Below are 144179 nucleotides of genomic sequence, written 5' to 3'. Positions count from 1 at the left end.
TATTGTAGGGCACCCTCCACCAGGCCCCGACTCCTGTCTCCCTGCACCCCCACCCCCCAGCACTGTAGGGCACCCTCCACCAGGCCCCCACTCCTGTCCCCCTGCACCCCCACCCCCTGCATCCAGGGGCACCCTCCACCAGGCCCCCACTCATGTCCCCCTGCATCCCCACCCCCCTGCTTCCAGGGGCACCCTCCACCATGCCCCCACTCATGTCCCCCTGCACCCCACCCCCCTGCATCCAGGGGTACCTCCACCAGGCCCCCTCTCCTGTCCCCCTGCACCCCCACCCCCCTGCATCCAGGGGCACCATCCACCAGGCCCCCACTCATGTCTCCCTGCACCCTCACCCCCCTGCATCCAGGGGCACCCTCCACCAGGCCCCCACTCATGTCCCCCTGCACCCCCACCCCCCTGCATCCAGGGGCACACTCTTCCAGGCCCCCACTCATGTCTCCCTGCACCCCCACCCCCCAGCAGTGCAGGGCACCCTCCACCAGGCCTCCACTCCTGTCTCCCAGCACCCCCACCCCCAGCCGTGCGATTTGCCTGGGTACGTGTATTCCAGGGGTGCGCGGGTAGTCTCACACGCGATTCCATCAGGGTATGTGTATTATGGGGTTCGCGTGAACTTCCACACGTGACACCCTCAGGGTACGTGTATTACTGGGTTCGCGGGAAGTTCCACACGCGATTGCCCTGGGTACATGTATTTCAGGGTGCGCGGGAAGTTTCACACGCGAATTTGCAGGGTACGTGTATTTCGGTGTGCGCGTGAAGTTCCACACGCGACTGGGCCTGTGAGAGTGGGGTACGTGTATTCCAGGGGTGGGCGGGAATATTTACTCGCGACTGGGCCTGGGAGAGCGTGTTACGTGTATTCCTGGGGTGGGCGGGAAGATTTACACGGTCGCCTACAACGCGCCAAAAAATAATAGGTCCAATCCTGAAACACGTACCCCAGCATGAAGCAGGCGCACGTCCCGCGCAGCATAAAAGAGTGCGCAAACAACAAACAAGCTCAGACGCCAGGATGAATATACCGTTCCTAGCAGCAGTGGCCATGGGATACCGTAGGAGGAGGACAAGGATAGTCAGGGCCAGAATCTTCACACCCAGAACCAGCCTATTTGGTATGCCTGATGACCAGGTGTATGGGAGGTACAGGTTTCCACCACACATAATACTCGACCTGGTCAGTGAGTGGGAGGATGACCTCACATCACCCACCCTGTGCTCCCAAGCACTCAGCCCCCTGGAGAAGGTCCTCAATGTACTGCACTTCTTGGCTACCGGATCATTTCAGCAGACAAGTGCCATAGTGGGGAGGGTGTCACAGGCCACGCAGTCACGGTGCCTACACCAGGTGTTGGCCATCATCACTGCACGCCCCTCAGTCCGCAGGCACATATACCTGCCCAGAACACCTGCAGAAAGGCAGGCTATCAGCCAGGATTTCTACAGGGTGGCACAATTCCCCAAAGTGCTAGTTGCCATTGATTGCACCCATGTGGCTCTACGTCCCCCCAGGGCATCTGAGCACATCTATAGAAACCGCAAGCACTGGCATTCCATCAACATCCAGGTAGTATGTGATGCCAAGGGAATCATCACCTCAGTATATGCCAACTATCCAGGGTCCACCCATGACAGCTTCATTTACAGGATGTCAACCCAAACCGGGACATGGAAGCTGGGCGGCATGGCGATGCATGGCTGCTTGGTGAGTAGAAATGCCACAGCACACGCATGCATGACAGATACAGAGTAATGCCAATACCCCACTAATGATCCCCATCACCACCTCCCCAGGGGACAGTGCCTACCCTCTGAGCACACACATGATGACGCCAATTCGGAACCCCATCACGCCTTCCGAGGTAAGATACAACACAGCCCATATTGCAACACGAGGCATAGTGGAGCACACATTCGGAGTGCTCAAGTCACGCTTTCGCTCCCTTGACCGTTCTGCTGGGCAGCTGTTGTACGCTCCCCCAGTAGTGTGCAGGATCATAGTGGCAGCATGTGTCCTGCACAATGTTGCAACACGCCGGAGCCTGGCTGTGGACATGGTGGTGCCCCCACATCCCCAACCACATGCACGCCCGCTGCGCATGGGAGGGGAAAGGGCACAGGGTGAGGCAGCCCGTACGCAGCTGGTGGCTAATTACTTCACATAGAAAGCACACCCCTGTGGAGTGCACACAGCCCTGGCACATACCATCTGACAATCAATGATGACTCAATCTGACAATTCTGATGAATTAAGGGACAGTCAACTGTCAGAACCATAGCAGCCTGAGATTGTTCATCTGGAAGTGTCACAATGTGTGCATCCCTACCTACACAAACACCACCAATGCAGTGTCATCAAAAGACACACTTCCATGCAGCAGAAATGAATACCCACTTGCAAAATACAACATGAGAACAGTGCCATGTCACCCAACCCCTCCCCGGCACGGCCACACAACACACCATGGCATGTCATGCAATGTGAGAGCAAAAAAATTAATCCCCACAACATGACCCAAGTGTCACCAACTACAGTGTCCCTAATGGAAACTGGCCACACATGAAATGCTCACAGTAATGCAGGACCAACAACACACATTACCAAATACTTACCAATAATACCAATCACCTACACAACCTCCAACCTACCATAAACATGACAGTATGTACTTAAAAAATTGGTAGCCTCACTACCTGATAATGCCAGCACTTCCAACTATACAGTATTAGTGCCACGCAAAAGTGTAGGTGCACTGCTTACAACATGGACTCCAGTTCCAAAGTAGACCGCCTTGTGAAGACATGAGAAATGGACCTGCAAATTAGGAGGATGAGATGGATGCAGAGGCACATATCAATACACCATGCAGTGTACAATACAACAACAATATGCACTAGGAATGTATGCAAAGTATTGACTACAGACTGCCCACACATCAAATGGGAGTCCAACATCACAGTGTAAGTCAATGTCACTTGGGCACACCCTTTGCAAGCCCATGGAAACGGGAAGCAGGAGGGGTGTGTGTCAAACAAACCCGAGCATCTGACCCAAATTCAGGACAAGCCTGCATGTGCCCAGCCACAATACAGTGTATGCCCACGGGAGCCACACAAGGCAACAAACTGTCCAAAAAATCAAGAATCAAAAATCAAAAAAAAAAAAAAGAAAATCAAAAATCAAAAATGGCCATGAATGGGGGGAGGCCACCTAGGAGGTCCGAGGACAGGGTGCATTCCAAAACCCACCTGTGTGTATCTTGCAGAAAAAAAAACGCCTCCATGGGCTCATGGCCTGCACGGCTACCCTATTGTGGGAGAATCGCTGCTGTCGCTCTCCTCACCCTCTGCAGCTGCATCAGGAGGTGGTGGCACTATGGGAGGCAGCCCACACAAAGCCCTAGTCTGGTCCTCCATGGCAGCAAGCATGCGGGTGTGGAAGGTCTGGTTCTGGAGGATAATTGTGCGGAGGTCCCCATGCAACAACTCACAGGATGCCCGGACCTCCTCCCTAGTTGCCTGCATCTCAGCTGAGAGCGTACGTGTGAGCCGCTCCAGCTACTGTTCTGCCTCGTGTTAGCTGAAGCCTCAAGCTCAACCAGAGTTACCCTGAGCTGACGGAGTTCCACCCTCAGGGCTTCCCTGTGGCCCTGGGACTCAATAGAAATGGCTTCCCGCAGAGTCTCCAGTGCCGCCTGCCTGTCCCTGTTGGACGCCAACATGTCCTCCCTGTGTGACTGGCTAATGGAGTCTGTTGCCTGCTGTAGTTGTTCAATTAGCCTTTCTTGGGGGACAATGGAAGCGGCCACCCTATCCATGGCCTGAGCCATCATCTCAGTTGATGCTGCCTGTTGGTTTACCATACCGTATATGGATTGCTCTCATGCGGTATTGCCAGGTGGCGTACGGCCACAGCGTCGGCGGGCACCACACCTGTCTGGGGCAAGGCGAACTGCGCCTTGCTGTGCCGGCACTGCCTGAGGCTGCAGGACTGCATTCCCCCTCTGATCTGCTGGCCCAGGAACAGGATCAGATGTAGCGGAGTGTGACCCTGCATCCGTAACCACCAAAGGCGGACCTACCAACACTGACATCCCCATTGAGGGTTCTACCACTGGTGCAGGTGGGTTGGACAGTACAGAATCCCTCCCAGAAACACTTACCTGCGACGGCACATAGGTCTCATCATCCGAATCGACACCTGAATAGTGCTCGGGGGAGGTGCACCCAGAGACACCCCTTGAGATGACGGTCTGCAGCAAGTGTGGGTTCTCACCCACCACCACACCACGTCCCTCACTGGTGCCCGGTCGGGCCTGAGACCCCTCCCGGGTCTGCACCATCTCCACAACCCCAGCAGTATCAAGTGCATCATCCCCTGCAAAGACATGAAAGAAAAGAAATGGGAACAGGCATTAGCACCATGGAACACAATTAGGGCTGAGAAGCAACAGAAACAGCACTTCATTGACACATGTCCCACATGACTATAACCCTCCCATGCATGCACTGTCACTGCGTATGAAGGTGAGGCAAATGGCACACATTGATGACACCAAGATGGAAGACCAACAAATTTGCTGCATGCTGCCTAGCGTGCCATCACACATTGGCCTGTGATTGGCATGTCCAATACACATACATGACACATGCCATCACACAGATGGCATGTACTCTAGCCATGTCACACATGTGACAATAGGACTGAGAAATGCCTAGTGAAAGTGGTGGAATGAAGACAATCAGCCTGAATGAACACAGAATAACATGCAACTATGTTGTGGCAAGATGACACTTCAAGGGCAACTGGCGTGAGGTTGGGCTGAATGTCTACTGTTGCCAGAAGGGACACTGCAACACCCAAATCCTGGTGCGCAGAATGTATTGGATGAAGCACATGGGTGACCCAAACCACTCAGGCACACACCCCCTCACCTGGCACTCAATCAGAAGCACTCACACACACACACCATGCACATGGATGACACACACATGCATGTGCACTCACCGTACAATGCCTCGTAATCTGGCTGGTCTCCCACGCCTTGGATCTGTTCCTCCGTGACGTAGGTCCCAGCAACATACTCATGTGGAGTGAGTTCTATGTCCTCTGCCGGAGACCCACCTCCAGTCACTAGAGTTGCGGCATGACTTGAGGCCAGCTTTTTCTTTGCCCTGCGCTTAAGGTCATTCCAGCGCTTGTAGCAATCATTAGCTGTGCGCCTCACGAATCCAAGGGCACTTATGAGTTCTGCAATGGTCTGCCAGTGTGCCTGACGTTGTGCAGGTATGGTCTTGCATCCTGCAGTAATCACCATTTCGCTGTCATGTGCGGACACATACTCCACAAGTGCATCAAGTTCGGCCTGATTGAAGCTGGGCTTCCTTGGTGGGCCGGACTGTGTAGCCGTGTCTGGGGCATCAGCCTGTACTGGACGAGCACTCTTCCTCTTCCGCTTGGAAGGTGGTGGTGATACTGAGTGTCCTACGTCGCTCTGGACACTAGGGGCAGGAGCCCCGGTGGACTGTGGACTAGGAGTGTGGGAATGAACACTCACCATGGGACTTGGTGCAGGCATTAGCTGAAGTGTGATGTAGTCAGGGGGAACGTCAGCAGGATGGACTAGGACCGACACTGTCCTGGCTGGGAGACTCAGAGCTGGGGTGGATGGAGCCGCAGCTGCCCCCGCAGCCTCCCCACCCTGCCTACTCGGGGCAGCAGATGACATAGCTGCCCCTGATCCACGTGGGCTGGTGACACCAACGTGCACCGCCACACGTGGCCTAGACCTGCTGACCTGGAAGTCATCCATGGAGTCACCCTGTGCCAGGTCTGGTGCCACAATGGGCTGGTCCAACAAGGGCTGAGCAGGGATGGTGTCAGCCATGTTACCCTCAACCGGGGGGGGGCATGGGTGTCCCTGACTGGTCACCCATACATGGGGGGCTGGGGGCACCCTACAAGTCCTGGCCACGTCCCCTACCGTATCCACCACGGCCACCTCTTGTGGCTCGCCCACCTTTGCCACCCTTACCGCGTGCTCGCCTCCCAACCATGGCACTGATGTTGTTGTGCGTATGGGAGTTGCAGTAAACTATTGTCCTGGGCAATTGGGGGTCAAAGGGGTAGGGTACTAGATGGAATTCGTACCCTAGTGCTCTAGCAAGGCTGTATGTGACCCCTGGGGGAAGATGACGGGTCACGCAACGCACAGGCACCCCGAAAAAGGGAGATAATGTGCATGCAACCCCTCCTAGACCACGTGCGTGGAAAAAAAAACCTGCACTATGCTGTGGCACCCAGAAACACAAAAATGAACGTATGCGTGTCACACGCAGCCTAGACTGACCTCTGAAGGGGTAGGAAACACACGGGGCAAGCACAGATGTCAAATACGTGCGCGACTCACCGTCTGCCAGGAAATATCGCGTGAAAAATACGCATGTGTGCACGTTGGCAACACCCCCGCCAAAAGAAGAATTGTACGCTGTCTGAGGAGACAGGACAACAGGAGAAGTGAACGCTGTTTGAGGAAACAGGCCCAGGAAAAAGACAAGAAGAGAAAAAGCTGTCAGAGGTAACAGTGAGTACGAACTTGGAACGCCATGAAGTAAATCGCGTGTGAACCAACAAGAAGTACAGATTTCACCCACTCGCTCTCCACGAAAAGCACGGACCTTTTAAAGATGGCCACACGTCCAGCGTCACTTCCGCGTGTAGGCGCTAAGGCCCCATCCTCCAATTCCACGAGCTGACACTCTGATGTGCAGTCATTGGACTTGTAACATGCACCCGTGTACAGGGAAACGGCCGCGCACGCACGTCACAGACGCGCATACGTGCTGTTGGCCTTTGGGCCAATGAATTCGTGTACGTGTGCTGAGGCGTTTATGCGCTAAGGCCCTTTCCTCGAATTACACGCAGACGTGCTGGATTTTCACGTGCCAAATCACTCCGTATCAAGATGGCCACGCGTAAGCACACGGAAGACCACACTCCTACCCAGAAGGCCGAATTACTGCCCCCCAATGCCCCGAGCACGCTCCCACCTGCCATCTGCTGCTGCCTGATTGCCTGCTGCCCACGTGCCCTGTCATTTGCTGCCTGCACATCAGCCAGGGGTGCTGTTGCTGTGACCACCCCTGCTGGAACCGAATACTCCCGACTGGGATTCCATCGGTCCAAAGACCAGCCCCAGGACCCAGTTGTCCACCCACTCCTGCCTCTGGGGTTGTCATGTCGGGCACTGCAACATCTGGCAGCACTGCCAACCCCCGGCCAGAGAGGCAGAGGGGCACCAGCTTCACTGCCATCGAAGTTGGTGTCCTGGTGGAGCAAGTCCTGGGGCAGTATGACGCCCTCTTTGGAAGTTTGCGCGCCGACAAGGAAGGACGGACTCGGATCTGGACGGACATCGTGACTGCCATCCACGCGGAGGGGGTGGCAGTCCGACTATTCCATCATGTCAAGAAGCGCTTGGAGGACTTCAGGTCCAGAACCCTCAACAAGGCCCGGCGCCTCTGGAAGGCAGCGGATGCTAAGGGGCGCCGGGGCCACTTGTCGGACGATCAGATGAGGGTCCTGAAATGCATATCCCCAGCGCTCCACGTCCAGGTCCTTGAGAGGCAGACCTGTCTGGAGTCGAGCGGTAAGTGTACATGCATCATGATTGTGTGCTGTGCGTGTGGTGATGTGCCAGTAGTGTGCAGGCTGCACATGTGTTTTTATGGGGCCAAGTATGGGGGGGGTGTTCAGGGCCGTGAGGCTAACACATGCGAGGGCAGTCATGTGTGAGACATGGATGGTGCTTGTGTGTGTAGGCTTGCATGCCAAATTCAGTTGTGTGGTCACACATGGATGTTGTTTTCAGCTGCATGTATCAGCACTGTGTACATGTGCATGTGTGTGTATTTGACAAGGGTGCAACAGTGATGCAACATGGATGCATGTGACAGCGGGATGTGGAAGCCTGATTGGCAGATGTGACATGGATGCCAATCTGAACACTGCCACAGTTGGCAGAGGTGTACACATGCATGCAAGTGTGGTGGTGTGTGTGCATGTGTAGTGCACTCCCTGTGTTGCATGTGATGTCTGGCTCACCTTTGCCTGCTCATGCTGTTGTATGTGTATGGATGGTGATGCATGTTGCGATATGGCTGTGGTATGGCTCATGTGTGCGAGTTGAAATGACATGTGTGTTGGCGATTGTGATGCCATGTCTGAGGTTTTCCAATGCCACTCATGTACAACTGTCATGTGTGTATGTGTCCATTGTACAGTGCCCTGATGCCTGTGTTTTATTTCTCCCTGTCTGCAGCGTCAACTGATGAAGAGGGCGGAGAAGGTGATGTGGAGCACAGCGGCGGGGATCGCACCGCCAGCCGGAGACGCAAGGCCCGGCTCCCCTCCCAGGTTGTGATCTCGTCGGGGAGTGAGGAGTCCGGTGCCGCGTCCCAGGCCGCAGCTGCCGGGGGGAGGTCCAAGAGGCGGAGGTCGGAGTTGGACTCCTTGGCAGAAGAAGGGGCAGCTGGGACCCCACAGGGCCCAACAGGGAAAGATGGCACGGAGTCATCCAGGTTGGTGGGGGGTTTGGTGGAGGAGGAGGCCGTGCAAGCGACAGAGACGGGGTCTAGAGGTGGGGATTCCACTGGTGCTAGTGGTGCAGTGCAGGACCAGGGACAGGAGGCAGCACAGGCCGCCGCGGAGGTGCCTGTGTGCAATCCTGTCCCTGATCCTGTCACTGCATCATCTTGCACCAGCAGGGATGCCTACGTCCAGACCTGTTTTCAGGGAGGGGATGAGCTCACAACAACTGGCCTTCCTCTGCCTGCAGACCTGGCTATCCAGGTACGGGTTGAGCCTGTCCTGACTGGTGTGGCGTTGCGTCAATGGGCCATGCGAGGTGACCTGCAGTCTTTTCATGAGGAGACTGCACGTCATCTCGAATGGCTCGTTGAACGCGTCGGCTAACTGGGACAGGTCGCCCAGGCCGGATTCCTCAGTTTGCTGCAGCTTGCTCCAACCCCCTCCTCAACTGAACACCCTATGCGCCAGTCGTCCTCCATGTCATCTTCCCACCCATTTGTCACCTGGGTGCCCTGTGGAGCTGCCTCTGACGGTGCGGCCAGGCTGGTGGAGGAGGCATCCCTGCCACAGTCGGGAGTCAGACATCCAGCAGTGGTGGCCACATCAACGACTGCACCCCAGCCGGTGGAGGATGTGCAGGCAGCAGGAGCCAGGGCACGGGCAGAGGCACAGCAGCAGCAGCAACGAGGTGGGAGCCATGATGGCTCGGGGCCTTTGACATCGGAGGGGCAGGCATCCGCCGGAGGGCAGGAGGACCCAGGACGGGGAGTGTCTTCCGTGTGACAGCGGTTGGGCCACGCCATAGATGCGGAGCGGCAGCGGGCGGAAGAGGCATGGCTCACGATGGTCAGGGCAGAGAACTCCATGCGGAGGGCCCTGAGGCGGGCCGGGTGCCTCGAGGCAATCCGCAGGGAGTTGGAGGTGAACATGTCGTCGGCCCTGCGGACCCTCGGGGCCATGGAGGAGGACCGCCTCCGGGACATTGAGCAGGAGTTTGGTGATGCCCTGGCCCGGAACATCCCAAAGTGAGCCATCGGACTAGCCCGCTGCCCTTGTAAATAGTTCTGCAGTTAGTGTTAGGTTTCCTTTGCTTTTTTTATTTTTTTTGGACCTTTTGGACAATGGGCCACATTTTTGTATATAGTTATTTTTTATTAGGTAGTCTTATTAGATAGGTTTCATTTCTTCTGTTGGGATCATGGACCTTGGATTGTTTATCTGTATATAGTTGACTGTTGGGATTTTATTTTTTCGTTTTGATTTTACCCATGGAGCAATGGTTTTTGGTTTTAATTTTACATTGGATTTACTTTTGTGAACTGTGACTTTGGACACCTTTCCTTTGGATTATGATTTGTGGTTTTACATTATTTTACGGACATGCTGCTTTTTGTTTTTAATTCACATTTTCGTTTGTTTCTTTTTGATTCCATTTATGTTGCTTTTAATACATATTTTTTCATCATACTTCAATGTGTAGTATCGTCTCATTGGTTTCATGCATGTCATAATATAGGTTTTGACATTCCCTGACACCCATTGTGTGTATGTGAGGGAGATGTGTTCATTTACATACTTGCCATTGGGGTTGTATCATGTAATTGGCATTTCTAAGTGGGTGGATGCAATACTTGGGTGGGTGTTTTGCATGTGAAGGCTGCCCATAAGGGCCAGGGATCTAGATTGTGATGACGTGTTGGCTGGGAGACAGGAGTGGGGGCCTGGTGGAGGGTGCCCCACAGTGCTGGGGGGTGGCGGTGCAGTGGGACATGAGTTGGACATGAGTGGGGCCTGGTGGAGGGTGCCCTGCACTGCTGGGGTGTGGGGGTGCAGGGAGACAGGAGTGGGGGCCTGCTGGCAGGTGCCCCTGACTGTTGGGGGTGGGGGTGCAGGGAGACAGGAGTGGGGGCCTGGTGGAGGGTGCCCCAAAGTGCTGGGGGGTGGGGATGCAGGGAAACATGGGTGGGGGCCTGGTGGAGGGTGACCCTGCACTGCCGGGGTGTGGGGGTGGTGGGAGACATGAGTGGGGGCCTGGTGGAGGGTGCCCTGCACTGCTGGGGGGTGGGGGTGCAGGGAGACAGGAGTTGGACCTGAGTGGGGGCCTGCTGGCAGGTACCCCTGACGGTGGGGGGTGGGGGTGCTGGGAGACATGAGTTGGACATGTGTGGGGGCCTGGTGGAGGGTGCCCCACTGTGCTGGGGGGTGGGGGTGGAGGGGGACATGAGTTGGACATGAGTGGGGCCTGGTGGAGGGTGCCCTGCACTGCTGGGGGGTGGGGGTGCAGGGGGACATGAGTTGGACATGAGTGGGGGCCTGGTAGAGGGTGCCCCACAGTGCTGGGGGGTGGGGGTGGGGTGCAGGGAGACAGGAGTGGGGGCCTGCTGGCAGGTGCCCCTGACTGGTGGGGGGTGGGGGTGCAGGGAGACAGGAATGGGGGCCTGGTGGAGGGTGCCCTGCACTGCTGGCGGGTGGGGGTGCAGGGAAACAGGAGTGGGGGCCTGGTGGAGGGTGCCCCTGGATGCAGGGGGGTGGGGGTGCAGGGGGACAGGAGTGGGGGCCTGGTGGAGGGTGCCCCACAGTGCTTGGGGGTAGGGGTGCAGGGAGACAGGAGTGGGGGCCTGCTGGCAGGTGCCCCTGACTGGTGGGGGGTGGGGGTGCAGGGAGACAGGAATGGGGGCCTGGTGGAGGGTGCCCTGCACTGCTGGGAGGTGGGGGTGCAGGGAGACAGGAGTGGGGGCCTGCTGGCAGGTTCCCCTGACTGTTGGGGGGTGGGGGTGCAGGGAGACAGGAGTGGGGGCCTGGTGGAGGGTGCCCTGCACTGCTGGCGGGTGGGGGTGCAGGGAAACAGGAGTGGGGGCCTGGTGGAGGGTGCCCCTGGATGCAGGGGGGTGGGGGTGCAGGGGGACAGGAGTGGGGGCCTGGTGGAGGGTGCCCCACAGTGCTTGGGGGTGGGGGTGCAGGGAGACAGGAGTGGGGGCCTGCTGGCAGGTGCCCCTGACTGGTGGGGGGTGGGGGTGCAGGGAGACAGGAGTGGGGTCCTGGTGGAGGGTGCCCTGCACTGCTGGGTGGTGGGGGTGCAGGGAGACAGGAGTGGGGTCCTGGTGGAGGGTGCCCCAAAGTGCTGGGGGGTGGGGATGCAGGGAGACAGGAGTGGGGGCCTGGTGGAGGGTGCCCCAAAGTGCTGGAGGGTGGGGACGCAGGGAGACAGGAGTGGGGGCCTGGTGGAGGGTGCCCTGCACTGGTGGGGGGTGGGGGTGCAGGGAGACAGGAGTTGGACCTGAGTGGGGGCCTGCTGGCAGGTACCCCTGACGGTGGGGGGTGGGGGTGCTGGGAGACATGAGTTGGACATGTGTGGGGGCCTGGTGGAGGGTGCCCCACTGTGCTGGGGGGTGGGGGTGCAGGGGGACATGAGTTGGACATGAGTGGGGCCTGGTGGAGGGTGCCCTGCACTGCTGGGGGGTGGGGGTGCAGGGGGACATGAGTTGGACATGAGTGGGGGCCTGGTAGAGGGTGCCCCACAGTGCTGGGGGGTGGGGGTGGGGTGTAGGGAGACAGGAGTGGGGGCCTGCTGGCAGGTGCCCCTGACTGGTGGGGGGTGGGGGTGCAGGGAGACAGGAATGGGGGCCTGGTGGAGGGTGCCCTGCACTGCTGGGAGGTGGGGGTGCAGGGAGACAGGAGTGGGGGCCTGCTGGCAGGTGCCCCTGACTGTTGGGGGGTGGGGGTGCAGGGAGACAGGAGTGGGGGCCTGGTGGAGGGTGCCCTGCACTGCTGGCGGGTGGGGGTGCAGGGAAACAGGAGTGGGGGCCTGGTGGAGGGTGCCCCTGGATGCAGGGGGGTGGGGGTGCAGGGGGACAGGAGTGGGGGCCTGGTGGAGGGTGCCCCACAGTGCTTGGGGGTAGGGGTGCAGGGAGACAGGAGTGGGGGCCTGCTGGCAGGTGCCCCTGACTGGTGGGGGGTGGGGGTGCAGGGAGACAGGAGTGGGGTCCTGGTGGAGGGTGCCCTGCACTGCTGGGTGGTGGGGGTGCAGGGAGACAGGAGTGGGGGCCTGGTGGAGGGTGCCCCAAAGTGCTGGGGGGTGGGGATGCAGGGAGACAGGAGTGGGGGCCTGGTGGAGGGTGCCCCAAAGTGCTGGAGGGTGGGGACGCAGGGAGACAGGAGTGGGGGCCTGGTGGAGGGTGCCCTGCACTGGTGGGGGGTGGGGGTGCAGGGAGACAGGAGTTGGACCTGAGTGGGGGCCTGCTGGCAGGTACCCCTGACGGTGGGGGGTGGGGGTGCTGGGAGACATGAGTTGGACATGTGTGGGGGCCTGGTGGAGGGTGCCCCACTGTGCTGGGGGGTGGGGGTGCAGAGGGACATGAGTTGGACATGAGTGGGGCCTGGTGGAGGGTGCCCTGCACTGCTGGGGGGTGGGGGTGCAGGGGGACATGAGTTGGACATGAGTGGGGGCCTGGTAGAGGGTGCCCCACAGTGCTGGGGGGTGGGGGTGGGGTGCAGGGAGACAGGAGTGGGGGCCTGCTGGCAGGTGCCCCTGACTGGTGGGGGGTGGGGGTGCAGGGAGACAGGAATGGGGGCCTGGTGGAGGGTGCCCTGCACTGCTGGGAGGTGGGGGTGCAGGGAGACAGGAGTGGGGGCCTGCTGGCAGGTGCCCCTGACTGTTGGGGGGTGGGGGTGCAGGGAGACAGGAGTGGGGGCCTGGTGGAGGGTGCCCTGCACTGCTGGCGGGTGGGGGTGCAGGGAAACAGGAGTGGGGGCCTGGTGGAGGGTGCCCCTGGATGCAGGGGGGTGGGGGTGCAGGGGGACAGGAGTGGGGGCCTGGTGGAGGGTGCCCCACAGTCCTTGGGGGTGGGGGTGCAGGGAGACAGGAGTGGGGGCCTGCTGGCAGGTGCCCCTGACTGGTGGGGGGTGGGGGTGCAGGGAGACAGGAGTGGGGTCCTGGTGGAGGGTGCCCTGCACTCCTGGGGGGTGGGAGTGCAGGGAGACAGGAGTGGGGGCCTGGTGGAGGGTGCCCCTGGATGCAGGGGGGTGGGGGTGCAGGGGGACAGGAGTGGGGGCCTGGTGGAGGGTGCCCTCCACTGCTGGGGGGTGGTGGTGCAGGGAGACAGGAGTGGGGGCCTGCTGGCAGGTGCCCCTGACTGGTGGAGGGTGGGGGTGCAGGGAGACAGGAGTGGGGGCCTGGTGGAGGGTACCCTGCACTGCTGGGGGGTGGGGGTGAAGGGAGACAGGAGTGGGGGCCTGGTGGAGGGTGCCCCTGGATGCAGGGGGTGAGGGTGCAGGGGGACAGGAGTGGGGGCCTGGTGGAGGGTGCCCTCCACTGCTGGGGGGTGGGGTACAGGGAGACAGGAGTGGGGGCCTGCTGGCAGGTGCCCCTGACTGGTGGGGGGTGGGGGTGCAGGGAGATAGGAGTGGGGGCCTGGTGGAGGGTGCCCTGCACTGCTGGGGGGTGGGGGTGAAGGGAGACAGGAGTGGGGGCCTGGTGGTGGGTGCCCCTGGATGCAGGGGGGTGAGGGTGCAGGGGGACAGGAGTGGGGGCCTGGTGGAGGGTGCCCTGCACTGCTGGGGTGTGGGGGTGCAGGGAGACAGGAGTTGGACCTGAGTGGGGGCCTGCTGGCAGGTGCCCCTGACTGGTGGGGGGTGGGGGTGCTGGGAGACATGAATTGGACATGAGTGGGGGCCTGGTGGAGGGTGCCCCACAGTGCTGGGGGGTGCAGGAGGACATGAGTTGGACATGAGTGGGGCCTGGTGGAGGGTGCCCTGCACTGGTGGGGGGTGGGGGTGCAGGGAGACATGAGTTGGACCTGATTGGGGGCCTGCTGGCAGGTGCCCCTGACTGGTGGGGGGTGAGGGTGCAGGGAGACAGGAGTGGGGGCCTGGTGGAGGGTGCCCCACAGTGCTGGGGGGTGGGGGTGCTGGGAGACTTGCGATGGTGGGCAGTGGTGCAAGGTGACATGTGGGTTGGCTGGGGGGCATGGCCATGGTGGTAGGCTGCCTGCGGGACATGTGCAGGGTAGTCCCCTGTTGTGTGGGCCGCCTGCAGGGGCCGTGGAGGGTGTAGAGTGAACAGATGGGAGGACCCACATGGCCGATTCACGTGTAGGACTCAATGGCACCCCCGGAATACACGTAGGCTGCTGGATTTGCGTGTGGAATTTCCCGCGCACCTTGGAATACACGTACCCTGCTGAAATCACGTGTGAAACTTCACGCGCAACCAGAAATACACGCACCACGGACAATCGCGTGTCGAATTTCCCGCACACCTTGGAATACACGTACCCTGCTGAAATCGCGTGTGGAACTTCCCGCGCACCCTGAAATACACGTACACAGGGCAATCGCGTTTGGAACTTCCCGCGCACCCCGAAATACACGTACACAGGGCAATCACGTGTGGAACTTCCCACGCACCCCGCAATACACGTAACCAGGGCAATCACGTGTCGAACATCCCGCGCACACCGAAATACACGTAAGCAGGGCAATCGTGTGTGGAACTTCCTGCGCACCCCGGAATACACGTACCCAGGGCAATCGCGTGTGGAACTTCACGTGAACCCCGTAATACACGTACCCTGCTGATATCGCGTGTGGAAGTTCACGCGGACCATAATACACGTACCCTGATGAATTTGCGTGTCAGACTACACGCGCACCCCTGAAATACACGTACCCAGGCGGATCGCACTGCTGGGGGGCGGGGGGGTGGTAGACAGGAGTGGGGGCCTGGTGGAGGGTGCCCCTGGATGCTGGGGGGTGGGGGTACAGGGAGACAGGAGTGGGGGCCTGGTGGAGGGTGCCCCTGGATGCTGGGGGGGTGGGGGTGCAGGGGGACATGAGTTGGACATGAGTGGGGCCTGGTGGAGGGTGCCCTGCACTGCGGTGGTGTAGGGGTGCTGGGAGACATGAGTGGGGCCTGGTGGAGGGTGCTCCTGGATGCAGGGGGGGTGGGGGTGGAGGGAGACAGGAGTGGGGGCCTGGTGGAGGGTGCCCCACAGTGCTGGCGGGTGAGGGTGCTGGGAGACATGCTTTGTTGATCAGTGGTGCAAGGTGACTTGTGGGTTGGCTGGGGGGCATGCCCATGGTGGATGGGCTGCCTGCGGGACATGAGCAGGGTTGCAGGGAAGTCCCCTGTGGTGTGGGCTGCCTGCAAGGGCCATGGAGGGTGTAGAGGGAACACCTGGGAGGACCCACACGGACAATTCACGTGTAGTACTCCCCGCGCACGCCTGAAATACACGTCCCCTGATGGAATCGCGTGTGATATTTCTCGCGCACCCCGGAAATACACATACCCTGCTGAATTTGCATGTGATACTTACTGCGCACCCCTGGAATACACGTGCCCTGATGGATTTGCGTGTATTACTTCACGCGCACCCCTGATGTACAAGTACCCAGGACATTCGCGTGTGAAACTTCCCGCGAACCACTGAAATACACGTTCCCCGCTTGGCGTTTGCTGTTTGGCAGCCCTGTGGACTGGTCCAGGGTTAGCGCAGACATTTGCGATGAATTGGGAATTTTGATGGCTTTTCCTTGCGCAAGGGCGTTCTTGGGGGCGTAACTGGCGCTGCTGCAGGGTTGCTGCGCCACTCTGCGCCACGGCTGGTTTTGGAGGCTAAAATCCATGAATACGCTGTGCGATGAAATGGATTTTTTCGCACGCGGCTGGCGCAGTGTATCGCACAGGGACCCTGTGCGCCAGCCGCGTGCCCCACTTTTGTGCGAAATTCTATGAATTACCCTGTTAATTCCTTCAACAGATTCAACCCCAGCAAATTCTCTCCACAATTCAAAGTCAAAAGAAATGGACAGTGGTCCGTAAAGGGACCCAAAGAAATAGGTACCGGCGAAGAAACCGGACAGACAACTGGTGTGCCAGAAAACCCCACAGAAACATTGGTTTGCCCTGACAGTGGAATGTTTGGAACCTGAGAATGATCAATGCAAAACGTTTGTGCCCCTGTATCTATTGAGAATAGGTGTTTCCTATTTCCCACTATTATTTCAACGTAGGGACCTTTCTGATTAACGGGAATAGGTGTTGGTTCCAAACCCTGCTTCGGGCAATCCTAACGAAACAAAATGTCATCAAATGGGAGTTCTTCAGAGAGGTAAGCAGCAGATGGATGATCAAAAATGTTTCTCGTATCCATAATTGGTACCTGATTATCCTGTGAAAAAGGTTGCTGTGGATCCTGTGTAAACTGACCCCTACCAGGGCCCCCTATACCCGGGCGACCTCTGGATCGTCTACCCATATTTCCAAATGTGTTATTTGACCTTTGTCGAAGGATCGGGCATTGTGCACGCCAATGACCCTCTTGTCGACAATAGGCACACTGGTTAATGTTTACAGGACCCAAGGGCACATTTCCTTTTGGAACATACTGATCTCTAAACTGCGAATAACCCCCTCTAGGGCCTCTAACAATTTGCTGTAATAATACTTTTGTCTTTAAATCACCTTTTCTCTTTTCAACTCTTTCCTTTTTATTATTGACACGATTCTCATAGTACTGAGTCATGTGCAGTACTTCGGATTGAGACTTCGCTTGCCAAGTGCTCTCAGAAGACATAATTTGCGACTGGATGTCAGGCAACAATCCACGCAGAAATTTGTCCACAAATAATCTTTTCCCAGACTCCGTGCCTAAGTCTTGTCCACTGAAATCCGAGAATACCTGTTCGAACCGATTGAAGAACTCGGTAGCACCCTCAGACTTCCCTTGGACACAGGCCGTAAGCTTGTCCCAAATAATTCTCTTTTCGGGAATTATGGTTTTCAATTTTGCAATGATTCTGTCAGGTAAAGTTAGTATCACCTGAGGCGGTCTCTCGCCTGCTGGCCTTTCTCCATCCAGTCTGATTATGTTAGCCCATGTATCTCATAACCCTGGTACGTTGTATATAGTCCTAACCTGTTTCCACAAATCTACGGGCAGGAGTACAGGAAATAACAAGTCAATGGGCCTCATTACGACCCTGGCGCTAAGGGGTCTGCGCCAGCGTTAGCTGCGCGGACCCCTTACCGCCAACTACGAGTTTCTGGAGCGCCATGGTCATTTTTCCGCCCGCTTTTTGCGGGCGGAAAAATCCATGGCGCTCTGGGACCTTGGTGTTAATTACGCCACCGTATTTTACGGTGGCGTAATTAACTCCTTCCCCACTCCCATTGAGCCCTATGGGGCCGAAATGGGAATGGGGAAGGGTAAATGGGTCAATGGGGACTTACCGCCCCGCCGACCTCGGAATGGGGCGGTAAGTCCGCCATCCGCCATGGCGTAAAGGGACTTTGCGCCATGGCCGGAAAGTCCGTGGATGGCGGAAAAAATCCGCCAGGGTCGTAATGAGGGCCAATGTCACTTAAGGTGAATACTGAGGATTGCAAGACAGACTCCATTTCTTTATAGAACCCTGACGGATTTTTCCTAATGTCGGGAATAGATTGTCTAATAGTGTTCACTTCCTGTCTTGAGAACGGGACGTGAACAAACTGCGACACATAATGTGCAGGAACATCCACAGCAGCTGCACCCGTTGCAAGATTAGCCGCAATCTCAACCTTTGGGACAAGTGTCGGAGGAACCTCTCTCAAAGGTGTCAAGTGAAAAAGCTCTCTTATAAATACTCAATAACTCTGTGGGACAACAAATCTTTCTCTTTACGCACTCATCCTGTAGGTACTCTACCATTACCTGTATCACTTTCCTCTGCATTTCTGGTGTATACTGACTATACATGTCATATACTTCAACTGGAGTTATCGACGTGTCTGAGATCCATCTAATCGCGTCTTTCGTGCAAATTCGTGTTTCCTCGGATATCGATTTACGACAAGGGAGGAACCGCTTCTGTACATACATACTATCCTCATCTTCATCCTCATTCTGTAACCTTTCCAACTCCTTTGTGTACTCAAATATCCTCTCAACATGCTCTTGTACTTTCTCCACAGTGTCTCTAGAAAGTGCTAAGGTGTTCAGATCCCTCAACCCTTGTGGGAGATCTGTATTGTTTAATCTGTCCCACATTACGCATAAGTGAATCCCTAACACCTCAATAAAAGCAATTTTCTCAGGAAAATTATCCATATTAGAAAGAGTGGCAAAAACATTAGCTCGATCATCCCTCTCTATACAATGCTTAGCCCACGCGAACCAAGTCACGTTTCTTCTCTGGAGAATGACAACCCTCGATACCGCTCCCTGATCAACTTCAAGCGGTGCAGGACCACTTAGAAGAGGGAGAGCAGGCAAGTTCAATGGAGGTACTATAGCTGGTACAATAGGAAGAGGTGGAGGAAGAGGAACAGTAGGAGGAGCAGGAACAGCAGGAAGAGCAACAGGAAGAGGAACATACGGAGGTGGCGCAGGGGCACCAGGCCTTCGTTCATTTAGCAATTTAGCAATACATTTGTCGGAAACATGAAAGTCTTTAGAAGGATAGATTTTCTGAATGCCAAGTGAGAAAGCCCTTTCCATATTCCCAGCCGACTCAGACTGTTTATCCTGGTCATATAGCAACGCTTTTTCGGCGTTCGTCTTATGACGGCGCGCATGTTTTTCTCTACTCTTAAGCTGTGACAAAGCTTCTTTCTTCCAATTCTGTAAAACATCGAATGCTGCAAGTCTAGCCTTTTTCTTTAATAAAATGGATTCTAAGTCCTCAATACGAGGGATTTCAAAACTACCATTGATTGGCCACTGAAGTTCAGAAGCATGTCTAGTTTGTGCCAAATATAATTAAACACTATAGTACCAATGCCATGCTTACAGTACATAGTACAAGCCGGCGACCCCTCCTATGGTGCCGGACGGCTAAATTCCAAAGATTGCCTGTCACCGCGGAATAACGCCCTGAAGCAGGCAGACAATTTCCCAGGCATATCAGAACACTGGTGTTACCTGGTCAATAATTGTATTTGCAGATACAATGCGCCAAAACAAATGATCAGGATACTTAAGAATCGGGTCATGACTCGCCTGATCAATCCTAAGGAGGTCTGATCGGATTACAAAATTCTTTTCTAATGAGTTTTACCTCGTGTTTGGTGATTTCGGCAAATCTGCCCGCCTCGATAAGTGGACCCTCGTCAAGATGCCGACTCGGACCGCAAGCTCATCGTCCAGGGATCGGGCCGTGCAGCGCTGTTGAGGTGTCGCGTCTCTTTCAGAAAGGGGGCCCCCTTTTTTTTTTGTTACACCGTCTGATCCCGGTCTGATAGCTTGCGTCAACCTTCAACGAGCTGGCATCAATCTTGAGGGTCCCTATTTGGGCGCCATCTGTGAAAACAAAAAGAAGATATTGAGGCTGAGTACCCCAAGAGGAAATACACCAAATGCGGTTTACAAAGAAAGATACAAAGATCTTTATTCTATACTGAACAGTTTCAAAGGACAAAGCAACAGATAGCTATCGGCCCTCAGTACAACACAATGAACTCCAGTGCAGTTTGGTGTGCTCAGTGAGTGGGGCTGTACATTAGAATAGTCGCACCTTTTATGCTATCAGAAATATGATGTTCAGCCCACCTACAAGTTAATACATCACAGATCTAGGGTTCGTGCCGCGTTCATACATCTATGCATTTAGGGTTTACCATTAATACATTCACTAACAAGTCACAATGGCAACAGTATGTCTTAGGATTTCTCGTAGAGCCTTCTCAAACAGTTTTATACAATGCAGTCAAACAAGTGTTCACATTTCAGTATTTGAATACATTGTGTTTAACATATGCTCGTGGATTAGCTTCGTTGGCGCAGGTAATCCTCTACACACAGGTCAACGAAGGACAAGGTCTCAGTTCATGACCCTAACATGTGGCCTGCAGGCAATTTACATATTAGTTTGTACACAGAGGTCAAGACGGCCATGTTACATTCGGAATGACACTGTCCACCATCTTAGAACACAGGGTGACTTTAGAGAGAGAATCTAAAATGGCGGATAGACCTAAAATGGCGGCTTAATCAGATCTAAGGTCAAGACCTTGCAACACAGATTTCCTCGTAAGTGGCTTGTAAGTAGCTTGGCGTAGGCCAATATACATATATTCATATAGTATAGGAGGCACGATATGATTTCCCATTCGACACTGTGAAAGCCCAAGTATATTCAACAGGATTTTACACAAAGATCTAGGAAATGTGGTCACAGACAGCACAATTATCCAGTACGTGGATGATTTACTGATTTGTGGAAAAAATGAGGATGAGTGCAGGAAAGATTCTATTACTCTTTTGACATTGTTGGGCCACAAGGGTTACAAAGTAGACAAAGGAAAATTACAATACTGTCAACAAGAAGTGTTGTATCTGGGACAACTGATCTCAAAGGATGGTAAATGAATCATACCAGAAAGGGTGGCTGCCATGAAAGCAGTAAGCAAACCAAAAACAGTAAAAGAGGTGCAGAAATTCCTCGCCATGTGTAACTACTGTCAAGCCTGGATATCAGCATATGCAGGATACACAAAGCCATTACTGCAGAGCCTCAAAAACGCGCAAAGAGAAAACACAGAAATACAGTGGACAACAGAGATAGACGAAGCCTTCACCAGACTCAAAGAGCTAATATCAACAGCACCAGTACTCGCGAACCACGATTATGAACGTGAGTTTTATTTATTTTAACATTGCAACGGGACACTCATGACGGCAGTCTGGACACAAAAAACATCTTTGGGGCACAAACCATTGGCCTACTACAGTGGAACATTGGATGCGGTGATGCAAGCACACTTCGCCTGAGAGCAATCTCTCGCAGCTGCGGTGTTCGCGATTGAAAAAAGTGCAACAATCATGATGGGGTGTTCCGTGACGCTGTTCGTAGAACATTCATTGTTCACCATATTAGAAAGATCAAAACGCACACTAACGACTGAGAGAGCCACAGCATATGAAGTCATTCTGTCCAGCCCCAATATACACATAGTGAGATGCAAAACAGTAAACCCTGCCACATTTCTCACAGAAGCTTGCACAATGGAGGACATGCAAATGCATGATTGTGCGACACACAGGGGAGAGGATGGGGACACGCCCACATTAAATGAAAATGCACTAGTTGAAGGAGATTATACTTCATAGACGGGTCCGCATTAATAAACTCAAACAGGAGAAAAGCATGTGGGAATGGCTGTCATGAGATCAGAGGAGGATGAGTATGAAGTGCTCGTCCAGCAAAGATTACCGGCCCATTACTCAGCACAAGCAGCAGCGCTAGTGGCACTCATTGAAGCCTTACATGCAGCCAAGGGATGTGCGGTTACAATCTATACAGACTCAGTCTACATGACTACTACAGTACATGGCAGGTTGGCCAGATGGGGGAGAAGAGGATTTAACAGAGCTGATGGGTCCCCTGTGCAACACGCTGAGTTACTTAAAGAATTGATAGAGGTGCTGAAGGAACCCACAGTTGTGGCTATAGTCAAATGCCAGGCCCAAACAAACAATACTGACGTCATCTCTTTGGGAAACGCGGCAGCGGACGCTGCCGCGAAGGAAGCGTCATCCTTGACAAAAGAAAGAGCAGGTGAGTACTTGATACAGAAAAGTTTGGAAGAGGAACACCCAGACGGGTATAACTCAATGCCCATATCTCAAGTTTTAGAACTACAAAATGGGGCATTAGATGAGGAGAAGGAGCTATGGGAGACAAGAGGGTGCAGTCAGTCGTCCACAGACCTCCTTTGGCACCAGAACAATACAGGTAAAGTAGTCATGCCCTGCAAGCACCTAGACATAGCGTTCCAACAGCTCCACTTCCCAGCACACAATGCAAAACAACACATTGCTGCAGACATACAAGAAAATTGGTTTATCCCAGGATTGCAGGAACAACTCTGAAAACTTACAATGGAATGTACAACTTGTCAAATATACAATTCAAGGATGACATTGAGAACATTGCGAGGAACATTGCCCAAGCCAACAGGTCCATTTAGGGAGCTTCATATTGATTATGCAGACATGGGAGAAAGGTGCAATGGGTCACGCTACACGATAGTGGTGGTTTGTCCTTTTTCAAGATGGGTAGATGCAGGCCCGTGTGCCCACCCGGTTGCGAAGTGCGCTGCAAAGTTTTTAGTGCAGGAAGTGTTTCCGCGCTGGGGAATTTGTGACATAATTCGGTCTGATAATGGCACACATTTTGTCAATGATCTGTTCAAGGAAGTTACTGCCCTGCTAGGAATTAAGCATAAACTGTGCACTATTTATCACCCGCAAAGTAATGGCGTGGTTGAGAAGATCAACGGCCTCCTTAAGGGGAGGTTGTCAAAATATTTTTTTACACTAAAAGAAAATTGGGTGCACTGCTTGCTTCTGGCCTTGTTTGAGTTGAGAAATCAACCCAGGAAGGACCACCACTTGTCCCCCCAAGCACACTGCATTTTCTCCACTCACAGACGTTCAGACGCCCACAGAAGTGCTGCAGTGTTAGGAGAAGAATTCAAGGAATACCTGACAAAACTGACAAAGGCAGCCCGTATGATAGCCAAACAACTAGCACCCCTGTTCACACGCGAGGATTGTAGTGAAACAATGACACCTGCAGGAGACAGCCCAACAGGCCAGTTGATGCCAGGGGAGATGGTGTACATGAGGAGTTTCATTCGTAGGTGGAATGCTCCAAGATTTCATGGCCCATACGAAGTAGTGTATTGCACACCAACTGCAGTCAAGGTGAATGGCCTGAGATACTGGATACATTTGACAGACATACGAAGGGCTTACGACAGTGTCACACAAGAAGGGGAAAGGAGAGTAGATGATGGGGGAACAAAGACGGAATAATTGGAACCAAAAAAAAGAAAAAATGAGTTTCTTCACAAGTACCCAATCTGACCCATAAAGGTTAAATGAATTACTACTGTGATGTACATAATGTTAATAATGAATTGTTGGAATGTTATTCTCTCTCTCTCTCTCTCTTCCCTTATACACGTCTTCATGCTTACATTTTCACTTATTTCTCTAAGACTGACAAATGAAAATACTACAGTAAATGTTTTGAAAAAAATGCTTTGGGATGCTTAATGCACTTTTATGTTTCACTATATAGGAGAAGCCATGGCAACAGATGGGGCCCCCGCTACGAACGTTGTTAGGGCAGACAGAAATGGGAATGTAAATTTTGACTTGCGTAGATATTCGTATGAATGTGGCCTGTTTGTATGTGCAGTAATATTTTGCACACTGATGTTTGGCCTAGTTTTATACTGGGAAGTTACATTTATATCTATCGATATAAATGAGGGGGGAGGGAACAGAACAAGCATGATCAACGGAACAAGCATGATCAAACAAGGGACCTTTCTCATATGGGAGGGCTTCCAGCTCATATGGGGGTATGATACCCACCATGATAGCGCACAACATTTATGTTTATGTTTATGTTTATTAAATTTATATAGTGCTTCAACCCAAAGCGCTTTTGATAATACTAACGATAAGCCATTAACCCCACGCCCAATTTATGCACACAACGCCTTTGAATTCAGTGTTTATGAGTTAAATGATCGAAATCCCTCTGTTTTATCCTGGTTATATGATGTCACCACCACCGCTGTCAAACCAACATTTGAAACATCCATAGGGTATGATTCCCCCACAAGCATAGAAGGAGATAATGCCTGAAAGGTTCCTTGCCCTGTATGATGAGTGGGAAAAGGTGGGGGAGTGGGGGAGACCACTCCAATAAAACTGACATTAGAATATGAGAGAATGCACCCCAGAAGCAGTAGGAGAAGGTGGGAGGTTGGGAGGAGAAAATATAATGAATACTCTGGGCTGGGGCTAGACACAATAGAAGACCCCAGGCACCCACACCAATCAAATAAATTGTACGCAGACATGAGTTCCACTGCCAAACAAACAACCAACGAGAGCTGTTACGTATGCTCTCTGATACCCCACGCCTCAGGTACCCCTAAGGTGCTCCTGCTCCAAGAACTGCCTCTTGCTGACGGCCAGTATCTCCTTCATCTCACCTTATGTAGAATAAAGAACACCTTCCAAGCACACACAGTCTCTTTTGAAATTCTGCAGAATGAAAAGACGTTCTAGTCAAGACCTAAAGGAGTGATATACTTGAAAGAACCTTTTTTGATAATTAAAGGAACACTGTTTTCAGAGAACAAATGGAAGGAAGAACAAGTGACATGTAAAGCAGAAGCACTACGAGGGTTAGCGGCAGAAAAACTGCAATGGGTCGAGAAAACATGCGCACCAGTATGGGCCGAGCACATCACAAAGCTCACCTGGATCACAGCCCTGGAAAAACCCTTCAAACTGCAAAAAGAAATTACATATGAACTGTGCTTCCTCAGTGAAGGGAAAAATAACATGGGCACAAACAAGAACTGTAACAAAACACTTATCATTCCAGATATGAAGAAAGGGACAGCCGCCCTGATGGACACTTACTGGGTCTGTGGTAAACAGGCATACTTGCACTTCCACAATCCTGGAAGGGCACGTATTCTTTGGCAATGCTGCACTCTGCCCTGATGGTGGTTCCGGAGAGTCATATCGAAGGGGGAAAGGGACTGCAAGCCGCCCTGGCCCCAGAACACCCACAACCAACAGACGAGACACCAATATATGCCCTATCCACGGACAAAGTGCAAAGCCTGTAATCCAGAAAACGGAGGTCATCCAACTACATATCCAAGGCTTCCACAGAACTTTTGGTGCAAATTCCAGACAGGTTCCGGCTCTTTAACTAAATTGAAAAATTCTTTGCTTCCGTCGTCTCCAGCATCCAAGCGCAAGACAATGCAAAATGGCTTCAAATCATGCGCTGGGAGCTGATCCAACTGGCCAACGACACTGAAGAAGGATTTAACGTGATCAAGGTGGAGTTAAGGGCCCTGCGGCTAATGACAATGCAGAACAGGTATATCCTAGACCTGTTAACGGCGCTGGATGGAGGGGTTTGCCGAAAAATCGGGAGCGCATGTTGCACGTTCGTGCCGTCTGCGGACGCAGACAATTCAACACTGTCTCACGTTATCACAGCAGTGCACAACATGGGCGAGCGGATGAGGAAGGAAGGAGGTGCAGAGCCAAGCTCTTGGTTTGACAACATTTTTTCATGGGTACCCTCTTGGCTTGGACTGACTGTTAAAATGTTGATAACCATCATCGTGTTTTTTCTCTTGATTTTTTGTGTGTGCCAGCTAGGTCTTCTATGCTGCGCAAACGCAGTACCTAATGATGCAATGATGATGGTGACAATAGGCAATGCTAGAGGAGCAGCGCAGGGTACACAAGAGGCACAGGTACAAACAGGGGAGGAGCCTGAACCCAAATATAGAATGGTAGCATTGTACTATGATGGGGATATAGTGGATCGATTGTACCACACCACAATAAGAGAGCCCCTGAAACGACAATGGTATAAGGAGGTATGGGTGGACTTGGAGGGGGACGGGGGTGTATTTATATGACTTGCACCCCCGATGAATATGCCAGAGTGGGACAAAGTCTCTGGGTGGTATGTAGAGCCTGGATGCCAATTGAAGGAACACCAGCATGGAACGAAGCTGTAGCGGATGAAAAAGAACAAAGAAGGTTGGATGAGTTACAATATTTGTTACTTAAGTAACGAAAGGGGGGAAATGTATGGGAGGAAAGGTCTTTTAGACCCCCTTCCCCTACATCCCTCTCCTACGTGGGGCTTATGACTCATCGACAGCCACCCGTGCGCCTGGGCCTGGGATGCAGGATGGCTGCTGGCCGACGCATGGGACTGCACGGCTCGCCTTGTAGCATGATATAGACTCCATTTTGTGATACACTTAGACTCCATTTTGAATACACTAACTCAGGCCTTTGCGGACTAAACAGCCTGCAGAACCACAGCTCTCCCCCATTTGATCGCGCACAACGAGCCCACACTTCCCCCCAGCCTCCTCCCCATGGTGGCTTCACTGAAGGCCTGTTCTCACGAGCAATTAGGTGCGAGCAAGTAACAGAACAAACACTGTATCATTTACCTTCCGCAGTACATCATTGCCCTGACGGTGACCGGAGCCTACGTTGAGGTCTGGGAGAAAACAAAGCTGTCCCTATTAAACATGCCTTGACCCCCTGCAGACCCCCACACTCATGATATATGTTGTGCCTAATCCCCTGCCCTATTCCCCGTTTGAAGTGTTAGACCTGAATGTTGAACCCGTGTGCCACCCAGTCTTACCCATGCTGCTAAGCCATTTCCGAGGAGGCTCAAAACTCATAATGTTGTTTGGTCATATTAAAATGGAACAACCCTTGCCCACCCCAGATACTTACATGTAAAGTTGTCCAACATATGTATTTTCAAACCTATTGTAACTGACCAAAGGTCATTGCTACTTCACAATATTTAAAAGGCAATGTACAAAATCCATATGCATGATACGAGTTTAAGGGCCTCATTACACGGTAGGTGGTGGACCAAGGTGATATTGCTGTGAGGGCATTTCGGAGGTGATTAGTTGGGGAGGACTGTGGGGGTGCCATCACTTGAATCCACAAGTGGCTAAATCCATCTCTCCACTTGCAGGAGAATATTTCTACGGGTTAAGCAGACAAGATTAGGAGGGCAGATCCAGTCAGTCATCACTGCACTACGCATCACGTGGGCGGAGACCGCAGCTGTCCGGGTCCGACCGACGCCCCTGTGGGAGCCAGGTGAGCGTAACAGAACACGAAGCCTATGTACAAATCCCCACCCGGGCGTTATGGAAACCTCAGAAACCGACCAACTAGCCCTATTGTTAGGGAAACTTAGGGCAGAAGTGCACTCCGTGCGCCAAGAGACTAATGCCCTCAGGAGAGAACTGATTGTGTCAAAGGAGCGCACTGATGATCTTGCTAGACAATTACTGCAAAACCAAGCTGGGAAAACACCATTACCTGGACTCGGGAGGAATCCTACTCCTGTTTCATCGAGCAATCCTGTGCAAGTGGTTCTACCAGGCAGCATTCCTTTAGCTCCACCCGAACGTTTTGCTGGGGACCCAAAAAAGTTCGCCGTGTTTAGGAACTAATGCAGCTTGCACTTTTTATGCAGACCTGGAGCTTTTCCGAACGACCAAACCAAAGTAGCCTTTGTACTATCATATCTTAGTGGCAGCGCAGCGGATTAGTCAATTCCATTAGTTAACCAGGATGACCCTCTTCTTCAGGATTTTCAAGGTTTTCAATTGAGCATGGAAAGACTATTTGCCAGACATTCACAGAGACAGGCCCTGGATAACGAACCTTTATCATTACGACAAGGTAACCAGGATCTACTAACCTATATCGCCACTTTCAATAGGTTAGTGGTGGAAACCGGATGGCCAGAGGTAAAACGAATTACATTATTTCATCGTGGACTTCGGGGTGAACTCAAAGACGTTTTGGCCAAAGTTGTGAACCCACCTCAGGATTGTGCAGAATATATAGATTTAGTGGTCCAGTTAGATCACCAACTTCAGAATAGAAAGGCTGATCGAGCTAAGTTCGAGAATCGGGTATTGGTTAAACCCAATGTTACCCTCCAAGGAACAGATGTATCAGAACCGATGCAGATCGGGGGGGTCAAGGGACCCTTAACTTAAAAGGAAAGAGAAAGAAGACGGCAGATGCAATTGTGTCAGTACTGTGGGGCCTCAGGACATTTTCTACGGGATTGCCCTATAAAAACATCTAAAAAAGTAGTCGGAGTTGCTGATAAAAATCAAACAGTGCCTGATTTGGGAAACGACCACGCCCGACAAGCATAGAGGTCCGCTTGCTGAGCTTGAAGAAGAATACTCAGACCTTGCACTTCATCATACCATTGGTCCTTATAGATCCAAGGCAGCCATCACGTATGCACGCAGTGAGGGCATACATTGATAGCGGGGCCATAGGAAACTATGTGGACCACGAGTTGGCTTCTAGGATGAATCTATCTCTGTGCAAAAAGACCACTTCGGATGTCATCACCACAGTCGATGGAACTGAAATTGCCTATGGGCCTGTAACTCATTCCACCGCAGAGATGACACTATTGGGTCAGTATGGGCATCGAGAGACTATTGTGTTTGATTTAATCAAAGCCCATCAGTTCCAAATAATACTGGGGATACCTTGGTTGGAAACACATAATCCTTGTATTGATTGGTGAGAGAAGAGAATAACCTTCACGGATTGTGCACATACTAGTTACCCGAAAAAACCCTTGAACCAAGGCCTGGCCACAGTCCCTACTCCAGTCGTGCAGTTACCTCAGGAATATCAAGAATTCCAGGATGTTTTCCAAAAGGAACAGGCAAACACCCTACCACCTCACAGATCATACGATTGTCGAATCGATCTCATACCCGGTGCACAACCTCCATGTAGTAGGATCTACGCCCTTACGGAACCCGAAAACCTTCACCTACGACAATACTTTGACCAATACCTTGCTAATGGCTTCATTCGTCCATCCAAGTCCCCTGCATCTTCAGCTTTGTTCTTCGTGCCTAAAAAGGAAGTTGACCTCAGAACGTGCATAGACTACCGCGCATTAAATCAGATCACGGTTAAGAACCGATACCCATTGCCTCTGATCCCCGAATTACTAGACCAAGTAAAGGACGCTTGCATCTACACTGAATTAGATCTCCGAGGGGCATATTATCTGGTAAGTGTAAAGAAAGGCGACGAATGGAAGACTGCTTTTCGCACTAAGTACGGGTTATTCGAATACCAGGTGATGCCCTTCGGGTTGTGCAATGCACCAGCAGCCTTCCAGTATTTTATGAACAATGTCTGTTAGGGAGAATTCTCTGTTTAGGCTGAATTTCCTAACCTAGTGAGTCCCCCAGCAGCTTTGCTGGATTTCTGGAGTTTGTTTTTTTCCATCCTGCCAAGAGTGAGACTCTTTTCTCCCACTCTTGGACATGAATGTGGTTAATTCCTTTGAATGTCAATGTGTTATATGGGCTATGGGGTCTTTTACTGCATAGGGTCTCATATGTTTTTCTATGTGTGTTACACCGCACCCTCCGTGCCGTAACACTGGGGCATCCTAGAGGATCCCCACCATAGACTCCATACCCTGGGACTCACTACTGTCTCCCAGGGCATGTAAAGTCACCATTGGCTTTACTAGACCTAAATTTACTAACAGAACTAGTACAAACAATCCTATTGTGGATGTACTGGTAGGGGTAATTCGATTACCCCTGGGTCTGTTATTCGAGGGGGCACTGTCCCGTCCCCCCTCGTCGAGTTTTGGCTGGTGGCAGTGGAAACTACTTGTTATATTCGACCCCAAATATAACTCTATGGGATTCTTCCCATTGTTGGAGGTTAATACTTTTTCTCGTTAATCTCTAACATACCACCGGTTTATTTATCTTAAATAAATCTATCGGTTGGTATTTTCTGCCAGAACTCGGTTTTTAAAATGGCGTCTGTGTTCGTCTCTGTGACTCCTGAACCAAAGGTTGAGCCCTTTGTTCCACTTTTGGCGGGCTTCTGCACGGAGGCCCTCCAAAGTGGTGCCGTTCTGTCTGGGTACCACAGGGGGTGCGGGAGGGGGTTTAGGCACCCTGGACTGAGTTGACTTGCCAACTCAAGTCGCACTCCGGTGTGATTGGCCCAAGTGGTGAGCCACCCCGCTCACCACCTAGCGTGTTTTGTTTGACAGCTAGGCTGAATGAATGGGGGTTTTCTGCATAAAAGCAGGGCTTTGGGGACTGGATCTTGAGAAGTCGCCACAGGACCTAAGAATCCGACGAGGGTAAAGCTGAGCCAACCTGCAACGACAACACCTCCGGTGGAGCCCTGCTGAACCGACTCACCACTTCCCGACGACAGAGGAGATCTTCCCGCCGGAGAGTCTTCTTCCCCTGACTGGTGGGAACAACCAGTCCCCTTTGCTTTTTCTTTGCTTCCAGGGCGTAGTGGTCGAATTGCCTGTGCTGAGCACCCCGGCAACCGGATAGCCACTATCCCGTACCGCGACCAAAAGGTGGTGCCTTGTGACGGAGCACTCCGCGGCTGGTCTCTTCCCAGGTGGTGCAACAATCTTCAACTTTCCTTCGACAATGAGATCATCTCTTCTCTTTGTAAAACCCCCGACTTGCATCCACCACCAGGAACAACTGCCCCCGCCGGAGCTGTCTCTCCACATACAAGGTACCGTGTCCACCTGGCTTCCCTTTTGACGGTTAGCGTGAGGTGTCTTAATCCACGCCTCTCCATTGGGTTGCCTCCAAGCCTTCTTAACTTTCTGTTCTGAACTGGTCCAATCTTTCTGTGACAATTTGCGCCAAAGACTCGAAGTGCATTTCCACTGTGATACTTTTTGGGACATTTCGCCTTGCCTCTCTCCGAGTGGGCCTCGCCTCTGAACTTTGCGATCTACAGTAGACCCTGCCTTACTTGCCTTGCATTTGTTCATAAAAGTGTTGGTACCGAGTTGATTTCATACCCTGCCTTTTCTCTCCCATCCTAACGAATACTAGAGTGCCATCTAGGTTAAAGCATTCACCTCTGTCTGCAAATAAGTCGTGCCGTTGAACCTAGACTTGTCGAACTATTGTTAGGGGGATTAATTTACTTATAGTAATTGTAATTGAAGTTGTTTGCCGTATTAGTGCCAGAGTGTTTTCTACAGATGTGTTGTTATAAATAAATACCTATATATCTTTACACCCAAGCTCTGTTCCGTGTTTGCGTGTTCGATTGTGTAAATTGCCCTATTTTGTATACTCCACATACTGCCTAACTTATCTTGAGAGAGGTCTGACTGCTCAGCCACAGCTACCAGGTGAATCTGTGTGGTACAGACAGCTACCAAGTGGGTTTACTGCCAACACTTGTAAGCCTAAATCTTTTGCAGTGGTCCCAGAGGGAACTGCACAGGTTTTCCGCTTATCAATGTCCTTCGTGAACTCATTGACGTCTGTGTTGTTGTATACATAGACGATATTCTAGTGTACTCCTCTTCAGAATCAGACCATGTGAAGCACGTTCGTGCAGTCCTTGAGAAACTACGCCAGCACAAGTTATATGCAAAATTGGAAAAATGCGTTTTTCATGCTACGGAAGTTGAATTCCTTGGATTTAACCTACCTCCAAAAGGAGTCCGAATGGACTCTCGAAAGGTGGACGCAATCCTCAAGTGGCCATCACCAGTTCAGTTAAAGGGGTGCAAAGCATGCTCGGATTTGCTTATTTCTACCGCAGATTCATTCAGGAATTTTAACATGTTGTACACCCTATAACAGCACTTTTGCGAAAAAACAAACGCTTCTTGTGGACCGAAGAAGCTGAAAAGGCCTTCCAAGAGCTGAAAGCGAAATTCACGCCTGCACCTGTCTTAAAGCATCCACGCCCCGAACTTCCATACATAGTTGAAACTGATGCATCCAGTTTAGCCATGGGAGCTGTCCTGTCCCAGAAGGATCCTGAAACCGGTCAACTTCACCCAGTAGCATTTTGGTCCAGAAAGTTCTCGGCACCCGAGTTCAACTATGCGGTTACCGATAAAGAATTATTAGCCATCAAATCCGCCTTCAAGGCTTGGTGGCATTATCTTCTCGGTGCCAGGCATACCATTACGGTAATCACCGATCACCGGAACTTGCAGTATTTAAAAACAGTCAAGGCCCAATCGTCGCGTCAACTTCGATGGCCATTGTTCTTGGCCGAGTTCGATTTCGTGATCACTTATCGACCAGGTTGTAAAAATGGCAAGGCAGATGCCTTATCCCGAAGAGGGATGGGAGAAGCATATGCGAACCCGGAACCGGTGCCTATAATTTCAGAACAAAGAATTCTTGGCATAACCACTCCATAGACACTAGAGGATATTCAAGTAAAGATCCAACAACTCTTCGATCCAACTGCCCTGCAGGACTGGGTGAAGAAAGGCCTGGACTACTCAGTCATCAATGACCTACCTTATTATCAAGGGCGACTATTTCTACCACACAAGGAACTACAAGAAGTAGTCATCTCCAATTATCATGACACCCTGATGGAAGGACACCCAGGTATCGCAAAAACCGAAGCTAAAATTAAGAGACAATTCTGGTGGCCCACCTGGCGAAAAGACGTAAAGTCATTTGTAATGTCTTGTGGCATTTGCGCCCAAAACAAAAGTCAGAAGAAAAAACCAGCCGGCCTCTTACAACCTTTGGGTATTCCACCTACACCATGGCACACCTTATCGTTAGACTTTATTACAGATCTACCTCCATCTAATGGATTTAACACCATTCTAGTTATTGTGGATCTTTTTTCCAAGATGGCCCACTTTATTCCTCTAAAGGGATTACCTTCTGCTTCAATTCTGGCCAAGAAATTCCTCGAAAACATTGTTCGAATACACGGATTTCCTTCCGTATTGGTCTCTGACCGAGGTAGTCAATTCATTTCACATTTTTGGAAGAAATGTTGTCAACTGGCGCAAATCGACGTGAGGTTATCAACCAGTCACCATCCCCAGACCGATGGTCAGACGGAGAGGACCAACCAGACCCTTGAACAGTACCTATGTTGCATGCTACACCAGACCGAAAGTAATTGGAAAGATATTTTATGGATTTCCGAGTATGCATACAATAACTCTGTACATTCAGGAACCGGACAAAGCCCCTTTTATACCATATATGACATCACCCTCGAACCTCAGAATTAGATTCGCCTCAGCATTTAGAAATACCTGCAGTTAGTCATTTGCATTCTACTATTACACAAGCCTTTAAAGAGGCAACAGAACCATTGAAACAAGCAAAAGAGAAATATAAGAAAAATGCTGATCAACATAGAAGTGAAACTCCACAATACCAGTTTGGGATCAAGTTCAGCTGGCTACAAAACACATACCTCTGAAGGGAACTCGGACTTTTAACCCTAGATATGTGGGACCTTACACTATTAAGGCCATTATCAGCCCAGTAGCCGTCAAATTGGAATTACCCTCTAATATGCGCATTCATCCTGTCTTTCATGTTTCACTTTTAAAACCAGTTCAACCAGGAACAAGATTAACCAAACCACCCGACCCCATCTTGATAGATGGCAACCTGAATTCGAGGTAAAAAATATCCTGGACTCCAAGATGGTTATATCAAAACTTTTTTATTTAATCGATTGGAAGGGCTACGGACCACAAGAAAGGTCATGGGAACCTAGTGACCACGTCCATGCACCTCGGTTGGTGAAAAGATTCCAGCGGAACTTCCCAGACAAACCAGGGCCCAGGGGAAGAACAACTTTAGGAGGGGCCTTGGGGGGGAGTGCTGTCATGATGCCTACCCCCAGGCATCCGGACCAAGCCCATCAGCCCTGGGAGCAGGCATCTAGACATTTAGTAAAACCTCAGCAGCCCCGGCTAGGGGCTATCTGGGTTCAGTCCTGGCGCCTAAGGCGCCAGGCTCATAGTCATTTCTTACCTCAGGCAGACCATGCTGCAAATGACTCCAATCCAACATGAAGCCTGAAAGGGAATATTTTTCTACAGGGACTATTTTTTACTCGGGTGTGGTTCTAGGGAATTCTTACCTGGGACTACTTTTGAGGCTATTTAAACCACGGCCAAACAGCAACACACGCTTCACGTTATTCTGCATCCAGCAGCGTAACGCTCACCATGCCTGCAGCCTGCATCCAGTCTTTTGCCACGCCCGCCTCGAATCCAGAGCTCCTAAAACAAAAAGGAAAGAAAGGGACAAGCTTAGAAAACAAACTTATTTCTATCCCACACCTGATTCTGGATCCATCTCGTCTCCGGATCTGTAAAAAAAATCATTTCTGCTCGCGCCGCACCTCCAGCTGCAGCGCTGCGCCATACTCACCAGTCTTCACAGCATCCTTCGGGTCGGCGCTGCCTCCATCATTTCTTCGCCGAACTTCGGCACCCAGGAGACAAAAGAAAACCACAAGATGAGCCGAGGGAACCAACAAATATAATACTTACCTGATTTACCACCGGAGGCATCCTTTTGTGACTCTCCATATTTTCACGTGCCGCATTTGTAAAGAGAGACAAAACAACACGTTTTCCATGTGCAACATTTACCGGACAGCGCCGGGTAATACAGACTCTTACCTGAGCGCCACCAGCTGCCACAAGAGCATCTTTTCACGAGCCAGCTGCAAGACAACAAAGGAAGGGGGGAACAAGAGTGAACATCAGACATATTGAACTCTATCAACTTAATACTTTCTGGTCCTCACCAGGAACCTCAGAGTCAATACTCTCCGGAACTCTCCCAAGCCATCAAACCAGTGAAGTAACTGGAAGCTCATCTTTCAAGAATATAAGGTGAGATTGCTGTGAGGGCATTTCGGAGGTGATTAGTTGGGGAGGACTGTGAGGGTGTCATCACTTGAATCCACAAATGGCTAACTCCATCTCTCCACTTGCAGGAGAATATTTCTACGGGTTAAGCAGACAAGATTAGGAGGGCAGATCCAGTCAGTCATCGCTGCACTACGCATCACGTGGGTGGAGACCGCAGCTGTCCGGGTCCGACCGACGCCCCTGTGGGAGCCAGGTGAGCGTAACACCCACACTTGGTCTTGGTCTCATTCCCTGCTGGGGTGTGTCCATTATTGACTCTCTTTGTGGAGTTTTAACTGCCTTTTTGGGGGACGCTCACTTTCACATGATAGTTCCAAAGAGTTCTTTTTAAAGCAGATTAGTTCATTTCAGCTATCCGTCCACAGCCACCCCATCCCCACAAAGCATAAGGCCCATACCTGATGTGCCAATTCTGAGAGACAGGGCACAGAGAGATCAAATAATTTGGCCAGGATCACACAATTTGATTAAGAGGTAAAGGTGGGATTTGAGACCACAATGCATATCTTCTCAGATCGCTGACAAATATGTCAGAAATTCCCAGTGTTTCCAGATTATGGGCGCCATTACAAGTTTGGCAGTCCGGAAATTACGGGGCCAGTAGCAATGTACCAGCACCCTTTCCGGATCCCCAAACTGTAAGTTTGCCGGTAGGGACACTGAACTCCCAGCAGACCTGACCTGCCGGCAGTCCAGGCCCCTAGCAGCATGCTTATTTCTGAAGCACTGTCAGTATTACTAACCAATGGGACTCGATGGGAATGGGAAATCCGTTCTGCCTATGATATCCTGGTAGCACTGGGATGTCAGGCAGCGGAAATAGTATTACAGGGTTGGTGTCAACCCGCCGGCTACCGGTGGGTTGTACTGCCAACCTCGTAATGAGGCCCAATGTGTTGAGAAATAAATAGAAATTGCCAGACCATCTTCCTCAGTCCTTGAAATCCTAATCTATCCTTAGTCCTTGCCCTCTGGAGTGCATAATTGATGCTCATGGATGTGGCCAGGATTTGTGGCTGCCATCTCTTTCAGGATCTATCACTCTGCCCTTCCTCCCAGCTATGTTATGTTATAGGAATTTTTAGAGCGCAGTGTTTACCCGAGGGCATCTTGGCGCTGACCACAAAGGAGAGCCAAAAGGGAGCACATTAGTAGCAGAAAGATTTAGAAAAGATATATTTTTAACGCACAACGAAAAGAACGGTGATCCTTAATTTTGCGCGAAACGTGGGGTAGGGCGTTCCAAGCTTTTGATGCAGCCACGGAGGAGCCGGATCTACCAACAAGGGAGAGCTTGGTTCGTGGAATTAGAATAGTCAGAGAGGTTTGAGAGCAAAGTGCTCTACATGGAGTATAGGGGCGAAATGTAGCCTGAAGATATTCAGCCCCCTGTTTGTAGAAGGCCTTATGCACAATACAGAGAGACTTGAACAACACCCTCTTCTCAACCGGAAGCTCGTGCAGTTGATGAAGAAAAGGAGGCATGTGAGCACCATAGGGAGGGTGGGTGACAGCTCTAGCAGCCATGTTTTGTAGTAACTGAAGAAGTCGTGGTAGATAGACAGGATGTGCCAAATAGAGCACATTGCAGTAGTCAATGTGGCTCATCACTAAAGCGGAGACTACAGGAGCATGGAAATGTGCAGGGATATAAGGAAGAACCCTAAAGAGGACCATCAGCTTAAAATGACCAGATTGGCAAATATCTAATATCTGGTCAGACATTGATAAAGTGTCAGAGATTTTAACCCCTAGATCAGCTAGTTGTGCCTTGAGCAGCTGGAGGATAGAATGGTGTTTAAAATTGCCCCAGGTGTCCGTAGATATTGGTGTTAGTGGGGCAGGTGGTTCCTGCAAGGAAATTGGCATTTTAAATGAAGTTAGTAGCAGCTGGTGAATAATTTCGATGGAGAGCCATTATCATCTCTGCCAAATTAGGAAAAGCAACAGAGAGTAGCAATGGGTTGAAAAGTACAATTATTGACAAAAATGAGGTGAAGACAATTGCTTTGCTTGAGTCGCACATGACAACATTGATTAGATGCCATGTCACCAACAGTGCACAGGAGCATTTTTCCATTATGCCTCTTTCCACAATATATGCCTACAATGACACAGTAGATGACTGTCATGAAGGTGTGCAAGCCTGAATATAAGCCAGCATTGACACTGTAAAAATCTTTCATGAGGATGTGCCCACAATGCACACCGACAAAACATGACCACTATCAATCACTGATGCTGGGCACATGAACGATTTGCCACCACATGCCCACTATGAATCACTGATGCTGGGCACATGAACGATTTGCCACCATAATTAACCATAACTAACTTTCATCAGGATGAAGGCCCCTCCCCAAAAAAATATCCAGGCATGCGTCACACCTAAGGATAAGAGCCAGGGGGGTGGCGGGGAATATTCTGTGGCCTGATAACAAACCCGCATACCCATTAAAGTGGTTCATGGCAATGAAACATGAAAAGGGAACACATGGCTGTGGACATTCTATAGAACATTGTCTCTAAGGCCCTTTCTGTATCGCGGCACAATCAGGAAAACAGAGACTGTCACTTTTCAGAGAGGACATGTGTACAGCAGCCATCTCTTTTCAGATAGGATAAGTAGGTGTACAGCGAGGCAGTCCCTCTTCAGAGAGGAAAGGTTCACAGTGGCCATCCCTTTTCAGAGAGGACAGGTGTGCAGCAGCCGTCACTTTTCAGATAGGACAAGTAGGTGTACAGCGAGGCAGTCACTCTTCAGAGAGGAGAGGTGCAAAGTGACCATCCCTTTTCAGATAGGACAAGTAGGTGTACAGCGTGACAGTCACTCTGCACAGTGGCTGTTACTTTCAGAGAGCAGAGGTGTGCAGCGGCCGTCACTTTTCAGAAAGGACAGGTGCACAGCAACTGGCACATTTGAGAGTCCCCCCAGTTTGTTTCTCCCTGTTTGTCTCTCTCCTGGAGTCTACTCTGCAGCATGTGACTGATGCGTGCAAACTTCAGACTCTGAAGTGACTCTGAAGTTTGCACACAGCAGGCGCGGGCCGGATGGATTCTTTCTATTCGATTTTTGTTACAACAACAACTCTTGCTCTGGCTCGTGCTTTCCCCTCCTCCCCCTCCCGCACCCCCGCACCTGTGCATTTGAGTGTGTCACGTGCCCGGCAGCAGGCCGGCCACCGGGTCTGGGGGAATATGCACGTGCCAGGCTAGTATGCAGTGCACTTCTGCGCAGGCGCAGCCTCCTCCTCCTCACCTTCCAGAAGCAGCAGGCAGCGGCGCGTGATGCTAGGCTTGTTGTTCTGAGTGTGAGCCACGCACTGCATGATGACTCGATCTCCTCCTGTGAGTCCTGGGCCATGGCGACTCTCGGCGTCGACGAGCGAGACGGTCAAGAGACCTCACTGTGTGGTTACTCTAGGTAAGTGACACTGGCCCCAGGCAGCCCCCTGAGGGCCGGAGTGCAGCAGCCTGCACTGTTCAGGCCCACCTGGCCACAGGCGTGGCGCCACGCATCAAGTTGGATTGGGGGGTGATATCCTTTGGGTCCTCATCAATTCATGTTGTTTGCCCCTCCCTTGGCCACCTGTATTCCTAATCTACATGCATAATGTTCTTAATTTTGCACCAATTCATTCAGCAATAAAAAGCTCAAACACTGCCGCACCATGCCCATCATCTTAACGCTGCACCACTCCAGCTGCCCTGCCCCTGATGCACAAGAAACGCATCATGCCCCACTGTACGTCATACCTCAGTGTATGCCCCGTTTTTATGCCTTACTTGCGCTTCCAGGGTGCAAGTTCCCTTTCACTTTGGAAACCCAGTTAAGGCCTACGCACAAACCTCATCCATGGCGTAAAATAAGACACGCCGAAAATGAGCTCAATGAGCTGCATAATAGAAGTCTTTATTTATTTAAAGTAAATATAGCGCTCTTGTGATGAATTATTCCAGATGTGCTATTGAATTTGATTCATGCTATTGTTGAATACCTTCCCAAAATGACAGTAGGCTTGGGTTGGCACGTAGCAAAGGCTACTATGCCAGTTGAAAACATGGGAAGTGCAGTTAAAGGCATAGTCCACTAAAAAATGCTATTGTCCCTACGGGTCGGCCATGTTTTTTTAAGCCTAAGTGGCTCGATTTTAGAAAACGTTCTTATGGACCTTACCCGAGTTTTCATCCATTAAACGCACGCGAAAACAGGCACCAGGGAGTCGCCATTTTGTGATAATCCTATCACTTGCCGCATCGCCCTGGCTGACCTGCTTCTGCGGCACTAAATCAATTCCCCCGCCCCTGAGCCTGTCATCAGCAGACTCGTACCGCCCATTTCCCAACGCCAAAGCACATCTTGTGTCAACATTCGCTGCGCTTCAGCTAATGACGTGTCACCATGGAAATGGCAGGACGCCTCTTTCCTCAATAAGTATAAACAGACCGTTTCACAACACACAGCAGCAGATTTTCGATTCCATTCCTCTCTCTGTGTTACTTAGAGTATTTTGTGACTCGTTTCTGTGCTCTGGTCAGCTACCTTCGCCGCTTGTAGCCCGTGTGAACACCTGTACCATCTCGGTAAATTATTTTACTTTGTTTACCACACAATGGCTACAATAATGCCCTACATGTACAAGCCCGAGTATACAGAGGAGGAACTACTGGAAAGGGAAGCATGCGAAAACGATGGGGATTCGGACGGCAGTTGGCAGGACGAATCAACAGATGAAGAGCCTGGGCCTAGTCGCATGGACGGCGTCTCCACCTGGCGCACATGCATTCGGTGCGAGCTAATGCCAACCGAGGAGGAGAACTGCTGCTGCCGAGAAAACTCGGGATGCCTGGCCTACATTTTGGAAGGCGAGCCACGACCGCAATGCATCATCGAGCTGCCAGACTTCAGGGCAGCCTGCCTCACACGGGCCGTGTTGAGAATAATGATGGTGCTTATGCACGAACTTCGCGCAACTGTTCGTCCTCGTAATCCGAGTAACGAGTAAGTACAATCTGCTTGTCATGCCCTCCTATTTCATGTTCTTCTACTATATCCAAAATTACATCTACATATCATTGTAACGCATGTAAGTCGTTCAAAAGTGTGCATTGTCTAGATAGCATGTGTCCGTGCAGAATGCCATTAGTTACAAGAATTGTCATTGAAAACAAACATTTATTAAACTTATCTTGGTCATTTAAAAACAGTTTGTTTCATTCCTTTTCACAGGTGGTACAGGCTGGTGGCCTATCGTTCCTTTACATGGTGGCTCCACAGGAGGCTTGGACACCGCGTTCGAAGAGTGATACCCGCCTGTGCCGTTCATGCCATAAGAGAAACGTTCCCGAGTGACAGCGGTCAGTACAGGGGATTTTCTCTCGCTGTGCTGCAACCTGACCTGTATAATCTTTAAAGTCTTGTATTTTTGTGTCATGAAAATAAGATACAAAATAAAACACCACATATATTTTAACAACGGTTGTTTCGATTTTTTAAATGAATCAAGTGTGTCTCCATTCAAGGATGGACGTCAGACATCTGTGCTCCGAATGGGTGAAGGTCTGGTCGCTGTGAAGCAGGGTGGTCACTATCTATCTAAGCTAACATAACATATTCTCGATAATGCATGCACTAAATAACACTTGTTCGAAGTCTTTCAGTAGGTTATGTCTCTATAAAAGTCACACATATATCTATACTAACAATTACCATTGGATTATACAGGCCTTAGGTTAAGGGTCTTGACCACTAGAAGTGTGGGTCTGTGCTCACAAGAATCTCCGGTATGTGGCATTTGTTATTGATAAGCAACGATATACTATCAAAGGCAGTTCGCACCCATGGATGAGCGCTGGCATGTGAGGCTGTCTGGGGCGCGAACGGCCAAGGTGCCAAACAACATGTACACTTCAAAAGGTATCCCACGCCAAGGGGCCATTGCTCACATGTCCTCCTCAGACCCCGTGTCTCCAGCCAGGCCTCCCCTTGAAGCAGGCCGCCCCCCTAATACCACGACATACATAGGTCATTTATTCACAAACACACCCCTATTTCTAATACTTTATAAACCACTTGATATGTCTCATGAGAACATCTTTGTGCTTTGCAAGTCAACTCCTGAACGTGCTACCTGGCAACCACTGAGATCTACGTTAATCTGCTCGTCGTCGTGCTATCCGTGAACTTCTGTGACCACTTAGAGCAAACCCATCAGTGTGCTACCTGTGGCCACCCACCTATTCTCCTGCAACATACTGCTCTGCTTGCTGAATCCAACTGTTTGTTGGTCAAGGTAAGGCCATGTATCCTAGTCATATTTCGCAGATTTTTAAATTTGCGAAATAGTGCTATGTTCATTGGTCTCATTGCTATTGACTTGAGTTTCCATTGCTATGCTATCAATAGATCTATGTATTTTCATCTGTGTCTATTGTCATCGAATTGCATCCTTCGGGGGTCCAGTCTATAATGTAAGCATGTTTCCTTCTCGTGCAAGACAGAACATCCAAGGGACGATTCACAGGTTCAGATTTAGTCACATCATTTATACATTCTGCAACATAATGAACTGGTATAGTTCCTGCGACCAAAACAAACCTTGCATTGATCATTGTATGATTCATTTACTTTTGTATCAAATCTTTATTCTTGAAGATTGTATAATAATGTCGATATTTATTTTTCAGATTTATCAACAATGCCTGCCTGTTCGATTAGCGGTTGCCCTTCGAAGACCCATGCGAAATCTGAAGGCACTACAATGCATGTATTCCCGAAAACTGTTGATCGAATAAGAGAATGGGTCAGACATTGCGGATATCCACTGGATGAGCTGGAAAGTAGAGTCCAACAAGTCTTACAGGACAAGAGGGGTGATCGATACCGCATCTGCAGCCGACACTTTTCCTTGGACATGTACACATCTTGGGTAACAAAGAAGAATAAATGGCGAGCGACACGGAAATTGCTCGAAAACCCTATTCCCACTCTATTTGTCCACATTCCGCCACCGGTGAGTCAAGTGCCCAGATTTAGCTTTAGGCCTTGCGGTAGTGTGTAGGTAGCCGAATGGATTAATTGATATTGTAGGTGTTCTATCCCTTGTAATAATTTCGATATTGATATGAGTGTATAGTTTTTTGAATAATGACATTTATCAATATATTCTTTTTCGATTTCATAACCCACAAACGCAATGTATATATATATGGGAACAGGGAACTGTGCTGTATTGAGCATTTTTCAAGTATTCTGTCGCCTTACATGGCTATTTTTAATATTGGCATTTCATTATCAATCATTAATTTACCTTTACAACTTCTTGACTATCCCTTGAATCTGAAGCAAGAACATTTTACATCCTTGACGTGGTCGCAGTTATCAACCATTTCTAGCGCGTATCAGGTAATCTTACCAGGCTACTCCGCTACAGACTTGTTTTATGCATGTCAAGTAATAGTTTTATTCTATCGTGTAATTATTTTAACAAATGTTTGGTTAGTGCTTTTCAATTGATATACACCTTAGTTATCGTCCACTGGTGTTTGTTTTCAGTTATAATTAGTGTTATCCATACTAATGCAAGTACTGTCTTTCAGGGAGATGCTGAAGCGTCCGCCACATCTACAACATTTCTAGATGTTCTTCACCAGCAGGAGGTATGGATACTGCCAGCTCCATCGAGCGTCATCATCAGAGCTGGAATTCTTGTCGTTTGATTGTTCTACACAATGTTTCATTCGTGGTTAGCCGTTGATATGTACCTGTGCTGTCGACCCCAGGTGTGTGTTATGTTTTCACTATTGTAATCCTCACTAATGCAAGTACTATGTTTCAGGCAGTTGATGGAGCGTCAACCCCTGCACTTGATGCAGAGCCTGACATTCAAGTAATTCCAGGGGAAGTGGAAGCAGGACCATGCGTATACGAATCGGCACAACAGCTTTCGGAAGTGCGCACTACATTTGCAACATCCATAGATATTCTTCTGCAGCACGAGGTATAGATACTGACAGCTCCATCATGCGTGATCATATAACGTGATTCCATTTGCTATACTTTCTTCCCTATTAACGCAAGTGCTGTGTTTCAGGGAGACGACGGAGCTTCCACTACAATCACAACATCCCATTTAGATGATGCAGATGTAAATAAATCGGAGAAATAAGTCGATGAAATGTGATCATATTTAGATTTTCCTTGATTCTTTTAGACAATGCATCATTTGTGGTTATCTCATTATATGTACCTGTGCGTTCGACCCCAAGTGTGTGTTATGTTTCCAATATTGAAAACCATACTAATGCAAGTACTGTGTTTCAGGGAGACGACGGAGCTTCCACTACAATCACAACATCCCATTTTGATGATGCAGATGTAAAGACATCGGAGAAATAAGTCGATGAAATCTGCATATTTATATTTTCTTTGATTGTTTTAGACAATGCATCATTTGTGGTTATCTCTTTATATGTACCTATGCCGTCGACCCCAAGTGTGTGTTATGTTTCCAATATTGAAAAGCATACTAATGCAAGTACTGTGTTTCAGGGAGATGCGGATGCCTCCTCTCCAATATAACCATTCATGGCAGTCCATGCAGAGCCAGAGGTATGGATACTGACAGCTCCATCGAAATAGATCATCACTGGTCGAATACTTGTCATTTGATTGTTGCACACAATGTTTAAATCGTGTTTGGCTATTGAGATGTACCTGTGTGTTCGTCCTCATGTGTGTTTTATGCTAACAATATTTTGATACATAGTAATGAAAGTACTATGTTTCAGGGAGACGATGGAGCCTCATTCCGTGCTCTCTATGCGGATACAGAAAATATAGTTGTTGCAGCGCAAGAGGAAGGGAGGACATGCGGAAACGAATCGGAGCTACAGCGTGCAGATGTTGAAGGTGGAGTCAAAAATGTTGCAAAAAAAAAAAAAAAACAATGTTAGTTACCAACAGTTCATAACTTTAAAAAAATGTTTGTGCTGGGGACTATTTTATGTTTTTTTCCAGTCAATTGGACTACACTTTATCTTGTGTTTAAACTGAACATCCCTTTTCCAATCTCTCCTCCAGTTACCCGTGGGTGTCAGAACTATACATACACAGACAGGGAAGCGAATGAGAGATGTTGCTTGCCAGACCATGTAGACTATGGAGGAACTATTAATTGAGGCGAGGCGTGCTCAGGCTCGAGATGCTCATGTCCAATGGCCAGAACATGAATTAACTGTGTTTGGAGAATACAGCAAAGTTGCATTGGACCATTGTTACAGTGCGACCGCACCACCACAAGAAGATGATATTGAATGTATTGAAGATAGCTCTGAAGTATTTGCAGATCAATTCACACAATCTACACCCGCCAAAACATTGCCACCCAAAAACCTGTCGACATTGTTGTGTTCTCCCATCAATGTTGAAGTAATAGATGTCGAAATGACAGAGAATGAACCAGCCGCAGCATCCATAGACGCATCAGAACTTGATATCAGCGATATTACTTTCCAATGTGTTGAAATCTCCGCAACGTCACAGGCCGAAACAACGTTGACGCAGGATGACAGTCTAATGAAAGAGAGCAAATACATTGTATTCAACAGTTGTTTGATGGAAATTATAAGTATGCTGAAATGTGTGCATTCCGTTAGAGGGAAAGTATGTGGGAAGCCATTGATTAATGTGACTCGTCAAATAAAAGGCAGTAACGTCAAAATAAATGCCGCCTGTAGATTAAATCATAGGTTCTCATGGTCTGCACAAACAATGCTGGGATAAATGCCAGCAGGCAATCTACTGTGTGCAGCTGCATCACTTTTTAGTGGCTCCAGTTTTAGAAAGTTAGAGGCTTTCTTTCAGTTTGTGGGACTCCATTTCATTTCTAAATTGCTGTACTACATAAACCAACGTGATTATCTGTTTCCGGCCATTAGTGATGCTTGGAAAATTTAACAATTGTCTCTAGTAAGTACATTTGAAGGGAAACGTTTCAGGCTAGCCGGCGATGGACAGTGCGACAGCCCTGGATTTTCTGCCAAGTACTCCACCTACCACTTTCAGGACATGGATAGTAAGAAAATTGTGAGTTCGGTGGTCGTGCAGGTAACACAATGCACATCCTCAGTGGCCATGGAGAAACTAGGATTTATAAAATCAGTGGAATATCTACAATCAAGGGGAATGCACATCGAACTCATAGCCATGGACAGACACGTTTCAATTGCCAACACAATGAGAGAGCAGTTCCCACATATTAATCATCAATTTGACGTATGGCATCTTGCTAAATCAATCAGTAAGAAAATCTCGGCTGCAGGAAAAAAAAAAGGTTTTGAAAGTATTTTGCAGTGGTCCCAGTCTATCACCAACCATCTTTGGTGGAGCTCAAAAACTTGTGAAGGGTCAGTGGAAATACTACTTGAAAAATGGCGGTCACTGATGCACCACTGTACCAACGTTCACCGCTGGACAGAAAACCAACATTTCCACCAATGTGAACATGGCCCTTTGTCCCCAGAGGTGGCACGGAAGAAGAAGTGGTTGATTCCATCTTCACAGACACACAAAGCCATTGAGAAGATTGTTTTCGACAAAACTCTATCAAGAGATTTGAGAGGATTGACAGAATTCTGTCACACAGGAGATTGGAGGTGTTCCACAACATGTGCCTTAAGTACAGGCCAAAGCGCTTGCATTTTAGCTTTCGGGGCATGAAACATCGCACTCTACTAGCGGTCTTGGCCCATAACAGCAATGTCGGAAGTGAACAATCTAGGACTAGGGGCAAAGTAAGGATGCCTCGCTACACTAAGGTGTTTTCAAAACGAAGTAAGCAATGGGTGATCAAACCAGTCTATGATGAAATGCAGTTGGACTTTGTGAAAGGCCTTATTGTTGCTTTGTTAGAGAAGCACAGATATGGAATTTTGGACATTTCGGTGCAGAGCAGTGATCCATTGCCACCGAGCATTGCAACTGTGCCATGTCCACCCGAAGCACAGCTGGTTGTGAAGTACAAATCCCAGTTTAAATAATTGCAATACGATTGTCTTTTTGGAAATAAATGTTATTGTACAGTTTACCTGTAACCCTAACCCCTACCTTCGTCATCATGGGTGGCGAACAAGCTGGGTGTCATCTTTGAATTCTCTCTATTCACCTCATATATGTGTATGTATATATTTTTCTCATGTCTCATCTCATGTAAATGTAAATGCTGCACTGTTAACGGAGGGGAGGCTTGCGTATTGCAAATAATAAAACAAACAAACAAACAATAAATCTCACTTTTAACTCAACTCCTGTGGTACTTTATACTTTCCCTGACTTTCCGCCAAAAATTAAATGTCTCCATAGTTATGATTTTTTGGGGCTGCAAAGCTAGCAGACAACGGGGACAAAATTGGGGGCCTTAGAACGCGCCAAGCGGGCCGTGGCATTTGGGAGAGAAGCCAGTTCGCATTTGCACATTGAGGCGCACTACATAGAGGGATTCTAAACTTCAAGTTCGCACAGATGCCTTTACTACGTGATGTTGCAAATAAAGAATGCGAAGGACAGCGGCTTTGATTTTCAGCTTGCGCCCAGAAGAGGCCCACAAGTCGCACTGGAAGTATAAGGGTCTATTGTTTTTTTACCTTGAGACAGGGACCATGCCGAAAGAGCTACATTTGAAGGGGGTGCGCAATAGCGTAAGAGACCATAAGGCAGAAAATTCAGAAACTAGACCGAGTTTCATTTTAGTTCAGTATACGAAAAATCATTGTCAAGAGCACGGTCCGTTTTACAGACTGCACTACGAAGAGACACAATGGAAATTTCAAATATAATGTGAGTAAATCTTTAGACGCTTTTATACCGGAATGAAGAATTAATGAATGGATGCATGAATAAATGAATGAATGAAGAGCTAGGAAAAGCAAGGAAAATGTGTTTTTAGTGGGCACATGGGCAGGCAGGTCCACTGGTCTCACCGATCTCGGTCCTTGGCCCAGCCACATTTCCCTGCACTGCCTACCTGCACTACAGGACTGTCTCTGTATCCTTCAGCCCATTCTCCCGGCATTTACCTTGCACTTGCCACCAGCTGGCCCTATTATTTATCTTGTATTCGACTAACCATGTACAGCACTTTTACCCCCCATCCCCCTTCCCCATGCGCGATCTGAAAGACACCTGGCCTAGTAGGATCGTTGTCTGTCTGCCCTTGTTCCCCCCCTGCCTCGTCGCGCCTTGAAACACTTGTGTATAGGCGCGTTACAAATGCCATATCATATATCATATCATTCCACACGCATGTGCTCTAACTGTCGTTTATAATTGTGTGTTGGCCTCGATTTATTTCGTTACTTTTCGCATTGATTTTAGAGCCGAACATACTCCATTGAACTATCCTTGCAAGCAAATAGTTTCTGATCGGCCGTAATAAATAAAATGAGTAATATTAATGAAGATCGGCTGGCGAGACTAATTATAATTTTTTTGTTTTCATAACAGGTATTTGCTCCCCTTCTGCTACTGTCATCGGTTTGAGACACTGGCAGACGGTTTTTTCGTGAGACACCTGCAGCTTCGTGTGAACAACTGGAGCACACTGACAATTTTATGGGACGATCGCCAAGGGCCCACATGCCCTTACGCTGTACTAGTGGCTAGAAGGAACATATCAACCTTTACGATGGACTAGTGCCTAGTTGATGGAACAGCCTTGCGGTTCACCGTGCTTCCAAAGTGCTTCTTTTAACGAAAAGCAACACCCTGTGTACCATTGCGGATACAGATAAAAGAAAATAAATGGCTTTCGGAGTTCATATGGCAATTGCTGAATATTCTCTAAACATTTAATGTCAAATAAATGTACTTTACCAAATGTACCGTGTTGCTGTTTGATTTTAAAGTACAGTTTCATATTCCGAATTGTGGCGCGCTGTGTTATGAGATGGTCTATCTTGGTTTCCAGGTTCTGTGTGGAGTCGCGTAGAAGACGACTGGGCGCGTTTGCCTACGCAGCACAGTAACGTCACGGAGAGAGGCACGGAATATGAATGTTTTGATAATGTCAGGCTCAGGGGCGGGGGAATTGATTTAGTGCCGCAGAAGCAGGTCAGCCAGGGCGATGCGGCAAGTGATAGGATTATCACAAAATGGCGGCTCCCTGGTGCCTGTTTTCGCGTGCGTTTAATGGACGAAAACTCGGGTAAGGTCCATAGGAAAGTTTTCTAAAATCGAGCCACTTAGGCTTAAAAAAACATGGCCGACCCGTAGGGACAATAAAAATGTTTACTGGACTATGCCTTTAACTGCTTATTAGCTTCACTCAGTTCACATAAATGACAAAGAGTGAATTAGGTCAGGATTTTTATAATCCAACGCAAATGAATGGCATCAATGATCCGGCTTTTATTTAAACTTCATCTGGGGGCAGCACCTCCCGGCATTCCTGGAGCTCTGGCCAGGCTGTGTTACAGCTCTAACCTCCAGGGAGGGAAAGGGACCGTGCGGGGCTCCCAAGGACCACTGCTGAGCTTTGGGATGATCGACTCACATGAGAGATAGGCGCCCGAGGCCACTGGCAGCCCCCCTGGCAGTACTGGAGCTCTGGCTGTGCTTTGTGGAAGCTTTTCTCTCTGGGAAGGTATGGGGACCTTGCCGTGGCTCCCTGGGACCACTGCTGAGCTTGGGGATGGTCGACTCATATGGGACAGCACCCCTGGCCATCCTAGAGTTCTGGCCTGGTTGAGTTAGAGCTTTTCCCTCCTGGGAGGGACGGGGACCACACCAGGGGTCCTAAGGGCCACCGCTGGGGTTGGTGGTGGCCAACCCACATTTGGAGGCAGGCGCCCAAGTCCTGGGGCTGCACCCTCAGTCATCCTAGAGCTCTGGCCAGGTCGCATTAGCACTTTTCTCTGCTGGGCTTTGGGATGGTCGACTCACATGGGAGACAGGTGCCCAAGTCCACAGGCAGCACCAATGGCAGTACTGGAGCTCTGGCCATGCTGCATTGCAGCTTTTCCCTACGGGGAGGAATGGGGACCTTGTGGGGCTCCCTGAGAGCGCCACCTGTAACTCTGGCTGGCCCACCTTAAAGCTTTTCCTTCCAGGGAAGAATGGGGACCCCGCAGGGGCTGACAAGGGACCACTGCATGGCTTGGGGATGGTCAACCCACATTGGAGGCAGGCACCCAATTCCGGGGCAGCACCCCTGGCCGTCCTAGAGCTCTGGCCTGGTCGTGTTAGAGCTTTTCCCTCCGGGTAGGGACGGGAACCCCACCAGGTAACCCCATGACCGCTGCTCTGTGGGGGGCGGTCGACAGACATGGGAGACAGGTGCCCAAGACCGATGGCGGCAGCAACCCCGGCCGTCCTAGAGCTCTTACCAGCCTGCGTTACAGCTTTTCCTCCAGGGAAAGACAGGACCCCGCCGGGGCTCCTTGGCAACATCGCTGGGTATGCAGATGGTCCAACCACATGGGAGAGAGGCACCCCAGGCTGTGGGCTGCACCCCAGACATCCTGGAGCTCTGGCCAGACCGTGTCAAAGCTTTTCCCTCCAGGGAAGGATGGGGACATCACTGTGGCACCGAAGGGACCATGGCTGGGCTTAGTGATTGGTGACCTACATGGGAGGCAGGTGCCCAAAGCCCCTGGCAGCACCCACGGCCGTCCTGGAGCTCTGGCCATGTTGTGTTACAGCTTTTCCCTCCGGGGAAGGACGGGGACCCTGCTGGGCCTCCCTGGACCACTGCTGGGTTTGCAGATGGTCGACCCACATGGGAGACAGGCGCCTAAGGCCAGGGGCAGCACCCTCGGCCATCCTGGAGCTCTCTGCCATGCCATGTTACATATTATCCCTCCAGGGAGGGATGGGGACCCAGCCAGGACACCCCACGACCACCTCTGGGCTGGGGGGCAGTCAACTCATCTGGGAGACAGGCACCCAAGGCAGGGGCCGCACTCTAGGACATCCTACATCTCTGGCAAGGTCTCATTACAACTTTTCCCTCCTGGGAGGGATGGCGATCCTGCCGGGTCACCCCATGACCGCAGCTGGCCTGGGGGTCAGACGGCACATGTGCGAGACAAGTGCTGAATGCTCGGGGCAGCAGCCCCAGCCTTTCTAGAGCTCTGGCTGTGCTGCATTACAGCTCTTCCCTCGCGGGAAGGATGGTGTCCCTACGGGGCTCCGTGGGACCACCACTGGGCTTGGGGACGGTCAACCCACATGGGAGAAAGCACCCAATGCCGCTGGCAGCACCCCCCGCTGCCCTGGAGCTCTGGCCATGCTGCGTTACAGCTTTTCCCTCTGGAGAGGGATGGGGACCCTACCGGGGCTCCCTGGGACCGTCGCTGGGGTTGGGGACGGTCAACCCTTTTTTTTCCACTCAGGAGAGCGCACCCACGCATAGGAGGTACTGTTTTCGTCGGAAGACATGTGGGAACATGGGAAGGTAAGACATGTGCAGTTGCCCATGTGGTTTGGTGATTTCCTAGTGGCAAATGTGGCAAAATTGTGTTTTTTCCCCTAAATTTTGGACTTTGCCAGGCCTTTTGGGTAATAAATTGTTGCACGATTCATGCAAGTCAAACCTCATTGGATTCCCATGCGTGTCTTCTTTTCAGAAATGCATTGGGTTCCCTGTTTTCCTTGTTGGCTGCAATACCCTAGGCGCAAATCTGTGGGTTGTCCACAAAGGCAAATACAGTAAAAATGTGGATTTCCCAGGCCCTTTGGTGTACCAGTGGTTTAGCCTTTTCCCTTTGCACCCAGGTAAGTGCACCCACACATGTGAGGTGCCGTTTTTGTAAGGACACCTTGTGGGAACAAAGTTAGCACATGTGTTGTTGCCCACCTGTTTTGGTGGTTTCCTTGTGGTAAATATGTCAACATTGTGTTTTTTTCCAAACATTTTGGACTTTGCCTGGGCCTTGTGGGTAATACATTCTAGGGCGATTCTCGCAAGTCAGGCCTTTTTAGATTCCTACAGGTGTTTTCTTTTCAGAAAAGCATGGGGTTCCCTGTTTCCCTTGGTGGCTGCGACTCCCCAGGCCCAAACCTGTAGATTGTCTACAAAGCCAAATCCAATCTTCCCCAGGGCGTTTGATGTACCAGTAATTTAGCCTTTTCCCTTTGTGCCCAGGTCAGTGCACCCACACATGTGCAGTAACATTTTTATCAGGACACCTGTGGGAATGTGGGAAGGTAGGACATTTGTTGTTTCCTCTTGGTTGTGATAATGTTTTCATACGTTTCCTACAGTGGTTTGTTACACAACCCTTTCATTTCCCAAATGGGACCTACATTTAGTTGCTGCTTTAGGCACTGTACGCTTTTGACTTTCTGCATAAGTCACCTATCCTTCAAAAGGTCTGCCTGTGCTCTTTCAAAAAATGTATGTTTGCCATTCTTACCACATTTGTTTTTGTTTTTTTCAAATGCTAAATATGTCTGTTTCCGCCGTCAGCATACAAAACCTGTGTACCATGGCTCAGTTTTTGGCTCCTGGTATTGCTTGTTTTGTGAAACATTACAAAATAAATGTGATTTCCTAACTAGAAGAGTCAGGGAAATGTAGCGGTGCATTGGTTTTCTCAATATTCAGAGAAGCCATTACCTTACAATTTCAAACATCCACCACATACTTATTTTCCTGTCACTTTATCAATTTTAGGCACATAATTGTTGCCTGACCTGTGCAAATGACCCCTTCCTGAACTTGGAATTGTGTCTACTTTTCTGAAGTGCATGCCTTTCTGTGTTCCCATTGAGCTTTCTTACCCTCCTCTTGCATTCTGTTCTGGCATGTCTTATTAAAAAAAAAGGGAAAATCGGCAACCTCTCACAAAACTTATTGTAACCTTATGAAAAATATATTTTATTGTTTCCACTCAACCTGTTCTTGAAAGCTTGGAAGATTGTGAATCCAGAACAGCAAACCTTCTTTTCCTAGCTCTTACAAGAGAACAACCACAGGCCTCTTTGTACATCATTTTATTGGCATTTTCTGAAAAAATGCAAAATGTGGTCTTTTTTTGGTATTTTCTCTCACCCCCTTACAGCAAATCACGAATCCTTGGTGATGGTATGACCGCCTACATGTGGGAAGAAAAGGGTGCAAATTTGACCGGCATGGCATGTAACATACAAGGGATTGAATGCCGACATACTGAAATGTCCAAAAAAGGGCTCAGCACTGGAAGGGAAACCCTCAGCAGTTAATGGGTTAATTGAGCGGACCAAGAAAGGCTGCAGTGTTCACCTTCACAACTTCCTTAAATGGTCATGTTTGTTCCAACAACGTGTCTTTTAAAATGAATCAAAGGTTTGCCACTACTCAAACCCTGAGTCAATTTGTTCCATTTCAGCATCTTAAAAATGTCCAGCAGGCAGAAGTCAAATACTATGTATTTTGGTTCCCACAAAAGCCAAAAGGTTTGTGGTTATTTCCTTCGCACTTGCCAAGTTGCAGTCACGGTCTTTGTCTTATTTAGTTAATTCTGAAGTTGCTTTAGTGATTTCCAACAAAGATAAATCAAGTGGCTGAGATTCAATCAGTGAAACAGGGAAACCAGCCTTAGAATATTGCACTAAGCTTTTCGATGGTGTTGGTTGCGTAACTTCTGCATGGAATGTCTTTGGGCCTCATTACACGGAGGGCGGTGAACCATGGCGCTATTAGTGCCATGGTTCATGACGGTAAAATACCGGCACCGCCTTGGTGGAAAGGGGAATTGGCGGGGCGGTAATTCGCCCTTCCACCATTGCAGTTCCTCATTCCCATTTTTGCCCCATAAGGCTCTATGGGAATGGGTGAAGGCGCTAATTACGGTACTGCAAATTGCGGTACCGTAATTATCTCTCTGGTCCCTTTGCGGGTTGGTTTTTAACGCATGCAAAAAGCAGGCGTTAAATTCCCCAACCCGCAAAGGGACTTCGTAGTAAGGCGGTAAGGATTTACCAGTACCGGTAAAATACAGGTACCGGTAAACCCTTACAGCCATCCGTGTAATGAGGCCCTTTGTCTCTTCTATTGATAGTGGCAGGTGCTGAGGGCAGGGTGTAGAGTAACAATGAACATTTATTACTTTCCACAGCTCTGCAGTGGTGCTCAACTCAAATCTCAGCCTCTGCACATGGGCATCCCTCGTGATAACTTTGGGTCTAGGATCACATTGACTTCCAGCATTTGTGGTGTGGCCTGAGTTTTCCTGTTCTTCTTTTGCATAGGGCTCTATTTAAATGGATTATAAAATGAAAACAATGTAGGGAGTGCTAATTGTACCTGTGCACAAGATAGCAATGCAAACTCTTGGTTCAGAGCACATCTTAGAAGCCATTTTACGAAAGAGATAGTGAGTTACAGGTGTATATTTTTGTCAATCTTATGCACCCACCCTTGTTTTATTGATGCACTGCATTTTAGTAACTGATCCTGTGTCCGGGTTTCATGGGACAAGGACAGTATTGCAACGTTAGACAAAGGGTGTGTTGTCGAAGTATAGATGAAACACAATTTTAAATGTTATTCTTTGTGACATTTTTCATCCACTGTTTATACAATAAATGTTCACAATTACCTGCAAATGATCAATTGAGACACATTTAAAATGATTGTGAACAGAAGAGTTTCAAAGGGATAACAAATATTAAAATCGATATCGAATAAAGGCTATGAATTGAATTGAATGATAACAAATATAAAAAGAATGTCACTCCCGTGCTACTTACTTGGTGTCATGTGGTGCTGAATCGATACTCGACACCATGTTCCCATTCTTCTGTAAAAGAATGAACTTGCACTTTAATATACAGAAATAATAACGACAAAGGTACAGGGCATGGCTCTGTACATTAAAAATGGCATACACAGATAACCATGATGTCAAACTCTAGTCTTCTAAAGGACCACCTGAATAACACAAAGTCGATACACCTGGTATACCAGTTCTCCTTTGGTTATGCTGTATAGTGCTGACATGTTCTTTTTTGCTATTATAGGAGTTTTTCATTTTTCAAATATTGCATGCCTAGTTGTGTTTCAGTTTTTTTTTATCGGAAAGCTCTATTCTTTTGAACTACATGCATGAGGTTCAGGTTTTCAGGATTGTAATTGTGATATTGAGGATTCAGCTTTGCATTATATCACCATACAGACTCCGCCTTGATGATGGACTCTAGTACGAAATGCATTGGCTCTATCAAGTCTGTTCTATGTTTTTAAAGTGTGTGCACTTCATGCATTAAAGGACTGAATCATTTGTTCATTTTGTTGTGCTTTGTATATATGCATTTTTGAACATACAAAATACATGTCAGTGGTCTTGTTACCACCTGGTGAACAGTACCCAGGAAGAGTCCCTTGCTCCTTTTCTATGTGATTAGTGCATTAGTGCATTAGTGCATCTGCATTTCACTGTAGTGCTCCCTAAAATGCAATGTGAATATAAATGTACATATATTTTCTATTTTTGAAGAGACTTTTCCCACTTTCTTCTTTTCTGTTGTTAACATAAGAGTCAACTTAACGTTAGATGCCTTTTGGACAAGAACATATCAGAGACGTGAAAAACGGCACACTATGTACACAGGGAGAAGGCATGTTGATATGCATTTTAATACGTGACGATTGAGAGCAATAGTCTTCACTTGTGACATGGTGGCTTTCAACATTCCCTCAAGACCTACCCATGAATAAGTATAAATCAAACACTGCCACCATACCTGATATCGTTGGGCGTAGTTGAATGTTTTGTATAAAGGCCTGCCCTTCACAGTACCCTCCTTCGGGAGAAGATCTGTGTTGTCACTTAGCTCTTAAAGGAGGGCTGTTGTCGCTTCCTCCAGGACTAGTGGCACACCCACCATGTCTGATCCTTGCTAAAATGATTGTACACTTTGCATATGAGATGGTGTCAAAATGATGTGAGGAGAGAGGTCGCTTGTAGACAGGTGGACTGATAATTTTAGTGTCTTTATTCAGACTGTCCACAAAGGACTGGCCCTATACAATGTGCCTTTGATGGCCATTACAGCAATGGCATTTAAGCCTTTACAAATCAAATGGTATCACCATACCTGTGCTCTTTAGGTATAGTTGAATGTTTCATATGGAGGCCTGCCTGTCACAGTAGCCTCCTTCAGGAGAAGAATCTCTATTGTCAATTGATAACCACAGAGTGTGGCTGCGAGTGTGCAGTCTTTGGCAGTCACTCTTCACTCTCTACTGTTCCTGGGAGGTGCTACCACTGCTGTGGTTCTACAAGACCCACTCCATACCGCGGAGCGGGCCGCGGAGTGTGGCTGCGAGTGTGCAGTCTTTGGCAGTCACTCTTCACTCTCTACTGTTCCTGGGAGGTGCTACCACTGCTGTGGTTCTACAAGACCCACTCCATACCGCAGAGCGGGCCGCGGAGTGTGGCTGCGAGTGAGCAGTCTTTGGCAGTCACTCTTCACTCTCTACTGTTCCTGGGAGGTGCTACCACTGCTGTGGTTCTACAAGACCCACTCCATACCGCGGAGCGGGCCGCGGAGTGTGGCTGCGAGTGTGCAGTCTTTGGCAGTCTGTGCATGGCTGAAATGGCGCAATCGCCGGGCATTGGGTTCCCACAGGATCTCGAACACGACCCCAGGGAAGCAGATGAGGGTCGCTTGCTCAGAAGTACCTTTGCACGAAACGCCTTAAAATCTCAAAACCGCGGCGTGAAAAGTCAGCACCCGCCTGGTTTGATCCCGTCGCACAAATCAAACAAAGTGCTGGCTTCACAAACAACTCACGATTGTCCAAGGCGCACAGACGTTTTACAACACTCTACGGAGGAAAGCGCTTCTACGAAAATCAACCCAAGGCAAACAAGTACGGCAGAAGTGGAGAGAGCTCATCAGGTCATACCTGCTTCCATGCAGCGGATACAAATGCAGGATCCTTCAGTGTGCCCGCCGGTGTGCCCGCCTGTGTCCTCGCAATTGCAGGCTCCCCCCCAACAGCTCCGGGCCCCGGTGGCCAGAGACCCAGCAGCGATGGCCCATTCGAGACGGAGAGCACGACACCAACCACCCGCATTCGGCGGGGGCGGCTGTGCAAATGGCGCCGCTCGAGCCGAAACAGCCGCGGCCCATCCAGGGGGCGGAGCCAGGACCCGCCCCCCTGCCCCCGGCAGAGGAGGTCATACGGGAGGGAATCCCAGAAACGAGTGTGGCCACGCCCCCCAACAAGGAGGCAGTGGGGTCATCCAACTCCCAGGAGTGTCGGGCCCAAGGGCTCTCGAGGCAGGGTCCAGAGGCTTGCCCGACGCAACTTTATTTAATTAACATACACTGCAAATCAAGGCACAAGTGCACTTTAATTTACCCACATCAGCTCCACTCAGCCAAGACTGTACCCCCTCTCGGCCCAGGGCAGACAGTGGGGGAACAGAGAACAACGTTATTGTCCTCCCCACGATCGGACCAAAAAACACCAACTCTCCATCAGCATACGAAGGTGGGGTGCCGAATGCAAAAAAACGAGGCAGAACGGACGGGGGGTCTCGGGCCACGAGAAAATTGAGATCACGCCCTAGAAAAGAGCCTCCAAAAAGGAAAAATAAAAAAAAATCGGGCCTGAATCATCAGGCCGCGAAAATTAATACAGGCTGCCAAGCAGTAAAAAAAACATGGAACCCCAAGTCAATAAAACCCTCAATGGCAAGCCTTGTAACAGACTTCTGTCAGGCCTTTGCCCCAGTCTCTAAATCCAGGCAAGAGGACCTCACCGATGAAGAAATCCTGGAAGCGATCAAATCCTGCAAACCCCCGGATAAACAAAGGAAAATTGGAGGGGGCCCAGTCGTGCGCCCCCGTGCATTAAGCATGGAAACGGGCGTCCTGGCCCAGAGCCTACCTCCACGGGCTCCATCTCCAGCCCCCCAAGAGTCGGCTTTCCAACCTCGTCTGGTCCCAGCGTCCGCCCCTCAAAAGGGCCCAGTGCCCTCTAGGCCAGCGATTGAGCACTGTGAACCGGACAAGTCGGCTTCCTTAGGAATCCCGTCAGCAGAATTTCCCCCAAGCCCGCGAAGCAGCGAGAAAGGATCCTTGAACCTAAACTCACCGAAAATTACAGTCATCCCGACACTTCCAGCTATGGGGGGGACACAGCTTACTCAGGAAACGGCGATCCGAGCCCAAGGGGCGGTTGGCGGCCCCATGGGTCAGCCGCCCGACACTCCACTTCAAGAAAAACACCATCAAGTGAAAGCCAACCAGCTGGTCTGTCCAAGGCTAGTAGGGGCGCCACAGGTGCATCTTTTAAAACCACGATCTCTGGACCGGACCAGCGACGGTCCTGCAGATCCACCATCTACGCCGGTAGTGAGACGCCTCTTAAACGAAAGTTCCGCTTCAACACCAGTCTCCAAACAGCGCCCCCTGTTAGTGGGCTCTCCAATTGACTCATCAGGACAAAATAAAAGGGACCTTCTGTCCATAATGTCAGCAGTTACAATCGCCCTAAATCCCTTCACTAAACTGTATGAAGGCATCAATGAAAACTTAAAGGATCACACTTCGATTCAGGCCTCTATGCTTGCAAAATTGACCTTCCTGGAAGGCTACATCACAGCCCTAGATGGGCAATTAAAATCCTTGAAGCTAAACGCGGACCGTGGTACCACAACAGTTGCGCCCTGTCTGACATCGGCCCCAACGGTGAACGTAGTTGAATCATCAAATCCGCCTGCACAACAACATCTTTCAGCCTCTAGCATCGCTCTCTGTCAGTTGGAGGGACCGGCTCCTCGGAACTTGCTCAATCACGAGGTCATCGTTATAACGGACGACACTCACCAAGCGGTCCAGCTCCGAAATCCATCTGCGAGTCTAGAGGATGGCTCCTATCCCCTCTTTTCGACAGCAGGAGCAGAAAAACAGAACCAAGGAGGGAAACCTGTAACTCAAAAAATTCCACCAGCAAGGCAACCAGCTACATGTGCTGATAAAAGTCCCAAGAAATCCGGAAATCCTACTCCTATGGTGGCTGTGCCATCAGGAAAGCAAAAAAGAACTGTCTCTTCTCCGCGCTCCACAGAAGACTTCCTAGCAGAGAATGATCTAATGGAACTCTCACAACATTTGGACGACCTTCAACCCGCTTGGCCGATCGAGGGGGGGTCAGCGACTCAATGGCCACCCCACCCGATAATCCTGGGTGCTCTGGGGAACTTACAGGAGATTTCAACAACCAAAGACGACAAAGGGCATACATTCCTGACACTGGATGACTTCAGGAACAACTGCCTCTGACGGCGCGCACGCCCCTCCAACAGCCCGATAGGTCGCAGAGCAGTGTCATTCACCTCTCCCCGAGCGAGAGACGCGGCGGGTAGAAACAAAGCGGCCTCCAGTGTAACATCGGCCCAGCACGCGTCAGGGGGGCGCCAGTCAGAACGCCCCGTAAAGAAAGGGGAACACTATGCCTCATCATCTACCTCAAAAGATCAAAGGGGGGTGCGTCAGTCGATCCATTATTCTTCAAGAACAGAGTCGTACCGCAAGGAAACCAAATCTTCGAGTGTGACTCCAATTAAGTTGAAACAGCATAAAGACAACAAGGACGACATAATTCTCAACCGAAGAGGGCTACTCGCACTATTCAGTCTGATTCCAAAACTTTGTGACATAAAATCGCCCGATTTAAAGATAGTGGATCCCTACCACTCACATGACAGAGCTAAAGTGAATATCCACACGGTTTCTGAGAGAGTGAAAAGGGAAATAGTGCGAGCAAAAGAGGATTTGGCTGCTCTAGGATACATCATCAATCCCCAAAGCTCAAATTCAACCCAAAGGGATTTGGACCACCTTGAGAAAAACTCAGTCCGACAGGAAAAAACCATCGGAAAGGAGAAGGGACGAGAACGTAAAAGAAGCGCGGGACAAGTTCAAACCGGGGACACTCCCAACCCAAAGCCTCAAGACACTCCCGCGCAACACCGGCGGGACAAACCAAGGTTGCTCAAGCTGACCAAAACCGTTGATCGCCAGACAGCTAGGTCCCCCAGGAAAAACTGTAAATCACCTGAAGGGGACTTGATACAGCATTCAGTGCAGAGAACCGGGTCAATCACGAAAACAACAACACAAGCGGGATCCTCCAAGGCAAAGCAAAGCGACAAACGACAGGGGTTGTGGGCTTGGCTTCCCAAGGTGTTGTCCAAACGAATAAATAGCAACCCGCAGGTCGGCTGGAAGGGCCTCTAGATCGTCCGACGGTCGACCACCATCAAACACCCCTCCACTTCTGTTCCTGGAATACCCGCGGACACTTACACCTTCCAACGACGGGAGATGCAAATTTAGCATCATTCGATATCATCTGTTTACAAGAGACTTGGTTGGTCCAAACACCTGCGCTGGACGGCTATGACATAATTTTGGCCCCAGCAAGCAAAGGGCTTCTGAAGCGCCCGACGTCGGGCCTTTTAACGGCCTATCGGCAGGGAACCAGCCTAAAACACAAGGCCACACTTCTAGCCAACCTTTTGATCTTGGCAGTTCTACTTGATTGGGTTGATAACTCCCATTCCAGACCCTTGCAAATTGCGATTGTGAACACGTACTGGAATCCGGCTGCTATAAACCCACAATCCTACCTAACGATGATGGAGAACCTGGTGGATGACATTCAAGCTACGCACCAGGTCTTAGCCATCATAATCTGTGGGGATCTAAACATCAAATGCAGTGAGGAAACCATAAAACCAGGTAAAGTTTCAAACCTGACGCCAGCAGCAAAAAGAGGGCATCTTTGGGCGTCCCTAATGTCCTCAAGAAACCTGGTAAACCTGAACTCGGTCTTCCCGAATGTACATCGTTTGCCAACTTGGGAACAGGGTCTCCTTAACGCCACTATTGACTACATTTACACATCAAGACAACTTTTGGGGAAGGTAAAAGCCTTTGAAGTACGCAAAACAACAGCCAGCGACCACAATCAGCTTACGATGTCATTGGCTACTCGCTTCTCACAGCCCGCGCCGTATGTTCTGGCAGTGGAAACAAACCAGCGCGGAAATCGACTGAACCTGACAGCACGAGCAGTTACAGCCCTGCAGGCCAAATATGTCCGCAAGGGGAACACCGAGAGCATCGAAAATCTGGATTACGTTCCTCTACTGGTACAACACAGGGCGAAAACCAACCAGCAGTCTTCCTCGCTCATTCAACCTAAACACTCTTACGACGCTGCTCTTGTGGCCAAAAGGCGTGAGCTTCGCAGGCTGAAGAGACAGCTGGGTAACCTTCCCCAAAACAAAGATCAACTAAGGGTGGCAACTGTATCCTACAAAAACTGGGTAAAAAATCACCGCCACCAGCTTTATCAGCAGGATGCGGAATGCATGTTAAAAGCCATCTGCGGAAACAAGGCAAAGGAGTTCTGGTCATTGTTAAAATCTTCGGTCCCCTCACTCAACAATTCAACAATCAACGCCATAGCCGAGCAAAAATGGATCTCTCACTTTGTCACAGTTTTTCAAGCACCGGCATCAACATCCCCAGTAATAGAGGCCGCAATGGGTGACAATCAGTTGGCCACGGACTGGCTAAAACTGGACGATCAAGCTGAAATCGGAGACCAAATCAAAAAATTAAAGATCTCGAGAGCGGCGGGCCCTGACGGCATCTCCAACATAGACTTGAAAGCAAACCCAGCTGAATGGGCTGCGATGATCGCGTCGATCTTCACAAAATGCACGGTGCAGAAAGCCCTGCCGCCTTCATGGACCAAATCCATCATTGTCCCGATTTATAAGAAAGGCGACATCACAGACCCGCTAAACTATCGTCCCATCGCATTGCTGGATTGTATTGGCAAAGTCTATGGGAGCCTGCTCCTGAAACGATTTCAAGCTTGGGCAGAGCTGGCCCCGTGTAATGACAAGTTCCAAACTGGATTCAAAAAGAAGATGGGCACGGCGGCTAACATTCTAACCATCAGCACCCTAAAAAGCAAGGTCTGGGAAGGGAAACCTCGAATTTTTGTTGCCTTCATCGACCTCTCCCAGGCCTTCGATCTAGAGGACCGAAACCGACTATGGCAAAAACTAGAAGGGTGGAGCTGCCCCCAGGAGCTTTTGCAGCCAATTAAAGCCCTACACTCGGACACCACCCAAAGGGTCCGACTGTCACAAAGGGGGAACATATCAGGAGAAATCTCGACTGAACGGGGGGTAAAACAAGGCTTCCCCATGGCTCCAGCACTGTTTCTGGCCTACATCGGTGACCTCGGGTTATCAGAAGACCTGACACACACTTTTCCTCCACAAGTTGCAGAGGTCAAAATAAGCCATCTTTTGTACGCCGATGATCTCATCTTACTGGATCAGACACAGATTGGCCTCCAGAGGCAGCTTTCCAATCTCTTCGTCTACATGCAGGAAAACAACTTAAGAATAAATAAAGAAAAAACAAAAATTCTGATAATGGCAGCTGGGCACAAAAAAACCATTGACAAATTCACATGGCGTCTGGAGGAACACGAGATCGAAAGGGTTACTGAATATAAATACTGGGGTGTACCGATTGACAGCTCGAGACTTGGGACCTCTATGCAGGCATCCCTCCTCAACAAAACCAAGAAGTTGGCTTCTCAAGGAAAGGCAGTCGACATCAAATTCGCAAAATGTTCCTGTATCCCAGTGTTAGAATTTTAAAGAAAAAAAGTTGTGCCGTCTATCACCTATGGGGCTGAAGCCATGCCATCGATTCCAGCAAAAACTTGGCAGTATCTAGAAGGCCTGTTTTGGAAGTCGGTGTTTGGCCTGTCAAAATATACATCTACCGCTGCAATTCGCCGCAAGCTGAGCCTCCTGTCTTTAAAGACAACGGTAAATATCAACACACAGGCTATACAGGAAATGTTTAACGGACGACAGCGATCACATGTATGGTCTACTCAACAAAGAGATCCACTCTGGTAAGGTGAAGATGCTGACAGACTGGAAAGATTTCAACAAGGCCCAACTGGAGTCGGTGGAGTGTTCGGATTTCGATAAGTCTATCAGAAACTAAAAGACCTAGACTGGATTCAAACTCAAGAATCAGCATTTAAGAACAAACTTCTTCTTCACCTTCCCCCATGTGTCAGCAAACTCAACGAGCCGATGAAATACCTGCAAAAATTTCCCAGCAGGGGGGCTCGAAATGCGTTCCTGAGGATAAGATTGAATCTGCTGGAGACCAACGAAATCCGGTACATCAGAGGACTAGTGGACTCAAGCACATGCCGCCTGTGCGCAGCGGAGACTGAATCAATTAGACACCTGCTGCTGGTCTGTCCAAAAACTGTAACTCTGCAAGCATCTTACTTCAAACACCTAATCGGGGACGACAGAGAGTGGGACGAAGAAATCTGGTGGCCAAGACTGATGGGAGGAGACCGTACATCGTGGCTCCTAGCAACCACAAAAATCTTGGAACACACCATGAAATTGTTAACAGCCGGAGGGGCCCACCCTGAGTAGTAGCAGTGATTTTGTTACTTTCGTTTTTTGCAGCAACTGGTCTTTGTAAAGTTCGCTTTTTGAAGATATACAAATAAAAAAAAAATAAAAAAATAAAAAAAAAAAAAAAAATAACCACCTTGTCTGACCCTTGCTAAACAGAGTCTATACTTTGAATTTGGAGATGGTGTCAAAATAATGTGAGAAAGGTTGCTTGTGGCCAACAGGACCCATGACATATGTTTCGTTGTTCGGACCGCCTTCAGAGGACTAGTTCAAAACACTGTGTCACTGGTGGTCATACAACAGTGGCATATAAACCTGTATTACTTTATGTTGTCAATTGCCTGTGAAAGGAGGGCAGTTGTCGCTTCCTCCATGAACAGGGGCTTTGTTAGTTTGTAATACAATTAGCACGCTCTGTAGTATGAAGTTGGAGTTGGTCTCAAAAGAATGTCAAGCAAACATATGTTAAGAAACCCTCTGCCGACCCATCCTGCCCAGCTAACTATCGCCCAATCTACATCACTCCTTTCCTGGGCAAACTCCTGGAAAAGCTGGCCATCTCCCAGCTTAATCTCCACACTGAATCTGTTGGTTGTCTTCATGATCATCAGTATGGCTTCAGAGCTCCCAGAAGCACATAAAACTCTCTCCTGAACATCCGCGAAGACCTGCTCTCCAACCTTGATTCCAAAACCCGTTATGTCCTCATCTTGCTTGATCTCTCCTTTGCCTTTGACACAGTCAACCATGCCATCCTGCTCAACCGTCTCTGTGATAACTAGGGTATCACCGGTCATGTCCTGGCGTGGCTGGCTTCTTTCTTCTCTGCTCAACCCTCCCAGGTCCAACTCGGGTCCTTCCTCTCCTCTATCTCTATCTCTACCTGTGGTGTTCCCCATGGGTCTAAACTCGCTCCCTGGCTGTTCAACCAATACCTTGCACTTCTTTCCCACCGCATTGCCACTCTCTGCCCCAAATTCCAGTGCTATACGGATGACACTCAGCTCATTTTCAGGCTACCTTCAGCCACCTCTTCTTCTTCACTCATCTCCGACTGTCTCTCTGCTATCCAGGAGTGGTGTGCCGCCAATTATCTCTGCCTTAATGCCAGTAAGACTGAGATTCTCCTCATCGGCACACCCACTCCCTCCTTTCCTGCCACACTCTGGCCGGCCTCTCTTGGCCCTCTTCCTGCTCATACCTGCAAGGCTGAAAACCTTGGGGTCATCTTCGACTCCACACTCTCCTTCTCTCCTCACAACTCTGACATCTCTAAAAAGTCACACTACCAGCTGCACCTCCTCAGAGGTATTGTTCCTTTCCTCTCCTTCCCCCAGAAGCTCACTGTCTCTAGAATTCTGGTTCTCTCTAGGTTGGACTATTGCAACAGCCTCTTTCTAAATCTGCCTGCTTCTACTCTCCGCCCTCTGCAACTCATCCAGAACAGGACTGTGAGACTTGTCCTTGGCCTCAAGCCCAGGGATCGTATCTCTCCTGGACTGAAATCTCTGCACTGCCTCCCAGTGGCTGCGAGGATTAAGTTCAAAACCCTCTGCATCGTTCACAAGGCCTTCTGGGGCCTGGGGCCTCAATACCTTCAACTCTCTCTTCCTAAATATCTTCCTTTTCTGGCTCTTCACTCATCCACCTCCAACTCCCTCAGGGTCAGTCACTTCTCCAAGCAACGAGTTGGTGGTAGATCCCTCTCTTCGGATGGGGCCTCCCTCTGGAACAGCCTCCCTGCCTCCCTGAAACTTGAGGAGAACCATCTCTGGTTCCGGAAGCACCTTAAAACCTTCCTCTTTGCTTCTGCTTTCTCTCCCCCTCTGAATTCCTGGCTGATTCTGGAACTGCACTAGTTACCTGGCCACCCCTCTGATCTCAGGCCCAGGTCCTGCCAGTTGCAGGCAAGCACTGCCTCCCTGACAACCCCTGCACCTGGGGACTGTTTTCTGTATCCCTACAGTCCCCCTACCAGCACTTATGTCTGCTTGCACTTGCCACCAGCTGGCCGTTTTTTATTTATCCTATTTATTCTATAATACCATGTATTGCACTTCCCCTCCCCTTACCCCCCACACTTTTCCCTTTCACCCTTCCCATGCACTTACGCAATCTGAATAACACCTGGCCTAGTAAGATCGATGTCTGTCTTCCCTCTGTTCCCCCTCCCTTGCCTCATGGCGCTTTGAAACACTTGTGTATAGGCACGTTATAAATGCCATATCATATCATATATCATGTCATATCATATGACTGTGGCGTACAGGCATGCTGACCTATGTTTGACGCATGCGTCATGTAATTTTATTGTATGTGTATCATTGATGACGAAAAGCTTTGTAGACTATCAGATGTTGACTCTTCCCTATGGATAACATGCTAACAAACTTCTACACCAAACTCATACAAAAGTAGAGTGTAACTCAGGAACCAGGTATTTCTGACCAGCTCCCATCCACACCACATGTTTGGCATCTGCTTCTCCAAAAGTCCCACTAATGAGTCCTACCCCCCCTTTTTGTACAGAGCTACATGCAGTGAGGCAATCTATAGTTTCAGAAGGTGTGCTATACAATATCACTTACATTATATTTGGAAGGTGATATGATGCCTTTTGAGGCCTTGCGGTCCAGTGGTATCTTGAAAAATATATTTGGATTTACAATGTCTGTCCCTGACAACATGTGAGTGGTGGTATTTAATCCATAGCCATCCTGTGCAACAATCACCTGGTAAGAAGTGTACAACCTGTTTTGGGTTCTTTTGGAGGGGTTTGCCCTTGTTTTTAGATCCAATCCGTGTTGTGCTGGATTGCTTGTAGAAGGCACTCACTCTGTGGTGTAGTCCTATGCTATCTGTCCTTTTCCCCCTCTCCGCCCATCTTCATTGCAATTGGCTAAGACAGTCAGCTGTGCCTGTCCTCTGTTTTTGGAGTCCTTTGTTACTGGTTTGCCCTGCCTTCCTGTTAGTAATCCTTAGCCATCCTGTACAGCAGGCTTCTGGTAAGGAGTTTACAGCCTATTTGGGGCACTTTTGGATGTGTTTACCTGTGTTTCTAGTGTGATTTCCAGGCTGTTTTTTAGGGCTGGATTGCTTGTAGAAGGCACTTCCTTTGTGTTGTAGTCCTTTGTTTGTTTCTCCCCCCACCCCTCCTCCCATCTTCATAGCAATTGGTTGAGGCAGTCAGGTGTGCCTGTCCTCTGTTTTTGGAGTCCTTTGTTACTGGTTTGCCCTGCCTTCCTATTAGTAATCCTTAGCCATCCTGTGCAGCAAGGCTGTAAACTAAGGAGTTTACAGCCTGTCTGGGGTAGCTTTTGAGGGTTTTACCTGTGTTTTTAGTTTGGTTTCCAATCTGTTTTTTGTTGTTGCTGATTGCTTGTAGAAGGAACTGCCTTTGCGGTGTAGTTCTTTGTTTATTTCTGTGCCTTTTTCCTCTTTCCCATCTTCATAGCGGTTGACTGAGGCTCCCTCGGCAGCCTCCACACTGCATTTCCTTCCCCCTGGCCATTTCCACACCCCACTCCTGCCCATCCCAACCCTTGATAGGGCCATCGATCTTCAGGAAGTACTCTTAGGAGTGAGCCCCAGGACAGCCTTGCCCTGGCAGTCGTCTAAGGGCCAGAGGCAAAGGGCAGGCCATTAGGGCAGCTCCCATCCCCTGTTTGCTTGTGGACACCTGGCCGGACACCCTACACAGACATGCAGGTAAGGTGGTATCGGTGGGGAGTAAAGCCATTACTGTGCTCCGGTAAAACCCTACCACTCCTACATTACTATCACCTACTCTTAACAGTATGCTGTCCTTCACTGTGCTCTTTGTTTTGCCTTGTATTGCACTTAGATGACTGGTGCAGATTAACCTATGTACTGCATCTGAAACAATATGTGAGGCAAGCATATGTGTTGCGCTTTGATGAATTGTGAAGGATTGCATTTTTACTGCTCCTGATGAGTCTTGAAGGCTAACCTTAACTTTGCACTCACAAGTAATTTACAGAGTGGCCTTGTATTGCTCTCAGAAGATGGTGAACCTAGCCTATGCGTCATGCAAAATAGATTTATGAGGATTACTAATACAATACACTTAGATGAAAATACAAATATAGCCAATGTGCTGTACTTAGAGGAACAGTGAGGTTAGTGTATGCCTCACACACAATAGATTTTATGAAGATCGCAGACACAGATGAAACTTGAGGATAGCCAAGATATTGCACTTGTAGGATTCATGAGGGTATCCAATGTTTTGCATTTAGAAGAATGGTAAACCTAGCCTATGCATCACACACAGTGGAATTTTGAGGATAGCAAATACACTGCACTTACATGAAGTGTGAGGGTGGACAATGTATTGAACTTGAATGATTTTTGGGGTTGGCCAGTGTGTTGCACCCGGTTGAATTGCGAAGCTAGCAAATGTGTAGCACTTGAGTTGTGTAATTAGCCTATGTATTGCACTTGAGAACTCTCGAGGACAGTGGGTGTATTGCAATTAGAACAGCAAGGATTAGCCACTGTATTGTACTTGATGAATTGTGACAGTAGGCCTGTGTTTGACAACTCGGAAACATTGTGAAGGTAGTGAACCTATTGCACTTTGATAGCATTGTGAGTAGCCAATATACTAACAACTCCCACTCCTACTCCTCTTCTGCATACCTCCCAAGTACAATACACGCTCTTATGGGCCAGCCAAACCACACGCAAAACACACAAAACAGACATCCAGTATAACAAACACTCGCAAACAACAAACAATCCCTGACACTGGGCCTTACCCCTCTGGATACAACAAGTCATTTCACACAATCAATCTCACTTAGAAAACCAACTCGCACAGGATGCAGTTTCTCCTGGTTCCTCAAGCATCAACAGAAGAGAACAATTTCTGTCCTATTCCGCTTGTCTCACTAACCCACCCCCTCATCTCTTTCTTACAGAGCCATGTGAGCTCTTGGAGACTACGCCAATGGTAATGGTGCACGGTATAAGACAACTTAAAATAACATAGCATAACATACATTCACTGTGTATCGTGTTCATTATAATTTTTTTATGTGTAGGTTTTGAAAACAGTATGTTATCTTGACAAGGAACAAATACAATTTCTGTCATGACATTTATGTACATGTCACGTCTATATGTAATTTTGTGAATATATGTATTTTCGGAACAACAGTATCTACTAATGACTTTTCATGTGGCGTCCTTTATTTCTCTTCATTTCTCTTCTTGTTGACTAACAGATATTTGGATTTAAAAATGTGCATGTTGGCAATCGTGAGCCAACTGTCTGTGGTGGCCCTTATTTCACAGATACATATTGGTCCTCATTACGACCCTGGCGGTAAGGCAACAACAGCACTGGTAGTGCTACCGGCGCTGTTGTTGCCTCACCGCCTCATTACGAGTTCTACTCGCGGGGCCATCCTGTATGCCTGGTCAGACCAGACGTGCAGAGCGGCACCCGCTAGCAGAACAGGATGCTAACAACGGTCCCGTCATTAACAGGACCGTTGTTAGCATCCTCCCCATTCCCATTGAGCCCTATGGGGGCACAAATGGGAATGGGGACGTACCGGGTCCGGGTCCCACGAATGGGAATTACCGGGCCCGCAAAGGTCGGAATGGCCCAGTAATTCTCATTTTACGGGACCCGGATCCGAGTTTAGGGGTAGCAATGCTGCTAAAAACGGCATGGCTACCTCCAAACTCGTAATGAGGCCCATTGAGTCTAGAAATGTGGACCATTGGAACAATTTCAAAAAGTGCTTCAGAGAGAAATCGAACAAATTCACAGGTATATAAGCAATTGGATATCAACTAACATTTTGTAGAATTCGAAATATAATTATTGAATGACAGTGTACTAAGCATCATAAGGACTTATTATCTCAAAAGTATTGTTCTTTCATTTATATGTTTTTAAAAATGCATTGGTGCACAAGAGAATGATAGTGCACACATCAACTGTGCATAATGCAGCAGAGAATAGGCGATATGTTGGTACCAAAAACAACGGGAAAAACAACAACATGATTTACATTGAAGAAAAAAAGAAGCACTTTTCATAAACAAAATTTATAAAATGTTCATTTGATATTTGTATAGCAACACAAAAATATTTAAAATAAAACAATGATCTTTTAATAAAAAAAAGCAAACGAAACTATAGATTTTATGCTGCTTGATTGGCCTGTAAACCGAAGAGACCTCTGTATTGATCAGCCACACTTGGAAACTCCTGATAGATTGTACCACACATGCTGGTATAACTGTGCAGACCCCCACACCCATTCTTCTGTGAATCGGCCAATTCTTGGCTCTGTGTGCCACAAGACTTTAGCATCTGTTCAGAACAATGATATTGTACACTTGACAAAAGAAAATTCAAAAGTAAATTTTTTTTAGGATTGTGTTTTCAATGTTATTCTCTGTTTGAACGGCACAAGGTAAAAATACTGAACAACAGATATCGACAACAAATATATGTAAACTAAGCACTATAATATTGAAATATGCAGACATATAAATCAGAAGAATAACAAGGAATATATTTTTTAGAAAAAGTCCTCATTGTGGGATTTTTTTTGTAATCGGAAAATGTGTACATTTATTGTAAAAACTCTAACATCAGAACGATGTATTGGTGATGGTAACAAACCACAAACATTTGAAACAAAAATTTGAAAACACTAGGGATTGTTGGATTTAAGGATTTGAAAACTAATTTTAAACAAATTGCAAGTTAGTTAATCTGTAAAATATATAGACATAATAAACAGACACCGTACTCATTATTGGGAATACTTGGATGAACAGCGCTATGAAGTTAATGCTTAAAGGCCATCAACATCTCTCGGGAGGATAGCTCAGGGCCAACGTGTTCGTCTTGGAAGCAAAACGACACGGAGCACCACAGGTACGATCCCCGGTCCGCGCTTAGAAACCTCTGGTATTAAGCACGTTATAAATGACCTATCATATCATAACATTAGAAGAACTGAAGATGTAAGGCACATTGTCCTGAAGTCACCTTGTTGTGTTATGCAAAGTGGCAGAGGGCCATCTTCCAATAGGTAGGCACTGCAGGTGGAGTTTTCTAAGCAACATGAATTTTCTTTCATGTTGGCATGAGTTGACAAAATGGTTGTGACACCAAGTGGATACATCGATCACTCTACTATGTTCAGGATCAGGAGACTTGTTCTCTGGATCAGTGATCCCCTCAATTTCTTCCTGGTTTATCCTTGATTCCATTTCTTCATCTGTGAATTCGGATTCATAGATGAATGCCCGCCATGTTTGATGTCGACATACTCAAAACTGTTGAAAAAGAAAGAAAAACAGGATATTACATTTTAATTCAGAAATAAAATGCACAATCCGCCTAAAATATAAAAAGAAATTAAGCTAATTGTGCATTTAAGAGAGGCTTCAGTTTGGAGGACATGAGGGAGGCAAACGCATAAGAAAAATTATTCTGACAACACTAAACTTTTGAATTTGTCAGACACAGGGGAGGCAAATGGATAAGAAAAATAATTCGGACAATAGTACACTTTTGAATTTGTCAGTGGGTTCAAAGTGCTGAAAAGAAATCAGTAGACAATTTGAGATAAATAGCTAATTCACAAGGTGGGATTGCTTCATTATATGAAAACAGAGGCGAGCAGTTTGTGGTAGCAGAAACTAATAAAAAAACATTAAGTAAAAAAGGAAAAGGTCAGACGCGCACTCTAGTTCCAAGTCTTTTTAATCCTCAAACTAGTAATAACAGGGTTTGATCCCAGCAATGTTCAAAAATAACATAGTTAAATCCCAACTGCCACAAAATGTTCAAAAAGAAATATACCAGGAACCCCTGACCTTTCAGGAATGTAAAGAACGATTTGCCCTCCCAGAGACAGAACGTTTTCGATATATACAGTTACACCACTGGCTTACTAACAGGGAGATTCACCAGCGGCTGGGAGGGTTCCACTGGGAATAGACCTCAAAATTCTTGAGGGTCAACAATCTCATAAGATAACGCTATGCTACCGGCTATTGGAGAGGGCCTCAGTAGAAGAGAAACTTCCATATATGAGGGCTTGGGAGAGGTAATTGGGCCTGGAGATCTCGGATGAATCCTGGCAGCGGATTTGGCATAGAACTCAGACCAGTTCCCGATGTGCACTCGTAAAAGAGAGCGCTATCAAGGTCTGCTTCCGGTGGTATTTTCCCCCCAGCAGACTCCACTCAATTAATCCAGAATACCCAGACACGTGTTGGCATGGATGTGGTGAGCGGGGTGATATGGCTCATATGTGGTGGCACTGTCCGGTCATTCAATCATATTGGCTAGAGGTGCGGTCAAGGATTAAGGAAATCACGGGCTCCCTGCTCCCTATGGACCCGAGAGTACTCTTACTGGGGTATGTATCGGACGATGGAACCGTCCCTATGTCAGGGCATAAAGCGACTTTGATTTCACAGTTACTTGTTGCAGCCCGCATCACCAGAGCCCGGTTCTGGAAGATGATAGAAGGCCCGCAAATAGCCTATTGTTGGATAAAAGCATGGGAGCTGTTTGGTTTGGAAAAACTCACGGGCATATTGGAAGGAAAGCTCTCGAGGTTTCAGAAAATCTGGCGCCCCTTCTTAGACTTGGTCTCTGACAGAGAACATATGTTCTTCCAGCCGCAGCTCCTGAAGCACTTTATGAACTCCTAGTTTAATTGTGGTTGTTCTTAAGACTTGTATTTGTGCACTTTTACTAGTGGATGCAGACCTATGAAAGTCATGTCTATGAGCGTCTGATATGAAACAATGACTTAATGAATTTGTGTTTATGAACTGATAAGTGAGATGCAACTGACCCAATGAATTTAACTTTTTACCCCTTTTTATTTATATTTATTTAATATATATATTTTTGTTTCTTCTTCCTCTTCTCCTCTTTCTTCTTTCTTTCTCTCTTTACTTCTTTCTCTCGTCACCCCCTGTTAATAAACTCAGGGCATATAATGAACTATAAACTGAGTCAAGTGTTGTTATTTATAGCTAAGTATGTGGCATATTGAGGATTGTTGGGGATGGGAGATTCTAGATTCGAATACAATGGAAAAATGAATTGTTTATGATCGTTAAAAATGCATTCACATGTTGGAAAAATTCATAAAAATGTTGAAAAAAAAAAGATCGGCAGTCCGTGCTCGGCTTAATCAGCTTGAGAAGCGGAATAATGATCGCTTCCCTAAGGGTCTCCGGCAACCTGCCTCTGTCAAACGCCTTATTTAACATGGCTAACATTGGCGGGAGCAAATCTGCCCTGTATGTTTTATGGAACTCGCTCGGGAGACCATCCGCCCCCGGAGCCTTATTGGTGGGTAGTGACTGTATCACTCGTTCTAACTCATCTAGCGTGAGTGGGGCCTCTAAGTTCTCCCTTTCTGCTTCCTCCAGCTTAGGCAAAGCTATCTCAGTTAATGTTTCTTGTGCGTCGATTCCCTCCTCCTCAGTGATGTCTGCATATAACTTTTGGTAATACTCAAAAAAGCATTTGTTCACTCCTTCTTGCATGTCCTCTACCAACTCATCCTCCCCATGCATCTCCCTGATTGTTTGGCTGGGGGTCTCACTCTTACATAGCCAGGCCAGTAACCTGCCTGGCTTGTCACCTTCTGCATGTTGCCTTTCTATATATGTCCTATAGTTCAGGTTGCACATTCTCTCCCAGTGGCCCCTGCATTCCTGCTGTAGGTGCTGTATCACCTCGGCTTCCCCCGGGGAACTTACTCCTTTCTGCATCTTAGCCTCTATCTTCCTCTCCGTGTCCTGCAATTCCTGCACTATGCCACCTTGTAGACCTTTCCATTTAGATATTGCCGCCCCCCTCAGCACCACCTTGAATGCCTCCCACAATGTGCCAGCTGATTTCACACTCTCATGTTGTGTTCAAAGTATTCCTTTATTCCTACTCTCAGGTCTTCTCTGAACACTGTATCTCATAGTGCCTCGGCCCTAAGCCTCCATGTCGGGATTCTCGACCTAGACGACAACATCTGCCATGCTACGATCAACGGCGCTTTGGTCTGAGAGGACCGCAGCCTTATACTCTGCACTCGTCATTTCTCCTGTTAATTCACTGGCAGCAAATATATAGTCTAATCGGATGTGTAGGTTATGTGGGGCAAAATAGTGTGAGTATTCTCTGTGCTGTGGATGAAGCATCCTCACAACGTCTACCAACTGGAAATCACATAAAAGGGCCCCTTGGGCCTTCGCCACTGGGGTGGGCCTGACAACCTTCTCATCCGATCTGTTGCACTTTGGGTCTAGTGTACAATTAAAATCCCACCCAAGTATAACTGCCCCCTCCATATATGAGTCAATCTTAGCATACAGGTTCCTGTAATATATTGTGGTATCACTATTCAGGGCATATATATTGATAATATTCACTTCCTTGTTTTCAACCAGCCCTCTCAGCACCACCATCCTGTCGTCCATCTCTGCATTAGATTGTAGTAGCTTGAACTGTACATGTGGTGCTATCCACGTGATAACCCCTCTAACATACGCTGAGTATGATTTACCTATAGTCGTCCCTTTCCATTTCTTCTTCACCACCTCCAGCTTATCTCTGGTCAGATGAGTTTCTTGTAACAATGCAATATCTATTTTCTGTCTCTTAAAGTACATCATAACCGTATTCTGTTTGATATAACTGTTTAGTCCTCTCACATTCCAGGTCACTCATCTCATCCGTTCCCAACTCCGCCTGACTCCACCCCCACCCTCCATTTCTTAATAAATGACTCGTGATTGTAGGCTCTACCCCTCTTGTCACTCCAAACTCCCTCCCCCCCTCAACACCCTCCCAACTATCACACCCCACTGCACCCCCCCCCAACTGTTGCCCAGCTCCATCCCTGGATCTCAGGCTAAACCACATCTAGTCCTTTGCCTAGCCGATACTCAGAACTCTGCGGGGGGATACCGTCCTAACAGTATCTCAACTAAACTAACTACTAGGGTTGCTAGCGCATTCCTCCGATAACTCCATTTTAACCTTCAAGCTGAATTAGGCTATTAGGCTATTCTCACATGTGATTCGCCCTTGATCTCCCCACATTACGAATTATAATCTAGTCCGTAGTCAATGTCAATGCAACAATAATCCTCCCCTCAACTCGGGTCATACTACTTCTCTGCTGAGTCTTCGTTTACTTCCCCATTCCGTCTTCCGCCTGGTCTGCTGCTCTGGCTGGGCAGTTCTGTGCATCTAGCCATGCTGTCGCATTCTCAGCGGTATCAAAAAAGTGTGCTTTACTGTTGCGTAGCACTTTCAGCTTCGCTGGGTAGAGCAGCATGTATTTGTAGCCAGCTTCGCGTAGCCTCCTCTTGATAGACACAAATGCTGTTGTTGCACCAAGAAGGAATGGTCCAGTTATGCTGTGACGAAAAAGAATACATTGATATATAGTGTGAGGTGGATGTGATTATGATTGGTTGAATTAAACACATGGGGAACCTTTTCCTTTAAATTACTATATCATTAACAGTTTCCTGTTTTGCTGAATGTAAATGGTAATGTAGTATAACAATGCAAATGTGCGCAGCTGAAGCAACCTTAGGTAGAAGAACTGTGGGTGCCATTAGTTGGAGAAGTAGCTAACTTCTCCCTGGGGGCGGCTCCATTGATTTCCTCTTTTTTGGAGAATAGATTCAGCCGAGTCTTTTTCGAAGAAGCGGAAGCTAATCCTTTGTCTGTCGCATTTCGAGAATGCATCTCCCCTTTTATATATAATATCTTTATGACCCCGTTCTTTGCCATCTTGCAACAGGAGGGAGGGCTGTTTACTTACTACGCAGACGACACCCAGTGTGTCATCCCTATTGTTGACTCCCATTCTCAGGATGAGGAAGAACTAAATAGAGTTTATACTATTATCGATAAATGGATGGCGCAGAATAATCTTGCCCAAAAATCGGGAAAAAACAGAGTTGAAGATTGTGGGGACTCAGCTAATGATATCTAAGCTTGGCCCGTTATACAATGAATTCCATCTAGGAGATGTCATGATAACACCCCAGAAGAAGGTAAAAACGCTGGGCATGGTATTTGATCAGCAATTGAGCATGAATGCTCATGTGGGGAGTTTGGTTTCTTCTGCAGCCTATTTTATCAAATTGTTGGCTCATCTTCATCCCTTTATATCTCAGGCTAATGCTGAGATGATAGCCAGAGCAATTATTGGGTCGTAATTAGACTACTGTGATAGTCTGTTGGTAAGGATTAGTAAAGCCGTTATGAATAGGCCGCAAGTGGTGCAACACGGTGCGGTAAGAGTAGTGATGAGATTAGCCTGACAATGTATTAGCTGCTAGAAGGTCTCTGCATTGGCTTCCTGTGGTTTCTCGCGTTCTCTATCGTCTTCTGATGAATACTTTTAAATGCAGACTCGGTGTAATGCCTACGTATCTTCAAAATCTTATTTCAAACAAGATGAATAATCGATCCTTGAGGTCTAGCAATCAGAATTATTTGACTCTGCCCAGATGCAAACCAAGAAGGTGGAAAATGCAGCATTTTCCACAGCAGCTCCTAAAGCTTGGAATTTGCTTCCGCCAGAGCTTTGTGGTCAGGCATCCCAAACAAGTTTTAAAAAACAACTCAAAACTTGGCTGTTTGCTTGATTTCCCATTACTATTGTTTAGGAGTCTCTGTTTTAGCTAGGACCCTGCTTATGTTTCATGTTTTGCGTATTGTATGCACCCTAACGCCGGGAGGATAGCTCAGTAGCAACGTGCTCGCCTTGGAAGCAAGATGACACGAAGCAAAGCATGTTCAATCCCTGGGTCCACGCTTAGAAACCTCTGGGTATTTAAGCGCATTATAAATATGCAACTAAGACAACAACAAAAATTCTGTAACAGCGCCTCGATGCCCCCAAGCTGTATGAGCGCTTTATACATGCAAATAAATAAATATAAATGCCATAAAGTAAAGTAAAGGAGATATTCTAAGCTCAACATCACTATCTGCTGGCTTGAAGTTGTGAGTAGACATTGAAGGAGGAGGATACTGTTCATGAGCATTTTAAATATTGAGATCTGTGCTTAGGCCGAGAGCGATGGCTGGACTGCTTTGGATTTATCATAATCCCTGGAATAGCTCTTCTAGACTCCCATTTAATTGTTCTTTAGGCTGATTATACATTATAGAAGTGGCATAGCCATAGATACCGCAATCCTGCTCCACCGCCATCAAGAGATGTCCAGCCTGAACCATAGGGCCACGTGCCTTTGCTTAGAAGAATACGCAATGACACCATGTTGATTCCTAAGGCCCTGCAGGCAAGGCAGCCACATCTGGCCATACCCTCTGTCCCTTCAGGAGACAAACTAAAACTTAGGTGGGTCAACATGAGACTTTGAATCAATCATACCCACTGGCACTTCTCTAAACAGACTTAATTCGATTTGTGTTTAGCATGTTTGCGCCTTTACAGAAAGGCACCCCCTATTTGCATATGCTTGCGTTCCCATGTAGAGGGAACAGGGTGGCTGGAGGAAGACTGATTTTCATATGGAAGGTTCTATCTTACAATGGCCCAGACTGACAGGCTAAAAACAAAGGGAAGGAAGCTGCCCAGAGGAACTTTCTGTGGTCATGTTTAATTCAAAGAGATGTCCTTTTATCTTGTGTTTTAGATAGATCTGTGAGAAGAGGTGTACTCAGAAGTTCTGTAAATATTTAGCAGGTTTATTGCCCTCTAGACCATCAGGGATGCTGTATAAATGGAGGTGTCTTGCATGGGATTCAAAGACAGAGACTCTTCTGGAGAGTATGGGGTTTGTGTGGCATCGATAGCTGCAGGGTCCCATTCCATTCAGGTGGCATCACATCACTGTAGCACTTGGCTGATGGATCACAGCAGTCCGTCCAAGGATGCCAGTACCAACATGGTGCTGTGGGGGTTGGACACCATGTTAGCCATGCATGGGTGTAATTTTATGGGGGGACACGTGTGTATGTCCAACCCAACTTTTTTGACACACTATTTTGTCCCACTCATTTGGCTGCGGCCCCTTTCGTTTAGAGGTCATGTACCCTCCAACATTTTCAGCAAAGTTACTCCACTGTAGCGATGAGTTGTGTTTATGGATGTTACTGTGCCTACACCCTCCCTGTATCACTAGCTGGCACATGCTATATATGCGGCCAGTGCCATACTTGCGGTGTGTTGCAACTGTTGTGCTCCTCTTGGGATGCTTGTTCCAGGCCATTGACTATTGATCTCCTCGCCTCAATCTCCAGCCCAACCAAAGACCATTTTGGTGCCCTGTGGTGGGGGGTGGGAGGTGGTGGAAGGGGGTAGTTTTACAAGAGGGCATTTATATTCGCCTTTTGAAGACCTTTTCTAGTTGGTCCTTTGCCTTTATCTGTGTGTTGTCTTGAGATTGCGCGACTGCCTTTGCCCGTTCAGCCAGTTGACAGTTGTTTCACAGAGATTAATGAGAAAGTGAAATATAGGTTCTACAATGTTAATGGTGGTTTTACTTATAGATGTTATGAATATATTATGACTGTGATGACTTGGATTGTTGGGGGTCATTAATGCTCCGAAGCTATTAGCAGCACTGTTTGGAGGGGGTTTATAAAAAGCAGCTCCGATTGCCAGGGGTTTATAATAAATAACAAGTTCAAGCTCCCGTGTAGAAGTCCTGTCTAACTATCCCACCTGGAACATGGAGGCTCTCCAGGGTCCAAAGTCCATAAGACATTCCTGTAGGAATGATATACGCATTCTACAGTGAGCTAATCATATTAGGCCAGAGGTCTGCTCTATTTGGATGACTAAGTAAATTGTGGCTTTCAGCCTTTATGTAGTTTGAGATCCTGAGTATGAAAAATGTTTTGTAGAATGATGGAATAAGTGTCCCTAGGGGCTGGCAATGAGGAGGAATCGTACCCTCCCTTCACTAATTGGTTCCCTGCCCCTTACCACCAATTGGTGCCCTGCCCCTTATCTGGCAAATAACACTCTCAGGAGTTTTAAAGGTGCTCATTCGACTACTAGTGTATCACACATGTACAGTCCCTTTGTTTGCTAAGCTTGTTCTTTCTTCTGGCCGGAAGAAGACACCAGGGGAATAGATGGGCCATTAATATCCTTCGGCTGAGGGTCATCTATGTTAAAAGGAAGCTACCGACATGCAGTTTGTACATGCACTTTGTCTATGATTATGTGGTATGTTTAAAGTACTTATTTTTACCTAATAGAGATTATATGTGTCACTTTATGACACAGTGTATATGGTTCCGTATACCAGTGTGGGTGTTTTCATTGGCTATCTCTGTGGACTAGTTGTACTTCATTACCAGCACTCCTCCCTCCTGGAGCTACGCCTGTCTGCTCTGTCACAGTGACCTAATGTAGAGAGGTTGGGTTTACCTTTTAGGTTGGAAACCCATCCAACCTTCAGGTCAAATGGTTCACATCCTTCTCCAGAGGGTTATGAAAAAATCTCCGTTAAAGCACTTCGCTGATCACCTTCTACAGAGTTTCAGTTTATGATGAATATATGCCCAGACTTAAGGGCGAATATCTACACAAGAGTCGGTCCCTGACATGAAAGTAGCCCGCCATTTGCAAGTTTGAAGCATGCACTAGGGCCAAGTTAGCCATCCTTGGTCGATACATTTAGTACCATTAAAGATCGGGTGATAATAACACCTGTTATTACAGCACTTAGAAGTTCAAGGAATCTGGCATGAATCACTCACTATTCAGGAACACAATCGCCCTCATTACAACTTTGCTGGTCCCGAAACAACGGTGCGTGTAAGCTTACCAGCACTGTTGTTTCCGGACCAGCAAAGTTCAAGTCTGCGTGGCGGGTTCCCTTCCGCCCGGCAGGTCTGACTTGCCGGGCGGAACGGCACCCGTCCGCAGACTTTCATGGAAGCAACAGCACTGTTATTAACGGTGCTGGTGCTTCCGTGGTTCCCACTCCCATAGAGTCCTCTCGGACTCTATGGGAATGGGGATCAACATTTTACCTGTGCCTGACTTACCGGACTACCGGGGTTGTAATGCTGGGTGTTTCCGGCAAGTCGGACGCTGGTAAATCATTACAGGTCTGGCGGCTACCTGCCTTGTTTTACCGGCACGTTTACTGCCGGACCTGTAATGAGTGCCAATATCTTTATTAAGAGCATTTGTGTTAACTGGTCGCAAACCTTTCGTCATCCACACTTTCTTGTAAGTGCTTGAGCTCTTCGCTAAATGTGTGTACTTTCTGTGTGTATGTAGACATAGTAAAGGTTTGTAATTTGCCAGAGCTCTAAATATATAGGTATGTTTATTTGGTCAAAATGCCAAACCAACTAATTTTGTAGAGGAAATCCTTGTCAAGTGACTATTAAAGCCGCAACCTTGAGTCACTTCTGGCTTTACTGCCAAGAGCTCCTAGCATTCTGGCTTTTGTAGGCCAGGTGTTCTCATTGTAAGAGGTATGTGCCTACAGTGGATTAGCTCATCGAAGCTCATACCTTTCATTGAGTCTTGTACAGGCAGTAGGTGGATACATTGAATTGGACTGGCTAAAATAATAGCGAGACGCGCACAATTGGGCTATCCAAAACCCCAATCAAGACCCTAGACCAAAAATAAAAAACTGTGCAGGCAGCCAGATTCTGGGCTTTGTTGGGCTACTTTTTGACTGCTATAATATGTATCCTAGCGTCTCTGCCTTGCTCTGACTTCCTGTTACAAACACGCTTTAAAAGAGCTAATTGTTTTGTTTGTAATGTTGGCATTAACTTGGGCGTCGCCATCACACCATTCTCCAGTTGTGATTTAAGAACATGTAGTACCATTATGCCAGTGCCTGCCAAATGACTAGCTAATGCTTAAAGAAAAGCCCAAACTGTTGGTTTTGACAATGCTTGTTTTTCCTTGTACAAATATGTATTAAACACAGCCTCTGTATTTTAGACTATCGTCTGAGGGGAAATTCTTCATCTGCTCATGCTGTATGTTCTCGTATTTGCCTTCCGGCTACGCAAAGCATCACTTTCCCCAGTTAAACCGGAAATGAGCGCTCTCTGCTTAATCAGTATCTGCACTGATAGGCGTGGCTATAGGGAAAGGTCTTAAAACATTCCGCATTTGCAGCATACATTATTATTCTTAATATTATCATTAATATGGCTCCCCTCCCCTTTCCTCAACTCGGGTCATACTACTTCTCTGCTGAGTCTTCGTTTACTTCCCCATTCCGTCTTCCGCCTGGTCTGCTGCTCTGGCTGGGCAGTTCTGTGCATCTAGCCATGCCGTCGCATTCTCAGGGGTATCAAAAAAGTGTGCTTTACTGTTGTGTAGTACTTTCAGCTTCGCTGGGTAGAGCAGCATGTATTTGTAGCCAGCTTCGCGTAGCCTCCTCTTGATTAGAACATAGTTCAAATGCTGTTGTTGCACCAAGAAGGAATGGTCCAGTTATGCTGTGACGAAAAAGAATACATTGATATATAGTGTGAGGTGGATGTGATTATGATTGGTTGAATTAAACACATGGGGAACCTTTTCCTTTAAATTACTATATCATTAACAGTTTCCTGTTTTGCTGAATGTAAATGGTAATGTAGTATAACAATGCAAATGTGCGCAGCTGAAGCAACCTTAGGTAGAAGAACTGTGGGTGACATTAGTTGGAGAAGTAGCTAACTTCTCCCCGGGGGCGGCTCCATGGATTTCCTCTTTTTTGGAGAATAGATTCAGCCGAGTCTTTTTCGAAGAAGCGGAAGCTAATCCTTTGTCTGTCGCATTTCGAGAATGCATCTCCCCTTTTATATATAATATCTTTATGACCCCGTTCTTTGCCATCTTGCAACAGGAGGGAGGGCTGTTTACTTACTACGCAGACGACACCCAGTGTGTCATCCCTATTGTTGACTCCCATTCTCAGGATGAGGAAGAACTAAATAGAGTTTATACTATTATCGATAAATGGATGGCGCAGAATAATCTTGCCCAAAAATCTGGAAAAAACAGAGTTGCAGATTGTGGGGACTCAGCTAATGATATCTAAGCTTGGCCCGTTATACAATGAATTCCATCTAGGAGATGTCATGATAACACCCCAGAAGAAGGTAAAAACGCTGGGCATGGTATTTGATCAGCAATTGAGCATGAATGCTCATGTGGGGAGTTTGGTTTCTTCTGCAGCCTATTTTATAAAATTGTTGGCTCATCTTCATCCCTTCATATCTCAGGCTAATGCTGAGATGATAGCCAGAGCAATTATTGGGTCGTAATTAGACTACTGTGATAGTCTGTTGGTAAGGATTAGTAAAGCCGTTATGAATAGGCCGCAAGTGGTGCAACACGGTGCGGTAAGAGTAGTGATGAGATTAGCCTGACAATGTATTAGCTGCTAGAAGGTCTCTGCATTGGCTTCCTGTGGTTTCTCGCGTTCTCTATCGTCTTCTGATGATTACTTTTAAATGCAGACTCGGTGTAATGCCTACGTATCTTCAAAATCTTATTTCAAACAAGGTGAATAATCGATCCTTGAGGTCTAGCAATCAGAATTATTTGACTCTGCCCAGATGCAAACCAAGAAGGTGGAAAATGCAGCATTTTCCACAGCAGCTCCTAAAGCTTGGAATTTGCTTCCGCCAGAGCTTTGTGGTCAGGCATCCCAAACAAGTTTTAAAAAACAACTCAAAACTTGGCTGTTTGCTTGATTTCCCATTACTATTGTTTAGGAGTCTCTGTTTTAGCTAGGACCCTGCTTATGTTTCATGTTTTGCGTATTGTATGCACCCTAACGCCGGGAGGATAGCTCAGTAGCAATGTGCTCGCCTTGGAAGCAAGATGACACGAAGCAAAGCATGTTCAATCCCTGGGTCCATGCTTAGAAACCTCTGGGTATTTAAGCGCATTATAAATATGCAACTAAGACAACAACAAAAATTCTGTAACAGCGCCTCGATGCCCCCAAGCTGTATGAGCGCTTTATACATGCAAATAAATAAATATAAATGCCATAAAGTAAAGTAAAGGAGATATTCTAAGCTCAACATCACTATCTGCTGGCTTGAAGTTGTGAGTAGACATTGAAGGAGGAGGATACTGTTCATGAGCATTTTAAATATTGAGATCTGTGCTTAGGCCGAGAGCGATGGCTGGACTGCTTTGGATTTATCATAATCCCTGGAATAGCTCTTCTACGACTCCCATTTAATTGTTCTTTAGGCTGATTATACATTATAGAAGTGGCATAGCCATAGATACCGCAATCCTGCTCCACCGCCATCAAGAGATGTCCAGCCTGAACCATAGGGCCACGTGCCTTTGCTTAGAAGAATACGCAATGACGACATGTTGATTCCTAAGGCCCTGCAGGCAAGGCAGCCACATCTGGCCATACCCTCTGTCCCTTCAGGAGACAAACTAAAACTTAGGTGGGTCAACATGAGACTTTGAATCAATCATACCCACTGGCACTTCTCTAAACAGACTTAATTCGATTTGTGTTTAGCATGTTTGCGCCTTTACAGAAAGGCACCCCCTATTTGCATATGCTTGCGTTCCCATGTAGAGGGAACAGGGTGGCTGGAGGAAGACTGATTTTCATATGGAAGGTTCTATCTTACAATGGCCCAGACTGACAGGCTAAAAGCAAAGGGAAGGAAGCTGCCCAGAGGAACTTTCTGTGGTCATGTTTAATTCAAAGAGATGTCCTTTTATCTTGTTGTGTTTTAGATAGATCTGTGAGAAGAGGTGTACTCAGAAGTTCTGTAAATATTTAGCAGGTTTTTTGCCCTCTAGACCATCAGGGATGCTGTATAAATGGAGGTGTCTTGCATGGGATTCAAAGACAGCGACTCTTCTGGAGAGTATGGGGTTTGTGTGGCATCGATAGCTGCAGGGTCCCATTCCATTCAGGTGGCATCACATCACTGTAGCACTTGGCTGATGGATCACAGCAGTCCGTCCAAGGATGCCAGTACCAACATGGTGCTGTGGGGGTTGGACACCATGTCAGCCATGCATGGGTGTAATTTTATGGGGGGACACGTGTGTATGTCCAACCCAACTTTTTTGACACACTATTTTGTCCCACTCATTTGGCTGCGGCCCCTTTCGTTTAGAGGTCATGTACCCTCCAACATTTTCAGCAAAGTTACTCCACTGTAGCGATGAGTTGTGTTTATGGATGTTACTGTGCCTACACCCTCCCTGTATCACTAGCTGGCACATGCTATATATGCGGCCAGTGCCATACTTGCGGTGTGTTGCAACTGTTGTGCTCCTCTTGGGATGCTTGTTCCAGGCCATTGACTATTGATCTCCTCGCCTCAATCTCCAGCCCAACCAAAGACCATTTTGGTGCCCTGTGGTGGGGGGTGGGAGGTGGTGGAAGGGGGTAGTTTTACAAGAGGGCATTTATATTCGCCTTTTGAAGACCTTTTCTAGTTGGTCCTTTGCCTTTATCTGTGTGTTGTCTTGAGATTGCGCGACTGCCTTTGCCCGTTCAGCCAGTTGACAGTTGTTTCACAGAGATTAATGAGAAAGTGAAATATAGGTTCTACAATGTTAATGGTGGTTTTACTTATAGATGTTATGAATATATTATGACTGTGATGACTTGGATTGTTGGGGGTCATTAATGCTCCGAAGCTATTAGCAGCACTGTTTGGAGGGGGTTTATAAAAAGCAGCTCTGATTGCCAGGGGTTTATAATAAATAACAAGTTCAAGCTCCCGTGTAGAAGTCCTGTCTAACTATCCCACCTGGAACATGGAGGCTCTCCAGGGTCCAAAGTCCATAGGACATTCCTGTAGGAATGATATACGCATTCTACAGTGAGCTAATCATATTAGGCCAGAGGTCTGCTCTATTTGGATGACTAAGTAAATTGTGGCTTTCAGCCTTTATGTAGTTTGAGATCCTGAGTATGAAAAATGTTTTGTAGAATGATGGAATAAGTGTCCCTAGGGGCTGGCAATGAGGAGGAATCGTACCCTCCCTTCACTAATTGGTTCCCTGCCCCTTACCACCAATTGGTGCCCTGCCCCTTATCTGGCAAATAACACTCTCAGGAGTTTTAAAGGTGCTCATTCGACTACTAGTGTATCACACATGTACAGTCCCTTTGTTTGCTAAGCTTGTTCTTTCTTCTGGCTGGAAGAAGACACCAGGGGAATAGATGGGCCATTAATATCCTTCGGCTGAGGGTCATCTATGTTAAAAGGAAGCTACCGACATGCAGTTTGTACATGCACTTTGTCTATGATTATGTGGTATGTTTAAAGTACTTATTTTTACCTAATAGAGATTATATGTGTCACTTTATGACACAGTGTATATGGTTCCGTATACCAGTGTGGGTGTTTTCATTGGCTATCTCTGTGGACTAGTTGTACTTCATTACCAGCACTCCTCCCTCCTGGAGCTACGCCTGTCTGCTCTGTCACAGTGACCTAATGTAGAGAGGTTGGGTTTACCTTTTAGGTTGGAAACCCATCCAACCTTCAGGTCAAATGGTTCACATCCTTCTCCAGAGGGTTATGAAAAAATCTCCCTTAAAGCACTTCGCTGATCACCTTCTACAGAGTTTCAGTTTATGATGAATATATTCCCAGACTTAAGGGCGAATATCTACACAAGAGTCGGTCCCTGACATGAAAGTAGCCCGCCATTTGCAAGTTTGAAGCATGCACTAGGGCCAAGTTAGCCATCCTTGGTCGATACATTTAGTACCATTAAAGATCGGGTGATAATAACACCTGTTATTACAGCACTTAGAAGTTCAAGGAATCTGGCATGAATCACTCACTATTCAGGAACACAATCGCCCTCATTACAACTTTGCTGGTCCGGAAACAACGGTGCGTGTAAGCTTACCAGCACTGTTGTTTCCGGACCAGCAAAGTTCAAGTCTGCGTGGCGGGTTCCCTTCCGCCCGGCAGGTCTGACTTGCCGGGCGGAACGGCACCCGTCCGCAGACTTTCATGGAAGTAACAGCACTGTTATTAACGGTGCTGGTGCTTCCGTGGTTCCCACTCCCATAGAGTCCTCTCGGACTCTATGGGAATGGGGATCAACATTTTACCTGTGCCTGACTTACCGGACTACCGGGGTTGTAATGCTGGGTGTTTCCGGCAAGTCAGACGCTGGTAAATCATTACAGGTCTGGCGGCTACCTGCCTTGTTTTACCGGCACGTTTACTGCCGGACCTGTAATGAGTGCCAATATCTTTATTAAGAGCATTTGTGTTAACTGGTCGCAAACCTTTCGTCATCCACACTTTCTTGTAAGTGCTTGAGCTCTTCGCTAAATGTGTGTACTTTCTGTGTGTATGTAGACATAGTAAAGGTTTGTAATTTGCCAGAGCTCTAAATATATAGGTATGTTTATTTGGTCAAAATGCCAAACCACCTAATTTTGTAGAGGAAATCCTTGTCAAGTGACTATTAAAGCCGCAACCTTGAGTCACTTCTGGCTTTACTGCCAAGAGCTCCTAGCATTCTGGCTTTTGTAGGCCAGGTGTTCTCATTGTAAGAGGTATGTGCCTACAGTGGATTAGCTCATCGAAGCTCATACCTTTCATTGAGTCTTGTACAGGCAGTAGGTGGATACATTGAATTGGACTGGCTAAAATAATAGTGAGACGCGCACAATTGGGCTATCCAAAACCCCAATCAAGACCCTAGACCAAAAATAAAAAACTGTGCAGGCAGCCAGATTCTGGGCTTTGTTGGGCTACTTTTTGACTGCTATAATATGTATCCTAGCGTCTCTGCCTTGCTCTGACTTCCTGTTACAAACACGCTTTAAAAGAGCTAATTGTTTTGTTTGTAATGTTGGCATTAACTTGGGCGTCGCCATCACACCATTCTCCAGTTGTGATTTAAGAACATGTAGTACCATTATGCCAGTGCCTGCCAAATGACTAGCTAATGCTTAAAGAAAAGCCCAAACTGTTGGTTTTGACAATGCTTGTTTTTCCTTGTACAAATTTGTATTAAACACAGCCTCTGTATTTTAGACTATCGTCTGAGGGGAAATTCTTCATCTGCTCATGCTGTATGTTCTCGTATTTGCCTTCCGGCTACGCAAAGCATCACTTTCCCCAGTTAAACCGGAAATGAGCGTTCTCTGCTTAATCAGTAGCTGCACTGATAGGCGTGGCTATAGGGAAAGGTCTTAAAACATTCCGCATTTGCAGCATACATTATTATTCTTAATATTATCATTAATATGGCTATTGTTATTTTGACAGATTTTTCAATAACAAACTAACTGAAAGGTGTACAGCTAGATCAGTTCGTTATTATAGATTCACTAACCCAGCTGTCAAAGAAATATGTTTTTTTTTAAAGTTAATCATTACGGGTGCCACACCTGGTGGCGTACAGAGTTCGGACGGGAGTGCACAGAGCACAGCAATGACAGAAAAAGCACCCCCAGCGCTAAGAAAGGCAGAGATCTTTGCAGGAATCATAAGCGGATGCAGTTCCTCGCCGGCAGCGAGTTGACAACCTGACAGGTATTTTCATAAGAGTTTTCAATGATTCCATCATTAAGGCTGAGCAATCCAAGAGCACAGTAATGTTCATTGTTTCAACGAATTGTATATCTTTGCCAACATGTGTGCATATCTCTCATAGTTAAAAGCTCACAATTTTCTATTTGCTGCACATGACTAGTTATTTGTCCACGTATAGTTTATTAGTTTTCCCCACTTTCGACTTTCATTTTTTGACCCTTGAACCATCTCTTCATTAGTTGCACCATTTATTAATTTTGAAGTTTTGTGACGCTCCAAATTGAGAAATGTCTTCCAGGGCGTGTCTCCCCGACCTACTCTTCATGTAATTCACGTGCGTTTTACTCTCACTTTTATAATTCTTTTAATGATTCCCCCATCTGCAAACTACCAAATATTGCTGAACAGTATCAAGATGCTAAAATGGGCAACAGATCTGTGAACTGGACTTATACAAAGATGTTAAAACTCCAACAATGGCTGCAGAAAAGAAACATTTCACACTTCATGTTGGGACTGTTATGTTATTACTTGCAATACCTTATTTATTATTTATTCTATTTAATATTTATTCATGTTTTCTCTCCTCTGCCTCACACTTTCCACTCCCTCCCCCGTTCCATGCACTTTTCCCCCATTTACCTTTTCCATGCACTTGCGGTTTCTTAAATGTCACTGGGCCTAGTAAGATCGCAGTTTTTCTGTTTTTTCTCTCTTGTTCCCTGGTCGCGCTCTGAAACACTTGTGTACGAGGGCGATATAAATAAAATATCATTTAATTTCATTTGCAGCCATGCGCATGGTTTCCTGGCGCTCTTGCAACTCCGAAAGAGAGGGTTTTTTTGTGGGGGAAGAGGGGAAATGAAAAATAGCTGTGCTTTTGTGTTCATGTGAGAAATTCAAAATACCTGGCACTGTGTGTGGGTCTGTTTCTAGTTGGATTGTGTTGCGAGCACTCGAGGCATTGGAGGGAAGCATGTGAAGCATGTGTTGTTCAGGACTGTGAGCTATACATTGGTTGGGGAGGTGTAGCGTTCTGATGTTTGATGCCTGTTGAGAGGAGTGGTTTTCTGCCATGTGTGAATGGCTTAGTTAGTTTCCATGTTATGTGTTGGAATGCAGACTGTGCGTGTTTTAGCTTGGGGGCCAGTGAGTGGCTGTGTCGTTGAACCTTTGGCACATCCATGTGGTGTGGCCGTGCTGATGTCCTAGTAGTGGTGCACCTCAGGGCGGGTAATTGTGAGGAGACGTCAGCATTTGGTGATTATTTCCTGTATTCAGGTACAACCATGAAGATGACTTCAGGGAGCTTGAGCTCAGTCAATGAAAGCTTAAATTGACAGGTTCAGATTCACCTATAGGTACACTGAGTTAGCCTATTTATTAGCATTGCAGTCACATGGACATGCAGCCCATCAGTCAAGTGCACCTATTTTCCCAATGTGTGCCAATTCAAGCGTGTCTGAGGGAGGTCGGTGGAGGGAGACGTTAGGGACATTTTCAAATACTCAAGTGGTGTCAAACTCAGGAAGCAAAGATTAACTTTTTTCTTTTTTATTCATTGTCTCCAAACAGTGATAATAAGTGGGGGCATGCTATTGATGGCCCATAATCCTGCAACTGCAGCATGAAAATAGCATGCCATCGAGGGTTTGTAACATCCTAACTATGAGTGTTTTCACTGGAGCATGCCTGCTTATTTTCCCCGCTGCTTTACTGTCGTGCTTGGCCGGTCGCAAGGGGAGACGAAAAAGATTATGGGCTGCACTGAGTTTTATGCGTGATACAGCAAGAGAGGAGAGCACACAGTCAGAGATAAAGAGCACAGGCATCAGTACTCTTGATATGGTGTACGCAAGGAAGTTCACTCTCTTCATGCAATGACATTTTTCCTTTCAAAGTTTCAACTCCACCCCAGTTATATCTACTGTCCTGTTGAATTGCTTGGCATGTTTTCCCTCTATTAGTACATCATCTTAGAAGTAAATGACATATGATAGACAATGTGAAAGTATGAACCAAATAAACGTCAGTAACAAGGGTTTAAGAAACAATTGAAAAGCAAATGATAAGCACTACTGTGCAGTGTGAAAGCGAGGTGGTGCCCAGGAAAGCACCCCACAAAGTGAATAGTGTGAAAGGCACGTTGCAGCAGAGGCAAGAAGCTGCCAAAGATAAAAAGAACTGCAAACTGGACAACTGACATAGGTTGAAAGAGGGAGCCTGTGGTGGCAAGAAGTCCAGTGAAAACAAGTGAATATAACTGCCAAGGGTTATCGGTTACGTGACCTGTAGTGGGTGGACCTTGTGGTACGATAACTGCCCCTAGACCGAGTAACCCATAGTTGGAGTGAACCAAGGAAAGTTAAGTTTCTGAAGCTGTTGTGCCTATCAAGTATTGAAGAGAACAAGTTGAGTGAAAAGCCTCGAAAGGTTGCAAAGTTGATTTGGAACACTTATTGAAAGTCAAGAGAACTGACTGTGTTGAACTTGGGGAAGGGAACCCCGAGGCCTACTGGAACTGTGTTGCAGTTGGTGAAGAGAACCCTGAGTGCTTTTTGTGTGAAACTGTTTTGAACTTGGGGAAGGGGCTGAAAGATTGTTTAGAGCACTATTTGTTTTGATGCTGACATCCCTACACATTATTTAGTCTTAGTTGTGTAAGGCAAGTAAAGGTTTTGGACACAGACACACTTTTAACTTGAACTTACCGACTCAGACTGTCCTACCTTAGCATACTTTACTTTATGATATTTATATAGCGCAGCCATGAACCCTTGCGCGTTACGGTGCAGACGTAAACAAACAACAACATGAAACAAAAAGAGGGTCCCTAATTAAGGAGCAAAACAAGGTGGCCAAGATCAGCACGGGGACTACGAGAATAGCCAGGTCTTCAGTTTTTGCTTAAAGCTGGTAAGCAATACTTGATCCCGAAGTTCTAGGGGAAGAGCATTTTAGGCCATAGGGGCTGCTATAGAGAAGGCTCCTTTTTCCATCTTCTTAGACTTACTTCTGGGTATGGTCATTAGGTTCTGAAAGCTGGACCTAACGGAACGGCTATTTAACTTACTAGAAATCAAATCTTGTAAATACTTCGGCATTAGGCATAATCTGCATTTCATGGTTATTGTCAATAGATGAAAATGAATTTGAGAGGCTACAGGGAGCCAGTGCAATGACCTCCTTGCTTGCGATTCATGGTCGCGGCGGGTTAATCCAGTCACTATTCTAACAGCCCCATTTTGCACTACTTGGAGTTTATTAATGTCATTTTTTACTGGTCCCTATAAGAAGGCTGCCACAGTAGTCCAGCTTCGATCCCATAATGGCTTTGCCTGAGAAATAAAGGGGCGAAGGTGAGCAAGTAGTTTTATGAAATAGACCGCAGAGGAGACTAGGCTTCCCACATGAGCTTTCATATCTAAGTGCTGATCCAACACCATACCCAAAGTTTTTACTTTCTTCTGTGGCTTAATGATTACATCGCCTAAATAGAATTCGTGATAAAGTAGCCCTAGCTTCGCGATCCTAGATTGCGGGCCAACTATCATTAATTCCGTTTTTTTCCCTGTTAAGGGCAATATTTTCAATAATCCAATTTTCTACTAGAGAATAAACTCTATTGAGTTCCTCCTTGTCAGAAGAAGGGGAGCCTGCAAGATGGACGATACACTGAGTGTCGTCGACATAGTTGGTAAACAACACTCCCTCCCGTTCTAAGGTGCCAAAGAACGCGGTAGTAAAGGTGTTATAGATGCAGGGGGACAAACAGGCCCCCTGAGGGACTCCAAACAACACTAAAGCAGGGTCAGCTTCTGCCTTCTCTATAAAGACACGGCTGACTCTATAATTTAGAAAAGAAATGGTCCATTGAGCTGCTTCCGGAAAAAAAAATGTGCTACTTCCCCTAGCCTGTAAGCCAAGATCGCATGATCTACCATATGGAATGCGGCTGACAGGTCCAGGAGCATATGCACGGAAGCAGAGCCTTTATCCATTTGTTCCAGAAGCCGTGATTTTAACTCCAATAAGGTGGTCTCTGTGCCGAAACCCTTTCGGAAACCTGATTGGCGAGCATTAAGGATGGGATATAAATCAAGATGTTGGGACATTTTTCAAAGAGTCATTAATTGCAAGGCCCGTTTTTTTCAGGATTGGCGAGACCCATGCTTGTATGAAGTTAGATGGTATTTGGCCTTCAAGAAAAGAGGCATTGACAAATTTGCAGATGCCTTCAAGTGGGGAAATCGGGCAATTTTTAATGATTATAGCGGAGCATGGATCATCTTTGCAACATGTAGTTTTAAGATGTTCTACCATGAGCAACAAATCCCGAACAGATATGGGCTTGAAGTGAAACTGGGCAATCGAAGGGCATCTTACGATTAAATCCTTCCCTGTGTTGTTCTGCGGGAGCTGACATGTAGCCTTTTTTTGGGCTATGTTATCCCTGATGACGGAAAATGTTATTTTGCATTGCATCCTGTATGTCTTGGCACCAAGAGGCTCCCATTTTTATTGGGTAGCCACTAGGGTTTGAGACAATTTGATTTTCTTTGAGAATTTTAAATAATTCTTTAACATTGGAGTTAGCGTTTATTATTCTCGTATTATGAAAAAATAAATTGCCTGCACAATCACTAATTTATAGGCTTTTGCAACCACTTTGTATGTAGCCAGATGATCAGGTGAAGGATTTTCTTTCCAGATGTAATAGGATTTAGTCATCAGAGATTTACTTTTTTGTAATACTGATGTAAACCAGGCTTTGCTAGTTCTTTCGATGATGGTTTTTCGCTGTTTTAAGGGTGCCAAGGTATTAGTGATACAGCTCAAATTAGCAGTAATAACCTGTGACATAAATGCTGCTGAATCCTTCTTAACAAATTCCAACCCTGGAACTAGTAAAGGCATGATTTTCTCCCTGGTGATAGATTGTATTTCTAACCTGGGGGCCCAGCAGGCGTTCATACTTATTCTTCAGAGGAAAATCTGCTATGATAGAAAAATTCATAAACTAATGATCAGACCATGGACATGGTAATACCTCAACATCCCTACTCTGGATGTTAGTAGTTGAAATCCAGTCCAGGGTATGACCCAAAGGTGTGTTGGTAGTCGCACCCTTTGTTCAAAGCCCAATTCCAGTAGGCCTTCCTCCATATCTGCGTCCAACAGATCTTCTGGGTGATCCAACCACTAGTTAAAATCACCTATTAAAAGGCATCTGGACTTAGGTTTCAAGAAGGACAATAAGAAGTTTGAAAGCGCTGATATAAAGTCCTCCGTGCAAGATGGAGGCCTATAAATTAGGACAAGATTAAGGGTTGTTTCTGCATTCATACCCAACTTCACATGCAGAGATTCTATGCCCCCAGGATACAATTTTGTATTTCCCAAATATGTAGGTCAGCCTTAAAAATAAGTTCTACTCCACCCTCCCTGCCTTCTGCTCTATCGTGGCGTAGCATTGCATATCCCTCAGGGATGGCTATATCCAGTGAGGGATATGCAGCTTTAGATGCCCAAGTTTTTGTTAATGCACATATATCTATGTTGTTATCCGTAATATAGGAGTGAACCTCATGGGTATGTTTGATGAGGGAGCGTGTACTGAGTAAAAGGCATGAAAGGTAATGTATGGTAGTAGTCAAATTGAGCCACGGGGGTTTAACAATACTAGGTTGAACTTCCCCTATGGACATATGTGTATTAACTGGCTCGCAAACTGAAAGCTCTTCTTTGTGCAAGGTTTCTCTTGGATGATACGGTCGCAACTGAGGCACACCAGGCAGTACCGTGTTACAAAGGTCATTATTAAATATATACGGGGGATTCGTAATGGACAATTGGTCAGCAGTACCTTGCAAATCAACATCGCAAGATGAAATATTCATTCTTGTGTTCTCTCCGACCTGCGTTCTCAACAAAGATGCATTTCTTGCTGCGGTAATGACAGCTGGCACTTCCTGGATTCCCACAAGTCATGAGAGCAGAGATGCGTCTCACGTCTTCACGGCCCAGACACTGACCGGTATAACGTCACTTTTTGCTATCTGTCAGAAAATCCTATTGGTAGGAAAATCTGACAGGAATTGTAATGTCATTTTTTGCTACCCGTCAGAAAATCCTACGACAGGAAAAAGTTACGGGGTAGAAAAATCTGCCAGCCTAGCCTGTCATTTTTCCTACCCGTCAGAAAATCCTACCGACAGCAGGCATTGGACAACCCACCCAGGGGTAGGAAAAAGTGACAGGGTAGGACAATCTGACAGCCTGACCTGTCATTTTTTCCTACCCATCAGATAATCCTACCGGGTGCACATATTGGGAAACCCACCTAGGGGTAGGAAAAAGTGACGTGGTAGAAAAATCTGACAGCCTGGCCTGTCATTTTTTCCTACCCGTCAGAAAATCCTACCGACAGCAGGCATTGGGCAACCCACTCATGGGTAGGAAAAAGTGACGGGGTAGGAAAATCTGACAGCCTGGCCTGTCATTTTTTCCTACCCGTCAGAAAATCCTACAGACAGCAGGCATTGAACAACCCACCCAGGGGTAGGAAAAAGTGACGGGGTAGGAAAATCTGACAGCCTGACTTGTCATTTTTTTCTTATCTTCAGAAAATCCCACCAACAGCAGGCATTGGGCAACCCACCTATGGGTAGGAAAAAGTTACGGGGTAGGAAAATCTGACAGCCGGACCTGTCATTTTTTACTACCTGTCAGAGAATCCTACCAACAACAGGCATTGGGCAACCCACCCAGGGGTAAGAAAAAGTCACGGGTTAGGAAAATCTGACAGCCTGACCTGTCATTTTTTCCTACCCTTCAGAAAATCCTACCAACAGCAGGCATTGGGCAACCCACCCAGAGGTAGGAAAAAGTGACGGGGTAGGAAAATCTGACAGCCTGACCTGTCATTTGTTCCTACCCATCAGAAAATCCTACCAACAGCAGGCATTGGGCAACCCACCCAGGGGTAGGAAAAAGTGACAGGGTAGGAAAATCTGACAGCCTGACCTGTCATTTTTTCCTACCCGTCAGAAAATCCTACCGAGAGCAGGCATTTGCCCTTGTACCAGGAAAGTGGGTAAGTGGAGTAAGAGGTTATGGAAACAATTCCTCTTTTTTCAGTTTGATGATATACCCAAGTGGATTGAAACCTCTCCCGATGCAAGATCCTCACGGATCTCGGTGGTGGTTTCCGAATGCCCAGCCGGCGTGTGGGTGCTGAGGGGGCAATGTTCAAGGTGCTTTAGGAAGTAGCAGCCTATAGAGAGATGGGGCACTGCTTAAAGAGTAGGGGACTGAAACCCTGTGAGTTCCTGGCAGTATGCTGTCACATGTGGGTGGGGTGCAGAGTGCCTTCTTACGGCAGCCCAAACACTGATGTGCTTTCTTCAAAGAGGTGTTTTATTTGCAGGTAATTTCTTAATGGGGGCGGGCATGTTAATGGCAAAATGAGGAAAGCAGATTATTGTGTAAATATAGACTGGGGTGTGAGAAAATCGCTCCTCAAATAAAAGGGCCCTGCCTCTCTGACTTTCGATCCTGATGAGACCCCCAGCCCAGCCCAGATCCCCCATGAATGAAGGTCTTGTGGAACGCCAGGCGCCCGCTCACTTCTCCCTGACATCAGCATGGTTTGCCCCGCCCGCCTCATGTTACTGCTGGCGGAGATGGCTCATCCGGGCAGCACTGAGCCTCGACCACATCAAAGAAGATCTAAGGCGCGGGGACCCCTCACCCATGCCCTGGGCCGCTGTACAATGGCTGAGGTGCGTAGACACTGCCCTAAACGCCCCCTCCCCTACCTCTACTGCTTTCCTCTGTAAAAAGATGCCTCTGCTATTTCGGCGCCGCTGCCCCACTATTCAACTATAAGTCATGACTGAGCATGCGCACGCACTGCACACTTTATTTAGTATTCATTTTTGCAGTTACATAGCGCTACAGGCTTCCGAGCGCTGCTCAATACCAACAGAGTATGGTGCTCATTTATCGACCTCAGCAGGTTAAACATCAAAGCTTTCTCTGAATACGGAACAAGAGGGAAGAAACCTGGGCATGTACTGCAGAGGGGGCGGATGGATGCGAGCATGCGCGCATGTGTGAAAGAGCCCAGGGGGCATGGGGAAACATCCACAAGGGCTGAGAGGCCAATGTGGGCATGTCTGCATTCACACTGGTGCAGCAGAGGTCCACTAATGGCAGCGTTCTCTCTGGCCATCTTATGGTCACAGTAAAAAGAGCTTCCTGGGGGGCAAGAGGGACTGGGGGCGGGTGGGGATACACACAAACATCACAGAGGCAATATGCCCTCGTCATTCTACAGCACAATTCCAACCATGGAAAGGTCTTTTGAATAAGTTGCCATAAGTAAGCAAAATGGGAAATAAAAGCAAATGTACGTTATTTAAAAACTTACCTGGAAAGGCAGCAGCAGTACTACTCAGGGACTCTACACCTTTCACCATTCAAGTCAGCAAACAGAGAGGGCTACTACTCCCCAAAACTGTGCATATAAGCATTTCCCTGCCTCCCACTATCCAGTCTTGCCCCTGGACAGCCCCTCACACCTTGCCCCAGTATTCGGACAATGTCCTTCTGCCTCCTGCCATCCTCTTCACCCCAGCATGCCCTCTCACACTCTCCCATTTGCCAGGCGCCCCTTGCCCTTGGAGCTGCCTGCATCCCTTCCCCCCAAGCCGGATAGTGACTCACCACTAGGTGTTAGGTGTGGGGGCCACCATGAGGCCAATGTGGACAGGTCTGCATACAGAGTGGTGCAGCAGAGGTCCACTGCACACTTTTAGTATTCATTTCTGCATTTACATAGCTCTACAGGCTTCTGCATTTTGGAGCTTGTTGTATTTATCATATGTCAAATTTAATATGGAACTCCAAGTTCCAGGGTGCAACGTGCGGTTGGCTAAAATTATGGGATCGTCCTACCATTTCATACACCATGAGGAGAAACTGTACGATTTGGTCACAGAACAAGTGTGTTGATAATTGTCCAGTAATCAGGGTATCTGCAAAAAGAAAGATGTTTTTGGAGGGGACACCATTGTGTTACCTGACTAGCATACTTTTGTGTTCTTCGCTTGTGTTTGAGCCGGGATCATGACCTAATCCCGTTGAACGTTAAATAATGAACAATGTGCGCATAACTTTTAGTTTCCTCTTCACGTTTGAAACATATGCTCCTTCCTATCCACATGCAATTAAATAATCTGAGACAATTGGTTCAAAGAAGTGGCTTGAACCCACTTCGTTCCTCCTGCCGCATACCCATACTTTTAAATGCTTGTGGTGTTGTCCTCCTTGGTATGCATTTTCACCCTCCTATCAAAGTAAGGACCTAATCACGAGTGGGAGGTATCCCAGCAGTAAATCCGCAGGGATACCACCCAACACAATTAGCGTTACCGCAACTTCTTACTGGGTAGGTCTCCAAAGAACTCAATGCAGCATTTTTAGGCACAATTACCACAGCGGTAATTGTGCTGCGGTAATTCTGGGGAAAATGGAGGGAAGGTCAGCACATTCACCTTCAGCTCAGAGCTGGAAGTGAATGCTCTGAGTTTCCTGCAAACTCGGGATTGGCAGCGGTAATAGCGTTACCGCTGCATTTCTACAACTCCGCCCAACTCCTGATGAGGCCCAAAGTGTCATCTTGTCCTCAATAGAATGCCCCTCAAAAACATCCAAGCTTGTCCTACCCCCCCTTCAAGGCTAAACCGGTTTAGTGTTATGCATAAGAGTGGCTGAAGGTGGCCTCTTGACATGCCGTCCCTCAAGTGAACCCCTGGGGAAGAGATTGCTCGACGTAGCACATGCACCCCTATCCATGTCCCAGCTAACCTCATGACCAGGAATAGGTTGATGGCCTACCTGTAAATATTTTGCTTCAAGAGAACTTAGCATAAAAATGTTTGATGACCTGTGAGGAATCTGATCATCTGTACAGGTAGTGTTCAACCTCAGAAAATGTGTGGGGCTAAATCGCACACATTTTCCTATGCTCACCGCACACACAAAAAAACACGTAGTCAAGTGTATTCCAGGGGGACACAGCCTACAGGCACAGTCCTCCCCGTCACATTTAGCTGGAATTTGACAGCAACAGGGACATTAAAGCATCTCAGGAAGGGGGAAGGCAACATGTTCCTACTGCCATTGCCAATTAAATATCAATGGCTCCATGGTTCCGCCCCTCTCTATTGTCAAAAGTTCTGTGTAGTGGCAGTACATACTAATGAGAATGAATTGAGGCAGGCCTGTGAAGAGGCCTGGTCACAGAACTAACAAAAGTGACAGGAAACAGCAACACCTCTTTGTCATGGAATGTGTCAGTTTGAAGCTTGCTCCCATCCCTCTGTATGAAGGGCAGTGAATGTCATGTCTGGGACAACGGTTTACAGTAGACAACCCCTGCAGGGAACCCCCTTTCAGAGGGAAGAAGTATGTGATTTGATGGAGACAGAAAGTGTGTTCTCGCCACAAACCTCAAGGGAGACCTGCACTTTGATCGGGAGACACAGAAAGCTCAATTAACCAGAGAGACGCTTTGATCCACAATAGACAGGAAGATGGGTGGGACTTAGTAGTACATGTTGTTACCCCTTAGCATTCACGTTGCAAAGCTCTCTGGTTATGATGTCACGAATAGCAGAAGATTGTTTGTGGGGACACAGGATTGGTTCATTAAGGTGGGCTTAGCCTGCACCAATCACTGGGGCCCATTTGGCTTTAAAAGAGGGTTGAGCCCCTCTTTTGGCATATCATCTCACGACTTCGAAAGGAGTAAGAAGGACTCATTGTAATTGGTTATTTATAACGTGCTTAATACCCAGAGGTTTCTAAGCGCAGACCCGGGGATCAAACCTGTGTTGCACCACGTCTATCCTCCTGACACAATTTGGACAATGGCTGAAGGTACAGTCTGCCTTACAGCTTTCACCAGTAAAGGAAGGCCAGGATTTCCTAGAGTAAAGCAAGATCCCTCCCATAAACATATCCCAGGGAACAGAGGGAGATGCCGACCTCAGCAACTCCAGAACTGCTACCCAGCCAGCACACAGCGTGCCCTGCTAGGTTCTGCCAGCAAGCTTCCTCGGTGGGAAGTGCCAGAGAGTCTCTGAATAAAGGACAAGGCCGTTGCCTGCAAACACTCTCCTCAGCTTTGGGCTGTGCACCTTAAAGGACGACACGAGCCATGCGAAGAAACTAGGAGTGCCATGACAAGCATCAACCAGCGCCCATCTTTTAAGGATATTTTCGAGGCAGTCGAATCACGACTGGCTGCAGCACTGACTGTTGTCACGCTGCAGTCACTAAAGCCGTCCGAGACGCATTGACCAGCAATCCAGATCCGCCAATCAGCACAGAGACAGCGATTCTTGACCCCGAGCCACCGTGTAGGCCAGCCTGTAGCCATCCGTCCAGCCTTGCTTGCCGAACTGCCTGCTGCCTGATACCCGCAGCTGTCTCCTGTCTTGAACTTTGTCACAGGAGCTGCAAAGCATCCTGGGGCCGACTCGCCGCTGTTGAGCATCAAGATCATCTCAAGCACAAGGTACATTTTGGTTCTGTCCCCCTGGTCCTTCTCCAAAGGCCCCTAGTGACATATACGACCTCTTGCTCACTTGGTGCTGAAACCAAATAACCTTTGACTGATTGTTTTACCGACTACCCTCCTGTCAGTATCCATAGTCCATCCCTTTCCTTCGTGAAACTGTCTGTCCTCTGTTCCTTTACAGGGTGGGTTGCATTTTGTAGTTTGCTAGAACTGTCTGTTATAATAATAATAAAGTAGATATTTGTATACAACCTTGACTGGACAGTCCCTTTTATCATTGGGTAATAACTGTATTTTCGCTGAGTTGCAACTAACCAACGATCCACGACCTTGCAGAGATAAGCCTGCTGTTCCGTCCACATTACCAAAATTGGACATGGAAATGTATAAATTATTTGTGTTTCCAATCTGTTCAGATCCCTTCTGGTGTACTAGAGGTGTGGGGCTGGTTGATGGTTTAGAACCCGATATTCAAACCTGGACCACTGGTGCCCCGGAAGTTGATTCATCACATGACCACTGGTCTATGATGTCCCACACAACCAAAAGGTACAATACATTTCCTTAGTTGAATGCCCCCCCACCTACAATTTGGCATATTGCAATAAGGCGTATATATTTAGTTAGTGAAGTTACTGTTTTGAAGGCGTCGGCAATTGCACCTTTTCGCAATTAATCTAGACTGCTCTTAAGTATTTCTTTGACACCACCCACTCACCAACGTAGCTCTGGGTGAGAGAGCTCCAAACACCCCCAGGTTGTTAGAGATGGTGCCATGTGCCCACCCCTCTCAGCCCATTCTAGAGAACCCATCCACAGCTGAGTCAGGAGTTATGCATGTCGAGGTGCGGTGGGGCTCCTGTGCGCACTGTCAGTGCTGCCTCCTCCCACAAGCACAGACACACTCTTCTGCTCAGCATAGGTCTAATATAATGCCCTGATTTCTGCCCGTTGAAGCCATAGCTTCTAAACTTTGTCATCTGAAAATCACTCATCATGATCCCTCAAATCTATAATTCCACTCAACTCTCACTACGCCCCTAGCCCACTTAGCGCTTAAATCTGAACCCTAGCGGTTCATTTCTGAACCCTAACAGTACAGTCAACAACACCCTACCCCTTCTCCAATGCAGCACTCGCCACCTACCACAATAATTGGGTAGTGGAAGGGGGTTATATTCAATTAAATGCACAGAACAAGGATTATTATTACACCGGCAATGGAACCTGGGACTAAACACAGAAGAAGGGTGCAATGGCTTCACTCGCTGAGCTATCACAAATCATACAAGTAGCTCATAAGAAATCCGGGTCCCACTTACGAAGGCCCGTTTCAGACAAGTTGGGCAAAGGGCGAGGCCACGGGGATGACATAGGGCACAAGTTAGTGTTGGCTAGGTGGGCACGGAGAAGGATGCATGACCAATGCAGTTACTCTAAAACGTGAACAGTGCAGATAGCCCTCAACATCAATGGTCAATGATACTGCTGTTAAGTGGCGCCATGTTAAAGGTGCAGCATTTGCACGACAAGAAACACATGCTGATATATTTAGCCACGTTTGTTCAGTTTGAGGCAGAATTCCCCTCGAGGGCCATAGCATCCAATCTTTGCAGATAGCACTAAGGACATTGGCGCGCAGCCCGTGACGAGAGGGCTCTGGCCCCTTCACGTGCACTAGACAGGCAGCATTGAAAACACGCCCGAAATCTTTCCAAAAGTAAGAATATCACAACACATGGGAAAACATTCCTGCATGCGTGTACTATTTTTACTTTTGGGGTAAAATTCGAAAGAATTGCTGTATTTTTTCTTATACGCTCACGGAACTGGAAGGTTGTGGGGGACGGTAATCCACGTGTTCTATACATATATTTACCCGATAGCGGTGTGCACTCGCGGATTAATGTACAGCATTGTCAAAAGATCACATCATTGAATGTTCTGTCTGTGCACAATTGTATATTCTTAAAACATGAATGGTGTCTTCCTAAATGTATTGCTGCTTCTATCCCTGTCACACGCAGCGCCTGCGTTTCCGAAAACATTCTCACATTTCTCTGGCTCTACGGTGCTGTGCTTTCGAGCTAAAATAGTTCCACCTACGGCCACTGTTGTGTATTCATCTGGCACCTCTGCTGATTGCGGGGCAAGGGCTTACGGAGAGCTACAGAAGCAGGGCCTGTAGAAACGACCCAATAATGTGCGCAGGAGCCCTCCATCCTGGGCTACTTTCTGGTGCCACTGCCAGTGTATAACGACTAGGTTTCCTAGAATTGTACATGCAACCCCACCTCCCCTCTGCTCCTCTCTGATGTAGACATGCTTCCTGGCTGCAAGCCAAACAATACCAGTGTCCGCTGGGTTAGTGCTTTTTTCCGTCCCTTTTGGAGTTGCTCGTGACACGGCTTCACCGTGTTCTGTTATGTAAGAGAGCCTGGCTCTCATAAAGTTAAATTATTGCAAAAGTAATGTCAGCCGGATAGGATTTTTTGACACATAGCAAAAAGTGACGTTACACTGGCACAGACTGGCTAGATGCTTTCGCGCCGTTTTTAAACAGAAGTAGGCCCGGGAACTACAGAGAATGCTGGGTAATGTAGTCTTATTACCCGCAAGTGTGTGCAGAAAGCAAAGGCTTCTGTTTCAAATCGCACTCGTATAACAAAGTAACAGGTACCTTTCACAGATAGCTATAAATTTATGAATGATATTAAAAATCGGATTTAAGAATATTTTATATAAAATCAAAATACGTTAAAAACACAATGGAGATGAGGAGTTAAAATGCAGCAGTCAAAGTGACTTAATGCACAAGAAGGGAGGAAAGCTTGATTTATAGCCAGCACAGACTGGCTAGACGCTTTCACGCGGTGCGTTTGTGCCAGGTTTAAACAGAAGTAGACCCGGGAACTACAGAGAATGCTGGGAAATGTAGTCTTATTACATAGGGCAAGTTAGGCCTTACACCATCCTGACATTTAAGTTAATAAAAGTGTTTGAGTTGCACATTAAATCTGTTGTCTTTGTCACGCTTCTTAATGCCTACACAATACACAGCAAAATAACTGAGGTTGAGTCTTTTTTCCTAATAGCATTTAGTTGCATTGATGTTTTTTTTATAGCTTTAGGACTAAGAATACCAATAGTGTGAATTATCAACACATCATGTTGTATTACAGATATAGAAGACTATTAGATGTTCGGGAGTAGGATCCTTTCTGGTTATCTCCTGTGAGATAGTAAGTAAGCTCAAAACGAGATCTCTTACTTCCCTAATAACACTTGAGTCAAGTTGAAGACATTTTGTTATGTGGACACACACAACTTTTACTTCTGTTGCAGAACCATCATACTTCCTGGTGCTATAGAGACTGGAGAGGTAGGGCCTACATACCAATCTATTTTTATATTATAAAGAAATATTTTTTTGGCATAAAAAGACTGTACACAAGGTATCCAGATTTACACTTTGTATCTCTAATTGAAACAGCCCTGATGATGGACCACACGTCTGAAATGGGGTGTCTGCTGCTTCTTCTGTAAAAAGAACGCAAAGCACCTTTAAAATATATTATTTGAAGAGACTTGCTGTATTCTTTATGTAAATCAGTGAATATATGTTTATTCACCAGTAGTATTCGCTACAACCTGGCGTTCCCAGATCTGATTGTTTTCACATCAGATTATTTGTACTGTTATGAAATTTAATGTTGCCATGGGCTTATCACGAAAGAAAGCATTAATGGGATCAGAAACACCAGATATAGTTTACTAACCCATTCCTAAGGACCCAAATGTAGACACATGTTGAGGATATGTCAAGGGCCTCATCCATCCATTCTCAAGCACATCTTCTCCTTAGCAGTGGAGGATCAGAGAATTCATTTGTAGAGCCGAGTCGGGGTTTGACTTAGCTCTAAGAGATACACAGACCTGGCATGCTGCCCCCCCACAGGCCACACAACACAAGACTCAAGGCCCATTCCTGAGGTGCTGCCTCTTGACCCCACCACAAGACAAGACCCTTTCTTGGCATCCTGCTTCCCTACCATGCACAATCCAAAAGCCATACCTGTCATCCTGCCTCCCCACCCCAACAACACAAGACTGTACCTGCTTTCCAGTCCCCCCACAACAAAACCCATACTTGGCATCTCTATTTTGTCCGATATGGCACAGTGAAATATAATGATTTGCGCACAAAGTAAGCTCTAAGTAAGCTGTTGAGCTGTTGGATACGCTGCCGGAGACCGCATTTGGACCACGGTTCATTCTTTTCCCTGAATCTTTGGGTGCTTGTAAGGACAAGAGGAAGCGCTATTCTTTATTGGCGGCGAAACGCCCGTCTGACTGGACTGTTTACATTGGACTTCCATTACCAGAAAGCTGTGCGACCTGGAGCCACGCCCCCCGCCCTCGCATCCGCGCGCAAACCAGCTACTAGAGCAGGGCTTCTCGCACACGGCGCGCGCGCACGAAGTAAGCTCTAAGTAAGCTGTTGAGCTGTTTGGCTGTGAGGTCGTGAGGGGGTGGTGGATCCTGGTACGTGCTATGTGTCGCTAATAAGCCTTGACCTCTGAATCTGAAGAGAAGGGATATTGTGTTTGTTTAAAGGCTGATGTATTGGTGGGTTACTTTAACATCAAGGTCAGTCTGTTGTTCATAGTCAGTGTGGTGTTCATCTATACGGCTGGCCTAATAGGAGCGTAATACCACATTATGGGGAAAAATAAGCTTTCAGCTCTTCGCAAAGGCCACAGGGCGGATTTTTTCACAGCTATCAGCACACGCAGAGCTAGCCCGGCACGAGCGGCGGCGCTTCCTCTTCCGCCTCCTTGTGGTGACGAAGAGGAACTGCTCCAATGTGCGCAGGATTGCTCAGCAGAATTAAGGAACGTGGACGATAATATGGACCCTTCTCAACCTATGTTTGGAGAGGATGCAAATGAAGCCCCTCATAATAACTCATCTCAGGGGGATATTGTGGCTGAATTGGAAGATCTTACTAATACGCAGCTATCTTTATTTCTGAGGATCTTCTTTCGGACCCCATTTATGACATCAATATGGGGGTTCCAAATGACTTCCCTCCGGGTGAAGATCTGTCAATGATGCTAGGTATTTTCAACTGGGCTATTTTGGCAGAACTACGAAAACAGAATACTTTTTTAGCCACAATTGTAAAATCGGTTGATAATTTTCCCAATGCTTTATCGGCTTCACTTATACCTGTTATTCAATGTATTGAGGCACTGCCTAAAGGCATATCCGATATAACAATGCCAACTGTTAGGGAGGATATGGCTGTGTGGGGGGCGGTTTTGAAAATCTTATGTAAGTCGGATAAGCATGGAGCTGGGATGAGTAATGATATCTCTCCAAGCACGGTTATTGAACCAACACCCAAAGATAAAAAGCTAATCCCAAAATTTTCAGAGATTGTGGCCAGTACATCAAAAAAAGATCTGCAGGTCTCTAGTAACCTTAAGCCGAATGTGCTGTCAGAAGGTAAGGCCGCAATCCAGAGCAGCGAAAAAAAAATTGGCAAAAAAAAAATAATAATAATAAAACCAAGAAAATAGATTCAAAAAATAAAACATCCAGAAAATTCATGAGGGATTTGGATATAGAACATATTGTTATTGTTATTGTTATTTTGCATTTATATAGCGCCTTATATACCATTGGTATGGTCTGAAGGCGCTGGTAGGTTGAACGCCCTTGGGAACCGAAGTTCATATCAGTAGAGAGAGTAGAGAGAGTCAAAAAGGTGCGTGTGAGCACCAGGTATGTGTACAGCTCGTGCAGTATCAATGTAATAGCTGCTTTCTAGCGGTAGGTGTGGTGGTTGAGAGGTCAGGAGTATGTGTTCGTTCTGGCAGGATTAATCCAGATCGGATGTGGCTGCGTTAGGCCTGAGGAGAACGCCTCGCTGGGGGGTGTGTAACCAGCAGTGATTATTTAGAATGATGTGGAGAGAGCGGCGAATGTTGATATGAGAACAGTTATACCGAATGGTGTCATAGGATCTCTGTGTTCTAGTTGAGTGGTGATGTAAGGAGAGAGTAAGCGTGTTGGTGAGATATGATGGGTTTCATGCCCTTTCAGAGACTTCTAATTCAGAGGGAGGCTATTGGGGACACTTCTAAATTCAACTTCATAGAGAGGCTATTGGGCACATTTCTAAAATCAACTTTCAGGGAGAGGCTATTGGGCACATTTCTAAATGCAACATTTCACAGCTATTGGGTGCGCTTCTGAATTCAACTTTCTAAATGTACTTCTAAATTCAACTTTTCACAGAGAAGCTATTGGCTACACTTCTAAATGCAACTTTCTAAAGGTACTTCTAAATTCTACTTTTCACAGAGAGGCTATTGGGCACACTTCTAAATTCTACTTTTCCCGGAGAGGCTATTGGGCACACTTCTAAATTCTACTTTCCACAGAGAGGCTATTGGGCACACTTCTAAATTCAACTTTTCACAGAGAGGCTATTGGGTACACTTCTAAATGCAACTTTCTAAAGGTACTTCTAAATTCTACTTTCACAGAGAGGCTATTGGGCACACTTCTAAATTCTACTTTTCCCAGAGAGGCTATTGGGCACACTTCTAAATTCTACTTTCCACAGAGAGGCTATTGGGCACACTTCTAAATTCAACTTTTCACAGAGAGGCTATTGGGTACACTTCTAAATGCAACTTTCTAAATGTACTTCTAAATTCAACTTTTCACAGAGAGGCTATTGGGCACACTTCTAAATTCAACTTTCCACAGAGAAGCTATTGGGTACACTTCTAAATGCAACTTTCTAAATGTACTTCTAAATTCGACTTTTCACAGAGATGCTATTGGGCATACTTCTATATTCTACTTTTCACAGAGAGGCTATTGGGCACACTTCTAAATTCAACTTTCCACAGAGAAGCTATTGGGTACACTTCTAAATGCAACTTTCTAAATGTACTTCTAAATTCAACTTTCCACAGAGAAGCTATTGGGCACACTTCTAAATGCAACTTTCTAAATGTATATCTAAATTCTATTTTTCACAGAGATGCTATTGGGCACACTTCTAAATGCAACTTTCTAAATGTATATCTAAATTCTATTTTTCACAGAGAGGCTATTAGAGATGTCATCTAAGTGCGGCATATGCTAACAATCACATTACTGCCTAGAAGTGGCGCAGTCTAATCAGTGTGGTTCTCTAGGGCAATGGTGCTGGTTAACATTAGACTGCAGGCTATTGAAAGGTAAGTGAGAGTGGCAGTAGCTTTCTGGAGTAGAGTAATTGCTCTACCCCCCACCCAAGCCAGCACTTACAGTTTTGTCGGTGTCTGGTGGCTTCCTTGGCTTCCCCTGCGGACACCTGCTGACACTTCCTGGAGCCGCCCTTGGCCTTGGGGCCCTTAGCCGCTGGGGCTGCCGGGCAGAGGGCTGCCCTGGGAGGACCAGTGATGGAGGGGAGGGGAGCGGGAGGGGAGCGGGATGCAGGAAGAGGGTGCGGGGTGGGAGAGGGACGCTCGGAGGGCCTGGGGGCCCAGTTGGCGCCCGGAAATCGGCGGCATGCCCGGATGGGCCTCCTTACCTCGCGTCGGCTGCCTGCAATGAATGCAGGGGCCGGTGCGAGGAGGGTTGCTAGACCCTTTCAGCTGGGCTCACGGCCCAATCAGAGCGGCAGTGGGCGGGTTGGGAGGCGGGAGGGGAGCGGGAAGCAGGAAGAGGGTGCGGGGTGGGAGAGGGACGCTCGGAGGGCCTGGGGGCCCAGTTGGCGCCCGGAAATCGGCGGCATGCCCGGATGGGCCTCCTTACCTCGCGTCGGCTGCCTGCAATGAATGCAGGGGCCGGTGCGAGGAGGGTTGCTAGACCCTTTCAGCTGGGCTCACGGCCCAATCAGAGCGGCGGTGGGCGGGTTGGGAGACGGGAGGGGAGCGGGAAGCAGGAAGAGGGTGCGGGGTGGGAGAGGGACGCTCGGAGGGCCTGGGGGCCCAGTTGGCGCCCGGAAATCGGCGGCATGCCCGGATGGGCCTCCTTACCTCGCGTCGGCTGCCTGCAATGAATGCAGGGGCCGGTGCGAGGAGGGTTGCTAGACCCTTTCAGCTGGGCTCACGGCCCAATCAGAGCGGCGGTGAGCGGGTTGGGAGGCGGGAGGGGAGCGGGAAGCAGGAAGAGGGTGCGGGGTGGGAGAGGGACGCTCGGAGGGCCTGGGGGCCCAGTTGGCGCCCGGAAATCGGCGGCATGCCCGGATGGGCCTCCTTACCTCGCGTCGGCTGCCTGCAATGAATGCAGGGGCCGGTGCGAGGAGGGTTGCTAGACCCTTTCAGCTGGGCTCACGGCCCAATCAGAGCGGTGGTGGGCGGGTTGGGAGGCGGGAGGGGAGCGGGAAGCAGGAAGAGGGTGCGGGGTGGGAGAGGGACGCTCGGAGGGCCTGGGGGCCCAGTTGGCGCCCGGAAATCGGCGGCATGCCCGGATGGGCCTCCTTACCTCGCGTCGGCTGCCTGCAATGAATGCAGGGGCCGGTGCGAGGAGGGTTGCTAGACCCTTTCAGCTGGGCTCACGGCCCAATCAGAGCGGCGGTGGGCGGGTTGGGAGGCGGGAGGGGAGCGGGAAGCAGGAAGAGGGTGCGGGGTGGGAGAGGGACGCTCGGAGGGCCTGGGGGCCCAGTTGGCGCCCGGAAATCGGCGGCATGCCCGGATGGGCCTCCTTACCTCGCGTCGGCTGCCTGCAATGAATGCAGGGGCCGGTGCGAGGAGGGTTGCTAGACCCTTTCAGCTGGGCTCACGGCCCAATCAGAGCGGCGGTGGGCGGGTTGGGAGGCGGGAGGGGAGCGGGAAGCAGGAAGAGGGTGCGGGGTGGGAGAGGGACGCTCGGAGGGCCTGGGGGCCCAGTTGGCGCCCGGAAATCGGCGGCATGCCCGGATGGGCCTCCTTACCTCGCGTCGGCTGCCTGCTATGATTGAGGAGGATGTCTTGGATGCTGTAATCTATGTGGCATCTCAAAAAATTGATTCGGAATCTATTGCTGTAGTAAATGAGATTGCCCCGGCTATGCAAGAGCCTTTGAATGAATATGAGGATGGGACGAATGGAATGTATGAGGTTATGAAAAAGAAAAGAAAAGAGGTTTCTACTGTAGAGAATTCAAGCGTACTGGAAAAGGGTCTGAATGATATCTTTAAGATATTCAAAGGATCTGTGGGGAATTTGGTGCAGGTTTTGGTCCCTCAGGTGACAAAGGAGGTTCTTACTAAAGATATAAAGGATATGGTTATTGAGCAAGAAAAAACTCACGTACCTCTAAAAGACGTGGAGTGCTCTGTTAAGCCACGTACAAGACCTATTGTACAATCTGTAAATACGGGTCTATACCACAAAGACCCACTTACTGGAAATACCTTTCCATTTAGTAATTTTATGGTAAGCAGAGATACCCGGAGGGATAATGACAAGTGCGTTATGTCACAGGAGGGCAAAGATGTATGGTGCTCATTTATCGACCTCAGCAGGTTAAACATCAAAGCTTTCTCTGAATACGGAACAAGAGGGAAGAAACCTGGGCATGTACTGCAGTGGGGGCGGATGGATGCGAGCATGCGCGCATGTGTGAAAGAGCCCAGGGGGGCATGGGGAAACATCCACAAGGGCTGAGAGGCCAATGTGGGCATGTCTGCATTCACACTGGTGCAGCAGAGGTCCACTAATGGCAGCGTTCTCTCTGGCCATCTTATGGTCACAGTAAAAAGAGCTTCCTGGGGGGCAAGAGGGACTGGGGGCGGGTGGGGATACACACAAACATCACAGAGGCAATATGCCCTGGTCATTCTACAGCACAATTCCAACCATGGAAAGGTCTTTTGAATAAGTTGCCATAAGTAAGCAAAATGGGAAATAAAAGCAAATGTACGTTATTTAAAAACTTACCTGGAAAGGCAGCAGCAGTACTACTCAGGGACTCTACACCTTTCACCATTCAAGTCAGCAAACAGAGAGGGCTACTACTCCCCAAAACTGTGCATATAAGCATTTCCCTGCCTCCCACTATCCAGTCTTGCCCCTGGACAGCCCCTCACACCTTGCCCCAGTATTCGGACAATGTCCTTCTGCCTCCTGCCATCCTCTTCACCCCAGCATGCCCTCTCACACTCTCCCATTTGCCAGGCGCCCCTTGCCCTTGGAGCTGCCTGCATCCCTTCCCCCCAAGCCGGATGGTGACTCACCACTAGGTGTTAGGTGTGGGGGCCACCATGAGGCCAATGTGGACAGGTCTGCATACAGACTGGTGCAGCAGAGGTCCACTGCACACTTTTAGTATTCATTTCTGCATTTACATAGCTCTACAGGCTTCTGCATTTTGGAGCTTGTTGTATTTATCATATGTCAAATTTAATATGGAACTCCAAGTTCCAGGGTGCAACGTGCGGTTGGCTAAAATTATGGGATCGTCCTACCATTTCATACACCATGAGGAGAAACTGTACGATTTGGTCACAGAACAAGTGTGTTGATAATTGTCCAGTAATCAGGGTATCTGCAAAAAGAAAGATGTTTTTGGAGGGGACACCATTGTGTTACCTGACTAGCATACTTTTGTGTTCTTCGCTTGTGTTTGAGCCGGGATCATGACCTAATCCCGTTGAACGTTAAATAATGAACAATGTGCGCATAACTTTTAGTTTCCTCTTCACGTTTGAAACATATGCTCCTTCCTATCCACATGCAATTAAATAATCTGAGATAATTGGTTCAAAGAAGTGGCTTGAACCCACTTCGTTCCTCCTGCCGCATACCCATACTTTTAAATGCTTGTGGTGTTGTCCTCCTTGGTATGCATTTTCACCCTCCTATCAAAGTAAGGACCTAATCACGAGTGGGAGGTATCCCAGCAGTAAATCCGCAGGGATACCACCCAACACAATTAGCGTTACCGCAACTTCTTACTGGGTAGGTCTCCAAAGAACTCAATGCAGCATTTTTAGGCACAATTACCACAGCGGTAATTGTGCTGCGGTAATTTTGGGGAAAATGGAGGGAAGGTCAGCACATTCACCTTCAGCTCAGAGCTGGAAGTGAATGCTCTGAGTTTCCTGCAAACTCGGGATTGGCAGCGGTAATAGCGTTACCGCTGCATTTCTACAACTCCGCCCAACTCCTGATGAGGCCCAAAGTGTCATCTTGTCCTCAATAGAATGCCCCTCAAAAACATCCAAGCTTGTCCTACCCCCCCTTCAAGGCTAAACCGGTTTAGTGGTATGCATAAGAGTGGCTGAAGGTGGCCTCTTGACATGCTGTCCCTCAAGTGAACCCCTGGGGAAGAGATTGCTCGACGTAGCACATGCACCCCTATCCATGTCCCAGCTAACCTCATGACCAGGAATAGGTTGATGGCCTACCTGTAAATATTTTGCTTCAAGAGAACTTAGCATAAAAATGTTTGATGACCTGTGAGGAATCTGATCATCTGTACAGGTAGTGTTCAACCTCAGAAAATGTGTGGGGCTAAACCGCACACATTTTCCTATGCTCACCGCACACACAAAAAAACACGTAGTCAAGTGTATTCCAGGGGGACACAGCCTACAGGCACAGTCCTCCCTGTCACATTTAGCTGAAATTTGACAGCAACAGGGACATTAAAGCATCTCAGGAAGGGGGAAGGCAACATGTTCCTACTGCCATTGCCAATTAAATATCAAAGGCTCCATGGTTCCGCCCCTCTCTATTGTCAAAAGTTCTGTGTAGTGGCAGCACATACTAATGAGAATGAATTGAGGCAGGCCTGTGAAGAGGCCTGGTCACAGAACTAACAAAAGTGACAGGAAACAGCAACACCTCTTTGTCATGGAATGTGTCAGTTTGAAGCTTGCTCCCATCCCTCTGTATGAAGGGCAGTGAATGTCATGTCTGGGACAACGGTTTACAGTAGACAACCCCTGCAGGGAACCCCCTTTCAGAGGGAAGAAGTATGTGATTTGATGGAGACAGAAAGTGTGTTCTCGCCACAAACCTCAAGGGAGACCTGCACTTTGATCGGGAGACACAGAAAGCTCAATTAACCAGAGAGACGCTTTGATCCACAATAGACAGGAAGATGGGTGGGACTTAGTAGTACATGTTGTTACCCCTTAGCATTCACGTTGCAAAGCTCTCTGGTTATGATGTCACGAATAGCAGAAGATTGTTGGTGGGGACACAGGATTGGTTCATTAAGGTGGGCTTAGCCTGCACCAATCACTGGGGCCCATTTGGCTTTAAAAGAGGGTTGAGCCCCTCTTTTGGCATATCATCTCACGACTTCGAAAGGAGTAAGAAGGACTCATTGTAATTGGTTATTTATAACGTGCTTAATACCCAGAGGTTTCTAAGCGCAGACCCGGGGATCAAACCTGTGTTGCACCACGTCTATCCTCCTGACACAATTTGGACAATGGCTGAAGGTACAGTCTGCCTTACAGCTTTCACCAGTAAAGGAAGGCCAGGATTTCCTAGAGTAAAGCAAGATCCCTCCCATAAACATATCCCAGGGAACAGAGGGAGATGCCGACCTCAGCAACTCCAGAACTGCTACCCAGCCAGCACACAGCATGCCCTGCTAGGTTCTGCCAGCAAGCTTCCTCGGTGGGAAGTGCCAGAGAGTCTCTGAATAAAGGACAAGGCCGTTGCCTGCAAACACTCTCCTCAGCTTTGGGCTGTGCACCTTAAAGGACGACACGAGCCATGCGAAGAAACTAGGAGTGCCATGACAAGCATCAACCAGCGCCCATCTTTTAAGGATATTTTCGAGGCAGTCGAATCACGACTGGCTGCAGCACTGACTGTTGTCACGCTGCAGTCACTAAAGCCGTCCGAGACGCATTGACCAGCAATCCAGATCCGCCAATCAGCACAGAGACAACGATTCTTGACCCCGAGCCACCGTGTAGGCCAGCCTGTAGCCATCCGTCCAGCCTTGCTTGCCGAACTGCCTGCTGCCTGATACCCGCAGCTGTCTCCTGTCTTGAACTTTGTCACAGGAGCTGCAAAGCATCCTGGGGCCGACTCGCCGCTGTTGAGCATCAAGATCATCTCAAGCACAAGGTACATTTTGGTTCTGTCCCCCTGGTCCTTCTCCAAAGGCCCCTAGTGACATATACGACCTCTTGCTCACTTGGTGCTGAAACCAAATAACCTTTGACTGATTGTTTTACCGACTACCCTCCTGTCAGTATCCATAGTCCATCCCTTTCCTTCGTGAAACTGTCTGTCCTCTGTTCCTTTACAGGGTGGGTTGCATTTTGTAGTTTGCTAGAACTGTCTGTTATAATAATAATAAAGTAGATATTTGTATACAACCTTGACTGGACAGTCCCTTTTATCATTGGGTAATAACTGTATTTTCGCTGAGTTGCAACTAACCAACGATCCACGACCTTGCAGAGATAAGCCTGCCGTTCCGTCCACATTACCAAAATTGGACATGGAAATGTATAAATTATTTGTGTTTCCAATCTGTTCAGATCCCTTCTGGTGTACTAGAGGTGTGGGGCTGGTTGATGGTTTAGAACCCGATATTCAAACCTGGACCACTGGTGCCCCGGAAGTTGATTCATCACATGACCACTGGTCTATGATGTCCCACACAACCAAAAGGTACAATACATTTCCTTAGTTGAATGCCCCCCCACCTACAATTTGGCATATTGCAATAAGGCGTATATATTTAGTTAGTGAAGTTACTGTTTTGAAGGCGTCGGCAATTGCACCTTTTCGCAATTAATCTAGACTGCTCTTAAGTATTTCTTTGACACCACCCACTCACCAACGTAGCTCTGGGTGAGAGAGCTCCAAACACCCCCAGGTTGTTAGAGATGGTGCCATGTGCCCACCCCTCTCAGCCCATTCTAGAGAACCCATCCACAGCTGAGTCAGGAGTTATGCATGTCGAGGTGCGGTGGGGCTCCTGTGCGCACTGTCAGTGCTGCCTCCTCCCACAAGCACAGACACACTCTTCTGCTCAGCATAGGTCTAATATAATGCCCTGATTTCTGCCCGTTGAAGCCATAGCTTCTAAACTTTGTCATCTGAAAATCACTCATCATGATCCCTCAAATCTATAATTCCACTCAACTCTCACTACGCCCCTAGCCCACTTAGCGCTTAAATCTGAACCCTAGCGGTTCATTTCTGAACCCTAACAGTACAGTCAACAACACCCTACCCCTTCTCCAATGCAGCACTCGCCACCTACCACAATAATTGGGTAGTGGAAGGGGGTTATATTCAATTAAATGCACAGAACAAGGATTATTATTACACCGGCAATGGAACCTGGGACTACACACAGAAGAAGGGTGCAATGGCTTCACTCGCTGAGCTATCACAAATCATACAAGTAGCTCATAAGAAATCCGGGTCCCACTTACGAAGGCCCGTTTCAGACAAGTTGGGCAAAGGGCGAGGCCACGGGGATGACATAGGGCACAAGTTAGTGTCGGCTAGGTGGGCACGGAGAAGGATGCATGACCAATGCAGTTACTCTAAAACGTGAACAGTGCAGATAGCCCTCAACATCAATGGTCAATGATACTGCTGTTAAGTGGCGCCATGTTAAAGGTGCAGCATTTGCACGACAAGAAACACATGCTGATATATTTAGCCACGTTTGTTCAGTTTGAGGCAGAATTCCCCTCGAGGGCCATAGCATCCAATCTTTGCAGATAGCACTAAGGACATTGGCGCACAGCCCGTGTCGAGAGGGCTGTGGCCCCTTCACGTGCACTAGACAGGCAGCATTGAAAACACGCCCGAAATCTTTCCAAAAGTAAGAATATCACAACACATGGGAAAACATTCCTGCATGCGTGTACTATTTTTACTTTTGGGGTAAAATTCGAAAGAATTGCTGTATTTTTTCTTATACGCTCACGGAACTGGAAGGTTGTGGGGGACGGTAATCCACGTGTTCTATACATATATTTACCCGATAGCGGTGTGCACTCGCGGATTAATGTACAGCATTGTCAAAAGATCACATCATTGAATGTTCTGTCTGTGCACAATTGTATATTGTTAAAACATGAATGGTGTCTTCCTAAATGTAATGCTGCTTCTATCCCTGTCACACGCAGCGCCTGCGTTTCCGAAAACATTCTCACATTTCTCTGGCTCTACGGTGCTGTGCTTTCAAGCTAAAATAGTTCCACCTACGGCCACTGTTGTGTATTCATCTGGCACCTCTGCTGATTGCGGGGCAAGGGCTTACGGAGAGCTACAGAAGCAGGGCCTGTAGAAACGACCCAATAATGTGCGCAGGAGCCCTCCATCCTGGGCTACTTTCTGGTGCCACTGCCAGTGTATAACGACTAGGTTTCCTAGAATTGTACATGCAACCCCACCTCCCCTCTGCTCCTCTCTGATGTAGACATGCTTCCTGGCTGCAAGCCAAACAATACCAGTGTCCGCTGGGTTAGTGCTTTTTTCCGTCCCTTTTGGAGTTGCTTGTGACACTGCTTCACCGTGTTCTGTTATGTAAGAGAGCCTGGCTCTCATAAAGTTAAATGTATTGCAAAAGTAATGTCAGCCGGATAGGATTTTTTGACACATAGCAAAAAGTGACGTTACACTGGCACAGACTGGCTAGATGCTTTCGCGCCGTTTTTAAACAGAAGTAGGCCCGGGAACTACAGAGAATGCTGGGTAATGTAGTCTTATTACCCGCAAGTGTGTGCAGAAAGCAAAGGCTTCTGTTTCAAATCGCACTCGTATAACAAAGTAACAGGTACCTTTCAAAGATAGCTACAAATTTATGAATGATATTAAAAATCGGATTTAAGAATATTTTATATAAAATCAAAATACGTTAAAAACACAATGGAGATGAGGAGTTAAAATGCAGCAGTCAAAGTGACTTAATGCACAAGAAGGGAGGAAAGCTTGTTTTATAGCCAGCACAGACTGGCTAGACGCTTTCAGGCGGTGCTTTTGTGCCAGGTTTAAACAGAAGTAGACCCGGGAACTACAGACAATGCTGGGAAATGTAGTCTTATTACATAGGGCAAGTTAGGCCTTACACCATCCTGACATTTAAATTAATAAAAGTGTTTGAGTTGCACATTAAATCTGTTGTCTTTGTCACGCTTCTTAATGCCTACACAATACACAGCAAAATAACTGAGGTTGAGTCTTTTTTCCTAATAGCATTTAGTTGCATTGATGTTTTTTTTATAGCTTTAGGACTAAGAATACCAATAGTGTGAATTATCAACACATCATGTTGTATTACAGATATAGAAGACTATTAGATGTTCGGGAGTAGGATCCTTTCTGGTTATCTCCTGTGAGATAGTAAGTAAGCTCAAAACGAGATCTCTTACTTCCCTAATAACACTTGAGTCAAGTTGAAGACATTTTGTTATGTGGACACACACAACTTTTACTTCTGCTGCAGAACCATCATACTTCCTGGTGCTATAGAGACTGGAGAGGTAGGGCCTACATACCAATCTATTTTTATATTATAAAGAAATATTTTTTTGGCATAAAAAGACTGTACACAAGGTATCCAGATTTACACTTTGTATCTCTAATTGAAACAGCCCTGATGATGGGCCACACGTCTGAAATGGGGTGTCTGCTGCTTCTTCTGTAAAAAGAACGCAAAGCACCTTTAAAATATATTATTTGAAGAGACTTGCTGTGTTCTTTATGTAAATCAGTGAATATATGTTTATTCACCAGTAGTATTCGCTACAACCTGGCGTTCCCAGATCTGATTGTTTTCACATCAGATTATTTGTACTGTTATGAAATTTAATGTTGCCATGGGCTTATCACGAAAGAAAGCATTAATGGGATCAGAAACACCAGATATAGTTTACTAACCCATTCCTAAGGACCCAAATGTAGACACATGTTGAGGATATGTCAAGGGCCTCATCCATCCATTCTCAAGCACATCTTCTCCTTAGCAGTGGAGGATCAGAGAATTCATTTGTAGAGCCGAGTCGGGGTTTGACTTAGCTCTAAGAGATACACAGACCTGGCATGCTGCCCCCCCACAGGCCACACAACACAAGACTCAAGGCCCATTCCTGAGGTGCTGCCTCTTGACCCCACCACAAGACAAGACCCTTTCTTGGCATCCTGCTTCCCTACCATGCACAATCCAAAAGCCATACCTGTCATCCTGCCTCCCCACCCCAACAACACAAGACTGTACCTGCTTTCCAGTCCCCCCACAACAAAACCCATACTTGGCATCTCTATTTTGTCCGATATGGCACAGTGAAATATAATGATTTGCGCACGAAGTAAGCTCTAAGTAAGCTGTTGAGCTGTTGGATACGCTGCCGGAGACCGCATTTGGACCACGGTTCATTCTTTTCCCTGCATCTTTGGGTGCTTGTAAGGACAAGAGGAAGCGCTATTCTTTATTGGCGGCGAAACGCCCGTCAGACTGGACTGTTTACATTGGACTTCCATTACCAGAAAGCTGTGCGACCTGGAGCCACGCCCCCCGCCCTCGCATCCGCGCGCAAACCAGCTACTAGAGCAGGGCTTCTCGCACACGGCGCGCGCGCACGAAGTAAGCTCTAAGTAAGCTGTTGAGCTGTTTGGCTGTGAGGTCGTGAGGGGGTGGTGGATCCTGGTACGTGCTATGTGTCGCTAATAAGCCTTGACCTCTGAATCTGAAGAGAAGGGATATTGTGTTTGTTTAAAGGCTGATGTATTGGTGGGTTACTTTAACATCAAGGTCAGTCTGTTGTTCATAGTCAGTGTGGTGTTCATCTATACGGCTGGCCTAATAGGAGCGTAATACCACATTATGGGGAAAAATAAGCTTTCAGCTCTTCGCAAAGGCCACAGGGCGGATTTTTTCACAGCTGTCAGCACACGCAGAGCTAGCCCGGCACGAGCGGCGGCGCTTCCTCTTCCGCCTCCTTGTGGTGACGAAGAGGAACTGCTCCAATGTGCGCAGGATTGCTCAGCAGAATTAAGGAACGTGGACGATAATATGGACCCTTCTCAACCTATGTTTGGAGAGGATGCAAATGAAGCCCCTCATAATAACTCATCTCAGGGGGATATTGTGGCTGAATTGGAAGATCTTACTAATACGCAGCTATCTTTATTTCTGAGGATCTTCTTTCGAACCCCATTTATGACATCAATATGGGGGTTCCAAATGACTTCCCTCCAGGTGAAGATCTGTCAATGATGCTAGGTATTTTCAACCGGGCTATTTTGGCAGAACTACGAAAACAGAATACTTTTTTAGCCACAATTGTAAAATCGGTTGATAATTTTCCCAATGCTTTATCGGCTTCACTTATACCTGTTATTCAATGTATTGAGGCACTGCCTAAAGGCATATCCGATATAACAATGCCAACTGTTAGGGAGGATATGGCTGTGTGGGGGCGGTTTTGAAAATCTTATGTAAGTCGGATAAGCATGGAGCTGGGATGAGTAATGATATCTCTCCAAGCACGGTTATTGAACCAACACCCAAAGATAAAAAGCTAATCCCAAAATTTTCGGAGATTGTGGCCAGTACATCAAAAAAAGATCTGCAGGTCTCTAGTGACCTTAAGCCGAATGTGCTGTCAGAAGGTAAGGCCGCAATCCAGAGCAGCGAAAAAGAAATTGGCAAAAAAAAAATAATAATAATAAAACCAAGAAAATAGATTCAAAAAATAAAACATCCAGAAAATTCATGAGGGATTTGGATATGGAACATATGATTGAGGAGGATGTCTTGGATGCTGTGATCTATGTGGCATCTCAAAAAATTGATTCGGAATCTATTGCTGTAGTAAATGAGATTGCCCCGGCTATGCAAGAGCCTTTGAATGAATATGAGGATGGGACGAATGGAATGTATGAGGTTATGAAAAAGAAAAGAAAAGGGGTTTCTACTGTAGAGAATTCAAGCGTACTGGAAAAGGGTCTGAATGATATCTTTAAGATATTCAAAGGATCTGTGGGGAATTTGGTGCAGGTTTTGGTCCCTCAGGTGACAAAGGAGGTTCTTACTAAAGATATAAAGGATATGGTTATTGAGCAAGAAAAAACTCACGTACCTCTAAAAGACGTGGAGTGCTCTGTTAAGCCACGTACAAGACCTATTGTACAATCTGTAAATACGGGTCTATACCACAAAGACCCACTTACTGGAAATACCTTTCCATTTAGTAATTTTATGGTAAGCAGAGATACCCGGAGGGATAATGACAAGTGCGTTATGTCACAGGAGGGCAAAGATGGTATACATATCCCCAAACCCAGTGAATCTCAGGCTAAGGTGGAGGATATTCTTAGAAATGTGCAGGAATTGATGAATGAAAATCTAAAGCTGAAAGAAAAAGAGAGAATAACGGATCAAATTGATAAAAGTTGTGGTACCAAGGATACAGGAATAAGAGTATGTACTGACACTTTCAAGGCTAAGGCCACGGACGATGTAACCTTGCCTAACGAATCAATGGATCCAGACAAGTATTTGAAGGTCAATGAATATGGTCTTGTGGGTGAATTATTGAGAAATGTGAATGAGATGTTGGAAGAAAATAAAAAACTAAGGAATAAAGATTGTTTGGTCAGGGGGCATAAAGAAGACAAAGGAACTTTGGACAGTGAGATGAATGAACTGGCTTACCGAGCCTATGTTAGGGGTGAGGTAAAGGAGTGTAATGAAAAGGTTTTGTATGATACTAAACATGCACATGAGCTCAGATCCCCAGTGTTTCCGAATCTACCAGGTCTGATTTTGTGCTCCGTATTTAAAGATGAAAGAAAACAGCCTTTGAACAGACCGTACATTTTATCTTTATTTTCTGCAATACCTGAACTAAAACTTATCACCTCGGCCGATATCCACCTTGTGGATTTTATACACAAGGAAAGGCTTGATTTTGTAAGATTGCTAATTCCATCGCCCCTGGTTAGATCAATGTTATTGAAGGAGGTTGAATCACTTCAACGTATGGGCTTTGACCTTTTTGCCTTCAAAGATCAATCTAATTTGATAAACGTACCAGAGAGAGGTGGGTTAATAGCTCAGGAAGTAATGGGCAGGTTATACCGCCTTCTTTCCACAGATCGGAAGAGACGTCAGAGAAACAAGATTGGAGATGGCTGGCTTTGTCCTTGAGAGATGCTATTAATAATCTAAAAGAACTTGGTAAACTTGCATAGTTACCACTCACAATTTGAAGTTGATATGTTGGAATACTCGCGGTAATTTCAATCTTTTTAATAACGAGTCTCTTATCAACGAGTTACAGTCTTTTGATTTAATCTTACTACAGGAAACATGGTTAACTGCGCGGATGGGTTGGGAAGGCTTTGTTGTGGAAGACCTATGCGCTACTAAAGGACCGAGGGGTAGACCCAAAGGGGGTTTGCTCACGGCCACCAAAGAATCCTCGGGATTGTTAATGCTAAATAAGTGGAAACAAGGTCAATCGTTCCTTATTGCTGCTTATATGGTGGGAAATGTTGAGCCGAGCTTTCCTCTATTGGTGATAAACGTTTACTGGAATGCTAACGAATACTCTGACCACGAGTTGGAAATTGAGCTAATTGACTTGGGAAAATGTATTGATAAGTGGTGCATGGAGAATAAAGATGGGGAAATTATCATAGCTGGTGACCTAAACGCCAATTGTAGCGTGGATAAGCTATCAGGAGAAATGCTGTACCTTAAGATAGCTACCTGCAATAGCGGCAGCGCGAAGCTAAGAGGTTTTTATGGCTTCGTTTTGCCAATCTGTGGGGGCTTAAATTGATCTCAAACAATTACCATACCTGGTACGCAAGGGGGAGCGGGTCTATTATAGACTATATATTCTTAACTGCCAAATTAAGTTTCGCCATGTTAAATTTCGAAGTGAAAACCGCTAACACAAGTGACCATTGTATGTTGATGGTAGAGTTGGAATTTAAAATCACTGTGAAGACCCCTAAGAGGTACAACAAAGAACTGGTGGTAAACACTGCAAAGAGCAGATTAAATTGGACATTTAATTCAACTACGAAATTTACTTTAAACATGATTGCGGAATATGAAAAAAACAAGTTGGAACAACGCTTGTGTATGTTCTCAGTAAAAGAGTTTTATAACACAATAAGTTCTAAAATTAAGCATCTCTCGGAAAAAAGGTCTGGTAGAGTTGCCCAATCAACTTACTATAAGCACTCTCTGGACACGGAAGTTTATGAGAGAAAAAGAGAGCTTAATAGAGAGCTCCGCAAATTGCGGAAACTGTGTTCGTTAGAATCTGGTATTGGGGATAGAATTAGACAACTAAAGCAATCCTTTAAAAATTGGCTGATTAGCCATAGAGGTATCATGGCTCAACGCGACGGTGAAAGGATGTTGGGGGCCATGAGAGGGGCCTCATCTAAAAAATGTTGGCAATTGATCAATAATGTGGACTCGACTCAAATCGTTGATATGGTAAATCCCATTCCTGAAGCATCCTGGGCCGGTCATTTTGCTAAGGTTTACAAGTTAAATCATCAATGCTCTTCACCTTGTGCCGAGTCTTCCACTTCCTGGTCATTGTCTTGTGAGGTGGATTTAATCAGAAGTCTGATAATTAAATCCAGAAATACGGGTGCACCTGGCCTTAATAACCTCACGAATAAGGTATTAAAGTCTAACCCCCTCACATGGGCAAAAATACTATGTATACTATTTAAAGATGTGTGCATTTCCAAAACTATCCCACAATCCTGGAGGGTGTCGGTAGTGATTCCCGTATTTAAAAAGGGCTCCAGATTAATGCCCTGTAACTATCGACCTATAGCCATTGCAGACTCCGAGTCTAAAATCTTTACATCTCTGGTATTGCTTGATGTACAGAAATGGATGGAGGACAATCAGATCCTTAGTATTAACCAATTGGGTTTTAGGAAAAATTGTGGTACGGACTGTGGTGGATTAGTCCTTAGATGCCTGCAAAGCAAAACCCTGATTGGGGGCTCGCGATCCACTTTTGTGGCATCGATGGATCTTAGTAATGCATTCGACCTAGTTGATAGACCTACTTTGTGGTACAAATTAAAATCCTTAAATATCTCAAATCACCTCCTGGATATTATGATTGAGTTATATACGGACACTAGTTTAGTCATACGTATGAATTCAATAGGTGATCTTTCTTCACAGATTTCTACCATTAATGGGCTATGTCAAGGCTGCATGTTGGCCCCAACGATTTTTAATCTCTATGTTAGCGGTGCTCATCTTGCTTTTCAGAAGGGGGGTCTGGTGTCTCCTAAGTTGAATGGAAGGGCCATCTCTTGGCTGGCCTATGCTGATGATTTTTTACTCCTGGATAATACAAAGGTGGGTCTTCAGCGTTTAATTAAGGTTTTTGAACTGTTTGTTAGTAATTTATACTTGAAAATCAACCCGGCAAAGACAATAATAATACGTATGGGACGTGCAAACAAGAAGCAGGATTCATTTACCTGGTTCTGTGAGGGCAAACATATTAGGTCTGAGAAAGCCTTGAAATACTTTGGATACTGCTTTATTGGTTTTGAATCTGTTACATTATTTAAAAATCAACTCAGGACCAAAGCAGAAGTTGCTCTTAGACAGATGAGAATCCTTGAAAAGAAGTTTGGAGGCTTCACTTTGATTCCCTTAAGGGAGTTTTATTTAAGAAAAGTGGTCCCCAGGATAACTTATGGTTTAGAGATCTGTCCATTTGACATTTCAGATTTTTTGAAATCATTGGAAGGTATTATATGGAGGGGCTGTTATTCTTTCTGCCCAACTGGAACCCGATTGAAGTATTGAGGTATGAACTGGGGCTGCAATCTCTCTACGCGGTGGTGGCAGTGAAGAGACTGAGGCTGTGGAGAAAATGCAAAGCACTTGAAATTTCTAACTTTTATGTTGAAGCAGGACTTGATTTAACATTCCCTTTTATGATTTCTTTAAACAATGAAATGGATAAGATGATGGAAGAGATAGGGATTGCCAAGTGTATCGCTATTAACAAGCCTAATAGATGCAAACAGATTATCTATGGAATGGACTGGTCACTGACTAAAAGTAAAGTTTTTTCTTCGAAACTGTATAACCATGTTCATTCCTTTTGGAAATTTTCGCCGGTTATAGAGCACTATCTGATAAAATATCCGTCAAGGACTTTCAGAAATAGCTTTATGAGGTTCAGGTTGAATGTTTTGCATACACATTTTATACTAAATATAAGAAATCCTGCGGATGATAAAAAATGGTGTAGATTTTGTATGGTTCTGGAAACTGAGGAGACGTTAGAACACATCATGGTAAGATGTCCTTTGTTGATCAATCAACGTACTGAATACTTTTTAAAATTTTTTGATAATATTTCATGTACTGACCATAAATACATTTGGTATAAGATGAGAAATGGTTATTCGTCCAGTTTGATTATGCGTGTTATTTCTTTTTTAAAAATAATCTATTATTGGGTTAGGATGTTTTCTTTATTTTGCTCGATTTTAATGTTCATACTTTGTTATGTGTATGTTATATCATGAACTGTTTACGTTTTGTGAGTATTATCTCTCCAAGATTTTAATGTTCTTGTTTTGTTTGGTGATAATTTTGTAAAGGTTTGTGATAAACCATGTACAAATTAACAAATAAATAAAAAAAAAATAATGATTTGCGCAGTATCAGTCACTTTAGTTAAGAGGCATAGACAGAATTTGAGCACAGTCTTTAGATATTTGATCACATATCTTATCTTCTCAGCTCTATTTGGTACAAACATGTTTATATTTGGCTATAAACAGCTAAAATAATACTCTGATTTCATAAAGATAACTTGAAATGTACACACATCCAATTATAACCTAACTTGATAAGTATATAAACGTATATAGAAACATGTTAAGGAAAAAAGTATGATTGTAGCCTTGTTTTCCCCATCCTGATTGAAAGACTACAAGTAACTGATTGTAAATTCATGGGCCTCATTACAAGTAAGCCGGTCCGGCTATAACGGTGCCAGTAAAACTGTACCGGCACCGTTTTCGGGACTGGCTAACTACAAGTTCTGTGGCTGTGTGGTGTTACACCCACCAGGTCTGACCTGGCGGGCGTAATGCCACCAGCCGCAGACAGACGCAGAAACACCGGCACCATTACCACATGGTGCCGGTGTTTCCACTTCCCCATTCCCGTGAAGTCCTGTCAGACTCCACGGTTATGGGGATTTACAGAATGCCGGCTCCGGAATTACTGGATCACCAGGGCTGTAATGCCCGGGTAATTCAGACAAGTCTGGAGCCAGTAAATCCCTACGGGTCTGGCGACAGCCTGCCGATTTTACCGACACAGCTACCACCGGACTCGTAATGAGGGCCATAGCTGCCCAAAAAAACTCATGTGGTTTGGCAACTGTACTCTCAAGACTTAAAAACACACAACAGAAAATTAAAAGGATGTGACAAAGTCGTCTGCTTGTGGTTGTTGTGTGACAAGGTTATGTTGCTTGAAATTCAACAAAAAGGCAGCATTGTTTGTGCATGTCAAAACGGAAGGCATCTTTGAAATAAACAAGAGATTTTTTAGAGGTATTTTGTGACTCCGTTTAGTTGTCTTAATAAATGACTCACTAATCAACTGACATTATAATGCACACCTCAAGCTTATTGCTCATTTTACACCGTGATGTAGAGTAACACATATTGCTCATCTTCTTCTGTTACTCAAACCCTCAGATTACTGCCCATCATACTCTGTGATTCAGACCTTCTGGCCACTGCTGACCTTACAATGTGATGCATGCCCCAAGCCCACTGTTCATTTCACACCATATTGCAGACTCTCATATCACTGTCCATCTTACATTGTGATGCACACCCTTAACTCACTTGGTCCTTGGTTTATTCTGAAACATCACTACTCATCAAGCAATTACTCACTGAGAAAGCTAAGTGCCCCCTCCAGCCTGCTTTATGGGTGCAAGACGTTCTCATGCACCCAAAATTAAGAACTTAGGGTGCATTTGGCAATCAAACCTTGGCATTGAGAGTCAGGTCGGCGCTAATTTGCAATCTGTATTTTACTTTCTCCGCCTTCTGTGCCTTGCTCTCCCTTTTCTCCCCCACAAACACCATGCTACTATAGTGGGTGCACTAATCAATTCTCAACCTGATTATGATAATAGCATGTTGGCAGGCATTCCCAAGTGGCAAATGTCCAGTCTTCAGAGAGCTCAGAATGCTGCAGTGCATCTTGTCTATAGACTCCCTAAATCAGCTTGGATTTCACCCTTGCGAAGAACTCCAGGTTAAGGAGAGGATGGATTTTAAGATCCTCTCTCCGGTTTTTAGGTGCTTACTGTGAAGGCATAATGAAGCAAGACCCAGAAAACCGATTCGGAATTCAAAACAATATTAACTTAAATGTCAGGATGGAAAAAGGCCTAACTTGCCCTATACTAAGGTGGGATTTCGCTACCTAAGTGAAACTAAGGAAAGTCTGAGTCAAAGAGTTCAACTTAAGAATCTGTCTGTGCCCACAACTTAAACTTACCTTGACAACTAATCTATACAATGTGTAGGGATGTCAGCAACCAAAAGAAACAGTGTACAACATAAAGTTCTGGGCTTCTTCCAGCTCGCAACTTCCTTTCAGCTCCGTATAAAACAGTTCCAAAAAAAGTCTCAAAGTTACCTGTCTTAAGTTCAAAGTGATAGTTTTAACCAATACTCAGGGTTCCCTTCCCCAAGTTCCAAGTAACACAGTTCTGAACACAAAAGCACTTTGAGGCTCTGTCCTCAAGTCAGTAAATACTTCTAATCCCAGGGTTCCCTTCCCCAAGACTCAGTTTCAGTAGCAAAAAAATATCCTTGATCTTTTTGCGGTCCTTTGTCAGACTTGCGCACTCTTTTTATGGTTGATTTTGATGTAAATATCTTGACAGTGTTAGATTAAGCTTCAAAGTTCCAAATGATTCCGCTTTCAAAGTATATTTCTGTTATGTGTAGTGTTCACACAATTTAGTATTCCATATGCCTCTCTTTGGTTCAAGGTTAAAGTTCCATTCACTTTAGAATGCCACATACAATGGTTTTAAAGTTTCATTCATTTCTGAACTCAGGATGTAACACTTCTGCTTATTTGTAGAGTTTTCATTCACTTTGGTATTCAATAAAGGTGGCTTGCATTCATAGCACATTTTCAATTCAACCCGTTGTTTAATAATGCTTCAGTTTGCTATACATGTAAAACCCAGCCCTAAGAGAATTTCAAAAATGTGTTTCCTTCAACACGCGACCACCCCGATACAAAGTATTCCTTTAGAACGAAAGTGTTTAAACGCTTGCACACCGGGTTTCTTGTTAGAAACTCACTGGTCACGTTGACAGCTTTCCCATCAGCATGGATCATAGAGCCTTCTGCGTGTGATATCAGGGTTCCAACTCCAGGCCCTCAGGCACTCCTGTGGGAACCTCCTGGCACAGGGGAACGAGCGCCTTGACCACAAGGAAAAGGGACAGCCTTCCACACGGCTCCCTTCAAAATGTTCGGTTTGTTCCACGGAGCCCCAGCTCCTGAGGCACGCTTCCATACATCACCTCTCTCTGCAGACCTCAGCGTCTCAGTGTGTTTTCCAAATAAAGTTCCAGGCTGCTTGCACCAGCCTTCCTGCTGCTTTTTCTGTTGCTCTCTTTGCTGGTGGGCTGGTCTCCTTTTATACACCTGCAGCCCCTTAACAGGCTACAGGTGTGGATGTCCAATCAGCCCTGCCTGACTACAATTGAAGGGGCATGCCTGACCTTCACTGCTCTTAACAGGCATCTTCCTTGTCCCAGTACCAGAGTGGTCAAAAGAGTGTAGTCTTCACTGCTCCTAGTTGCCTCTTCTTTGTCTCAGTACTGTCAGGGTTTACATGTGGGGAAACAACGGGAGCTGACTTACAATAACCTATAAAGGACGGGGAAGGGTTGGTTTGGTCGTCAGTAGGGAAAGGGGGATACCATGTCTCACCCAAGGGATACCCATCCCCAGTCCCCAAGGAGCCTCCACTCAGGTGATCCTCCCTCGCTTCTCCGCCCCCAGGATCAGGATCCAAGAGTGATGCCCTTTTAGCCACCTGCGCAGAAGGTCCAAGGGAGGGGTTGATATAATATGATGTGGCTTTTATAACGCGCCTGTAAACAAGAGCTTTTAGGCGTGACAAGGCAAGGAGGGGGAAACAAGGGAGGACAAAATACTACCAACTCGTTGCTTGGAGAAGCGACTGACCCTGAGGGAGTTGGAGGTGGAGGAGCAAAGAGCTCGAGTAGGAAGGTATTTATGAAGAGAGAGTTGGAGGAATTGAGGACCCAGGCCCGAGAAGGCCTTGTGAACGATGCAGAGGGTCTTGAACTTGATCCTTGCAACCACGGGGAGCCAGTGAAGAGATTTCAGAGCTGGAGCTTGAGGCCAAGGACAAGTCTTGCAGTCCTGTTCTGGATAAGTTGTAAAGGTCGAAGAGTAGAGGCAGGAAGATTTAGAAAGACGCTGTTGCAATAGTCCAACCTGGAGACAGTGAGCGTCTGGGGAAAAGTGAGAAATAGAAGAATACCGCTGAGGAAGAGCAGCTGATAGTTTGACTTCTTAGAGACGTCAGAGATGTGAGGAGAGAAGGAGAGGATGGCATCGAAGATGACACCAAGGTTCTTAGCCTCACAGGAATCAGCAAGAAGAGGGCTGTAACGCTCACCTGATATCCAGGGGGACACCACTCTGCCTGCTCGGACCAACCACGATCTCGAACCCTTCCCTGGGATCCATTCAACTGGGGCCTGGGTCTGGAATACAGGATATTTAGTTTTAGCTTAATAGTCTCAAGTCGTTTGACTCCCACTCCCCTTGAGGATCAAACCTTCCCCTATGTCCTCTCCTCACCTTGTTCTCTTGTATAGGGTACTCTCTGTCCTGCTCTTCGGCACAGGGGTGTGTTGGTTGAGGTGGGCGCTGCGCGACCTAGTTGCTCCACTGGTGCGGCCCCTCCAATGAGTTCGGCTTGCTGTGACTCCAGCCCGATAAGGTAGGTTGTGGGTTCTTGTGGAACTGTCCTTCTCTTGTCTCTTGCGCTCCTTAATGATGTCTCCCCTTCTTCCCGAGGGCCGGGTAAGGGGATCGGGATGGTGTTGAGCTGCTTGAGGAAGTTGAGCACTGAATGGTGAGTGAATGCGCGATGTGCGGCGCTGTTCGCTTGTCTTTATGCTGACTTATGTCTCTCTTGTGCCTAACAGGCTGCTGCAGTATCCCAACACGACTGCCGGTGAGAGAATAAATTGCAGTAAGTAAAGCACGAACCGCTGCGCCTTATTGTCCTTTGTGTGCTAACCTGTGTTGTGTTTTCCCTTGTAGATCGATGGCGTGCTCCGGAGCTGAAGTTCCCCTGAACGACTCAGGTTCAGGTAAGCGTTTGACTATTCTTGCGGAATCCGAATACGAGAGTGCTTGCTAATGTTCTTTCTCTCGTCCTTTTCCTTGCAGGCTGTGGCGTTCCGGAATGAAGATGACGCCGCCGAAATGCTGTCCGCTGGATCGGAAGAACGTTGGATGGAAGCAGGTTCTTCTTGGTACGGTAAGTATGATATTAATGCTGTCCTTGTTCTTTCAGGTGCGCGGGATGTGGAGGAAAGGCTTTGATGGTTTTGATGGAATCTTCTGAGCAAACAAGGTGCATGGATATATTCGCATGGTTCCCATGTTCTGTCTTGCGGGCCATACCCTTTCCAATCGATTAGATGGTATAATTTGGATCTGAAATGCTTGGAGTCCAGAATGTCTTTAACCTCAAATTCTGGCTCGCCTTTGATTATTGCTGGTTTCGGTGGAGTTGTAACACGGGTTCCAGGCTGAACAGGTTTCAAGAGAGATACGTGGAACACAGGATGAATTTGCAGTTAGGGTGTAAGGCTAATTGGACTGCCACTGGATTGATCACAGAGGTGATGGTAAAAGGACCTAGGTAACGTGGGTGGAATATCCGGGTTCCTTTTATGGGCCCATGTTTCGATGCCAACCAGACTTCATCTCCCACCTGATAGCTGGGGGTCTTTACTCGATGCTGGTCAGCAAATTTCTTTTGACGGTCCTTTGCTTGGAGTAAATGTTCAACAGCTCTTTTAAAGGTTTGAGAGATGGTCGCGTACAAGGTTTTAATTGGCGGCATTTCCAGGGCAGTAGGGGCATCTAGTTCGGAAGTGTGTGGATGCCTGCCATAGATGGTATAAAAAGGAGTCTGTCCAGTACTGGTATGTAGAGAATTATTATAGGCATATTCAGCTATCCATAACAGATCTGTCCAACTTCCTTCTATTTGGTGTAGCATACAGTGTAGGTACTGTTAGAACGTTTGGTTCGTCCTCTCCGTTTGACCATCAGTTTGAGGATGGTGACTGGTGGACAGTCGGATGTCAATTTGGGCCATAGAACAACACTTCCTACAGAAGTTGGACACAAATTGAGTTCCTCGATCTGAGACCAGCACCGAAGGAAACCCATGGAGTCGTACAATGCGTTCAAGAAACACTTTTGCCAAAGTGGACGCGTTTGGGAGACCCTTAAGAGGAATGAAGAATGCCATGTTTGAGAACAGGTCTACAACCACTAGAATGGTATTAAATCCTTGATTAGGTGGTAAATCGGTGATAAAGTCAAGGGATAGTGTATGCCAGCGCGCTGGTGGAATTTCCAATGGGTGACGGAGTCCCGCTGGCTTTTGCTTAGATGATTTATTTTGTGCACACACACCACAGGACAGGACGAATTGGACAATGTCCTTACGCCACGTGGGCCACCAGTAACTTCGTTTTACCTTGGCTAGAGTCTTCGCAATTCCGGGATGGCCCTCGATTAAGGAGTCGTGATAACCGGACATGACTTGTTCTTGTAGTTCTTTATTCGGCAGGAATAAACGATCCTTGAAATAGGGTAGTTGGTTTTTTATTGTGTGATCTTCCCCTCGTGTACTCCACTCTTGTAATTGCTCCGGACCCATCACGCTTCAGACTCCTTTATGTAGCTCACCTTGGGTCATGGTTGTTGTAATCCCCAGGAGTTTGTCGTTTGGAATGATGGCTATTGGGTCGGAATTCTTGTATACCTGCTCATCGGTACCCATGCGGGAAAGAGCATCGGCCTTTCCGTTTTTGACTCCTGGACGAAACGTGATCACGTAATCATATTCAGCGAAGAAGAGAGCCCATCATAGTTGCCGTGAAGATTGAGCCTTTGCTGTTCTTAGGTACTGTAAATCCCGGTGGTCAGTTATTACGGTCATTGTATGTCTGGCGCCAAGGAGATAGTGTCGCCAAGCCTTAAAGGCTGACTTAATGGCTAGGAGTTCCTTGTCCGTGATAGCGTAGTTGAGCTTGGGCAGTGTGAATTTGCGCGACCAGAAGGCGACAGGGTGTAATTGACCCATTTCTGGGTCTTTCTGCGAGAGAACCGCTCCCATTGCCATACTTGAGGCGTCTGTTTCCACCACGTATGGGAGGTCGGGGCGAGGATGGTGCAGGATCAGGGCAGAAGTGACTCTCACCTTGAGTTCCCGGAAGGCTTTTTCTGCTTCTTTTGTCCACTGGAATTTCTTGTTACATTTCCTTAGCAATGACGTGATTGGATGCACTATCTGCGAAAATCCTGGGATGAATCGACGGTAAAAGTTTGCGAAACCCAACATACTTTGGACTCCTTTGGGCGAACTTGGCGATGGCCAGTTTAGGATAGCATCGACCTTGTGTACATCCATGCGAATTCCTTTTGGAGTGAGGACGAAACCAAGAAACTCCTCTTCAGAGACATGAAATGAACAATTTTCGAGCTTGGCATAGAGCTGATATTGTCAGAGTTTTGCCAGGATGGATCGGACATGTCTGACGTGGTCTTGTTTTCAGGCGGAGTATACCAGGATATCGTCTATATAGAACAGAGCACAGACGTCGATTAACTCCCTTAAGACATTGTTCATGAAGTATTGAAATGAAGCAGGAGCGTTGCAAAGGCCAAAGGGCATTACCTGATATTGGTACAGGCCATACTTGGTACGAAAGGCGGTTTTCCATTCGTCGCCCTTTTTCACTCGAACAAGATGGTACGCTCCTCTAAGGTCTAACTTTGTGTAGATTTGGGCGTCTTTAACTTGATCTAGTAGTTCTGGAATAAGTGGTAGTGGGTAGCGATTTTTTACGGTGATTTGGTTTAATGCGTGGTAGTCGATGCACATTCTCAAGTCCCCTTCCTTCCTTGGCACGAAGAATAGAGGAGAGCTGCTGGTGACTTTGAGGAGCGAATGAATCCATTCGCTAGGTATTGGTCTAAATAGGACCTTAAATGCTGATTTTCTGGTTCTGTGAGTGCGTAGATTCGCCCACAAGGGATCTGTGCGCCGGGTACCGGGTATCAGGTTGATCCGGCAATTGTATGGTCTGTGCAGTGGTAAGCTGTCAGCTTGTTCCTTCTGAAACACATCTTGAAAGTCCTAGTATTCACTTGATAGGGTACCGTTTACCCCCAGAGTTGTTGCCGCTGTTCCATGAGCACGAGTTCTAGTATCAGTTGGGTTCTTCCCTTGGTAACAAGTGTGAACACAACTTTCGGAAGAGGCCAACTCTTTTGCATGGCAGTCTATTCGAGGATTGTGAGTTACCAACCACCGCATTCCTGAAATCAACCGGAACTGGGGTGCCTTGATGAGGTCGAAAGCGATAGATTCCCGGTGTCCATCCTGGCACAGAAGAGTTAACACTGCGGTGCGTTGGGATACTGGACCAGAAGCTATTTCCGTACCATCAGCAGTGGTGACAGTGTTACTGGTTGCCTTAGGGCATAAAAGAAGCCCCATCTTTGCTGCGAGATCTTGGTCTATATAGTTCCCAACTGCTCCACTGTCGATGTATGCTTTTATGGCATGCATCCGAGATGGTTGTTGGGGGTTGATCAAGATCACAGACAATGCAAAATGGGAGGTCTGTAAATCACTTTCTTTCACTCCACAAGTGGACCCCTATGCTTGCTGGGCTTGGTAGTTTTCCGACTCTTTGTTGGTATCTTCTTTGTCCGTGGCACCTACGGTTCTCCTTGGTGGTTTCACTGGGCACTCTTTAAGGAAATGGCCTGACTTTCCACAGTACAAACATAACTGCTGCTGGCTTCTCTTGTCCCTTTCAGCCTTAGTCAAGGGGGCCCTGACCCTTCCGATCTGCATTGGTTCCCCTGCACTTTCTGTTGTTCGTGGAGCATTGTCCTTTGATCGCACGTACTTAGGGCGAGTGTCCAGTCTAATTAGATCTGCTCTTCGGTCTTGCAACCTTTGATCTACTTGAATCACCAGGTTAATGAACTCCGCATAGTCTTTCGGGGGATCCACCACTTGTAAAAGAACAACTTTTAGCTCCCCTCGCAGGCCCCGATGAAATAACGTGGTTCTTTTCTCCTCCGGCCAACCGGCCTCAACCATGAGCCTATTGAAGGTTGCTATATATGTTAACAGGTCTTGGTTCCTTGACGAAGAGACAAAAGGTTGTTGTCTAAGGCCTGTCCATGGGTACGACGAGCGAAGAGTTTCTCCATCTCCTGTTGAAATCCCCTGAAGTCATGTAGCAAAGATTCATCCTGACTGACAAAGGGTACAGACCAATCTGCAGCACTGCCGCTCAGATATGATAGCACGAAAGCGACCTGTGACTGGTCATTTGGAAAGGCTCCAGGCCTACAAAGGAAGTACAGACAGCATTGGTTCATAAATGTTGCATACTTCTTGGGATCTCCCGTGAATCGCTCAGGTGGGGCCAAAGGGACTGCCCCAGGAAGAGTTATCTATACAGGGTTGGCTGATGGTACAGGCATTGCTGACACGTTACCGGGTAATGGGGCATGTCCCGCCTTTGACTGGAGAAGATGCCGGCCGAAGTCTTCAGTGCGTTCTTTAGCGACTATCAACTCTCTCCTCAAGGTATTGTTCTCCTGCCTGGCTGCATGTACTTCAGCACCTAACTGCCCCAGCATTTGGGCTAACTCGTCGGTTTCTGACGTTTCCATGACGTCCAAGTGGATTGTGGTATAAGTCTTTGCGTTCTGTAACGCTCACCTGATATCCACGGGAACGCCACTCAGCCTGCTCAGACGAACCACGATCTCAAACCCTTCCCTGGGATCCGTTCAACTGGGGCCTGGGTCTGGAATACAGGATATTTAGTTTTAGCTTAATAGTCTCAAGTCGTTTGACTCCCACTCCCCTTGAGGATCAAACCTTCGTCCTCTCCTCACCTTGTTCTCTAGTATAGGGTGCTCACTGTCCTGCTCTTCGGCGCAGGGGTGCGTTGGTTGAGGTGGGCGCTGCGCAAACTAGTTGCTCCACTGGTGAGGCCCCTCCAATGAGTTCCGGCTTGCTGTGACTCCAGCCCGATAAGGTAGGTTGTGGGTTCTTGTGGAATTGTCCTTTTCTTGTGTCTTGCGCTCCTTAATGCCCTTCTTCCCTAGGTGCTGGTAAGGGGATCGGGATGGTGTTGTGCTGCTTGAGGAAGTTGAGCGCTGAATGGCAAGTAAATGCGTGATGTGCAGCGCTGTTCGCTTGTCTTTATGCTGACCTATGTCTCTGTAGTGCCTAACAGGCTGCTGCAATGTCCCAACATGACTGCCGGTGAGAGAATAAGTTGCGGTAAGTAAAGCGCGAAGAGCGGCGCCTCATTGTCCTTCGTGTGATAACCTGTGTTGTGTTTTCCCTTGTAGATCAATGGCGTGCTCCTGAGCTGAAGTTCCCCAGAGCGACTCAGATTCAGATAAGCATTTGACTATTCTTGCTGTTTTCAAGGAATCCGAATACAAGAGTGCTTACTAATGTTCTTTCTCTCGTCCTTTCCCTTGCAGGCTGCGGCGTTCCGGAATGAAGATGACGCCACCGAAATGCTGTCCGCTGGATCGGAAGAACGTTGGATGGAAGCAGGTTCTTCTCGGTACGGTAAGTATCATATTAATGCTGTCCTTGTTCTTTCAGGTGTGCGGGATGCGGAGGAAAGGCGGAGGCCTACAGGAGACCGATCCGAACACGGTGAGTGTCACGCAGCAGGCGTAGAGTAACGCAAAGCGTGTTTCTCTGCCCGGGGGTGGTTTTTATAGCCCCCAGGTATCCCAGGCATCCGTAGGTCGGACCACACCCAAAAGGCTAGACCGCATAACTCAGTTCATGGAACTGAGTTATGTGGGGGCATCCATGTGGCCCCAAGTGCAATGCCAAGTTCAGTTCCTCATCAGACTTCTGCTTAGCCAGAGAGGAAGGATCGGCCAAGGACTTCTTTAGAAGTAGGTGCACAAGAGAGTGCTTAAGGGGGAGGGGAAAGTTCCAGTGGCAAAGGAGTAATTGGAGAAATCGGCCAAGGCTGGAGCAAAGGTGTCGATGTGGTTCTTGATAGTTCTGGATGAGCAGGGGAGAACCTGCTTTGATGAGACTTTCATAGATCGGTCTTGTCTAGAAAAATCATCAGGGGTGAACAGGGGAACGGGGAGAAAGGAGGAGGAGAGACAGCCTCAGACGGGCCAGGAGTAGTAGAAGAGGAGCAAGAGGAGGTAGAGGAAGAGAGGGTGGAGAGGATATCCTGAGTTTTAGTAGTGAAATGAGAGGCCAAGGCTGTGCAGAGGGACTGGGAGGGGACAGGAGAGGTAGAGACTGCAGCAGTATTGGCCAGCTCATTGCAGATTTTTAAAAGTTTGGCCGTGTTGTTAGATGCCACAGAGATGCAGGCTTGGATGTAGGCTCTCTTCTTAGAGAGGATAGAGAGTCTGTACTGCCTTTGGAGCAAGTGGCACGCCAGTTTGTCAGGGGGTGCGCCCGAGGCCCTCCACTTCCTATCCGCCGCCCTACACTTGTGTTTAAGGGTGGCAAGTTCGGAATCGTACAGAGTTGCACTTGGATTTGGGCTTCAAGCAGATCCTCATGACAGGGGCAAGGACATCCACAGTGTTAGAGATAGGGAGATGAAGGTTAGAGAGGGCTGTGTCAGGGTGTGTGTCAGCCAAAGGTGCAGGAGGAGGAGATAAAGTAGTGGCAACAGCCTCAACTGACACAGCCTTCATGGGTCGGATGACCGAGATGGTAGGTGGCAGTGCTGGAGTGGGCTTGACCTGTGGGGAGAGAGAGGTGGGAAGAAAGAAGAAAGTGATCACTCCAAGAGAGAGGAGTGGTGAGAGGGTAGATAAGGGGAGGTCTGGGATCAGAACATCCAGGGTGTGCCCTGCAGAGTGAGTCGGGCCGGAGGGAAGAACAGAGAGAGAGAGAGAATCGCAGAGGTTGCAAAAGAGTCCTGAAGAAGGGCTGGTAGCATCCAGGTGGATGTTCAAGTCTCTGAGGAGGAGAAGTTGGGAGGTAGAGGCAAGGAGCAAGGAGGAGAGGTCAGCCCACTCAGAGAGGAAGAAGGCGACCTGGCCAGGCGGCCTCTAGTTAGTGCCCACAGTGAGAGAGAGGCCACGAGAGATGAAGAGCATGCAGACCAGGCATTCAAAGGAGGAGTTGCCCTGCATTGGAATGATAGAAGGAGGGATCCACTCTGGGAAAATCAAGGCTACACCCCCACCGGGATGGTTGGTTCGGAGAGGATATTGTAGACATCGGGAGTGTCGAAACTTGTGACAGAGCTGGCCGTGAACCAAGTCTCTGTGAGACCGAGTACATCCAAATCAAGCTCTTCCGGGAGATGTCAGATGTCAGAGGAGGGTTGGACAGCTGAACGTGAGATGAGAGTAGCGATGTGGAGCAGGTTGTCACATTTGAGGAATTCTGGGGAGGGGTACAGGCCAGCCGTGCACCCTGTGGAAGTGTTGGAGGTGCCGAGGATGGGCAGAGGAGGAAGGAAGAAAAGGCAGGGTAGTCAGAGAGGGAGAAGAGAGTGCCAGAGGGTTGGCAGAGGAGGTAGGCAACAGGGTGGCCAGAGAAGCATTAGGGGGTGCCAAAGAGGTAGCAGAGGAAGGAGGCGGCATAGGAGGCAGAGAGGGGAAAGAAGGGATAGCAGGAGAGGAAAGGAAGTTGATGAGGTGCAGGAAGCGTCTATCAAAGAGGAGGAGATTGGCCTGAGGGCCCATGACCAAGACGGTGCCATTTAAGTAGACATTAATGATGGTCTTAGAGGAGGGGAAGGGAGCCAGGAGGGCCTCCCACCGGGTGCCACCATTAATGGGAGAAGAGGAAAAAGGAGAGAGAACAGAGACCATATGGGGAATCCATAGGTCTGGACAGGGAACGACAAAGAGTATGTCGGTAAGGGTCTGTCTGGAGGAAGCACTGGTATAGGTATCAGTGATAGGTAGTCCTGGTTTGGAGACCAGGATGTCCCTTTTGATCTTCTTCCTGCCAGACTTAGTGAGAGGGATAGGATAGTCGATAGAAAAGGAGATATAAAAGGAGGCCAATACCAGGAACAGCCTCAGACACGAACAGTGATGCATACCCACTGGCTGAACATTGCAGTTTTGAAGTTCAGATGTATTGGAACCTCACAGAAATACAGCTGCAAGGTTGGCACCTGCGTTTTATATATTTGAACTGCCTGAGATGTGAACAGTGATGCAGACCCACTGGCCAACATTGCAGTTTTGCAGTTCAGATGTATTGGAACCTTACAGAAATGCAGCTTCAAGTTAGGCCCTGCGCTTTATATAATTGTAAGTGCTTCCCTTTTGAGGTTGAAGTTTGGTCAAATAAACAACAACTCTGGAAGTGTATGTTGTACTATTTAGGGAATAGGGAAGGATTCTTTCTCAATCTGCCTGCTTCTACTCTCCGCCCTCTGCAACTCATCCAGAGAAGGACTGCAAGACTTGTCCTTGACCTCAACCCCACCGATCGCATCTCTCCAGCACTGAAATCTCTGTATTGGCTCCCAGTGGCTGCAAGGATTAAATTCAAGACCCTCTGCATTGTCCACAAGGCCTTCTGGGGCCTGGGTGCTCAATTCCTCCAACTCTCTCTTTGTAAATATCTTCCTACTCGAGCTCTTCACTCCTCCACCTCAGTGTCAGTCGCTACACCAAGCAACGATTTGGTGGTAGATCTCTTTCTTCTGCTGGGGACTCCCTCTGGAACAGCCTCCCGCCTCTCTGACACTTGAGGAGAACCATCTCCTGTTCCGGAAACACCTCAAGGCCTTCCTCTTTGCTTCTGCCTTCTCTCTTCTTCTCCCCTGCTGATTTCCTGTCTGATACTGCACTGGTCACCTGTCTACCCTCTGATTTCGGGCCCAGGTCCCTGCCCGCCCAGTTGTACACCTGCACTGCCTCTCCGGCAACCCTTGTACTTGGGTCTGTATTTGTAACCCTACAGTCCCCCTACCTGCACTTTTGGACATCTGCTGTCTGCACTTACCCTTGAGCCTGCCACCTGCTGGCCGCTCTTCTTGTCATTGTTTTTATCCCATGTACAGCACTGCCCCCTCCCCTTTCCCCTGGCACTTTTCTCCTCCCTCCTCCCCTGCAATTGCGCAATCTCAATGTGACTTGGCCTAGTAAGATCGTTGTCTCCGTCCTCCCTCCGTTCCCCCTTCCTTGCCTCGTCACGCCTTGAAACACTTGTGTATAGGCGCGCTACAAATGCCATATCATATCACATCATTAGAAAAGATAGGTGAGACAGAGAGCACCATAGAGGATGCACCGAGGAAAGAGGGGGTAGGGAGAGGGGAGCCCAGCCAGGGGAGGGGTAGGGGAGTTCATGTGGGGGTCAGGGGGGCACACGGGAGGGAGGTACCGGGGGGACATGAAAAGGAGGGGGGCACAACAAAGAACAAGAACAATGGACCTACAAATCAGGTGCAATACAGAACCATCAGAAAGAAAAGAGCACACCAGGAAACCTAGAAGTAGAGCATGCAGATGTAGTACAGAACCAGGCAAGGCACAAATCACAACAGGGAACCTGAAAGTTAAGAAAGGAGATGCAATACAGGACCAAAAGCAAAACCCAGAGGTCAGCAGGGAACTTAGAAGTGAAGAATGCAGGCAATTACAATGTGATGTCACAAACCGTGGATAGTAACACAATATCAAGAACCATGGAGAGCAAACACCAAGTCAATACAATCAACAATACAGTTGGCTAAGTATTTGAGCACAGCACAATACAACACACACAGATTCGACTTTCCCAAAAGGGGGAAAAAAGGCTAAGTTTTGAGCAGAGCATAATACAACACACCCAGATTCCACTTAACTGATCAGTCGCAGCAGGTCGACGGCTGCAGGCTACGTGCTACCACGGTGGACACTTACAGACACCACTGGAGCTGTCCTTAGCCTCAAACCCTTGGTCGAGGGGGCTGCCACGGCAGGGGGTGACTTGGGTGGCCGATATAAAGGGCCTGCCAACCAATGGGAGCACAGTGGGATGGCGGGAGGGGGAAGGGCCAACAAACAAGGAAGCAACTGGGACAAAGGGAGGGGGGAGCGGGCACTCACATGCTGCGGTGCGAGAATAAAACTTTTACAAATGCACAACTTACTGTGCCACGGAGCACCTGCCTCACCCCAGCACCGTAAAAGTTTATGTTGGCGTTTAGGAGTGAGAATGCCCTCAGGTTTCTCACATTACACAATCTTGCGACTAAATACCTTGAAGATAAACCGACCTGGTACCAACCAAGTGGATCGCTTTAGTCGTCGGAAAAGCTTCTCCTACTGACATCACCCTCCAGATGTATCTCCAGGCGGGACAGGTGTTTTGCGGTCTGCAGCCCCAGACTGTGGAATCCTCTGCCTTGGGAGCTGCAGAGTTTTCTGGTGTTCCTACAATTCTGAAATCCACTAAAAGTATACCTGTTCGAAGAACTGAGTCGCTGTAGGGCCGCTGCCTTAAGATTACAGGTGCTCTGGTTTCATATGAACTGTGCTTTATCACCACCTGCGCCCAGATGTAGTTTATTCTGCGAGGTTGCATGGTATAAATATTTCAAAAATTCAAATTCAAATGATACACTTTGATGCAAACCCTCAAATCACTGCTCATCTTTAACTGTGATACAGACCCTAAATCACCACTCATTTTATAGTATGATGGAGAACTCTAACTTACTGCTTATCTTATAACAGAATGCAGACCCTTAGCTCACTGATCCGCTTGCACTGCAATGCAGATCCTCAATTCATTGCTCACCCTACAGAGTGTCAAGGACCCTCATCTTACAGCCCATACCACACTGTGATTGGATAAAGACTGGATAGTTGACTAAAGATGTGGTGTGATGCCTTACTTGGGTTTCCAAGATTTCTTCTATCTTGAGACCTCCCATTTATGGCTTCTGGTTCCTGCTCTTGTGTCTGAATCCTCTGGGAGGTTGCCTACAGAGTGCTAGATAGCATCGCTAAGGTTGGAGGCTGAACATTTGTGTGTGGCTTGCCATGTGTGGAGTTTTGGTATGATAGTGTTTTCTTCTCTCTGTTAGCTTATCTGTAATGAGCAGTGAGAAATGATAAGTGAAGGTTATGGGGCTGATCCTCTCCTGTGCCATGTATCTAATGCCCCTATTACTTGTTGTTAATTCCTTTCCTAGACTGGTTCATTGTGCGCAGCCCCAACCCAATTTCTTCATTAAGAGTTCAAGGGGAAGTCACAGTTGCTTCACCAATTAATATGGACAACGTTACCCAGTTGCTTCACTTTATTCCTAGGTTGACGTCCCACAGAGGGGCAAGCTGCTGCATTTGCATGAGGAAGAGGAAGTGTAAAGGTTTGCAATCTATTTGGCAATTACTCCCCGAATTAACAGGTTTTGCATTAATGAGTTAGTCTCATGTGGAATGTTATTCATTCAAAGGTCAGTGCTGGATTGCTCTAGTTTAAAACAGAATGCCCAAATGTTCATGAAGGCTCATAACATGTATCCAATCTATCCAAGTGGGGTCATCCATTACCATGGGGGGTTCAGTTAATATTCTGAGTGGTTAATCAACATTAGTAATAGTCCATGGGGAAAGAAGGGGTCTTTACATGTCTCCTTTTGTGTTCCTGAGGGGATAAGTCCAGGCAGAAAGAGAATCTGATTCCCAGAAGCAGCAAGGTATCTCAATTAAGGTCTGGTAAGGCGTCTCTGGGAAGTGCCCTAACACCAAACATGTGTGTTCATACAACCATGCTATTAATAGCATGTCATCCAAAATGGCCACCGAAACATGTGAAAGATAGACGGGTAACTCCAAAATCCAATATGAAAAAACAGCTCCAAAGGAGGGTGGATGCTTTTTTTCAGAACAAGTGAGTCTAATGCACATGGCTGGATTGGGTTATTCAGCATTGTGGAGCTGAAAACGAACAACTCCTTGCCGGACTCAAAAAACGTACATCTTTTATACACATAATTACATGATTTACATTATTAAACATTCTAGTTACATCATCGCACGATCCCCATTGGCTAACTGTATACATAAAATCTAATTATCCCTTATATTCTCTAATCCCATTGGATACATGTTACTAAGCATAATTCCTTTTCCATATGGTCTCTGACATCCTGAAACATAATCAGTTTATTAACTCAGAACTGTTAACTTGTCTCATTTATCAGAGAAACTTTAACCCAATACGTGATGTGCAAGGCTTTTGTCAGAGTGCTTCAAAACAAGTGGAGGAAGAGAAACAAATAATCATTCTTTTGATCAAGCAATAAACATCTTGACGTCCCAGACGCTCTGGCGTCCCATATTATTCCTTCTGCAATCCTAAATGTGACCTTATTTGCGACTGCCATCTCAGATCATACAGCCTCCAGCACACATCCTGCTTATCTTCCTGAGAGGCCAAACGAAACCCATATAACACTGGCAAACTCTGCCCTCCAGCACCCCTTCCATGTGTTTTATTAATTAACCCCAATTCGACCCACCATTTGGCTGGACTTAACAAAAAGACTGCATACTCCCAGGAAGATTATTCCCTGTATCCACAAACCCATCAAGTCGTAAACCCATGACCTAATGGCACTTCAGTCCTTCCTTGCCTCAAGTGACTATTTGATGTTATCAATATCTACCCAAATGCAGCCTGATTCCTTCCCCCTTCCCTGACCCGGTCCCCCAGCTCTCTAGGCCAAGCAAAGTCCATCACCATAAACAAAAGACTCTGTAGCCTGCACAAACTTCAGCTTTGAGAGAACTGTGATATTTCCATATTACTCGCAACAAACCCCTACTTTCATCATATCCCAAAACATGTCTTCAATCTGAGCGACTGTCGAGTCCCACGAATACAATGTTAAAAACTACCATATCCCCTCACAGTGGTGTTCCCTTCAGCAGACTTCTATTTTTGCATGCGCAAAGCTCCTTGCTTCCCACCTCTAGGCACTACATGTTGTACATCGCACAATAACATTGTTCCCACATGACTTCTGATTATGTTATTACATGATGCAAATCTAAAATGTATGCCAAAGTAAACACAAGTAACACTTATCCCAATTCCTCTAACTACACCGAACACATACCAAATCGTAACATCACATCTAACCTATCTGCACCATTGATCTAATGCAACGTGTGCAACGTAAACCTATTTCCCGCGTTCGGACACTGAATGTGCATCCCATCAAAACCTTGCAAGATCTTGACTTCCAGAATTTGGGCTGAAATTGTTGCAAGGTTTTCTTTACCTTGCCACAGGCCTTTGTTCACTCTGTGGAATGATTTTACCCCACTTTGGATATAGTCAATGGGGTTGTAGGCCTTTTCTGATTCTAGCCAGCCTTGAGTCCTGGTGATCCAGTTGTTTGCCCTTGGTGCTGGTGTTACCCTTCTACCAAAGCCCCAGGTATTTACTTATGTCATAGTCACCAACTCCCTGTTGTTCTACTACATGGTGTGCTATGTGTATTTGTGTTTCCAGTGGGTGAGTTCTCAAAGGGGTGTGCAGTATTGGCAGTACATCCCTTTGGGATCCCCCAAGTTCCCACTGCCCCCGGGTTTCAGCAGGGGTGTCGGTGATGAAACTGTCCAATCAGATGAGGGGCATGTACTTGGATTGCTGGTTTCCACTCATTCCTCCGACCATACTCCTTCCAATCTACCAGACAGTAGAGGTGACCAAAGTCAACCTTGAATCTAAGATCACCTGTTCTTTTCATTTAATTTCCCCTTCAACGTCTATTGGTTTTGCGGGCTCCCTAGCGGATCTAAGGTTTGAATGCACTGGATTTAGTAGAGAAACATGGAATTCTGGATGTGCCCTAATGTTGCTAGATACGTGCAGATGAAAGGAAGCTGGCTCCACCAATGCAGTAATGTTGTATGAACGTATGTATTGTAGGAGGAATTTCTTTCGGCCTTTTAACGTTAAGGTTTTTGATAGAGAGCGAAACATTTGCTCCTATGGTCTACGCTGGGGTTTCTCAAACTTGTTTATCTGTGTTTTATTTGTAGGTTTGATTAGTTTGTTCTAAAAAGCTGCTAGACAGAGAATGATTTTAAGTGTGCATGGTGTTCCTGTACTGCTGTTATGTTCGTTTTTTCCTTTGATTGTAAGCATAGAGTTAGAAGGGTGAAAGACAAAAGTGACGAAGAAGGGAGGGAAACTCAGCTGCTCATAGTATATTCACCCTCTATTTGAGACAACATGCAACAGAGGTATTTTTCTAAGGCCTGGTTTATTACTTCCATCTGACTGTTCTTCTGGGGATGGTGGCTGGTAGAAAGGCAGATCCCAGTGATGTGCAAAGGGCCACCCAGTATTTGCACACAAATTGTGCTCCTCGGTCCTTTATTATTACTGAAGGTAGATCATGTAACTTAACCACAATTAGAGCGGTAGCTAAGACCTTGGTGATGAGCACCCCTTTTAATGATACAAAATGGGCCATTTTGGTAAGATAGTAAACCATGATTAAAATTGTATTGAAACAATGTACTTTGGCAAGTTCTACTATAAGGTCCATTAACGAAGTATGCCATGGTCTTAGTGGAACAGGTAGTGGTTGTAACACCCCAGTACCAGGGGACAGCTAGAGCTACTTTCTGTGCAGGTTTCACAGGAGTTAATATATTCCTGTGCATTCTTGAACAGTGTGGGCCACCAGTGGTATTGTTGCAAAATGTGTGCCATGTTTTTGATCCCCGGATGTCCTGTTGGAATGGAATCAGGTTGTTTATGCAGAGCAAAGATGTGCATTTTATGGGTTGGCAGGAACAGCTGAATCCCTTGTTAGGGTATTTCTGACCAAACGGTCTGACTGAGCTGTTCAGCTGCCTAAGCGATCAAAATGTTGGCTGTGAAGTAGTCCTTTATTTCCTGACTTATTAAGGCAATATAACCTGAGTAGGGAAGGCATTACCGAGAGGGTAATGCCCTCGGGCTCATGGTTAGAAGCCAGAGTGAAGCAAGGGCTTTAACGTAGCCCTGGGGATGTTACCTGACCGGCAATGTCCCCTTCCGAGGGTTATATTGCTGTTAGTACCCTGGCACGTTATACTGGCGTACTAATATACATTTTTCTCGAATGGTGCTGCAACCGTTTCTTAACTTGAGAAAAAAAAGCAAAATAAAATGGCCGCCAGGGATTGGGGAGAAGGGACTACAGTTAGTTCCTTCTCCCTGTCCATGGCGTCCATTATACTGAATGTAAAAAAAAAGTAAACAAATAAAATGGCCACTATGGAAGGGGCGAAAGGACTACACATAGCCCCTTCTCATTTTCCATGTTGGCCACTTGCGGAAACAACTCTGGGACAGCAGTCACTGGAGCCTTGTCTGGCAGGTAATGCCCCGGCAAGGGCCAATGAGCTTGCTTTTCACAGGCTCATTGACCCTCGCCAGGTGCTAATGTGGGTTGTGACTGTAAAGGAGGAGCGACTTGAAAAAATTGTTTGCTGGTAATTCATCAGGGTCTTTTCTTGCCCTTTGCATTGTATCCTAAGCAGGATAGGGCATCAGCCTTGCCATTTTGCATCACAGGCCCACAAGTGATGAGGAAGTTAATTTCTGAAAAGAATTGTTCCTATCTTAGTTGACAGACTACAAGGATTGTACAAACTGTAAGAATTTCAAATTACACTGATTGGTATAAATGGTAGTTGTGTGCTTTGCACATAAGAAATAAGGACACCTTTTATCAAAGGATGCCCCTATGGAAAGTAGTTCCCTGTCTGTGATGTAATAATTATTTGTCTGTCAGTTAAAATGTTCTACACTCCTGGGGTGAGTCTGGGAGAGAACACCCCCATTGCTACAGTAGACATGTCTGTTTTCCTCATGAAGTGCTGAAATGCGGCAGGGGCATTACCTGGTAGTGATACAGACTCTAGCATGTGCAAAAGGTCTTCCATTAATTACCCTCTCTCACTCCAACTAAGTGGTAAACCCTGCAAAGTTCTAATTTTTAATATATCTGAGCCTCTTTTACCTCTTCCAGTAAGACTGGTATTAATAGTAGTGGGTACTTGTTTTAATAGTGATTTTATTTAGCAGAAAGTAATCAATACACATTCTCAGATCTCCTCCTTTTGTGGGATAAAAAAGAAGAGTGAGGCAGCCAGGGATTTAAATGGTTTGATGAAACCGTTCTGTAAATAATGACCTGGGTATTGCTTTAGGTGTTTGTTTCTAGTTCTGCCAGGTAGTAAATTCAACTCCACAGTATTGGAGCATTGTGAATGAGATCAATCTGACAGCCAGGTGATTAGTGAAGTCTGCTGGATCAATAGACCAGAAGTCAACAGGGATCGATCTACGCGTCTTACATATTTTATAACTTTCTTTTCCTGAATCACAATTCCTAATCTCTGAGAATAGTTGATATCGATATCGTTGCTGGAGGCAAAGGTTGCATTATTTATCAGAAAGGTAATCGAAATTGTGCGTGTGAGCTAAATCTGTATTTTCTTCAGAGGCTTGGATGGAGCCTTTACAGTTTAGCCTCCTGAGCTATAGAGCCATCTAGCTTTCTGTCTGATCTGTTGTGTTCTCTGCAGATGCACCATTAGCCCTGACTGCTCATCTCAAGGTTTTAGGCCTGGTAGCACATTTCTTAATGAAATGGCCAGAACCCCTACAAGAGAAGCAAAGTTATTTTTGGCAGCATCATTTGCATTCTCTTTTATATTTATTTTTTATTTGTTTATTTGTATTGCGCCGAACTGCTTGCAAGCATCGGGGCGCACATGTGAAGACACAGACAGACGATAGAAAACAAAAACAGTAGACGGGACGATTCATTGTAAAGAGGGATTAAGGCAGCAGTAGACGGAGAATCTTATCAAGGATTACTTAAACAGCATGGTTTTAAGTTTTTTGCGGAATGAGTATAGATTAGTTTCCAGTCTGAGACATGTTGGTAGTTTGTTCCAGAAAGCTGCCGCACAGGTGGGGAAGGCTCTTCCTAGACCTAGTTCTTTTTTGAATTTAGGAGTTATTATCAAACCCTTGGCTTCAGATCTTAATGTTCTGGTTGGGTTGTAGTTGGGTTTTATAGATGGGAACACCAGAATCCCCCTATTTGCATTGGTTCAGCTAAATTCTCCACTGGTTTCACAGCGGGGAATCAATTCTGGACTTCAATGCAAGAGGAGTTTAATATTCCTTGAAGCGATTACCCTTTGTTTAGTTAAACGATGATTGAGCTGGACCACTACCTTCCGAACCCACAGTCAAAAGGTAGGGAGTACTGTAACTGAGGGAGAGGCCATCATTGGGGGCCAAATAGGAAGTGAACATATTGGTTAATATTTATTGAACCACAAATTATGCACTAAAAGGCTAGAGGGCTAGCTCTTAAAGGTCCGGGGAAAGCTTTGCATTTTTCAGACTCTCACCCTATATATTGAAAACACATTCCCTAGTGACCCCCACATTGATTCTATTTTATCCAAAGTTAACCACACGCATCTTTAAGAGGAGGCCAACGTGAATTCGAACTTCCTATTAGCAGTGATGAGTTCAGGAAGGCTCACAAAATTATGAAGTTGGGCAAGGCCCCTTGCTTGCGGGCAGTGGCATAGGAGTGTGGGACGGGGTGAGTGCAGGGAGTTTGGGTTTTGTTCCTGTGCCCGTCAGACCTTCAAGTGATACTTTCACAGTGGTCAAGATTGCTAATGAATATACAAATGTTCCATCCATCAGTGAACGGTTTTGGTTCTGGCCAGGTGTCTCTATATAAACTGTTTACACCGCTGGGCCGAGACTCGAGTTGGCAGTAGTATATGAAGGATGAATATATTTTGTGATGGAATTGTGTCCCTAGGCGTCAATTCAGTATAACGCCAGGTGATAAGTATTGGTGCCCCAAAACTGTGGCACCAGCTGGGATTTATTCACCAGCCCTTGGATGTGATAATTTTCACATAATATGATCTATGAGTACATTGTTTGTTTTTGAATATGAACTATTATGATGAAGTGTGGTTGAGGTATATATGATGATGAGTGGTTGCGGATGAGAGTCTAGTGTATGTGTCTTTCTTCGGTCTTATAATGTATCGACGTTTGCGAGTTTAACCCGGTTATATCAAGTGTCTCATATGCTTGCGTTTCATTGTATGTTTTTGTTGCATTTGTTCAAATTATTTTGTACGTCTCACAATTGAATTCTATGTACTATTTATGTGCTTCCTTTTCTTTTATGCAAAAAAACAATAAAGTCAACTAA

Source organism: Ambystoma mexicanum, chromosome 1p, assembly GCF_040938575.1.
Source record: "Ambystoma mexicanum isolate Mex_15411 chromosome 1p, UKY_AmexF1_1, whole genome shotgun sequence".
NCBI classification, from domain to species: domain Eukaryota; kingdom Metazoa; phylum Chordata; class Amphibia; order Caudata; family Ambystomatidae; genus Ambystoma; species Ambystoma mexicanum.
Note: the sequence above shows the minus strand (reverse complement) of the source record.